Consider the following 144,179-nt stretch of genomic DNA (forward strand, 5'->3'; position numbering starts at 1 on the left):
TGAGAAATGCCCTGTAATTCACATGCTAGTATGGGCACCCCGGAATTTAGAGATGTGCAAATAACCACTGCTCCACAACACCCAATTTGGAAATACAAAGGTTTTCTTGATAGCTATTTTTCACTCTTTATATTTCAGCAAATGAATTGCTGTATACCCGGTATAGAATGAAAACCCACTGCAGGGTGCAGCTCATTTATTGGCTCTGGGTAACTAGGGCTCTTGATGAACCTACAAGCCCTATATATCTCCGCAACCAGAAGAGTCCAGCAGACGTAACGGTATATTGCATTCAAAATCTTACATTGCAGGAAAAAGTTACAGAGTAAAACGTAGAGAAAAATTGCTGTTTTTTTCACCTCAATTTCAATATTTTTTTTCAGTTGTTATTTTCTGTAGGAAACCCTTGTAGGATCTACACAAATTACCCCTTGCTGAATTCAGAATTTTGCCTACTTTTCAGAAATGTTTAGGTTTCTGGGATCCAGCATTGGTTTCACACCCATTTCTATCACTGACTGGAAGGAGGCTGAAAGCACAAAGGGGCATATTTATACACCGTTTGCGGCAGAATTGCGTCGTTTTTTTTTACGCAATTCCGACGCAAAAGTAACTCCATATTTATACTTTGGCGTTAGACGCGTCTAGCGCCAAAGTCCATGGAGTTTGCGTCCTTTTTTAGCGTGGACACCTACTTTGCGTTAATTATATGCAAGGTAGGCGTTCCCGTCTAAAAAAGTGACTCCGCGGCATGTGCGCCGTATTTACACTCCCGGGCAAAATTCACACCCGGGAGTGGGCGGGTCAAAAAAAATGACGTACGGCCGCTTTTGTGCCGTTTTTTAGCGCCTGGAAAAGGCAGGCGTTAAGGGACCTGTAGGCTTGGAAGGAGCCCAGAGGTGCCCTCCCATGCCCCCAGCGACGCCCCCTGTCACCCTTGCCCACCCCAGGAGGACACCCAAGGCTGGAGGGACCCATCCCAGGGAAAATAAGGTAAGTTCTGGTAAGTATTTTTTTTTTTTTTTTGTGGCATAGGGGGGCCTGATTTGTGCCCCCCTACATGCCACTATGCCCAATGACCATGCCCAGAGGACAGAAGTCCCCTGGGCATGGCCATTGGGCAAGGGGGCATGACTCCTGTCTTTGCTAAGACAGGAGTCATTTCTATGGGGGTTGGGAGTGGAAAAAAATGGTGCAAATCGGGATGAGGCGAAAAATTTGCCTCAGCCTGACTTGCCCCATTTTTTCACGCCCAAGCTCCATATCCCCCTAAGCCGGCGCTGCCTGGTGTACGTCGTTTTTTTCAACACACACCAGGCAGCGCCGGCGGCTAACACCGGCTAACGTCATTGCTTAAATACGGCGCCCGCATGGCGCTTCAGGATGGCGTTAGCCGGCGCTAATTTTTGCTAACGCAGTTTTGCGTCAAAAAGTACAAATATGGGCCAAAAAATCATAAAAATGGGGTATGTCCTAGTAAAATGCCAAAATTGTGTTAAAAAAATTGTGTTTTCTGATTCAAGTCTGCCTGTTCCTGAATGCTGGGAAGCTGGTGATTTTAGCACCACAAACCCTTTGTTGATGCCATTTTCAGGGGAAAACCCACAAGCCTTCTTCTGCAGACCCTTTTTCCCATTTTTTTTTTAAAAACTAAATTTTCACTGTATTTTGGCTAATTTCTTGGCCTCCTTCAGGGGAACCCACAACATCTGGGTACCTCTAGAATCCCTAGGATGTTGGAAAAAAAAGGACGCAAATTTGGCTTGGCTAGCTTATGTGGACAAAATTTATGAGGGCCTAAGCGCGAACTGCCCCAAATAGCCAAAAAAAGGCCTAGCACAGGAGGGGGAAAAGGCCAGGCAGCGAAGGGGTTAAGTGCTAGATGCATCATATTCTTTTTTTAATTATTTTTAGCCATGCTGTACTGGAGCCATGCTGCTATACAGCATGGTTACAAATCACTGGCAAATTCGGCAACACCCATGCTGTACACTATGAACAAAAGGCAATGGTAGAGCCAGCAGTCTCACAGGAAAGACCTTTGCACAACAACCTTGCGATTATGAACAAATCAGTTATTCTCCTTATACTTGAAAAAGAAAAATATATATGTCGTTTGGCAAAACATCCTATCACATATACAAAACAATCGTGCTTGCGTCCATGTCTTAGTGCAAAAACATTTGGAAGCAGATAACAACTATTGTAACATAAAACCATACAAAATCTTTTGTCACAATAAACATCAATTTCAAATCAGAAATGGGCTTCTTTGAAGTGTGTGAGGCAGAGTAAATAAAACATGTCTACAAATGACAACAGGGTCAACAGGGAAGAATAAAGAAAAAGTAGTACCTCAGTCACAGAGGTAGAGTAGAAGAACAGCAGTCAAATGTAGCAATCAGTACTTTGTCCATGCTCTAACTGAAAGAAGAGGAAGTGAAGCTTGCACACAATGGGCAATCAGAAGGCAGCAAATAAAAAAGTGACAATGAAGCCAACTAATATAAGTAATGGGTGGGCTACAAACCCCTCTTTGTATACAATAGTTTGCAAGAGGACATGCAGCACATGCCATGTTTCAGCCAAGACCTAAAAATGATACCTAATATCATGTCATGCTCTGTCACTACCCCCAGGGCCTCTCTACCTCATTTCATTGAAATCCATTTTTTAAAATGAGCTGGTGTCCTTACTTGACACCCTGCTCTTTTTGCAATTGGTCTACTCTTCCCAAGAGCATCCCATGTTCTCTGTCACAGAAGTCAGTCTCTGTGCTGGGCCCTGGTTGTGCTGGAATCACAAAGACCACCAAGACAGATATAAATTCCTGTAGATGTGTACAAACCCAAGAGATGGGGGAAACAGTTGGGGATTTAACAGCATAATCCACCACATTCCTTAGGTCTGTTGGGACCGGGAGAGGTGAGGCAAGACAGGAGAATTGGTGGTTTGCCACCTACCATTGCACCTAATTACCTCAGGTCAGTGGAGACCCAAGAGTGGAGGATGAAGATGGGGGGTGAGGGGAGGGAAGTGGATCACCATCCACCAATCCATCACTTTCCTTAGGTCAGTGGAGATTTGAAGAAAGTGGCAGATCAGTAGTAACCCTTTTACTACTCACCTAATGTTTTTGAAGACCTAAGGGAGGAAGTGGAAAGACAAGAGAAGCAGCCATTGAGTGACTTTACAGCAGTGAAAACATATTTTAGATTTTCACACACAAAAATAAATTACCAGGAACAGATTAATTGGTTCATGAGGGAAACATCCTTTTTTACGACTTTCTTTTTACGAAAGTCGTGGTTAACGAAAGCCCAACAACGCTTTTTTTAACCACAACTCCGTTATTTTGTGCCTTAACTACGTATGTTCTGAACAACGAACATGCGTGGTTAAGGTACAAAGAAGGGAGTTGGCGAAGGAGGACGACGCAGGTGAGAAGGGGTTGACTAAGGTAAGTGGTGGGTTTAGGTTTTGGGGAGGGGGTGGGGGGTTTTAGGTTTTGGGGTGGGGTTGGGGGGGGTGGGCCGTTTTTGGTTTTGGGGAGGGGGTGGGGGGTTAGGGGGTTTTAGGTTTTGGGGTGGGGTTGGGGGGGTGGGGCGTTTTTGGTTTTGGGGAGGGGCTGGAGGATCAGGGGGTTTTAGGTTTTGGGGTGGGGTTGGGGGGGTGGGGCGTTTTTGGTTTTGGGGAGGGGGTGGGGGGTCAGGGGGTTTTAGGTTTTGGGGTGGGGTTGTGAGGTGGGGCATTTTTGGTTTTGGGGAGGAGGTGGGGGTTAGGGGGTTTTAGGTTTTGGGGTGGGGTTGGGGTGGGGTGGGGCGTTTTTGGTTTTGGGGGGTGGGGGGTTAGGGGGTTTTAGGTTTTGGGGTGGGGTTGGGCGTTTTTGGTTTTGGGGAGGGGGTGCGGGGTCAGGGGGTTTTAGGTGTTGGGGTGGGGTTGGGGGGGTGGGGCGTTTTTGGTTTTGAGGAGGGGGTGGGGGGTTAGGGGATTTTAGGTTTTGGGGTGGGGCTGGGGGGGTTAGGGAGTTTTAGGTTTTGGGGTGGGGTTGGGGGGGTGGGGTGAGGGATGTAGGGTGAATGATGCCTATTACTAATGCTTTTATCAGGAATGCCTTTACAAAGAAATATCGTTGTTAAGGCATTCCTGGTAAAATCACTAGTAGTAAGAACGAGGTCTAGTGTTCCGACCTCGTTGTTAAGGCAGTAGTTGTTTTTAAAGTCGTTGTTTCGTCGTACAATTGGTTCATAATATTGACTTCTATTACAAACCATAAAGCGCATCTTGAGCTCTTGATGATAAATGTTTTGATCAGTTTATGACCCATAACATTTATAAATTATGTAGTTTACACTGCAACTTCACAAACTGAATATGCACTTGCTTCCTAAATAATAACAGTTATTTTGTACCAGCTCAATGCCACTTGGTTTATCAATATTACAATCAAGGAAGGCTGAGAGAGCCCGGCCAGGATTTCAGTCCGTGGGTTGCAGATTCATGGATCTACAGGTAAAAACTTAATTCAGAATTGTTTTTGTTAAATATATTTTTTCGAAGATTAAAAAATGTCAACTACAACAGATTCCTGAATTTTAAAGATACAACATACTGTCCATGAGGGGTACATTATCATTATCCAGTCCTTAACTACATTATTGTTTCCTCCTCGTCAGGATCTCTGCAAAACGTTTGGTTTATGTTTTTTTCACCTTTTAAAAAGATTCTTCAATTTGGCTACTGCTTATTAGTGGTTAGGAAAAACACTCACAGAAAGAAAATAGGAGATATTACTAATTAACATTAGTACAAGTGCGAGTTCAGATAACTCCCGGGTGTCACCTACGGGCCTCACAGAAAGTGAATCTTCTGGCAAAGACGGGCTTCTTTGCCAGGAAAAGAAGCTTGGCAGAGAGCCAGAGAATGGAAATATTCCGGCTGGTGGACAGCCTAATTAATTGAGGCTGCACCTCTTGGCCGTCGGAATCATTAGTTTGCTGCTGTGCATTTTAAAAGTGATAAGGTATCTCTATGGAAATAAAAGGGAACTGCTTGCTGATTATTCAAATTGGACAAACCTTCGTATAATGGCATTTTTTCCGCAGCGTATTTATTAGTGAGACTGGTGTTTTTTTGTTACTGTGCTGCAGCTAGAAGGGCAGACAAAACAAAGGATCGTGAAGCTATTTGCGTTCTATAAGTGAGATTTACGCACACAAAACTCTTAAGGTACAAGAGCAAAGCCAATTTTTTAAGGGAGGTAAATGTTTTTGAACTCATGAGTGGTTTTACTCGCACAGAGTCTGTCTACAGCTGTGGACGAGAAATGTGTGGACAGGATTGTAATGAAGGTTTATGTCTACCCACAGATTTATAGGTTTTGTATTCAGATTCAAGATTCCCCTACATCACATTTTGAGAATCTCCCCTTCTCCTTCCTATCCTGGATAGCTACTCACTCCTGCCTTTTCAGGAGTACATCTCTAATCATTTCCAGTATGACAGGAGGCGGAAAGTGGTTTATGAATACCCACAAATGTGTAGTTGTGTGTGTGTGTGTGTTCACAAACGTCCTAGGTATTTCTGCGCCAGAACATCCTCATCCCGGGAGAAGATTTGCTCACATGAATATATTTATGTGAGTTAATCTTTTTAGGAATATAAAACCACTCTTTGTGAATTTCAAAAGTGGTTTTACACTTGAAAAAGTCGTGTGAGATAAAATTCCACATGCAAAGGTTTTATAAATCAGACCCTAGTTATTCATCCTGCTGCTTAAAGTAACATTGGTTATTTTGTTCATATTTGTATGAAACCCTCAATTTGAAAATTAAGGGGACACTAGCAGTATAAAGTCTTAACTATTTTACTTCAGCTCAGAACTGGCTATTGTCTAATTGGTCTCGTCAGGTGCTTGAAGTTTCACTCCTTTTGACGGCTGCAGACTGAACATTAAACCTAGAGCATTTTTAAGAATATCTTATATGTTAAACACCTGCAGCTCTTACCGTGAATCTCAACTAGACACTAAGGCCCTCATTCTGACCCTGGCGGTCGGCGGAGAGGCGGCGGTCGGACCGCGAACAGACCGGCGGTATTAAAAATGGCATTCTGACCCTGGCGGGAACCGCCAACACAGCCCGCCAACTTAACACTCCGACCGCCACAGCGGTACAAACAAACAGCGCGGCGGTTCCCGCCAACAGCCCGGCGGCAGACAAAGTACCGCCCACCCTATTACGACCCACCAATCTGCCACCTTTTCCGGGGCGGGAGCACCGCCGATAAGAACACGGCGGAAACAGACTACGAACGGGAAAACGCTCACCTCTACGCACTCCACGCGAGATTCCGGCAGTATGGAGCCAGAGTTACAGGTCATCCCCACACTCCTATTCCTCCTCATATACCAGGAGCACGCCCGGCGGCGCGGAAGACATCGGTGAGTACTGCACCTACGACACAGGGGAGGGAAAAGATTACCGGCACACACCCACCCACCCACACCCACTACAACACACACATCTATGCATTCCCACAGATCACTGTCACAACCCACAAACCACCCCCCTCCGAAATAATGCAAAGACCAAAAGAAGAGATCATAAACGGCCAGATATATTGAAATATGGACACCAGTAATCCAAATAAATAAATAAACTATGTACAAAATATATACAGCTACTAAATGTAGTCCAACCACTGTCCGTGGATCACAGGGGTCCTGTGCAAAGGGGCAAGGCCCAGTCCCACGACAAGAACTCCACGGAGAGAACACTGCAGGGGCATCAGAAAGAAAATAGGACAGGCACCTCAGGGGGAAGGGAAGGGGGGGCACCTCAGCCACTTGAGTACACGACGCCAGATCCACGAGGGGACTCCATGACCACTGGCCCATCCTGGGGAGTGCAAAGCCACAGTCCATACAGTCCATACAGTGGGTGGCCTGCCCACTGGGCCATCCTGGGGAGAGCAAAGCCACAGTCCATACAGTCCATACAGTGGGTGGCCTGCCCACTGGGCCATCCTGGGGAGAGCAAAGCCACAGTCCATACAGTCCATACAGTGGGTGGCCTGCCCACTGGGCCATCCTGGGGAGAGCAAAGCCACAGTCCATACAGTCCATACAGTGGGTGGCCTGCCCACTGGGCCATCCTGGGGAGAGCAAAGCCACAGTCCATACAGTCCATACAGTGGGTGGCCTGCCCACTGGGCCATCCTGGGGAGAGCAAAGCCACAGTCCATACAGTCCATTACAGACCCCACTGCCACTGGAGGAGGCAAGTTGGCCAGAGGACATCCTGCAGCCCTGCCCGAGATAGATCCTGCCCTGCCACGTCTGCCAAAGGGCCAGCGGTTCTTGCCCTGAAGGGCCCAGTTCAGCGGTTCTTGAGACGGCGGGGCCCAGTTCAGCGGTTCTTGCCCTGAAGGGCCCAGTTCAGCGGTTCTTGAGACGGCGGGGCCCAGTTCAGCGGTTCTTGCCCTGAAGGGCCCAGTTCAGCGGTTCTTGAGACGGCGGGGCCCAGTTCAGCGGTTCTGGAGACGGCGGGGCCCAGTTCAGCGGTTCTTGCCTTGAAGGGCCCAGTTCAGCGGTTCTTGAGACGGCGGGGCCCAGTTCAGCGGTTCTGGAGACGGCGGGGCCCAGTTCAGCGGTTCTTGCCTTGAAGGGCCCAGTTCAGCGGTTCTTGAGACGGCGGGGCCCAGTTCAGCGGTTCTTGAGACGGCGGGGCCCAGTTCAGCGGTTCTTGAGACGGCGGGGCCCAGTTCAGCGGTTCTTGAGACGGCGGGGCCCAGTTCAGCGGTTCTTGCCTTGAAGGGCCCAGTTCAGCGGTTCTTGAGACGGCGGGGCCCAGTTCAGCGGTTCTTGCCTTGAAGGGCCCAGTTCAGCGGTTCTTGCCTTGAAGGGCCCAGTTCAGCGGTTCTTGCCTTGAAGGGCCCAGTTCAGCGGTTCTTGAGACGGCGGGCCCAGTTCAGCGGTTCTTGCCTTGAAGGGCCCAGTTCAGCGGTTCTTGAGACGGCGGGGCCCAGTTCAGCGGTTCTTGCCCTGAAGGGCTCAGTTCAGCGGTTCTTGAGACGGCGGGGCCCAGTTCAGCGGTTCTTGCCCTGAAGGGCCCAGTTCAGCGGTTCTTGAGACGGCGGGGCCCAGTTCAGCGGTTCTGGAGACGGCGGGGCCCAGTTCAGCGGTTCTTGCCTTGAAGGGCCCAGTTCAGCGGTTCTTGAGACGGCGGGGCCCAGTTCAGCGGTTCTTGAGACGGCGGGGCCCAGTTCAGCGGTTCTTGCCTTGAAGGGCCCAGTTCAGCGGTTCTTGCCTTGAAGGGCCCAGTTCAGCGGTTCTTGAGACGGCGGGGCCCAGTTCAGCGGTTCTTGAGACGGCGGGGCCCAGTTCAGCGGTTCTTGAGACGGCGGGGCCCAGTTCAGCGGTTCTTGCCTTGAAGGGCCCAGTTCAGCGGTTCTTGAGACGGCGGGGCCCAGTTCAGCGGTTCTTGAGACGGCGGGGCCCAGTTCAGCGGTTCTTGAGACGGCGGGGCCCAGTTCAGCGGTTCTTGAGACGGCGGGGCCCAGTTCAGCGGTTCTTGCCCTGAAGGGCCCAGTTCAGCGGTTCTTGAGACGGCGGGGCCAAGTTCAGCGGTTCTGGAGACGGCGGGGCCCAGTTCAGCGGTTCTTGCCTTGAAGGGCCCAGTTCAGCGGTTCTTGAGACGGCGGGGCCCAGTTCAGCGGTTCTTGAGACGGCGGGGCCCAGTTCAGCGGTTCTTGCCTTGAAGGGCCCAGTTCAGCGGTTCTTGCCTTGAAGGGCCCAGTTCAGCGGTTCTTGAGACGGCGGGGCCCAGTTCAGCGGTTCTTGAGACGGCGGGGCCCAGTTCAGCGGTTCTTGAGACGGCGGGGCCCAGTTCAGCGGTTCTTGCCTTGAAGGGCCCAGTTCAGCGGTTCTTGAGACGGCGGGGCCCAGTTCAGCGGTTCTTGAGACGGCGGGGCCCAGTTCAGCGGTTCTTGAGACGGCGGGGCCCAGTTCAGCGGTTCTTGAGACGGCGGGGCCCAGTTCAGCGGTTCTTGCCTTGAAGGGCCCAGTTCAGCGGTTCTTGCCTTGAAGGGCCCAGTTCAGCGGTTCTTGAGACGGCGGGGCCCAGTTCAGCGGTTCTTGCCTTGAAGGGCCCAGTTCAGCGGTTCTTGAGACGGCGGGGCCCAGTTCAGCGGTTCTTGAGACGGCGGGGCCCAGTTCAGCGGTTCTTGAGACGGCGGACGGTCTATGGCCAACTGCTAATTGCCTGGTGGTGCCCTCCTGGGCAGCGGGGATGGTGCTCCTTCACTGCCCACCTGGGCTGTGGGTGGTGGGGCCCTCCTGGCCAGCTGGGCTGGGTCCTCCCTGGGCAGCGGCTATGGGGGTGGTGGGCTCTCCCGGGGCAGCTGTGCCGGTTCCTCCCGGGGCAGCGGCTATGGGGGTTGTGGGCTCCTCCTGGGCAGCAGGCCTGCTGCCTGACCTCTCCAACTTGCTGCCCTTGCCCTCCTTAGTCGTCGGCCTGTGGCCCTTGCCTCCCTTTGGAGCTGTGGCTGGTGACTGTCTCTGGGTGGTGTCCGGGGGGGATGTAGAAGGCGGGCTCCTGCGGCGCCCCTTCCGCCTTCTGCTCCTCTTCCCAGGGGGTGGGCTGGCTGTCCCCTTGCTGCTGGGCGAAGATCCAGACATGCGGGCTGGCGGGCTCCAATACCCCTGCACCCTTGTCAAGGGGGCTGCAGGGCTGGTGGTGGCTGAGGTGCTCTTCTTACCCCGACGAGAAGGAGGGGGGGGCTCAGGGTCAGGAAAGAAGTTAGTAGTGGCGAGGAAGAGCTTCTTGGGACAATGGAGAGTGGTAGGTACAGTGGGAATGGGAGTGGAGGGAGAGGATGTGGTTGTAGGTGAGTCACGTTTGCTGTCTTTGGGTGCAGGTGCAGGAGGGATAGGCTGTCGTGAGGTGGATGGCTGTTGGGTGGGTGGGTGGCTGCGTTTGTGTGGTGTGGAAGAGGGGGTGACAGACACAGTGGGAGAGGACACAGGGGACGTGTAAATGGCAGTGGGGATGGTGACTGCACGTGTGCGGACTGGAGTGGAGGGTGTGCTGGTGATGGAAACACTGGCTGATGGTGAGGTGAATGGAGGTGTGAGTGTAGACGTCACAGGGAGGGAGGAGGGAGACGAGGAGGTGGGGGTCACAGAGGTGGTAGTGACTGTTGGCATGTCTGCATCGGAATGTTGCGTGTGTGAATGTCTGGGTGATCTGTGGTGCTTATGTTTGGATGAGCTTCTCTTGGGTGTTGAGGTGTGTGCAGGCTGGTCTGATGGTGTGGGTGGGACAGGCAGAGGAACAGGAGACTGGGAGGAGGGAGTTAGTAGAGGCAGGCAGGAGACAGGGACAATGGCTGCCGTCAGTGCTGAGGCCAGAGCCTGGAACGATCGCTGATGGGCAGCCTGACCCGAATGAATGCCCTCCAGGTACGCATTGCTGCGATGAACCTCCCTCTCCACCCCCTGGATGGCATTCAAAAGGGTAGTCTGCCCAACAATGAGCGTTCGGAGGAGGTCAATGACCTCCTCACTGAGGGCAGCGGGGGTAACAGGGGCAGGGCCTGAGGTGCCTGGGGCGAAGGAGATGCCCGGCTTCCTGGCAGAGCGGGCACGGGGCGAACGCGGAGGGGCTGCTGGGAGGGCGGAGATGGTGCGCTGGGTGGCGGCTGTACCTGTAATGGCGGGGGGCACGGATGGTGCCACCCCCGCAAGGGAGCCCCCTTCCGAGGACGTGTCCGTGTCGCTGCAGGCTCCAGTCGTCCCCGTCGTGGAGCTCCCCTCGCCCTCCGTCTCATTGGTCCAGTCTGACTCTGTGGCATGGCCCTCCTGGGCCATGTGAGATGCAGCTCCCTCCTGCCCCGATGCCACTTCTCCTCCGCCTGATGATGCTGATGCACACAAGCACAGAAAGACAAACAAAAAGGGGGGGGGAGAGAGAAATAAAGGGATATTGAGTACATGGATCTCCGGTACAGTTAGCGGACATGACAGACACAGATGCCCCCTGCACTAAGTTGCGCACTTGGGGTCCGCTACGCATTCCGTGGAACATGCCCTACACGCCTAGAGTTGTCAACTGCACCCATGGATGACACGGCCCAGGGATGGCTGTACTGACACACTACTGAGGGTGGTGGCTGGGGACACAGGGGCTTACGGGGGTGCCCAGCCTACAGATATCGCCCTGGCCTAGGGGGACCCACAGCCCTCCTCCCCCACCCAGACACCTCCACTGCACGACAACAGAGTAGATGATGCTTGTACTCACCCCCTTGTGTCTGCTGTGCTGCCCTCACGCGCCCATCCAAATCAGGGTAGGCCACCGCCAGGATCCGGAACATCAGGGGGCTCAGTTGACGGCAGGCACCCCGCCTACGTTGGGAGGCCATCCCCAGCAGAGACTCGGCGGTCTTCTTGGTCCCGCGGCGGATGTCCTCCCACCTCTTGCGGCAGTGGGTGCCCCGTCGATGGTGGACCCCCAGGCCCCGGACTTCCTTGGCGATGGCACGCCAAATCCCGATCTTCTCATGGGCGCGGACCTATGTGACACGTACAGGGAGGGAGAAATACCACGTTCAAGTTACTCAGCATTTTCCTTTCCAGTGGCCCAACGCCCCCCATCCCCGCCAGGCCCCCCGCCAGGCCCCCCGCCATGCCCAACATGCCCCCCATCCCCGCCAGGCCCCCCGCCAGGCCCCCCGCCATGCCCAACATGCACCCCATCCCCGCCAGGCCCCCCGCCATGCCCAACATGCCCCCCATCCCCGCCAGGCCCCCCGCCAGGCCCCCCGCCATGCCCAACATGCCCCCCATCCCCGCCAGGCCCCCCGCCAGGCCCCCCGCCATGCCCAACATGCCCCCCATCCCCGCCAGGCCCCCCGCCAGGCCCCCCGCCATGCCCAACATGCCCCCCATCCCCGCCAGGCCCCCCGCCAGGCCCCCCGCCATGCCCAACATGCACCCCATCCCCGCCAGGCCCCCCGCCAGGCCCCCCGCCAGGCCCCCCGCCATGCCCAACATGCCCCCCATCCCCGCCAGGCCCCCCGCCAGGCCCCCCGCCATGCCCAACATGCCCCCCATCCCCGCCAGGCCCCCCGCCAGGCCCCCCGCCATGCCCAACATGCACCCCATCCCCGCCAGGCCCCCGCCAGCCCCAACATGCCCCCCATCCCCGCCAGGCCCCCAAGCCAGCCAGTGGCCCCAAATCCAGATAGAATTAAACTCACTTGTTGGTCTGGAGGACCGTAGAGTAGCGCATACTGGGGGAGGACCCCATCCACAAGTTTCTCCAACTCCTCTCCAGTGAAGGCAGGGGCCCTTTCCCCAGTCGCAGCAGCCATTGTCCCTTCCAGACCGAGGTCACAGCAACACTTGCAGTATAGGTCCTCTCCTGTGAAAGTTCAAGTCGCAAGTGGATAAGTAGATAGAAAATGGCGGTCACGTCCGCGGCGGTGCGTACCGCGGCGGTGCGTCCCGCCACCGCCGGCGCCCTTCGCCATTGGCTCCTGAAACCCATAGGCTTCAATGTTAACCAATGCGGCTTCGCGCCGCGGTCTTGGCCCGCCGCCCGCCGCGGTGTGCCACGCCAGCGCATTGACCTCACATCCCATTGTCACACTTCACAGGTCAGGCAGCCGCCATTTCCAGGGCCCACATGGCTCAATTTCAACTGCGTCACACAGGCCTAGGCCTTGCATAGCCACTCATACACGCCATTCACTGCATAGAGAATCGTATACTGTGCTAGCTGTGAGTACGTACCTGTGGGTTGCCTGACTGTGTGCTCCATGTTGTCCTTCCTAGGCACCGTCCGCTGGGTTGGGCGAGGAGACGGATGAATCCTCCCGTGTACCGACCGCTGGTGGACCTGTCGACAATGGAAGAACGCCACATTATCCTGACCTACCGTCTTAACCGTGCCACTATCCATGAACTGTGTGCCCGGCTGGAGCCCGACCTGATGTCCCCCATCCGCCAACCCACAGGGATTCCCCCTCTGGTGCAGGTCATGTCAGTACTCCATTTCTTGTCAAGTGGGTCATTTCAGACAACCGTGGGAATTGCTTCTGGGATGTCTCAGCCCATGTTTTCAAAGGTGTTATCCAGAGTGTTGTCTGCCCTGATGAAATCCGTGAGGAACTACATCATTTTCCCTGAGGTGGGCGAACTGGCTACAGTGAAGGGTGATTTCTACGCCCTTGGACATATTCCCAACGTAATTGGTGCCATTGATAGGACCCATGTGGCTTTGGTTCCCCCAAGAGACAGGGAGCAGGTGTACAGGAACAGAAAAAGTTACCATTCAATGAACATCCAGGTGGTGTGTTTGGCTGACCAGTACATCTCGCATGTAAATGCCAAATTCCCAGGGTCAGTGCATGACGCCTACATCCTCAGGAATAGCAGCATCCCTTACGTGATGGAACAGCTACAGAGACACCGTGTATGGCTAGTGGGGGACTCTGGGTACCCCAACCTGTCGTGGCTACTGACCCCAGTAAGGAATCCCCGGACCAGGGCAGAGGAACGGTACAATGAGGCCCATGGGCGTACTAGGAGGGTGATCGAACGCACCTTTGGCCTCCTAAAGGCCAGGTTTCGCTGCCTGCATATGACCGGTGGATCCCTAATGTACTCACCTAAGAAGGTGTGTCACATCATCGTGGCCTGCTGCATGCTTCACAACCTGGCTTTGCGCCGCCAGGTGCCTTTCCTGCAGGAGGATGGTCGAGACGGTGGTGTTGTGGCAGCGGTGGAACCTGAGGAGAGTGACGAGGAGGAAGACGACGGGGCTGAAACAGACAACAGGGACAGAATCATTGAACAGTACTTCCAATAGGACACAGGTAACATTTCAAAGATAATTTAGTAAAAGTTAACTACTCTGCAGCATCTCTGCTGCCTGTCTATTTGCCCCAGTGTATGATGACTGAGTTTTGGCTTTTCCCTCCCTATTTCAGATCTGGGGTCCCCACTACGAGTCCTGTGCTTCGTTTCCCCATGGACTACAGCTTTGTGGCAGCTGTTTGTTGACTTCACCATGTACAAGGACATATTTGCACTGTCATGTCAATTACAATCTATTGAAATCACAGCCAGACTCCTGATATTTTGGTGCAAAATAGGTGTTTATTGAAGTGCTCAAAATGGGATGGGTGGTTTCAAGTGGGTGGGGGCTATGGTGAAGGAATGTCCATGGCAGAGTCCAGAGTAACAGTCACACAGGTGCATTGTCCAGAGGCCTGTGGAGAGATGGAGCATGGGCAGTTCGAGGATGGACAGGGTGACAATGTGGGACAGTGGGATGACATCAGGTGGTATCCATTGCTGGCGGGGGTCTTGACATCCTACTCTGTCTTGCGAGATCTCAGGGCCCTCTTGCGGGGTGGTTCTTCTCCTGCAGGAGGTGGGGGTCTGGTGGGCTGCTGCTGTGCGGGGGCCTCCTGTCCACTAGCGCCGGCGGAGGTGGATGGCTGTTCTTGGTCCCGGCTAGTGGCAGGGGCCCTTGGGTGTTGTTCAGTGTCCGCCCTGCTGTTTACGAGGTCCTGCAGCAGCCCTACCATGGTAACCAGGGTGGTGTTGATGGCTCGGATGTCCTCCCTGTACCCCCGATAGTGTTCCTCCTGCAGCACCTGGATCTCCTGGAACCGGGCCAGTACCGTCGCCATCGTCTCCTGGGAGCGGTTGTATGCTCCCATGATGGTGGTGAGGACCTCGTGGAGAGTGGGTTCCCTGGGCCTCTCCTCCCCCCCCTGTCGCACAGCTGCCCGCCGAGTTGCCCTGTTTCCCTGGGCCTCTGCCCCCTGGCCGGTGTGCCCACTACCACTGCCCCCAGGTCCCTGTTGTTGTTGGGGTGGTGGGTTATCCTGGGTGCCCTGTAGTGGTAGACACACCGCAGATTGACGCGCCCTGGAGACAGAGGCATGGGCCCGCTGGGTGGGAGCTGTGCTGGTGTTCCCAGAGGGGTTAGGGTCTATAGTGGCCTGTGCCTGTGTGAGGGGAACCGACTGTCCAGAGGTCCCCGATGGTCCGGGCTGGTCATCGGTGTCCAGATCGACAGAGCTGCTGTCATCGCTGACGGCCTCTTGGGTGGGGGGTGTGGATAATTCTGGCCCCTCCGCCGCGGTGTGTTGACGGTCGGGTCCTGCAGGGGTATAGAGGTATGGTTATAGTTTCAATGTGTGGCATATGGGTGTATCTGTGGGTTCCCGTGTCCCCAAGTGCTGGCATTCGTGTGTGGGGGCTTTGGTGAGGGTGGCTTGTGGGGGGGATGTGTATATGCATTGGGCATGCTTTGGTGATGGGTGTCCATGCTTAGTGGACGCATGCAGGCCTAGGTTTTGGGATGTGTGGGTTGTGATGGTGAGACATTGGCGGGGAATAGGTGTGCTGGGGGTGGGGGTGAGGATGGTGGTGGGGGTGAGGATGGTGGTGGGGGTGAGGGTGGGGGTGAGGATGGTGGTGGGGGTGAGGGTGGGGGTGAGGATGGGGGTGGGGGTGAGGGTGGGGTTCGAGGATGGGGGTGAGGGTTGGGGTCTGATTTGGCATGCAGGTGGGGGGGAAGCAGTATTGAAGCTTCAACTTACCAGTATCCATTCCTCCGCCGACTCCTGCGAGGCCGTCAGGATGCAGGATGTTCAAGACTTCCTCCTCCCATGATGTGAATTGTGGGGGTTGAGGTGGGGGTCCTCCGCCAGTCTTCTGCACGGCGATGTTGTGCCTGGATACCATGGAACGCACCTTCCCCCGTAGGTCGTTCCATCGCTTCCTGATGTCTTCCCGATTTCTGGGGTGCTGTCCCACTGCGTTCACCCTGTCGACAATCCTCTGCCATAGCTCCGTCCTCCAGGCAATGCTGGTGTATTGGACCTGTGTGCCGAACAGCTGGGGCTCTACACGAACGATTTCCTCCACCATAACCCTGAGTTCTTCGTCTGTGAAGCGGGGTTGTCTTTGGGGTGCCATGGGGTGGTGTGTATGATGTGTGGGGTGGAGTATGTGTATTTAAGTGAGTTGAGTGTGGTGGTGTGTGTTGTTTTGTGTGTGGATAGTGTGTGGGTGATGGTGTTGAGTGGCTGTGGCTGTTATGTTTTGGATGCTGGTGTCTCGCTCTTGCCTTCTTTACGATTTTGTAAGCGTAGGGGTTTGTGGGTGATGTGGGTGGGTGTTTTATATTGTATTGTGTGTGTGGGAGTGGTGTGTGTATGTGTATCAGGTGTGTGGGATTCAAATCGTCCAATGTGGGTGAGTTTTGTTCGTTGGTGGGTATTCTGACCGCGCCGGTGTGTCCCGCCAATGGAATACCGCGTTTGATTGACCGCCGCGTGGATTCGTGGGTCGTAATGGGATGGGCGTATTTCTGTTGGCGTGGCGGTGGAGGTTTGGTCACCTCCACCTTTCCGCCGACCGCTGGTCTGGCGGTCTGTTGTGGCGGTCGGATTTTCGGAGGTTTGCCTTCTGCGGGTCAGAATGACCGTGGCGGGTTTCCGCGACCGCGGTGGGATTATGGAGGATTTCTGACCGGCGGTAGGCGCCTTTTACCGCCGAGGTCAGAATGACCCCCTAAGGGGGTTATTCTAACTTTGGAGGAGGTGTTAATCCGTCCCAAAAGTGACGGAAAAGTGACGGATTTACCACCAGCCGTATTACGACTCCATTATATCCTATGGAACTCGTAATACGGCTGGTGGTATATCCGTCACTTTACCGTCACTTTTGGGACTGATTAACACTCCTCCAAAGTTAGAATAACCCCCTAAGATCTGTCAATCCTAGACTTTTTGAGTTCCAAACGATCTTTTTTCATTTCTATGCTCTACGATTTGTGAGATAGATTCTTAAAAATGAAGGCCCAGATTTAACACAATTGGGCGCTGACGCTAGCACGATGTAAAGAGGTGCCAAGCACCACAGGTTAGGGCAATTGGTAGCATCAATCACATTTTGTCTGCAAAGTTTTCTTTGCACCAAACGTTGACCTGAGTGCAGATATAAGTGCCATTGCATGACATAGTGACAAGCACACTATCACTATAAGTTATGCAAGAGGGTGGGTGTAACATTGTGTGAACAGTGGAAACATGCAACGTCACATCATCACAGTTTACACAAAGTAGCATCAATGGGATGGAGTTTGGGCGAGGGACATTGCATGAATTTTCTATTCAAGTCGTGTAACTTTCACTACAATTATGTATATTATGCTACCCACATTCCAGCAGTAGTAAAAACGATAAATGTGCTTGAGAGATGCCATAAAGTATAAACATCGAGCATAATAGCTCAGTCATTGCTCTAGCACAATGCTACATAAGACTTAGGCCCTCATTACAACCTCGGCGGTCTTTCAAAAAGACCGCTGAGGCTGCGGGAGACAGAATACCGCCAGTGCCAGTGGTATTTCTGGCTCCCTATTGTGACTTTTCCCCTGGGCCAGCAGACGGTAACAGTGTTACTGTCCGCAGGCCCAGCGGAAAAGTCACATCAACATTGCTGCCGGCTCGTAATAGAGCCGGCGGAAATGCTGATGTGCAGCGGGTGCAGTAGCACCTGTCGCACAATTCACTGCCTGAAATGTGCGATGGGGCTATGCCTGGGGGCCCCTGCACTGCCCATGCCGAGTGCATGGGCAGTGCAGGGTCCCCCAGGGGCACCTCAAGTCCCCCTTACCGCCAGCCTTTGCATGGTGGTGTTTACCGCCGTGGCCAGGCTGGCGGTCGAGGACTCATAATCCCCAGGGCAGCGGTGCTTGCACCACTGCCCTGGGGATTATGACCACCAGGCAAAAGCCTGGCGGTATAGTGGAGGGGCTGGCGGTATGGCTGTGGCTATTGCGCCACGGTCATAATAGCTGGAGTAACACCGCCAGCCTGTTGCCGGTGTTACCACCAGCTTAACACCGGCCGCCAGGGTCGTAATGAGGCCCTTAGTGTTATGCAGCACTTTGCTATTTGCAATTGCATAACTTATAATGTCATTGGTGTGTGACATTCTGTAGAAATGGCACAGAGCTATTTTTTCTCAGTCACGCACGATAACACTGGTAAATTTAAAAAAGCATGTGAGATTTGTAGTATATTGGGACCAAAATTTCTTCCATTTTTCAACTCGGCATATGCCTACATGGACAGGCACCAAGGAATCTCCACTTGCTTTTCTACTGTCTGCTGGACTCGTGGTGGCATTTAAGGTCGTTGGTTACTTCCAATGTGCTTTACCACATTCGTCTTTCTCCATTTCTCCTTGCAGAACATACAGAGAAAGACAGAAGAAAGGCAGTACTGAGAAGCATAGTGCCACCAGAATGTGGTGTAGAGGTTGACTTCCTCCCAGTTCTATGAACAAGTTTGAGAGCGAGAGAGACAGAGAGAGACATAATGTGTGAGAACCATGAGAGTTCTGGAACAAAATATTTGTCTATCGAAGGCATGGGCCGGATCCAGTGACTAACATAGTCCATGCGTCTCAACAGACAGAAGCTGAGTGAAGCAAACTAACCCTTCCCCAATCACTCTACAATCAAGAATGCTGTTGCACCTGGCTGGGTGGTTGTGCACCGACATGCATCTCAGTGAGAGGGGCATCAGAGTAACCATTGCCTAAACAGAAGAGGTTGAACAGCTGAAGCTGGGAAAGGAGACTTAAACACACACTGATCAGAAGGGAAATGCCACATGTGAGCACCTGGTTCATTTAGCTGATCAGGTTGGGGAATCCAAAACCATCAATCTTAAAGAGGATGTAAATGTTCCTCTGGGTGGTTGCCTAAACAACCAGGTTCTCGATAAGTGATGCCTTTATGACATCTGCTACAGCTCAATAAATGTGAAGCAGATATGTGTGGCTCATTGCAATGCACTGTAGTTGTACACAGTGATTTAAAAATTTATATAGTGATTGATGTCATTGATGATGCGTCAAAGCATATTAGTGGGTGGATAGAATGCTAAAATGTTCAGGAGTGCTTGGTTGAAAGGTATTGACATTGAGGAAAAGTTTATGTGGGGAGCATTTTGCGGTCATGTGTGAGTCACCAGAGTGCTGCTCTTCTCTTTTTTAGGTCACTATGCCTACTCATGCAATGGAAGTAGGAGGTGTGCGAGTAAAGCACAAGCATTTACGCTTATTGTGTACTATACCTGACTGCTCATGGCTGGCCTGCAAACAAATTCAAAAGTTCTGTGAATGTACAAATCAGGTACACTTTACTGTTAATGAGAGACAGCAATCAAACACAATGTGGAGGTAAGTTTATTTTAAGCTCAAGCTTGAGAGATAGCAAGTGGTCAGCTTCCAAGTATATTCTGCCAGATGCAGATGGTGCAATCTTTAGAAACTGTTTGAACTACATTGACTTACACTGAAATAGCTAAGTCAGGCATGTGTGCAGATAGTTGGTTTTGTAAGTTAAACTTTATACAAACACAAATAAGAATCTTAGCAGAGCATGAATACATTCTCATGGTGTGAGGACAGGTGCAGTTTCAACATCTGCTGTTATCGGTCATTGTTATCTGCTTGTTATCTACCTGTTCCTTCAGTTCTCAAAAACAAAGTGAAACTAACAAATACAAACAGTTCTCAGCCTTCGCTTTTATCCGGTCTACATGTAGAAGCCAGGGTCTGTGTAGCTGCATGGCTCATGAAATCACAGCAAAGACAAAACACAGAACAACAGTCACACAATATCACATTTATGTTGCCATAGTTCATTGCATCACATAAGGCTGCTCTGAGTTTCTTCATATGCTAAAACCTATCTGCCAACCTGTCTTCATTAGACTATTAGACGATCAAATATCATGTTCAGACAGGTTGTTGACTTGCCTTCCTCAACTGTAAATTTGTGACTATCTGTTTGGGTGCCAAGCCCACATTTAAATTCCTAGGTGACCAATACATTTCAACAGGTTGGAGGAATACATTGGCCTGGTGGAAGAGTAGGACTTGTGCTTTGCACCATAGGAGTATTTGAAGGCCTTAAAAGTCAAAGTGAGTGCTGTGCTGCAAAGGTAGAGAGTGATGGTTGGAATACATGTATCTGGTGGAGAGGTGGGAAAAGCTTAGTAGAGGAAAACCTAGGAGGTACTGTGGGCATAAGCAGAGTTGCAAAGTGCAGCCAAAATTGTCTGAGTGCCAGCATGCTGGTTCATAGTATAAGGCAATGATTATGAAGCCTTTAGTACTGGGTTAGATATAGCTATACCCAAAGATAACAAACGTTATCTCAGGTTGATCCTCAAAAATGCATAACGAATTCTGCATGTTAAAAGCCAAACATGCATGGCTGCCTAGCCCCTTATTTGGACAAACGTGTGTGCCTATCCCATACTACAGGGCATATAGAGTTATTCACCTATCTAGTAAAGCCCTCCACGTCACACTCTAGCTGCCTCATGTTCATGCAAATGTTTAATCAAAAATTTAACTTTCTCCTGCCTGCCTTAAAGTGGATCAGTTTCATTTTCTGCTAGGTCTTCTTTCACAAGGTATGCATAAAAATATGCAGCCGGATACTCAAAGCAAAGTGCATAACCTTAAATTTACATGCCTAAACATAAGTGACTCTGGTGTTGGATTTCTGAACCTATATGAAAAGAATATAGTACAATATAAAGTATTAGATGGACCAGGTTTCCATTACGATTATATACTACATTCTCAATGTAATTTCTCCAGAAGTGAACACCCACAATAAAAGAGTCAATATTGTACAGACTGTTCATTAGTAACGGTGGTGTTGGAACAATTCTCAGGGTGGGAGTGCTGCCATCAATGTTACACCACGGAAGTCATACGAACTATGAAAATTGAAAGGGTCACACAAAGACAAAGTATAGCAAATGAACCACGACATTTAGAAGTGGCATCCTAATGGTGTGGTATTTAACCAATGCATTTTGCAGTGTACTCCCGCAAATATATTTCTATACCATTGTGTGGTACAGCACTGTCATTTACAGACAGCAAATTTTCCATTGAAATGGCCACAGAATTAGCACTGACATGCAGTTTTAACTGAAAATATTATACCTCACAATTGGTAATGTGTCAAAAATGAGTTTCAGCAAGAATGTATCATTTGCATCGTCACATATAGTGTCATGATTTCTTCGCTCCAATTTAATCTTTGTTTCCATCACACAAAAAAATTGCCTTATTTGTGCTTTCTTAACTGCTGATGTGTTTTAGAATATTTGTATAGTTCATTTTTAGGTATTTAATTGTTTTGTATTACAAAACACTGATATCCCACAGCCTATTCTTTCACACTCCCTGTGCCCAGTAAGATTGTTGCATAGTTCACTTTACAAAATGCTCTAACCTTGCAGTTATAGAAAAAAAGTGAACACCAATCTCCATGTTATGTGCAGCAATTTGATAGAAGTCCCATACTGACACTTGCCTTGTCTTTAAAAGGACCAAATGTGTCAAGAGAAAGCTAGATTTATAAGCATTGCTATTGCTCATTCACCTTCTGAACTCCAACAAGTTATTTTGGGGTGTTCTTGGACTCCCCCCCAATATGCTTACTTCTAGCACCTCTTACCAGTAATGGTTTTATGGCACTACCTTCATCACACTAAGGCCCTTCCCTAGAGTTATTAATCTCAAACATTGCAAGGGTTCAATGGTTATTAGCCTGAATACCATATTCACTGTTTTGATATAGCAACAATGTAAACAAAAGTTGATTTTCACTGTTGCTACATGATAAAGGAATCCCAAATCAGGCTGTCATGGTTCTTAAATAGTGTGCCAGTGCAACACTGGCTCTCTGCTCTGAAGGGGGTCCAAAAGGTGGGGGTGGGATGCAAGAGACCATGGCCCAGAATTATGAAAAAGTGGTGCATCAGCTCTGATGCGCCTCTTTTTCTGCACACCCCCTACCGACACCTAACAACACCATGGTAGCACCGTATTTAACATATGGTACACCATGGCAGTAGTTAGAACAATGATGTCAAAATATTTTACGCTATTGTGGCGCTTTGATACACTCGTGTCAAAAATGTTGATGCTAGTGTAGCAAGTGCAAGAAGGCCCAGTGATTTAAATGAGTGTGACATTTTAACGTCTGCTCTGAGCAGGCATTAGAAATGACAGAAAAAATGGTGCAGTGAAATTTCACTGTGCCATTTTTTCAGGCCTCCTGGTGCCAGAATGCCCCCCTTGCATACATTATGCCTGGCGCAGGCATAATATGACTCACCGTTTTACAAAGTGGCACAATGCATGCATTATACCACTTTGTAAATACGGCACAGCATTTTGCCAACCTAACACCACATTAGCGTAAATAAAAATGATGCTAATGTAGTGCAAGGTGGCGTTGGGAGCATTTTAAATCTGGCCCAATGTATTATCTTTAGACAGTTGGTGAAAAGCAAATGCAGAGAGTGATGGAGTGAGCAAGAGGGGGCCAGATATTAATCTTTTTATATTGGGATGGTGGAAGATAAGGGATTGGAGAGGGTGTAGTGTAGGTGTAGGGTGTAGGGTGTAGGGGTAGATGTCAGAACACCAAATGTTTTTAAATTTGAGCAGGGAATAAATAATAAGTTCACAGGGTGATGAGCTTGGGTGGCAGAGCTCCAGGTCAGCTTTTTACTTTGCTAATTTGAAGAGGAAGAGGCCAGGAGAAGTTCCAGACCCTGGGAGGGCTCTAGGTACCATTCTTCTGTGGGGGGGAGGGGTGTAATGTAGGAATGTGGTGTGAGTGGCCCTGCCTGCACCTACACCAAACCATGTTATCTATTGTTACCTTAGGACTCTTCGATTCCATTAAAGCAGTATATAACCTGGATAGACCATACTTAACTTAAAATAAAGGAAGATTATCTATGAATAAAAGGAATTTCGGTTCACCTCTTTACATCATAGACAAGTCAAGCATCACTCTTGTTCCCTATCTGATTTCTTTCCAAAGACCCCGAGTATTCACAAAATGAACTATTCTCATTATATTATCTGTGGTGCTGCACTTAGCAGTCTGATGATGGAGAAAAGGGAGCCGATAGGTGTGCTCAGATTGTGATTCTGTTGAGCAGGCAGCTTTAATTTACTCTGCTGATCCTGTATTGTGAATATCAATTGTGTAGACGTTCAATCCATTTCCTGCGCTGTATGCTATAGATGTGCCAGCCGCTCTGGAAGTACTACAATGCGCGGATGAGAAACAGGAAGCAGAGGAGAGCAGTGAGAATAACAGAAACCCACCTCAACCGACTGCGTTATACTTATTTTCTAGATGAGTATTACTAAAAGGTGTCCAGATTTATTATGTAATTGAACTGGCCTACAAGGATGGGTTATCGCGAAGTTCTCCAGGAGGGTAGTTATATGAAGCCAATGACTTCAGACACTAACCTTCTGTCCATTTTTCCATTGCGCAGTTTAGTCTAGGTGCTAGACGGCTTCGCTACAGGTGATTCATCAGAACCAACAAGGTTATACATATTATGCAGCCTTCACTGAAAATTGTCTGCTGTGATAGCATAAAAGGAGAGACGTTAGACACATTTTTGTGTGTCAGAACAATGCGTGATTAAAAACCTCGCTGTGTGCTGAAGTACCTCTTCCTTGAGGATTCAGGCATGTGATTAAAGGTCATGATGGGTGTCTGCAAAATACCTCATTTTACACACCGTTTCGTTGCCGGAGCAGACACCTGTGTCTGATGCTTCGCACGTGAGGGTCGACGCGCACAGGATTAAAGTCAGCAAGAGTGTTGGTTTCCCTGCCCGGCAACACCGTCAGTACTTCATTGATTTTACATCAGACTAACAAATGTTGTGGATTCACAGGAGCAATTTAACTCCAAAAATATGTTCATTGTACCATTACCATTATACACCACCACACTAATCAGGACCATGGAGATCATGAGGAACGGGAACACGATTCTGCAGGGTTACCGTAAGATCAGTGCAGACAAAGCGAGTGCATTATTGTAAATCAGGGCTAACATGCGCAGCCATAAGGAGCTTGGAGTCTTAGAGGAGAGGAAATGCAGTTTAGCAGGGTCGAGACATGGGCAAGCTAACATTAGGGGTAACAATGAAGTAACGCAGAACCACTATGAAGTCTCTGCAGGTGGCGGGAGGTTAGAGGTCATGCAGGGTCACCATTATACACAGCCACGCACAATGCGCAAGATGTACGAACTGTAAAGACATTTTTTCTAAAGCCTAAAACAATGCAAAAAATCTATAAACACTTGGGGTACACCTGAATCCCATGGGAAACCATAGAGTACACAAGGGTCCTGAAAATGGCTTTCTATATGGTCTACCCTCGTGCCTTGACTCCTTTATATTCTCCCCACCTCCCCCTTCTCCTTTTGGCTAGCTATCCTCCCTCCACACTCAACAACTTTCATCCTCTGGTTAACTAAAGGTAAAGTCAGCAATTGTGCCCAGCAGGCTTCTCTTCTTCACATGACAAGAAAGGCCTATAAAAGAAAGGTGTAAAATGCAAAAACAGCAAGCAGATGGCTGAAATTCTTGCATTAATTTCAGCCACTGGCAATGGTGCAAGGCCACATCCCAATCCATCGTTTTTTGCCCACCATGCCACCTCAGTTTGGACAAAGCCACATGCAATCAGCCTTAAATTTGTTCATCAAGGGAACAGTTCAACCCGAACTTGCAGGCCAGGTTGCAAAAACAACAAGGTGGTGGATGGAATGTTTGAATTATACAATGGATTGGGATGTGGCCCTAAGCGATTGCCATTGGCTGAGATTAAGTAAAGCATTCAATCCATTACCTTGTTGTTTTTTGCATTTGACACCCTAAGTGCACTGGGTATGCTCAGACGAGGTTCCTGGGAACACTGTGCCACTGGAACCAATCTATACTTGCCTGCAGATCCCTATCCATGGCGAAACCGGTCCTAGGCTGCTTGCGTTCTGGTTCAGGAAGGACCTGGCCTGGCAGTTCAGGCAGGACTGTTCCCGTAAGTAGTAGGGTCAAGACTGATTTGCATATAGATGAGTCCAAACTGAGGTGGTATGTTGGGTGAAAAACAATGGATTGGGGTTCGGCCCTGAGAGATTGCCAGTGGCTGAGATTAAGTCAAGTATTCCATCCATCAACTTGTTGTTTTGCATTTGACACCCTAAGTGCACACCAGGTGTGTGCAGATGTTGGTCATGGGCTCAGTGTGCTATTGGAAGCAAGCTAAATCTGGCAGAAGAGCTCTAGTTAAGGTAAAGCCAGCCCTAGGCTGCTTGTGTTCTGGTTCAGGTAGGACCTAGCCTGGCAGTTTGGGCTTGATTGTTCCCATAAGGAGCAGGGTCAAGACTGATTTGCAAATGGCTGTGCTGAAAGGGAGCTCGTATGGTGGGTGAAAAATGAAGAATTGAAATTTGGTCCAAGTGATTACTAGTGGCTGACAATAATTACCTTGTTGTTTTTGCATTTCATGCCATAGTGTGCCAGTTATTCCCATACGTGGGTCCTGGGCTCACTGTGGGCTTTGGAACCAAGCTATACCTGGATGAAGGACCCTACCTAGGGGGAAACTGGTCCTAGGTTGCTTGTGTTCTGATTCAGTTGAGGATTGACCTGGCAGTTTGGCTTGCACTGTTCCCATGAGGAGCAGGGTAAAGATTGATTTGCATATGGCTGAGTCCGGACTGAGGCGGCATGGTGGGTGATCAATGATGGATTGGGATGCATCCCTGAGTGATTACCAGTGGGTGAGATTAATTCAAGCATTCTATTTATCTACTTGCTGTTTTTGCATTTGACATCCTAAGTCTGCCAGGTATGCCCAGATGTGGGTCCCAGGCTCACTGTGCCACTGTAACCAAGCTAAGCACTGGCTGAAAAGACCTAAGTAGGGCAAAATTGGTCCTAGGTTGCTTGTGTTCTGGTTCTGGGAAGACCTGGCCTGGCAGTTTGTGCTGGACTGTTTCCATGAGCAGTGGGGTTAAGACTGATTTGCATATGGCAGGGTCCAAACTGAGGTGGCCTTGAAGGTGAAAAATTATTGATTGGGATGTGGCCCTCAGTGATTGCCAGTGACTGAGGTTAATACAAGCATTCCATCCATCACCTTGTTGTTTTTCATTTGTCACCCTAAGTGTGCCAGGTATGCCCAGATGTGAGTCAAGGGCTAACTGTGCCACTGGGACCAAGTGATAGCTAGCTGTGCCTGTGTTCTGCCACAGGGAGGACCACTACTGGCAGTTAAGGCTAGACCGTTCCCATGAGGAGCATAGTCATGACTGATTTGTGTATGGCTGGGTCCAAACGGAGGTGACATGGTGAATGAAAAGGGACAGATTGTTATGCAGCCCGAGCGATTGCTGTTCGTGGCTGAGATTAATTCAATCATTCCAGCCATCACCTTGTTTTTTGCATTTTTTTTTATAAAAAGAAAGGTGGTTCCTGCTGTCTATATTCCGCTCCCTCTGTTCCAGTCCCTTTCCCAGCATAGTACATTCATTCACAAGCATTAGGGTCTTTAGTGTTCCATTCAGTGCAATAATTCAAGAATCATCATATAATATGCAATAGTTAATGTTTTCAGATTTATTTTTATTTTTGCTTGTGAAGAAAGTTTGGCAAAATTTTAGTTGCTGAAAAAATGCAGTTATTATGATCCCTCCTAGAATCAGAACAATTTGATTGCGGCCTAACTACATACTTATAGGGCTGTTCCTCTTCCGACATTCGTTTTCTCTTTGCATCTGATAGTCACCTTTACCAATTGTTGTTTTATCTTACCACTAGCGCACCTGCAGACAGCTGCCAGTGGCAGTCACTCGATTTTGCCAAACTCTTTCGTTAAACTCTGGCTTCAAGTGCAGGAAAACAGAGTGTCTCGCAAGCAGGCTGTCCTCTCCTATTGACACTGCCAATCTATCACTCAAGGGGGTGCGTCTCTTGTCTCTTCTCGGGGATACTCTACGGAAATGCAATTTGCAGGAAATAAATTGTTCTTTCTGTCTTGCTTCCAGGATCTACCAGACTAACATTTATGAAAAGTGGCATGCAGTGCTGATTAGATTTGTGTCACTGTATTGTAGATACAGTTTTCTTGCCATCCTGTCTAGCAGATGCAGAGTAATTGAATCATTTCCCATCATCTGCCCCTACTCAGTGCGCCCCGTTCTTTATTACTTTAATCAGGGGACGAACAAACCCCGTATAATGCAGCTAGATTTTACACAAGCAACTGTTTGAATCTTGTGTTTCCAGCCCAACGCGTGCAAGGTATCTCAATTTGCAAAAAAACTGGCGCATTTCTTGTGTCCGAGATATATATCCTGGAAAGGCAGGCGGCCAATCAATCTTAAAGGCTGACGTATTGAGGGCCAATAATAACTGAGAATAAATACATGTTTAATGTGTTTTTCAAATGGGCTGAGATATTTAATGAAGATAGAAATTGTATGGGATTTCTTTACAGTGCAACTGGAGTTGCTTGGAGGAGCCCTAGATTTTACAATTCATTCGGTATGAAAAGATGAAACCATACGCGCCATTTTAGGCCACTTTCCCTACCCACAGGTAAAGCAACCACATGTGGAGAGTGGGCCACATTCTCAATACTCCGAGACAGAATTTAGTTACCTATAACATAGGAATTGCATAGCTGCTCAGCGGTAATAGACAAGCAGCCAGGAGAAAGACAAGGCGTAGAGCATAATTAAATAAATAAATATGCACTTCGAAAAATAGACTGTGGGCTTTACTGATGCTCTATTTTCTAGGTTATCAGTGATAAGTAGTGATAGGCGAAAATGAGAAATGTATTGCAGCACATTTACTTTTCCCATGCTTTATGTACTTGTAGAAAAGATAGAGGGCCTCATGTGCCAGGATTCCAAATAAGAAACTGTAAATAGAATAATGATTCACAATTTATTATTTGGAATGCGCTAAAATAGATTCTGTAGATGTGGTTGCAATTTGCACACCAAATTCTACCGAATGCATTGGTTATTTTATGAACTGGCATGTGTCTTAAAAGGTTGGTGTATAAAATACAGTATCATAATCGGTTGCAATTCGTCCTACCTGATCAATATTTATGAGGTATGTCACAAATTGTGACCCACCCTGAATGGCCACATACCAGGTACCAGGTATGGTGGTCCGCTGGAGTCAACATACCACTATGTCTGTGATTGCTGTGAAATAAAGCAATATTTAAAAACAAAAAAACATGAAACCATTTTTCTTAAAGGTAAATGGGATGCATTTAAAATGAAAAGTTACACATTATTTTAAGGAGTAGGCAGTGGTCCCCTGTTACTCCTAAAAAACTTCTTGTCAACATTCAAAAAGGGATGGCCCCTTGGAGACCTCCCCTTCTTCTTTGTAAATAGTTTACCACCTTTCTGAGTTGGTGATAAAACATTAATGTTTTGCAGCCAGATTTCTGTTGCAAAACATTGAGTACCATAAAGAATCAGTGTTTGGAAGGTACACCTCTTCCATATGACGTATCTGATTGGTTTACTCAAACAATTTAACGATTTGGAAAAACCTTTTTCAAATCATTAAGTAGGTGTAGTACATTAAAAAAAGGTTTTAGTGTTCGCAAACCCCCGATTTACTAAATCAGAGGGGCTGCAAATGTTTAAACCTTTTATACATTAGACCTTTAATCCCTCTATTTGTTTCTACAGTTTCTGAGCTGCAAAGGTGTTTGTAACAGTGACTTGTATTAGGCTGTTTCTAGTATAACTTTGCAACATATATTTGAGTGTTATTTGGTGTGTTTAATTTTGCAGTAGAGATTCAAATGTTATTCTTCATGTTTACAAACATCTTATCACTTTCATGGAAGAACATCACACCAAGAATTTAAGTGGTTTGTGGGGAGGGTGATGGTGTGATCATGTATTATAAGGAAGAAGAAGCCCCTACAGTATAATATACAGATGTTGCAGCTCACCTAATAGTTTGATGACCTTATAAAGGAACTCTGCTTTCAGTCTTATTCCTCTGTCAGGTCACATACTCCTCTGTTACTTGCAATATTATTATAATGTATAGCAGGGGTGATTTATTCCGTACATCCACTGTTCATATATTCACTATCTTCGCCATCACAAACCAGACATAGCTTATACCACTCCAAGTTTTGTCACAAAAGTCCAGATGCAACCTCCAGTCTCTGATAGAATGGAAAGGGCAACATCTGAAATGACACACAGAAAAACAAACAGGGGTTCTAACAGTATGCACAATACGTCTTCCATAGTGTCTGGAACCAGATACAACAAACCACCTGTGGCTTCTTAAAATACCAGCAATGGTCGAGCAGGGGCTTCAAGAGATGGACATATGGCTACAGATGTGATTTCAAGCATCTGAAACTATATCACAGATGAGCCTTCTATACCTCAACAATATCCCAGGTAAGGAATTTGGATACAATATTCCAAATGAGCCCTTCATCACTGTACCAAGCACTCCAGATCAGACATTACAAATTAAATGCTCTGCATCATTTTAGAACCACATCTTGTTTGTTGTTTTTTAATGTATGTTACTCAGCAATCTAACACTGCATTTGCTCTCTTTTTGATCCTATTATATTTAGGTCATCCAATGTAGGAAAAATAATATGGTCAAGTACAAAGAAAGTTGCAGTGCTGCAGCACATGTTCTGTGTGCAGGTGTGTGTGAGAGAAGGAGAGACAGAAAGAGTGGTGGACTAGGCTCTACTGTCTGGGTTTACTTTTGCATTTAAGGTAGGCTTATGCTGCTGCGGACCATTGGGCTGTGCGAGTACTTTTGATTAGCAAAACTTGCATCCTGACCTCAACCTGCGCTCCCTGTTTTGTGTGTTAGTAAAACTTAGTAAAATCCTTCCAATGTTCAAAAGACACAATCAATGCTTGTTGATAATAGATAAGGCCAAACCAATTGTGTTTTTAAACATTGCACACAGAGGAATGCCTATTTTATTTCAGAATATTTACAACAGTACTCTAAGTAGTGTACCACTGTAAAGCTTTATCGAGTTCTTTAAAGTCTAATGGTGACTCCTGTCACTACAAGTTAAATGATCAATCTCTTATAATATGTTCCAAATCATGTATACATTATATGATCTGTAATTCTTAAATATTATTAAGAAACTGTGATATTTTCAGATATCCTCTCTATAAGTATTTCAGCTGAGATCACTAATCGTGCTTTTTCCAGTTTCTGCGGAAACATAGCCTATACTTTATTTTCTGTGTCACAGAAATTACTATATTCTGTGCATGAATAAATAGATGAAAAAGTGGTAACAATCAGAACATTGAATTTAAAATCTATGGGCCTATTTACGAGAGGCTTGCACCACTGCTGCATCACTTAAATTATTGCAGCAGCTGTACAAACCTCTCAAGCATAGCTATGAGACCATGTAAAGCCTCTTTGCATGGTTTTGAATGGCCTCATAGATATGGAGTAAAGCAAGGCAGCACAAGTCGTTGAGTTACCTTAGTGTGTGCCAAGGAGGCGTTCTGTTGGCATTGCAGTTGGATTTCCCACGCAACACCCATGGATTTTGACACATCCCCTGATTTATGAGAGCTTATAAACCTGGGGATGTGTGACCAAACCTCAATATCTTAATTTCTCCTAATTTCTCCCAGGATTGTTTTTGGGTAGGAAGGTGCCCCTTAATAGACAAATACAATCCTGCTGACAACACAAGACACCCTTGCACCAGGCGCTAGGCTGCAAAAACGGCCCCAGCGCAGTTAGAAGGGACAGGAATGTGCCATATCACATAGATACATTGCATTCCTGCCCTTTCCTTTTGATGCAGGACAGCGCAGTAAGATGACTTGCTGCATGGCCTTGCGCCAAAAGTTTGTAAATCTGGGCCTAGAAATTTTAGCAGCATCATTGTCCAACCTACATCAGAAGCCACTTCTGTTTCTGTTTATCATCTATCTTGTGGTACTTGTAAAGCTTGGAAAAAAAATATTTAGGATCTCCGAGCGCCAGGTCTCAAACAATATCTGGGGTTTATGAAAAAAATGATCACAAAAAACCTCAAAATATGCTTTGCTGAACATACAATATATATTGAACAATTCGTCCCGCTACAAAGTAATATGAGTGATTTTGCCACGAGCGACGCTGTTATTGGTCCTCTGTCAGATGTTAAAGGATATGAAAGGATTCTCCATGCAGCATGAGGCACGGCTGACGGAATGTCTTAAGATCTCGCCTTTCTTTTATTCCCTTATCGTACCCAATGACATGCCTGACACCGAAAGCTGGCAATCTCAAATGCTTGTTACAAGAAATTGAGTTAAATCTGATATCCTTTTCCTGCCATGTCTACGGCTACTGCTGGAAGTGAGGTTTATTGAGCTTCCTCTATAAAAATATAATATAGTAAAAATAAACTTATTACAGTAAATGTAGTACAGAGCCCATCTTATACAAAACGTTTTTAACGCAGAATTAATGCATTGTCCTTGTCTTACCTCTTCCACATTGACCTGCTTGTAGTAGTGATGTGCCCCAAATGTAATAGTGGCCCAAATACATGACGTATTCAAATTATATTTATTTTATTGGGTCTGTGACTTGCTTTTTAACAATTTTCAGTAAAATGTACGCTACTAGGAGATTCCAATGAAATGAAGTGAGCAATTCTCATCATAATGGAATATGTCCTTTTCTTATAAGTGTCCAAAAATGTTTGGAAGGCAAGGATCAATACAGCATACTGGTGTTAAGTGTATCACAACACATTCAATACACTCTTCAGTTCAGGGTGTGGAGATTCTTCACAAGTGTTGGGGCCGTATGTAAGGCTGTGTGACATTAATAAATAATAACTGGACAGATTACTCAACTGCTAAAAAAGAATGGCAACCACATTAGCTTAGCCTGTCAAAAATTATTACCCCTCTGAAATGCCAGTACATCCACCCAAAGAGGAAGCCTATGGCAGCTCATTAACCTTATACACATGTGAAAGCCTTGCAGAAGCTATGGTCCTGCTATGACACTGTTGTCATATTTTGTTCTCTGTTTCAGTTCGGTAGCTTCCTCTCTTCTTTTCTCCACCTAAGTTTATTTACTGTGGTTCACTTTGGAACGTTGGGGTTGCACAATCCAAGAACAATTTTTAATGCCGACTTCCATGTGTAATGAGAAGATGAATAAAGCTCCCTTGGTATCCCTTCCATAACATTTACTGATCAATTAATGTCCCAACACTAAAAAATGACATATTTTCCATTGCAGATCAAAAACAGAGTTAAAATTCGTGCATAGCCTTTCAAGGTAGAACTCTTTCTGTATATGTTACATTCTGCAGCACATGGAAAGATGAAAAAGCCTCTTAGGACGGTTTTTGTGCAGGAAGGATCCCCTTTCTTCACAAAAACAATTCTGCATGCAACGCAGGATACCTTGCACATGGTGCAAGGGTGCCTGTGTTGGCACTAGGCAGCCAAATGGGCTGCAGCGTAGGGGAAAAGACAGGAATGTGTCCTATTCTTTTAAATATGGTACATTCCTGCCCTTTTTTTGTCACGAGGTGCAGTTCAGCATGGTGACTTGCTGCACTGTATTGCATCACTATCCCCATAAATATACCCCGATATGTATTAAGGAATATAGTAATTTCTGCAGATATAAACTGTGCACCATTGTTGGTGACAAGAAATTCTTGATAACCCATGACTGAAAACAGGATCACTCATATTATATTGATGCATACAATAAGGAAACACCAAAATTGTGGGAAATAAATGTAATTTACAAAAATATTGCATTTCTATACTTAACTATTAAAACCACAAATACCAAAAACACAAGTTTCATGATAAAAGTATTGATTTCTACTTATCTTGAAAACACAAATATCAGAAATAAAAATCTCATCACCTTCAAACATATAACATGTCAAAATTTTGATTTACACAATATCGCCTACAATAATATCACCAAAATTATTACAATATAAATATTAAATATGAAGCACTTTTTCCATAAAACAATTAGTTAAAATAAACATAAAACTCTCCATACACATGTTTAAATTAAACGTAAAAATATTACATCACCAAAATATTTACTATTTACCACAAAAAATATGTAAGGGCATTCACAATTGTAGGACCAAAAAAGAGTGCCATTAACTAGAAACATGTATACATCGACTTAAATATGAATAAGTAGACATAAATAAAATGATATTCAGACATATCAACCTATATCAAAATGTATAAACAAAACGTAAATTAGCATTTCCTTTAGAAGGTCATAACTGATAAAAACATTGAAGTTAAGCCTAAACTGACCAATAAAACCAAACTCTATACAACCATAACCAATAAAATCCAACAAATAAATAAATCAACAACATAAAAGTCCCACTCATTTTATCAACAAAATACTTCTAAAATGACAAACAGTGCAAGATGAGGACACTCTTACGAATTTTCTAACCAGACCATTAAAAAGAAATGTAACCATCTTGACAACTGTCTAACCATGCAAGTAAAACTTATATTTAAACTAAAACTTACTCATAAATTTAAAAATGTAAAATAGCTGATAATTAACTACACATTCACCAACTTCTATTTCTTTACATCTGCTACCAATAATAAAACACTATGACTTCAAAAAGTAATAGGCTGCCAAAAAACGAACTATCACAAAGCAGTAAAAAGAAATACCAAAGTAAGTACACAAAATTATTAAAAAATAAAGGGCTTGATTTAAGGAAAGTGGTGCTGCAACAAGTGCAGCGCCACTTTCCTTGTGCACATTATAGCCCCCTAACGCCACCACATATGCACTGTATCTAAGATACCATGGAGGAAGTTAGGGAACTAGTGTCAACATTTTTCATGCTAGTTCAGAGCTCTGCAGGATTAGCGTCAAAAAGTTTGACACTAATCCTGCAGAGCCCATTGAGGCCCATTGTAAACAATGTCATGCCTCCTTTTAACGCCTGCTCTGAGAATGCATTCAAAGAGTCGAAAAAAATGACTCAAAGAAATCTCTTAGATTGCTTTGCGCTATTTTTTCACATACCCCCAACAATGTAACACCCCCTTTGCATACATTATGCCTGGTGCAGGCACAATTTAGTGCAAAGGGTTATAAAGTGGCGCAATGCATGCATTGTGCCACTTTGTAAATTTGACGCAGTGATTTTGGCCTCGTTGGGCAACATTGCCATAAACAAAAATGACACTAATGTGGCTCAAGGAGGCATTAGGTGCTCTTAAATCTGCCTCATAATCTCCCCCCACTAGAGAGTAAAAGTTAGCCTAACAATCTCACCAGCTACAAACTACCAACAAATACACATTTAAATAAAACCAGTGCTTATTTTCTTCCAACAGAAAAGGAATCACTTGTTCTACACTACAACATCCCTGATGGAAAAGCTGAAAAACAGCATGAAACATCTAAAAAGAACATACATGTAAGTATACAAAATAGAAGTAGTTACATAACTTTATATCTAATTAAGAAAAGTATAAACTTTGGAACTTTGTATTTATTTTAACTGTTACACTACACTCAGATACAATACAATGACACAGCAAGCCAAATATACAACATTCTTGAAAGGAGATCAATTACTAAGGGCCTAATTACAAGTACCCCGGTCCTAAAACCTCCATACTCATGGTGGTGGTTCGACAGCCGTAATCTTAGAGGTCTGACCACCAGATTATGTTTCTGGCAGTCGGACGGCCAGGAGACCACCACCACCAGGATCACGGATCTTGACAGGTTGGCAGTCATGCAAGTCGAGGTCAAGCACGGCAGTACCAATGCTGAAACCACCGTGCTGATCATGACTTGCCTTTCTACCAGAATTTTAATGGCGGAAAGGCAAGAGCGGGACCAATGAGAAGCCTGTGCACTGCCCATTACCATGTCATGGGGGAAACATCCTCAACTACGCATTGTCCATAACGTGGACATTTCCCACGCAAGTGTAACTGCACTTGCCTAAACAACGCATGGATGTTTCTGTGTCTTAAGCATGCATGTGCTGAACTATGCCTATGCGTGGTTAAGGCACAGAAACAGCCATGCTTTGTTCGGGAGAGGACACGGTGAGGCAAGTGGGGCTGAGCAGGGGTGCAGGGTGGATTAAGTGATTGGGGTGGGTCGGGGCTGGGGCAGCCTATTATTTTTTTAATTAGTGGGGGGTTTGGGTATTGTTTTAAGGAATTAGGATGGGGATGGACTAGGTGCGGGAGTGAAGCAGTGAGGTAAGTGGAGCTGGGGCATGGGTGGGGGTGGATAAAGGGATTGGGGTGGGTGGGGCCTGGAGCGGGCTATTCCTTTTTTTAAGGGGAAGGGGTAGAGGGTTTGGATATTTTTTTTAAGGGGCTAAGGTTGGGGGATTGGTTTATTTTTTTTAAGGGGTGGGAGTTGGGGATTTGGGTGTATTTTTTATTTAGGTTGGGGGCGGGGTAATTTATTTTCAAAGGGGTGGGTGAAGGTTTAAGGAATGGAGGAAGGAGGGAGGAGAAAAAAGGAGGAAGGATCAGGAGAGGACACAGTGAGGTAAGTGGGGTTGGGGCAGAATTGGTGGGTAGTTTTTAGCGGTAGGGGTGGATTTAGGGCTTAGAGTGGGTGGGGAGCGTCAGGGTACTTTAGCTTTAGTTTTTAGGGGTGGGGGTATTTTTTTTCCTGACTCAGAGTGGGTGGGGTTTTGTGGTGATTCAGTTCTTAGGGGCTGGTGTGAGGGGGTTGGGATAGTTTATTAGTTAAAAATTTTTAGAGCTTAAGGTGGGGGGGACTCAAGGAAGTTTAGTTATTAGGAGGCAAGGTTTTAGGGCTGAGGGCGGGTGGGGGATGTTGTGGCAGTCTAGTTTTTAGGGCTAGGGTTGGGGTAGTTTTTATTTCAGGGCTCGGTGCGGGTGGGGGTTGGGTAGTTTATTTTTAGGGGTGGAGATGTGGGATAGTTTTGTGGGGGGGGCTCAGGGCAGGTGGAGGTGTCAGGGTAATTTACTTTTATGGGGTGGGGGCAGGATAGTTTTTTTATCTTTCGGGTGGTTGGGGAGTTTGGGTACTTAATTTTATAGGGGTGAGGGTGGGGATTGGGGTGTTGAGATAATCTATTTTTTTAGGGTGGGTGGGGTGGTGTGCGGGTAGTTTAGGTTTTAGGTGTGGGGTAGTTTTGGGCCTCCGGGCCATTGGGGGTGGTATGATAGAACCACGCATGCCGTTTTGCATGCCGTTTTGCTTGCCATTTCCACACATGCCTTTACTAGGCATGCTTTTACAATGAAAATTTGTTGTATAGGCATGTGTGGTAAAGGCATACTTGGAAACAACGTGTTCGTTGTTCCGATCACGTTGTTAAGGCATGAGTGGTTCCAGCATGCATTGTTCTATCATACAACCATCATGGGCAGTGCTGCCCCCACCCGTCAGTACTCCCGAAATGCACACTGTCTGCCACGGCCAGCCGAGGCAAATGCCACCGCAATGTCGGTGCTGGCCAGGCTGGAGGGGAACTCACAATACAGCATTAGGGAGGAAGCTGGCTTGGCGGCACCCTCCCCACCGCAGTATTGGCAGGCTGACGGTTGGAGCACCAATGTCATAATGAGGTCCTAAGTCACATGGGTTACACCTCAGCCAAGAAGGTGCATTGACAGAAAATGTGCTGTGGAAATATACCAAACCTTATTCTAATGCGAGCTGTGCATGCTATGGGAGGACCGCTACAAAACATGATGTTATAATTCATGCAAGAGAATGCAACCACCCCAAATGTGACATAAATGGAAGTAAGGGCGGTAGTGCAGGATATAAGAGAGGCAAGCACTAGCTGCCAGGAACCCACAACCAAAATTTTAAAAGAGATACTTCCTAAAGTCCCCGTGAACATAAGAGGGCAGCTGCCACCAATACTCACCTTCAAAAGTTTAATTGCACTAACTAAAAAAGCCACCAGTGATATGTCTTCTGCCCCAAGAGGATACTAAGGCATAGAAATACCTGAACACTTAGCAATGACACATGAGGAAATGTTCCTCTTAATTGACAACCTAAACAATGAGAAGCAAATCCTAATTTTCTCCACAGCAAATAACATACTAAATCCAAGACATTGTAAAACCTGGATGAAGGATAGCACCTTCAAAATTTGTCCCAAACCATTCACTCAGAAATGCACCATACACTGTGAATATCAAAACACATAAATGCCTTTTATATGTGCCTTTCTATCAAAGTAACAAAATGGCCCTTCTCACAAATTCTTAAACCACAGTAAACAAAACAAAATACTACTACACACAAAAAAATAATTATAGACTTTGAACAAGCCACTATTCATACCATTTTTAAAAAAAATCAACCCCACACAGCCATACAAGGCTGTTAATATAATTTCAACCAAAGCATATGGAGACACCCCCAACAATCAGAACTAAGGGCCTAATTATGCACTTGTCGGCATTACCATCGAGACCATCAATACGGTGGGGGTGAGGCTGCCCTCAAGGCACCAGCCTCAACCCCGTTGTATTACGATGTTTTCACCAGGCTGACCAGCGGAAAAGTAATAGTACAACATTTCCCCCAGTCAGCCCGGTGGAAACAGTGCGGTGGCATTGCCCTTGGCTTCCCTAGGGAGCCGAGGCCAGTGCCGTTGCACACCAACCTCTTCGGCATGCACACCATCTGCATAGCAGCCTCCAGCACTGGCTTTCCACCAGCCTTTTCATGGCGGGCACCTCGCCATGAAAAGGCTGGTGGAAAGTGAAGTCATGAACTGCACGTCAGTGGCGGACTATGACTTCGACCACCACCAACCCTTCAGGATCCTTGATCCCTGTGGTGGCGGCAGTTTCCTGGTGGTCTGACCACCTGGATCATAATCTGACAGTCAGACCGTCAAGAGCGCAGCGTCCGACCTCCACCACAATTTTGGAAGTCCATGCACTACCAAATTCGTAATGAGGCCCTAAGAGTAGCATAGGCTACAAACAGCCAATTCCCCTTGAAAGCACTAGCCTATGCCCATGTCACAAATAAATATAACTTACTCATCAGTAGCTGCAGACCATCTTCTGTATCCACATAGTCCAAAGTAATAATCCGCCAAAAATGGGAAAAAGAAACCTTTCCAAAAAGCCCCAAAAATGCAAAATGGAAACAAATCCATCCCTCAAAGCTATGCAAAGTATGTATGTACCACAAAAACCCAAATAAAAGTGTTAAAAAAAAAGAAAGGCTCCTAGAGTCCCGAAAAAAAGGAAATCAAAGTTAAAATAATGGTTTATTATAAACCAAAAGTGATTTTCTTTAAAAGCTGTAGCCCTCAATGCCCATACGACACATTCAATGACAAAAATCTGTAGAGTAAATAAGAATACTCACCCACAAAACACATAACATTCCCAAATATACAAATACATCACAGTTAATCATTATAAAATACATAACGTATCATAATATAACATAATATAATGAAACATTCCTAAAAAGAGGGTACAAAACCCCCAAACTACACACTAGTAAAAGACACTAAGGGGCATATTTATACTCCGTTTGCGCCGATTGTGCATCAAAAATTTTGACCCACAATCAGCCCAAATGTTGCCCCGTATATAAACTTTGATGCCCGAGCCCGCGGATGACAAAGTTCTACAGTGTGCGTCATTTTTTGGATGCGGCAACCCGCCCTGCGTTAATGATATGAAAGGTAGGCGTTCCCGTCCCAAAAATGGCTTAAACGGCCGTGCGTCGTATTTATGCTTTCGGGCAAAAATGACGCACGGCCAGGAGGCGGAGCCAGAAAATGACGCACAGCCCGATTTGCGTCAAAAATTAACGCCTGGGTCAGGGCAGGCATTAAAATGGGGCAAACACACCTGTATTTAATCAGAACACACAGAACAAACAGCAGAGCAGCAGAGCAGCAACACGGAGACATGGAGGTCATTCTAATCCAGCGTGCACGCAGACGCAGAGCCCAGCAGCAGCAACAGCAGCCACAACAACACCAGCAGGGACCCCAAAGGCAGCGCAGAAGGCAGGAGAGGATATTCCGCCCAAGAACAACCCTTCAGGGCCTCAGGGAACACGACATCATACAGTACCGGTTGAACTGGGAGGCCATTCAGCAGCTGCTGCGAAACATTGAACAGCAGTTGGCCCCCACTTTGGTGACACCCCACACCATACCAACAGAAACAAAGCTGCTTGCCGTACTCCACATGCTGGCAAGTGGCTCTTTTCAAACAACTGGTGCCCTGGTAGGCGGAATATCACAACCATCATTCTCCGCATTTCTGCCCAAAGTACTGGATGCCATCATTCGCCTGACACCCCGCCACATCTGCTTAACTAACACACTGCAGAAGCAGCAGGAAACTAAACAGGGGTTATACGCAATCAGTGGCTTCCCACACGTCCTTGGTGCAATCGACTGCACACATGTGCGCCTTGTGCCACCTGCTGCAACTGAACACCTTTACCACAACAGGAAGCTCACACATTCAATCAACGTGCATGCCTTAGTCGATCACCAGGGATTGATCACCAACATCGTGGCTAAATATCCTGGGAGTGTACATGACTCATTCATCTTCCGTCACTGCACCATCAACCAACACTTCCAGGATGGACGGTATGGCAATGGACTACTTGTTGGTAAGTACAAAAACCTACTTATATACACACTGCACAGCACCCCTCTAGGGCACACAATACATACACCACAACAGCAACATCTAGACAGGAACACACTGAGGTCCTTACATTACTAGCCATGTTTCTTAAGTCACCATTGAACCTGTCACACACTGGATTTTACTGTACAGCCTAATGTGAAGACATTAATGAGTGTGGTTGCCGAAATGTCACCTTGCAAATTGTAAGTGTCCCAATGACCTTTACATTGATACATTGCATAAGTCCAAAGGTATGGGATGTCCAGGGTACTTTGATATGGACGTGTTAACAACACTTACAATTTAAACTCTACATTGAACTATCAACTCACCCCAACTGAAGACACAAGAACACCTGTGTCACAAGTCACAATGCTAGGGAGGGCACACTGCACTGAAAATCCCAAAACATACTGATGACAAACGGTTAGCAGACAAACACTTGCTCAGCCAAGGAAACAACACAATGCAGATGGTATAGCTTACAAGTATAGGATGTCACATCAGTACACAAAAGAGTCAAAGACAACACAAGACAACTACTGCCATGAAAGGTCTTTTCAATAGGGCCATCTACATCAACATGATCCCATTCTTTTTCTCTTTCAGCTAATCAGGGGTATGGCATCCAGCCATGGATAATGACACCATTTGGCAACCCGAGTACTGCTGCCGAGCGTGCATACAATGAGGCCCATAAGAGGACACGCAGAATTGTCGAGCGGACCTTCGGCATCCTCAAGTCAAGGTTCCGCTGCCTCGACATCACTGGTGGTAGCCTCCTATATTCCCCCGAGATGGCCGGTAGGATCATCCTCACATGTGCAATATTGCACAATATTTGTGTCAAAAGGAACATTCCCCTCCTGGAACCAGACCCATACATGCCTGAAAACGAGGAAGAGGAGGATGCAGCCCTGCAAAAGGAGGGGGAACAACCAAACACGGCTGCTGGAGTGCGTAGGCGCCAACATATTGTGAACAATTTTTTTAAATATTATCACCTTCACCACTTAATGAACTATTGTAAATAAACACTGATAACAAACACCACATCATGTTCTGGCTATTCATTTCAGCACACCTTTAGCTCTAAATATCAGAAGAAGAGTGTCGCCTCATAGAGCATTGATGATATAACAATCAGGACACAGAAAAATACACTACAAATGTGATGCCGATCATACAACGGTCACATACACACACAATGTAAATGACTGACATCCTGTACAGTTCACCTTTGAAGGGCAATAGCTGAGGACAACACCTATTACACACATACATGTTAGAAACATGGTTCATCGCAGCATATGGCACACAACTAAAACATCATCACTCAACTAGGGGAAAACAGGCCTCATACATCAGGCAGTTGACATGCTTTTGCTTCAGGAACAGGAATGTATGACCAGACTCTTGGCAGCAGTAATTCCAACTACATACAATCTTTGCAATGACTATCTGTCACTAGAGTTACACATAAGCAGAACATACACAGCACAAGTGCCACACATATGACAAGCATCCAGCACATCACCATCCCATCTACATGTCAGCCCTTTTCTAAAAACCTTACACACCCATGCGCCTGGTCACACTCCACCTGTCTGAAGAGGTCCCTGGAATGCTGATATGTGTACCCTGAGATTCCCTCATCTACACACACACTCATAAGAGTCATCCAGTGTGCCACACCCTTTCCTATGCCTACTATTGTCATAGTACCATCTCACTGCATGGAAGTCAGCTCAATAATACACTGGCTTGGAGTTTTTAAGGCCTGGTATCACCTGTAGATTGCTTCCCGTGTGAAAGGTACTGTAGGCCATAGGCATAAGGGGCATGTGTGCCCTACATGTCAATAGTGAAACATATTTTAGCTACATTAACTCGTAATTAGCACATGGTTACCCCCAAAAAAGGTTTAGGCGACAATTGCATTACCTAAATGGCCATTTTGCTATTTGGAATAGCTTGATACATGTGATCACAAATTAGCTAATGAAGACATCCTGTTAGCTCTTACATAATTTGAAAGTTGCAATCAGCAATTACCTACATGTGTGCGCAATTACGAGTAATATCCATTATGGCCAATCATTACTATTGCACTGTGAATACCTTCTATACATCCTATAAGGGACATTTGCTATAGCTAACCCCAGTGTTTATCACTTAGCACCGTTTCGTCATGCAAAATTCCATTACTCATTTGGACAAATGAAATACATATTTGTCATTATGCGTCATATTTTCACGCATACAGCTTGTGCGTCATAATTTTTGACGCACAGGAGTGCAAATAATGCAGAGTCAATTTTTTTTTTTATAAATAGAAATAATATTTGGCTGCGGCTTAATTTTCACCTCTGGAACTGTAAATTATGCCTCAAACAAATATTATTTACCAATTATTAAAAATATTTTGACTCTGCATTATTTGCACTCCTGTGCGTCAAAAAATATGACGCACAACTGTATGCGTGAAAATATGACGCATAATGGAAAAAACCGGCGGCCATGTTATGCAGGATGTGATGTAGTAGGATATCCTGTTTACAGAATCTGTACAGTGGGTGTACTTTCACTTTCACTTTGCAGTCTTTCATTATTCTAGACTGTGTGGCTGTGTGCAAAGCGTTGTCCTGTGAATTTTTGCTTTTGTGTCCAGAGTGCCATCTTACTTGTTGTTTTGTCATCAATATATTGTTGTAGACTACTCTCTGAGTGTGTGTTGTATAAATGTGTCCAGTCCAGTGTTGTATTTATTGTCTGTGGGAGTCTGTTGTGGGTACTGTTATATAGGGGATAGTTGGGCTCTTCTATTTGTTACGTTTTCTTTGTATTTCCTCACTCAAACTTTCCCCATTTCCCCCTTTTGTTTTCTTTTTACTACTACTTTTTCCCCTTTTTCTGTGCCTAAATGTCTGGTAGGCCATGTCTTTGCAGGATGGGTGAGGAGGAATTGGGGGGGGTTCATATGGCTGGTTTGCCATTACCTCCCACTGATGCTGGAGGCTGGGGGTAGGGTGATACAGGGGTATCACACGACGGCCCGAAAAGTCCGGGGGGGGGAGGTGCGCCATCACTTGGTGCGTCTGTATGGGAGCCAACGGAATGAGCATCAATTGAAGCACCGCTGGGCTGACCTGATCTCCAGGGAGCAAGATCTGCTGGACCACCTGGGAATCATAATTGGTGGCCATGTTGGTGAGTACAGATCATGTAAATGTGCACAATTAAAAGCTGTGTAGTGACATGAGATGATTGGTACACATTCTGCCAGATAAGTAGCTGACTGTGTGTAATGCTAGGGAAACATACAGGGTAATTGATGCACTTTGTGAAGGATGATAAATGCTAGCAGTCAGGCAGCTCATGTTTTCCACACTTACAGGTTGCTTGTTGCTGAATGTAATGTAGTGCCGCCTTTGTGTCAGACAAGCGAACCATTAATGACGCAATCAGGACTCTACAGGTCACAATTGCCAGTGAAGTATGGATGTAGTAACATCATACCTACATATGTTGACGCTATAGCTAGACTGACATTGGAAACCCTACATGATGCTGAAAATGAGTGCTGCCTTCACGTCAATTGATGATAGCAATGTGGCCCAAACATATGTCTCATGTGTGTCTGGTGAGTGTGTAGGGAAAGTGTTCACGGAAGTGCTATGCCTGTTCGGGATAAATGCGCTCCTTCATATTTTATTGATACATGCCAGATCTGAACATGAACCAGATTTGTAAAGGAGTCAGGTGCCCTCAGCTAACATCTTAGACAGGTATTTTTTGTTACTTGTGCCAAAATCCGATTAGGGATGGCAGTCCAAAGGTATGGACTAGGGTGCAAACATCTATGTTTGGTGCCAATCACCATTGTTTGGACACATCAATTTATGAAACTGTAACAACATGAGGTATTGCCAAAGTACCTGACCCTCTGTACCATGTACCTAACTGTCACAAATGTGTCATGACCACATAGGCTGTTTGACAGGTCATGCAGTCCTCAAGTAACCAGCTTTTGGATGTCTCTCTTGGATGCACATGATGATACACACCTATATTTTTGCTGCACACTAATGGAGGTGCACGTTTGCCACCACATGACAGTCAGGGCCACTGCATGTGTGTAGAAGTGTGTGTAACTGTAGCAGGAGACCCATCCTATATAAATGTTGCCCAGGAATTATTCCATGCAGTATGAGCATGTCTGAAAGTGTTTCATTACTCATGTCAGCTTATCACATTGTATTTGTATTTGAAATTGTTTGTCAGTGCACGGATTCTGAGCATATTATTCCTTCCATGCTTTACAGGTGGACCTGAACCGTACACAGTGGGAGAGGTGGCTCGTTTTGAGGACCTACAGTGATTGTTGACATGTGTGGTATGTTTTGTGTTTGCTGGTGATGTGTGATGGACTCCTGTGTGTTGAACACATTGCAAGGTGTGATGCGCTGCCCAATCATTAGTCTTGTTCCATTAGTGGGATTTCAGTTATCACATTATTTTGAGTTGACCAATGCTTATCCATTTGTCTGATCTTGGGTTTGTAGGCCATTCCTGTAGGGCCCACTATGGGAACTGGGGTGAGTCATGTGGAATACACTAGTTACAATAAGAGTTGCACTGTGACTCGTCACGGACTGAGTCTGCATGTCAGACTGACATTCTCCCAGATAGCTTCTGCAAATGGCTTGTCTGAAGACTGCTGCTTCCCTATTAACCGATGTACTGAGTACACTGTAGGTTGGATCTTCTGGGAGCATGTACTTCCACAAGTTGTACTAGAAGTGTGTGGGACTAGAGTGCAACGGCCTAGGTGTGCATGCTATTCATGATCATGGGTGTTCTTGCTCCTCTGTGCCTGTTGAAAATTATGCCTCACTGAAAGTATGTGATGTTGCCCTAGGTCAGTACATTTTGACATGTGTGGACCTTGGATAGGACAAGGTTTAGCTGACTCCAATTTGTTGATAGCCCTTACTGGTGGTGTGTGTGTGGAGCCAAAAACTTGTTGAGCTTTCTATACACTCCTGGGTGTGCATCTATTTTGGGATTGTTTGTTGTTCTTGTTCCCCCCTTCAAACACAGGCATGGGTTTGTGAATAGGGTACCTAGGACTGAAGCAACCAGTATGTTACACATACTTGTGAATATATGAAATATGGTTTTGAACCTAGTGTACACACTCAGTTATGGCACATGAGTACTATAATAGCAAATCCCATTACAAATTGCAGACCTTGAAGTTTTTGATTGTTATCACATACACTGACATATGAAGTCCAGGCAATAGGCAGAGGAGGTGCAGCATGATTGTTAGCTGCAACTGTCAGTACTTTGATGACAAGTTATTGCCAGTTGTTACCCCCCATGTAGATTTTGTATGTTCTATGTGTGAGATGACCTTTGTAGGAAGGCTTTCCATGTACTTCCTCTGAGACTTTCAATGATCTGTATCATGATATGAGCTGTTACAAGTACAGTAGATGTATTGTCAGATTGACCACTTGTGCTATTCCACACAATGCAGTTCCTATGGTAAATAGTTGCCCTTTGTCTTCACAGCTGCAAACATGACTGCCGCACAGAGGCATGAATTTGAGAGGCGGGCCATGAGGTACCGACACATCCTGCAGGTGCAGTCGGGGTTCCGAAGGATGGCCCGTAAATACCAGTCAGATCGGGCCTCCGGAGCATGGTGGGCTTCACCACAGGGTGGTCCAAGGTTGCCCACTACAGCCACCACAACCACCGGTTCTCCCCAGGTGGCCCCAGCCACAGCGGGGACAGTTGTCCCTGCCTCTGCAGCACACCCAGGCCCCAGCAGTGTGACAGCTGCAGGACAGTCCAGTGGGCTAGGCTCAACACGCCCACAGAGCACCTCTGCCGGGACCCAAACAGCAGCAGCACCACCAATCGACCCTGCTGCATTCCTGGCTTTGGAATGCAAAATGGACAAAGTTATAAGGAAGGTGAGCAATCTTAGCCAGGATGTTGGCTACATCAAGAAGCGGGTCAGGTCTATCTGGCGGACCCTCCGGAGGGCCAACCTCTAGGAATGATGTAATCAATGGACATAATTCCCTCCCCTCCCTCCTCTTTCCTTGTTATCATGATTAGTGGGCTTGGGGGATTAGTGTTAGGTTAGTATAGGTTGTTAGTTTAGTTAGTGTTAGGGAGGAGGGTGGTGGGCCTTGATTCTTTCTACTTTTCCTTATTAAGTGTGTGGGTGGGTGGGCGGAGGTCAATGTTGGGGTTCCTGTGTGTTTAAAAAATCAAAAAGTTTTTTTTTTTTTTTAAATTAAAAAACAAATCAAAAAAATATATGATTGTTTAGGATAGTATAGTATGTGTGTAGGTTAGTATGTGTTGTCCTGCATGGGTCCTGTCTCATAATGGTGGGTGGGGGGTTGATGTTTAGATCGATTTGTTATATGGAAGAGTAAGTTTAGCTTAGGTTAGTTAGGGACAGTTGTGGGTAATGAGTAGTCAGGTTAGATTAGTGTAGGTATGACTTTTCCCTTAGTTGCCTCTGGTGTGATTCGTTTTGAATAAATATATAGATAACCCTTTGCATTATGTGTTAACTGCTACTTGATCATGGCCTTGCCATCAGTGTAGATGATTGTTGTTCTATGACATTTGTGTCCTATGCTACAAACAAAAACAAACTGAGGTGTAAAATGGCAGCTACCCCAGTGCTACCTTGGTAAGTATCCACCATTTGTTAGAACCACCAATCGGAGTTGACATGGATCACAAAGGATTTTTGTCGATGAGTATGTTTTCTACGTCACAAAGTGTGCTTCCAGACTTGGTATTGTGGGGACATTTTTAGGTCGGACTGCAGTTTGATGTTCAGGGACATCTTTGAAGATGAGGTCTTGTTAACACTCTTGTCTTCTTGTCTTCATTACTGACATAGATCATTTGGGCAAAAATTCAGCATGATTACCTATTTGGATGTTTACTCAGAAAGGTTGATTGATGCTGTGTTTTGCAGTGTTTGCTTAGATTAGACTGCACATTTCAATGTGTTAGTATTGCATGGTGACAACATTTCTCAGCCAGTATTAGTTGACATTGATTTCTCTTGATGAAGCATTATTCTGTCCAACACAGCATGATGGTGTGTGGTTTCTCACTTCATCTGTTATTCTCCTCAGGATGGGCAGGCTATGATGCAATCCTGGCCACTGTGCAGATGGATCTGACTACATGATGTCAGGACAGTTGTATTGACAAGCTACATGATTGTCACACAGGCACATTTGTGTTATCTACTGCACAGTTGATGTGTCAAATTACACAGAGACATATTTGGTGTGCAAGTGCTATTTATTGATAGGTGCTGTAGTGCAATATGTACATTGTCCATGTTTGCTGAGTCCGTTCTAGTGAAATCTTACATGGTGATCCTACAGAAGGGGTGTAGATAATGCTACTGACATGCTGGGGTGATGTCACAGACAGTGCAGAGGGACAGGATTTGCCGATTAGTAGGAGAGAGACATTAACTGGGCATGCTGACAAGTTATACAGTGGTTAGCAGAACAGTCATTGAGTATAGTTGTTGTAAGACTGGCATTTGACAAAACGTAGGACCTTGGTCAAAGTAGGCCATGGTGCAGGAACTAGTGCTTCCGGGTACTCTTCCGTGTGAATGTGATCTGTTCCATGTCTTCTTCTTCTGATGTGTGTGTTGCCTGCTTTGTCCTTCTTGTTGTTGGTTGTGAAGGGGCAACACACACCTCAGTGTTAGAAGACGTGCAGTCAGATATCCCGGTCGCTGCTCCTTGTGAAGGTCTTAAGGGCAGTACTGCAGCAAGGAGGGTCTGCTGGTTTTTGAGAATAGCAGCCACATCACGATGGTAGGCAGCCAGGTCTGCCCTGAGGGAGTCATGATTGCATGCAGTGGAATGTTTGGGGTGCGAGGTGTTGCGGCAACTCCCTTACTGCAGTGGTGAATTCCTTGACAGTTTCTTGTAGTCCTTGCAGTATGGATGTTAGGGCTTGCATAGCTGCTGCCTGATCTGCAGATGACATCATGCATGAACGCACCCCCTCAAGGCTGGCTGCCATAGTTTGCATCCCCACCCGCACCTCCTTGGCCAGCTCCCGCTGTACTCCAACTACAGTTCTTTCAAACCTGGTGCCAGTGTCGTCAGAGTTCTCAGCTGTATTGGAGATGGCAGGTCTTGCAATTGGGGTGGTGGGTGGTTCCTCTGCGCTAGCTGCTTGTTCTGTGCTCCTCCTTGTGACTGAAGGTGGGGTCTGGAGGGTTTCAAGGACCTTTTGGATGGTCTCCTGGGGAATGTTTATGGGCTCGTCATCCATGTCATCAGGGAACTCTGGGATAGGCATATTGGCAGGAGATCCATCTTCCTCTGCAGTGAAACAGGGTACAATTAGTGTGTCTGTGTTGTGACAATTTTGATGTGACATGCCTGCCTTTTGATGAATTCACTTTGTGATCTTGTTTTGTATTGATATCTGCTGTCCTTCAGATGGGCATTGTTTCAGGCCTATGGCCCACCTGTGTGTCACATGTATGTTATTGAGTTATCAGACTTGTCAGCCTCATCGCCTCTCGGTGCTGCTTTATGCCAAATAGAGAATAGCCACCTTTTTGTCCTACTCGACCCTCCGTGTATATCCATTCTCATGGTGAGACCTTTCACTGGCTGTGGGTGTTCTGATGGTCCTGGCAGCACACTTGACTCTCAGGACCTGCCCCAATCCCTGAGCGTTCACATCGACTTAATTGTAATTGACATGTAGCATATCCTATGCATGGCAATGTTATGATGTGATATTGATGTTGATATTGTTAATGTGTCCTGCTGATGTTGAGTAATGTGTGTTACATTGGATTGCCCTGATAGTCGTATCAGTGTCCTATTTCGTCCTCTGACTGTGCAGGTGTATTTCAGTGACCAGTTCCATGTGTCCCCTCCTCAATGCTGTTGTCTGAGCAGTATGACATTTGTGATGTTGCCTTGTTAGCCAGGCACAGGATGGACCCTGACATATGCAGCATGGGTGTGTCCTTGGTGCTGCGTCACTCCTATTGTTGTTTACATTGGCTGATGTTTGTGACACCTATGGGCATTGACATTTGCGTGTACTGGGGCCTTTGTCTTGTTTCAGGAGATTGTTGCAGATGTCATCCTCACCCCCTAATTTAGGAATGTGTGTTCCATGGGGAGGTTACTGCCATTGGCTACTAGAGCTGCACACAGATCAGAGGTGGTAGTGGCAACTGTTGTTGCAGTTACATTGCAGTTGTCGTTTTGGCTAGAGGATTGCTAATAGGGCCCTAGTTACTGTAGGAGATATGTTGGCTGACGAGTGCCAGGATGTAAGTTTGACGTAGTGGCCTTCTCTTCTGTCGAGGCTTTCCCTTTGCTCCATTGTTGGCATGACAGCATGACCCCATGGGACTGTTGTTGGTGTAGTGTAATGTTGTGCCCCAGCTTATGTTTGTGCAGGCCATGCCCCCCTGCAGTACCCCTTTACCCATGCCACTCCATGTATATGATGACTTACATGCAATGTGTAGTAGGTATTTCCCCCCCGCTTACAGTCAACATATTTGTATTTTAATTCCCCATGCGACTTATCCTGCATGTGCGTTGTCTCGTGGTAGTCTGCGCTGTCCTGTCTTTGAATCCCTGTGACGATCTCCTCAGGGATGATGGCTGCGACCATCTCCTCCATGTGGTCCAGGGCCTCCTGGTGTGCTGGACTCCCACCTCCAGTCTGCAGTGATGCCTTCCTGTTCCTGGCCATCTTTTCCTTTGTCCTGCGTTTGCAGTCATGCCAGCGTTTCTTACACTCGGTGACTGTCCTGCGTACTTCTGCCACACTGTTAATCTTGTCAACAATTTGTTGCCATATGGCCTCTCTCCTACTGATTGGCAACTTTGAGGTGCTAAACAGTTGGTGTTGGTGTTCTGTCGCCTCTTTAACCAGGATTTCCTGCTCCTCTGCACTGAAGCGACACTTTCTTTTCTTTCTGTAAATGTCCTGTTTCTTGTATGGATCGTCCTGGCTGGTTCCTGGTCTGCTGTCATCTTCCTGGGGTCTGTAGTGGCATCTGGGATCCATTTGTAGCTCTACTCTGGTGCACTTGCAGTGTTCGCGGGTATTTTTGATGCTATTGCGTAAAAAACGGCGCATATCCGGGTTGCGGTGTCGTAAATTGACCCACAGTCATTTCTGCCGCGTTAACGTTGTTTTCCTTTACGACTTGACGCCGCGGTGTGCGTCAAAAATAATGACTCCCACCTGTTGATTGCGCCGCCGTGCGTCAAAGTATAAATTCGACACCCGCACGGAGCTACGAAATGGCGTTAGCTGGCGGTAAATTTTTTGACGCAAAACTGCGGCGGCGCAGTTTTGCGTTAAAATGTATAAATATGGCCCGCAGATTAATACAACTAAATGTATACATATCCATAAACACCACCATAACTTACATCTAGACTTGCCCCTACACCTTCCTTACCCTCAGAACTTTTACAAACACCTTGAAAAGGGACTTACCTGTTCTAAAGAACAGCAGCACTTTGCCATGACCTAGATCCTTGAAATAGACCAAAAATGTAATCAATAAACTACAAAATAGATGGAGCAGTAAATAAAATGATTGCTAAATGAAATTTAAAAAAACAAAAAAAGACAATCTCCCCATGGAAATGGATGTGAAAAATGTAAAAATGTTTGACAAATATATAAAAAAATGATAAAAAATATTAAACATGTAAACATGTAACAAATGTAAAAGAAAAGTAATTATCAATTAAATAGTGTAAAATACACTTATCTAATGTATACAAAAAAATTACGTTAAAATTATATTGGAAATATGTATATAAAACAATTTAGAAAAAGTTAAAACACCTCAAACAATGGGAAAAAGTGGAACATTTACAAAAAGAACTTAAATATGATATATATATTTTATGTAACAATAAAAATGTATCAAAAATGTTTATATATATATACGTTTAGGTTTAATAGGAAATACATATGTCCTAAGTTTTAACAATATAAATAAAATACACTTTGAAACATAAATATATTTACACAAGTGTTACTTGTCAATATTATATTAAAATATGTAATTATGATTATTAATTAATAAAACTACACAACTATTTTTATATTATTGTGAAACACCAACAATGCTAATTAAATAACAGAAAATATTTCTACTACAAACAAATACAATTAAAGCAAAGGATTGCATACTAAAATTATGAAATTAAATAATTGCATTCTAAGTAAACCATTTTTAACAACGTTTTGGATACCGAATGGGTGAATCTACTATTCCCTCTCCAATCTATATTAATTTGATGAAGGTGTTGGACACTAAAGTGGTGACATTTAGTAATCCCACTCCAATCTATACCAATTTGAGGAAGGTGCTGGACACTAAAGGGTCAACATTCGCTAGTCTCATTCCAATCTATACTAATTTGGGGAAACTGTGGGACACTGAAGGGTTGACATATAACATAGGTACCTGCAAACATTTGCCCAGGGGCCACAAAGTAAGAACTGTATTGTGACTGAGGCCCACACTGATGCCAGCGGGCTGGCGGTATGGGGTTCAGGTGGGTCAGGAATTGTGTAAGGCCATATGGGACTCAAAGGATATACATATAGTTGCTGAATTTCACAAAGTAAAACCAGTAAACCTGGGATTACTCCCAGCTTTCCCCTTGACCAAGCTGTGTGATCCTAGGCATTTGTTTCCACTTTGTCTCCTTTTTCTTCATTAGGGTAATTTAAGAAGATCTTGAAATATATGAGGTCAGAATGTATGGTGTACAAAACCTTCTCTTGTGTTTGATTATAAAATTCTCCGCACAAATTAGCAACCAAGGTTCCCAGAAGGTGCACATAACAAGTGGTTTTTATCTTAGTTCACTATTCACATTGTTGTCAGGATGGGGGGGAAGCATGAATGTTTCTAAATTCATGTTTGAAAGCTAACCCTTAAAAAATATCCCTCAAACCAAGGTCTGGTAAAATGCTTCTGCATGTTTGAAGAAATATAGTCCTATTTTTACACATTTTTTGCAAGATGCCATTAAAAATAAAGGTGTTCCTAAAGTTAAGTGGTGCAGGTCACTTCCTTAGTGACTTCATAACTTTAGTTAGCCTACAAATAAATGCTTGTCTGTGTATTTAACATTTGTTTTCTGAATATTAGTGCTCAGCAAGTAAACAGTAGCCGGTGCTGCTGTTCACCAGGGGGTCGACATGTAAAGGTCAAGAGTGCTGCCAGAGGGTCGTACATTGAATATCACTGACATATACTATTCACACTCCAATCTATACCAATTTGTGGAAGACGTTGCACTCTAAAAGGGTATAATGTACTATTCCCAATCCCCTTTTGACTGGGAAGATTGTTGTACACTAAAGAGATGACATTTATTATTCCCATTCCAACCCAAAACAATTTGGGACATTGGGATCATTAGGGTGACATTTACTCTTCCTGCTCTAACCTATACCAATTTGAGGAAGGGGTTGGACACTAAAGGGGTGACATTTACTATTCCCACTGCAATCTATGCCGCTTTGGGAAAAGTGTTGGGTACTAAAAGGATGACATTTACCATTCCAAATCCAATCTAAAACAATTTGGGGAAAATGTTGGACACTAAACGGGTGACATTTACTATTCAAACTCAAATACGTACCAATTCGGGGAAGGTGTTGGGCACTAAAGGGGTAACATTTACTATTCCCTCTCAAATGTAAACCAATTTTGGGAAAGTGTTCGACACTGAAGAGGTGGTTTTTACAAGTTTTGCTCCAATTTAAACCAATTTCAGGAAAGTGTTGGAAAAGGCGACATTTACTATTCCAACTCCAATCTAAAGAAATTGGGGAAAGTGGTGAACAGTAAAGAGGTACCATGTACTATTCCCACTCAATTATAAACAAACTTGTAGAATGTGTTGGACACTAAAGCGGTTACATTTACTATTACCACTCCAATGTAAAAGAATTTGGGAAAAGTGTTGGACACTGGAAGCAGTTACATTTACTATTCATAATTCAAATTATACCAATTTGAGGAAAATGTTGGACACTAAAGGGGTGACATTTAAGGCTTCATTATGGGTTTAGTGGTCGGACAAGCCAACTGCCAGACTCGCGGTGAGGAGACCGCTGTGAAGTTGGCGGTCTCTCCACCAGTCCCATTATACATTTTCCACTGGTCTGACCAGCGGAAATCAAGGTTTTTGCTGGTCAGCCCAGTGGAAATTGTGTAGTGGCATTGGCCTCTGCTCCAGTGGAGCCAAGGCCAATGCTGCCGCACAGGGGGAAACCCAGCACTATTGGAATGCGCACTGTCTGCAAAGTAAACAGTGTGCATTCTGATGGTGCTGGGCAGGGGGCACCCTGCACTGCTCATGCCATGGCAAGGGACTCCACCTGTGGCCCCCAGCACTGGCTTTCTGCTAGCCTTTCCATGGTGGGGTCCATGCTATAGGAAGACTGGCAGAAAGCTGAGTTGTAATCAACCAGGAGGCGCTGAGTTCACCCCTAAAACTAAGTGAAACAACTATCATTTAAATGTCTAGCAGTTGCATTAATTTTGAAAAATGCACCAATTATACAGGATACCATGACAATTTCCTTCAATAGACCATGGGGGTCATTCTGACCCCGGCGGGCGGCGGGAGCCGCCCGCCTGGAGGGAACCGCCGAATGACCGCACCGCAGTCAAAAGACCGCGGCGGCCATTCTGGCTTTCCCGCTGGGCTGGCGGGCGACCGCCAGAAGGCCGCCCGTCGGCCCAGCGGGAAACCCCCTTCAACAATGAAGCCGGCTCCGAATGGAGCCGGCGGAGTTGTAGGGGTGCGACGGGTGCAGTGGCAGACACTGAAAATCTTTATGGGGCCCGCCAGGAACAGGATGGCGGGAAGGGGGTCGGAAACCCCATGTCGGTGCTGCAAGCAGCGCCGCCATGGAGGATTCCCTGAGCCAGGGGTAAACCGGCGGGAAACCGCCGGTTGCCCTTTTCTGACCGCGGCTTTACCGCCGGGGTCAGAATGGTCCAGGAAGCACCGCCAGCCTGTTGGCGGTGCTTCCGCGGTCCCTCGGAATGACCCCCCATGTGTTTTATCAAGGAAGAGTGTCAATCTCAACGGTTATATGAAATATAGGTCCTGCCTTGCAACTATCAATTAGTAAAAACCCATCGAGTGAGACAATCTAATCGCCATTCCAAAATTCCAAATACAGGTCCCTGAAGTTCATATTCATAAATGAGAATTATTTGTAAACACTTACATGGGCAATACATTTCATAAAGATACACTAAAAGTGGCTCAAAACTAAACCCACAACAACAATGAAGCTTAATATTCACAAAAGACAAATTGCTGTTGACAGAAATTGAAAAGAATGTGTAAGAAGTAAGCTGATCTTAATTACGAGTATATTATGCCTCTAATCACGCATTGTAGTTAATGCAGAGATCAAGACCTAATCTGCCCCAATTCATAAAGATAAACAAAAAGAAAAAAGAAGAACTGTCAAATGCACCATACAAATGGTGATACAAGTAACCTGTACAAAAGTAGAATAGATCTAATTACTATCAGCGAATTGAGTGCAAGGTGGTTGTTATCAGTCCATCTGATAAAAAAAACCTCAATTTTTTATTTTTTGGTTAGGGCATGTAAAGCTCTCCTAAATAATATTGTCAAAAATGAGAACCATGATCATAAACAGCAAAGGATGCTCCCAACTTCATCAGTGTCTACAACACAATACATTTTGTGGTTATAGCTGCCAACCCAACATTACATCATATTAACAGTTTTTAAAGCTTGTTTTCATTTTGCTGAACTATGTAATTTGATACTCTGAGTCCTGTGCGAAGGTCTGCTAATCAATTCAAATGTAGAAATATCATTGCAATGTATTATGGATCTTTATTAAAAATAAGATCACCCTTTGAATACTTAGATGGCCACCTTAACTCCATAGCACTTCTTCAAAGTTGCCAGCAATCAGTTATACCTCAGATCAAATTAATTAACTCACTTCATATTAATCACATTACCTCAAAATGAATTTGTGCTCTGAAAACGTTATCTGAAAGCACTATGTATATTTATGAAGTTGACTGAGAACAATCATTTTAGAAAATGTCAGCATTAGGTTGTAAATAGTAAATATATCCTTGGCAATTGGGGGGTCTATATTTAAGACACTTCACCACTTTGTTGTATTTATTTATTTGTCTTTAATATTTTGTCTCTACCAAATATTATACAAATATAAAAATATATGGTTGCATAGCCTTCTAAACATACTGATGGACCTGGCCCTTTCTGTTGAGTCAGCCCCAAATGTTTTGTCTTCCTCCTCTCATTTTTGCTGAGTTAGTTTTGTTGGCTTTAGGACTCAGGGCACTTTACCACTGTTAACCAGTACTAAAGTGCATGTGCTCTCTGCTTAAAACATGATAAAATTGGCTTACCCACAATTGGCATATTTAATTTACTTATAAGTCCCTAGTAAAGTGCACTACCTGTTCCCATTACCTGTAAATTAAATGCTACTGGTGGGCCTGCAGCACTGATTTTATCACCCACTTCAGTATCCCTGCAAACATGACTCAGGTCTGGCAGTGCAGAGCCTGTGTGTGCAGTTTTAAACTGCCATGTCGACCTGACTAGTTAACCCTCTTGCCACATCTAATCTTTCCTTTTTAATACATATATGTCACCCCTAAAGTAAGACCTGGACAGCCACAAGGGCCGGGTACAGTGTATTTTAAAAGTTGGTCATGTACTTTTAAGCTTTAAATGTCCTGGTAGTGAACCACTCTGAAATTTGTTTTTCACTACTGCAAGGCTTATCTCTCCCAAATGTTAACATTGGGATTGCCTTATTACATTGTATAAGTGTAATTTCCTACTGGGAAGAGATTGGACCCTCAAGCTTGGTGTCTCTGGAATCATAATTTAAAATCACAATTTCTGGTGAAGTTGGATTTTAAATTGTAATTCTGAAAGTGCCATGTTAGAAATGGGGTCTTTGGTTGACAGGCAGGTTACCCCCTGTTCAAGCAAGGACCCTCACTCTAGTCAGGGTAAAAGAGAATCACCCTCACCTAACCCCTGCTTACCCACTTCGTAGCTTGGCAGAGCAGTAGGCTTAACTTCAGAGTGCTAGGTGTAAATTACTTATACCAACACACACAGTAACTCAATGAAAACACTGCAAAATGACACAACAGCAGTTTAAAAAAATAGGAAATATTTATCTAAACAAAACAAGACTAAAACGACAAAAATCTGACATACATAAGTCAAGTTACGAATTTTTAAAGATTAAACTCAAAAATAACACTTAGAAACACAAATTGCGTGGATGAGGTGTTAAGCACGGCATCATGACGGAGTCGTCATGCATCATGACGGAGTCGTTCCCAACAATCCGACATCAGCGGCACCGGACACAGAGTCGCGTATACCTCCAGGTACAGTACCTTGGGGAAGAAATGAAAACAAGCCGATGCACGAAGTCGGGGATCACGGCGTCTGTGCGAAACGTTGAATCTGGCGCACTTCGAGAGGCATCGGGCACAACGTGGTGTGGCTACTTACACAGAGTCGCGGACTTCGGCAGGGCTGCAGCAATGTGGGGTCTGCAAAGGTCGTCGCGTTCCAGCAAAGATCACGGAGTCGGTTGCAGGCGGCGTCACTGGATTCAGCAGCGGCATCAGTCCGAAGTCGTCTGAAGTTGATTTCCTTGGATTTTCACCAGCTTTTCCTTTCAAGGGCCCAGGGACTGTATAGGGCACCACTTGTCAGAGCAGGAGTCTCTTCAGAGACTCCAGGTGCTGGGAGAAAGAAGTCTTTGCTGTCCCTGATACTTCAAACAACAGGAGGCAAGCTCTAACTCAAGCTCTTGGAGATTTCTTTACAAGATGGAAGGCACACAAAGTCCAGTCTTTGCCCTCTTACTCTGGCAGAAGCAGCAACTGCAGGATAGCTTCACAAAGCACAGTCACAGGCAGGGCAGCTCTTCTTCCTCAGCTCTTCAGCTCTTCTCCAGGCAGAGGTTTCTCTTGTTTTCAGAAGTGTTCTAAAGTCTATGGTTTTGGGTGCCCTTATTATACCCAATTTCTCCTTTGAAGTAGACCTACTTAAAAGTAAAGTCTCTTCTGAATGTGAAATTCTGCCTTGCCCAGGCCAGGCCCCAGACACTCACCCGGGGGTCAGAGACTTTATTGTGTGAGGACAAGCACAGCCCTTTCAGGTGTAAGTGACCACTTCTCCCCTCTCTCCTAGTACAGATGGCTCATCAGGAAATGCAGACTACACCCCAGCTCCCTTTGTGTCACTGTCTAGTGTGAGGTGCAACCAGCCTAACTGTCAAATTGACCCAGACAGGGAATCCACAAACAGGCAGAGTCACAGAAATGGTATAAGCAAGAAAATGCTCACTTTCTAAAAGTGGCATTTTCAAACACACAATCTTAAAATCAACTTTACTAAAAGATGTATTTTTAAATTGTGAGCTCAGAGGCCCCAACCTCCACATGTCTATCCGCTCCCAAAGGGAATCTACACTTTAATCAGATACGCACATTTCCAAACACAACACACACCCTGCATGCATACACGCACTCACACACCCCCTCTACATACTCACACTCACACCTCCATGCACGCACACAACACACAACACCCTCCCACCCCCCTCCCCTAACGGACGATCAACTTACCTGGTCTGTTGATCCTCCGGGAGGGGACGGGATCCATGGGGGCTGCTCCGTCGCCAGCACCCCGTCAACAGAACATCACCACGCCGAATCACAGAACGTGATTCGGTGAGCGGTGTTCTGTTGACGGGGCGGTGGAGGTGGAGCAACCTCCACTTCCCCGCCGACCACCAGTATGGCTGCTGGCGTCTCTCCATCCGGAAAGGCTGGAGGGCTGCCAGCAGTCATAATTCGCCGAGCGGAAAACCACCTGCACTGGCGGTCTTCAGCTCGGCGGTCCTGCAAAAAGACCGCTGAGGTTGTAATGACCACCTATATGTCCTACCTTAACCATACACTGCACACTGCCCTTGGGGCTACCTAGGGCCTAACTTAGGGGTGTCTTACATGTAAGAAAAGGGAAGGTCTAGGCCTGGCAAGTGGGTACACTTGTCAAGTCGAATTTACAGTTAAAAACTGCACACACAGACACTGCAGTGGCAGGTCTGAGACATGATTACAGAGCTACTTATGTGGGTGGCACAACCAGTGCTTCAGGCCCACTAGTAGCATTTGATGTATAGGCTCTGGCACCTCTAGTGAACATTAATAGGGACTTACTAGTAAATAAAATATGCCAATCATGGATAAATCAATTGCATACACATTTTGTACAGGAGCACTTGCACTTTAGCACTGGTTGGCAGTGGTAAAGTGCCCAGAGTAACAAAAACAGCAAAATCAGAGTCCAGCACACATCAACAACCTGGAAAACAGAGGCAACAGGTTAAGGGAGACCACGTCAAGGATAAAAAAGTCTAACATGCCACTTTTAGAAGGTTGGCTTTTTTTAAACTTTAAATCATCTAGTGCCTTCTACCTGTCTCTGAATACACATCTGGGTGGGTGACAGCTTGGTTCTTGTGCATTCCCTCCAGACAGCCACACACAAAGGAAGGATAGTTTAGGTGTGACTGAGTACCCATCTGCATGTTGAATGCACATCCTGGGCAGGATGGGAGGAAGTTGCTGACACACCTGAATGGGCTGGTATTTTAATCCCTTACAAAGAGCTGTATAACCCCTGTAGTGTGTCTGGAGCCAAGGCAGGAAGGTCAGCAACTTTGTGCACATCTAAGGCCTTTCTTAAAAGTCTGCCCCACTTCAAAGGAACCAATGGGTATAAGAACTAAACTTCTGGCCCTGAGGACATTCTGCTAGGAAGAAGGACTGCTGTGCTGCTGAGGAGACTATCACTCTGTTGAAACTCTGCTGGACTTTGCCGGTCTCCTTCTTTGCTGTGCCTGCCCTCCTGCCTGCTGCCCTCCTTGCCTGGAAGTGAGAATGACTGGGCCTGCATCTCCATATCCCCAGTACCAAAGTGACTCCAAGACCTTGCTGCCTTGCCTCCTGTTCTGAAGCGTCATTGACATCAACAACTTTACTCAACTCTGCTATAGCTTCTGGACTCTGTCACTGTGAGTGCCACCCTGCCAAGTGGCAACAATCCAGTCCTGGGCCTTGGAAGTGGGTTCTGTAGCTGCTCTACACAAATTAATGCATCCCCATCACTGCGCCGATCAGAACCACCTTATCTCTCCTCAGTGCCAATGCATTGCCACTCCCGCTGAGGACAAAGACATTGCAGCACCAAATGCATGGCTCTGTACCAGCACATCGCCTTCAGCCATGAAGCATCACCTTCACATTGCTGGCTGCGCAGCTTGACAACAACGCATTGCCTTCATCACAAGGGTTCAATGCCGCAGTGCTGCCCGAGAAATCGCATCTCTGACTGCATAGCTTGACAACAATGCATCTCTGACTGTGCGGATTAGAACTAACAGATCTCTTTTGCTTAGTCCCCTCTGCTCCTCACAACGGATCTTCAATGGCGACGCAGCCCTCCATTCAAGGTACTTTTTCAGTGAGACAATGTTGGTCCCTGTAGCTGCCCCACGCTCCATCGCAGTCAGCCTGAACCCTTGGGTTTACCCCAGTCTACCGCGACCAGATAGCCCCGATTGTTGGCTTTAAGATTCTAAGCAGTATATTTGCAGATATTCTTTAAAAATTCATATCTGGATTTCTACTCATTTGTGGTCTTGTTTTATTCATAAACATATAATCTATTTTACTAATTTGATGTGGAGCCTGTTTGTGGTGTTTCCACTGTGTTACTGTTTTATATGTTGCACCAGTACTGTACACATTGCCTCTTAAGTTAAGTCTGCATGCTTAGTGCCAAGCTACCAGAGTGGAAGAAAGGGTTAATTTATGGTGTGTAACTGGCTTACCCTGACTAGGATTGTGGTCCCTACTTGTACAGGGTGCACGCCGCGGCCAACTAGCAACACAATTTCTAACACATACTGATAATTTGATCAATGAGTGCCACTTTGTGGTGATGGTCAACATTTGTATACAGTGCTGCTTGCTTTTAGTAGCCAGTATCATTCATTTTTGACTACTTTTAGTGAACAGTTGATAGAGTTACAGAGGGAGCCTCAAGGTCTGGTTCTTTGTTAATTTCCCTTTATAGAATGTTTGTTTTCCTCACATAGCTGCTTAAGTGAGAATGTTTGATCAGCCTCTGACTGATGTGGATTTCTATTCTGAAGTTTAGTTTTCATACACTTTTCTGGATGCTTTATACGTTTGAATCTTTTTTGTCTAATGAGGGGATCAAAGCCAGCTTGACTCAAGGAGTTAATAAATGCTTGAGCTGAGGATTCCTTCATTATGGAGGAGGGGGCATTTAGCATTAAGATTTTGTTTATCATTTTGTCCCTCTTTACAGACCTCTGTATTAAGTTCACATTTACACTAAAGTCATTCAGCAGATCAGCGTGCATATATTCATAAAAGCAAAGACTATGAGAGTCTTCTTTTAGAGAAAACATTCCATTATTGAAGTTGTATCCCGAACACAGTTTGTCAACAATTTAGGGTGAATAAGAGTTGAGCACTGTTAAATTTGAGAAATGTTTTATAGTATTATCTTGAATCAGTTGAATCTCTGTGTCTACCACAATTTTGTGAATGTTTACAGTTGGTACAACTAGTAGTCTTTTGAAGTAGTAAAAAATAAACTCTTAGGTAAACTCCTCTTTATTTCTTTGGTGCACGGCCATTCACTTTTCAGAAAGTAACTTTAAATCTTTATTTCCTCTATTTGTCATAGATGTGTGGATAATAGTTCTGTCTCTCAAACTTTTATAGATTATTGTTTACTGAGAGTCAACAATTAAGACAATAAAGTCAGTTTCTTTTGCCTTAAGTATAACATGTTTCAAGGGACACAAATCCCTTTGTTAGTAATTCTTCAAGTATGGCTATCAGTCTGATAATCACTAAATAGGCCTGTAGACCTACAAGTAATCAGTCCACACTAGCCACTACCTCCACTCAGCATCAGATGCCAGTTGCACAGCAGGAACTGTACTTACTCATGCCCTGTTGTACGTTCATCACATCTCTTCCCTCCCTGATGGAGAAAAAGTTCAATGGCATGGGAAGGACCAGGAGCCAGAAGCTCCTTGTTTTTGAAGCAGTCCCCAAGGTAACATGACAATGCAGTCATCAGTCACATATATGTTTATGAGGAGCACAAGCACAGCTGGTGACTCCACAGGACCAAAGGGAGCATAAAGAGCAGTAATCCAGTGGCTCTTCAATGGTGAATCAAATGACCTCACTAAACAGGCAGAACCATCAATTCCTGTTTATGCCATATTTGAGGGTGTCATATGCTGGGTTTGGATTTTCTGCCTCTGGTGGGTATTCCACTGTATTGAGGCAATTAGGAAATCATCTGTATCTGGTTGGAAACAGCATTGACTTAATTTAATTGTAAAGAATTTGAGATTGGCACAGCCTTCAATACCCAGTTCAAAACTTAAAGCTGGTAGTGGGAAGTACAAGTGAATTACGGTAGATTGAAAAGGCCATTGCTGGAGCTGATGTCATTAATCAAGGTTTGGAAGAATACCGTAGGAGTAACAGGAGCATATTTCTGCATTTGTGCGTCCTTCTGAGGTCAAATATCACAGTCATGGTCTTTCTGATTGTGTTAAAAGATCAGAAAAATATTGGGACTATGGAACAGGCATTACCTAGCATTGTGCATAATTGTTATTACGAAAAAATAGTGTTGGGTAAGAACTTCCTGATTGTCCTATGTTTGTGCCATCTGCTTAGCTTTGCTGCTGCGAGGCATGGTTGGAGTAGAAACGTATTACTGGAACTGTGAAACTCAATTCACTTTTTGCAAGCTGCATTACACTAGCAGCATTCTCCATGCTACTTACCGAAAATGAATGATCTGTACGTGTTGTTTTTTGTCACTGCAAAGCCTTGTCTTTTGAACTTCAAAATGTGGGGTGATATACATGTAAAACAGAGGTTGTAAATTGAGATCTCATTATGAAAATCCTAGCAAAGCTTGGATGTTCACATGGAAGCCCAGTTTCACATAGAACACATAATTCAGATAGTTGTCTTTAGATTTAAATGTATTTCAAGAAAAAAAAACTAAACAACATTGCAGACCCTAGTTTTAGTAGGTGTAATGGACAGCCAGTGATAAAAGAGTTCAGTTATGAATTATAGCTGAACTGGAATCCCTGATCTGGAGTAGAGGTGGTACAAAGAATGCTCTAGGATGGAAATGAAATGGGGGTGCGATGGTTTGGGGTGTAAATGACAGGAAATCGACTACCTCAGTTCTGGCAGAATTTAGTATTAGGCTGCACAGGACATATGGGACATAATATGCAAAAGGTAGTTTGGAAGGAAGAGGTGTGGGGAGAGAAAATATGTGTTTTGTCTGCAGGTATGTCATTTTTAAAATCAATGGCGACTATAGCACTAAAGGTAGTAGCAAATAGCAAGAAGAGGAGGATGACAATGGTGGTGTAGGGATGCGTGAGCTACAAGACCACCAGGATAGCAGGTGGGATTTGCCAGAAAGGTAGTAGAAGAGCCATGGCATCTCTGGATCAGTAAACTTTTTTGTGGGATTTTCATTGGGAGCTGCAAAGGCGAAAAAAGCGTGTCAATGAAATTTGCATCTCTGTCAGGGGTGATAACGCATCCCGCCCTAGGTAATTTACTTAGTCTGGGACTCGTTTTAGGCCAATTAACCTTTTGACCCTGATTGGAGACACCTTAAGACGAGAACCCTGTCCAGCATGTCAATCAATAGATCAATAGTCTCATCAATATTCACAACAGCAAATCAATCAAATTAGTTAATCACATCAATATGAATTTGAAACGCAACATGACCTTTCAGCCATGAATAACCACACAAATTTAGTAAGTTTTATGATGTTTATTCCCTATTGGTTACACTCTACTAGCAAGTTTATTATTCTCAACACCAGAAAACATATCAACAGTGTTATAATGTGGCAACTCGAAAAAGATTTGAGCAAATCGAAGATTATAAACATTAGAAAAAAACACGGCGTCAACATGTATCTAGTTATCAGAGTATCATTGACGCATCTATTCAACACAGCAAAGATTCAGTTGTTTTGTCTGTTTGCACCCAATATTAGTGAACTCCTTGACTAAACTCGAATTAGCATCAGCATGTTGGGCTTCATGCAAAACAGTTTAGTAACACAAGTTTGGAAAACATCTAACTATGGTCTCTGTCAAAAGCAGTTGGTACCTAGAAAGGAAAGGCAAGCAGACAATTACAATTTCATTATCATATAGTGACCCTCCGTAATGGGTCAGCATACAGAGTCAGTCTTCGTCCTCAGGACAGTAGTTGATTCGCCATCTGCCAGGATAGAACAGCAAAGTCTCAGAAACTAGGGCAGAAAGTTCTTCCCTCTTAAGGAGGAGAAGAACTAGATATCGGGCAAGACAAGGTAAGGATGGTTTGAAGAATCAAAGCAGCAAGGGTAAAGACGGAATGCCAGAGTAACAACAGAGGTGTCCCTCTAATGGCTGCTGTCTCCTTGTGACACGACGTTAAATTGAATTTGCCAGACAAGTCTCTAATTTCCCATTGGTGAGTATTTCGTACACCACTGTCTCTGTCCAATGGTTGAGTGGTCACCTCACTAGAATTTTCACCTAAGACAGTTATCATACAGTTCATTGGCTCCTGTGATTTACGTCTTCCTCGGGTGAGATGGCAGGTAGGAAAAGTTACACGCACGGTTTCAGTCAGTAACTCCATTGTCTTTACCAGTTCAGGTGACCTTTTACCTGTGCGAATTACACTGTTGCATTCAACAAGAATGTCTCCTTGAGCAAATCGGGTCTCATGAGAAAGAATTTACTACGGTTACACACATCTCTAGCTTCTGGAAAAGTACAGCTTTATGTCCTTCAGGAAGACAGCACATTGCACGTTAGAAAAATACATTTATTATGAGACCAGGCAGCTAGGCCCAGACTCTTGCTAACTAAGGCCTAATGATTTATTCAACAAACCTTTAACAAATAACTGTTAATGCGAAAACAGAATCATCCATTAGTACATTAATAATTCATTATTAGTCAATTTCATCAATAATCGTATACATTGGTGGCCACTCCCCGTGGGCACATTTCAAATGCGTACATTAGAAACATATTAATGCGTTTTCTATGCAGCTTCATTACACATTATTTTGCAAGCAGTTCATGTTAATTTTCGATTATAAAAGCTAAACTCCAACAGGGGTGTAGCTATCACAACTGCAGCTAATGTACTGGTGCTGTGGTCCTCTAGTGGTGTCAGAGGCTCATTCAAATAAAATTGTAGTTCCCCTTTTGGATCAATCCAAGCACCATGGGCTGATTAGTGCCCATCAGTGCCCTTGGCACCCCTGGTACTCCACTAACCTTCGCTAAGGAAAGAACTAAAAAAGGTGAACAGATTGAAAGACATTGTTGAGTATAGGAGTGTTGTAGATGGTGGATCTGGCTTTCCATGGGCTGAATGAGAGTTTCAAGGTATGGTACCACTGCTCTGTAACAAAGCTAATATGAATGGCATCTGCAATACGCTCTAAAATTATCAGGGCAATTTGTTCCTACATTATTTCACTAAATTAAAGTCTTACCTCATCCATTTAGGACTATAGTATACATTAGCAACAGTACATTTTAATGCACTTGATTCTGATCTTCTTTCACAAAAAATACATGCTTCAGTGCATCCTAATGGAACACTTAAGCTCCCGCCAGCAAGATGTTCAGGACTTCTAAACTTGTATATTTAATACAGGAATTATCTGTGTAGGTCTAATGGACCGAACTATTACAGGAATAATGGCCCGCGAGAGTCGTGTATGATTCCCTCTTCCTGGGTGTTCACCTAATCGACTCTTCAACTGCTATTTCAACTGAAAAAGTGAAACATAAATTTACAGTTTCCTTGTCATTAGCCTAAAGAGTGCAGTAGGCAAATACATTCTTCCACGTGACTAATCAATATCTATTGGATGCCTTGTAAACTGAACATAAGCCTGCAGTTTAGGAAATTCAACAACCGAGGTGGAAGTAGCTTTTATTGGCCTGCAGTGCCTGTTTCCATGCATGCCTGGCAAACGGGTCAGCAAAAATTGCTTGAACATTTTCTTATCAGCTTTAACCTTCTTCCTTCTAATGCAAAAACAACCAATAAGAAGAATTTGCATATGTAAGGCAATACTTTAGTAAATGTATTCATTACTTTTCTGTTTTAGGGTTTTAACATAGTGTAGTAAGTAAGTCCAAGTAACAGCAAAGAATTTACAGTATCCGCTGTTTTATTGCCGAAGGGACACGTGAAATTGAAATTCATATATACAGCAGTAGAGAATAGGAGACTGTGTCTGTGTGAATGTATCCCTGTGGTGTGTTTGTTTTTCCTTTATGTTGAGACTAGGTTAAAAGAAATCATAGTTAGAGATGTTGTGTTGTCTTGTGTTGTCTTTGACTTGCTGTTTTTACTGCCCAGTGAACTGTAATAAAACGCTTAATCAACGTGGGGTTTCTTCCTCAATCGGTGGGGGAGAATGAATATGAATATTTTTCCATTCCATACTGTAGTTGTATATCTGTGGCTTTGTTTAGGCACTGTGTGTGGTGTTTGCAAGATAAAAAAAATCTGCTGGATAATAGTAGTCTGGACAGAGGACCAGATCGTTGGGTGGAATCAAAGCACACCCAAAAACTGTGATTTCTCATTTATAAGGAAGTCGTGCAGTGCAGCGCAGCGCAGTAAGTCAATTACATGACAAAAAAGAGCAGGAATGCACTGTATTTTAGGCAACGTGCCACATTCCTGTCCATTCCCCTGCACTAGGAACAATGGACTGCCTAGGGCCAAAGCAAGCACCCTTGCACCATGGTGCAAGGGTGCCTGTGTTGCATGCAGGATTGTTGCAGAATTGTTTTGTGACACCTTTCTGCACAAAAACAATCCTAGGAGGCATAGTCTTCTGTCTATGTGTGCTGCATGCAGGACAACATAGAAAGAGGACGAAACAAGGAGAAAAATAAATATTTCTCTGTGTTACGCTTCCCCTGGGAAGGTGTATGATTTTGGTGTATCCCCAGGGTTCCAAGTTCTTGTAAATCAAAATCCATTGGAGTTGCGTGGGACACATCACCAATGGAATGCATTCTCAGGGCAGAGTAACACCACTCAGTGATTTGCACTGTGTAGCATTACTCCAGATTTGTGGAGTCACATAGAGACACCCAAAGTGGTTTTGCGTGGCTTCAAAAATCTGTGTTAAGGTTTGTGTTGCTCTTGGTGCAAGAGCGACACAAATGGCCTCATAAATAGGCCCCTTGGTATTTTTTATCTCTCTGCAAATGAGTTATCTTAGGATCTATTCATGACTTTGGTGTACAATGTAGATTTTCCTAGTAATTTATGAAGGAAAGTCTTAATTTTATTAAAGACATGAAGACTACTATTATGCATTCTAATCTTGCTTTAATTAATATAGCAGCAGTCAAGAACTACAAATCCCAAAAGGCTTAGCAACAAGCTAGCCAATGGGAAGAAAAAACATAAGAACAATAGGCACCAACAGGGTAACAGCTATCACCACAGAGTACACACTTGACTGCAAACAGCCCTCTTTTCTTGTGCAAGAATGTAAAATAGGGTAATCAAACAAAGGTAATATGGAACCAACAATGGCAATTGCCAGCACAAATTACAAAAGTTCTTGGCAACAGGAGATAATCCTTTGAAGTCTCGGAGAAACTTGGGAGTCTTGAAGGTATGAAAACTTGGAATTCCGAAGAAGGAAGATGGACGAACATCCGTAGTCGTCATGATGTGGAAGGAGGTAGTGCTGGATTTGCTAATAGGGAGGGAAAGCAAAAACATGTTAATAGTAAATGCAGTGGGATAATACTCGCCTCTGTGTCTTTAATAAGACTTTCCTTCATAAATTACTAGGAAAATCTACATTTTATGTCAAGACCAAAGGCTCCTATTATGCCAGTTTAAAGCATATCAATTACCAATGAAGCTGCAGTTTGAATAGATTTACAATAAAAAGTTCTGAAAACATTGTCATTAGACCAGTCAGCAGACCTCAGAATGTCCTCCAGGTTGGAGCCTACTGAAAAGGATTTAGAGGTCATGACACCCCTGGAAGAACGGGCTCCAAAGGTGGAAGTGTCAATCCCTGCCAGAGACATGACACATTTAACCTAACGCGCAAGAATAGCAGAGGAAACTGGTTTATAGGGTCTACGGAAATAAATAAGTAGTTGGTGGTTAGAGGACATTCTGAGGTTGAGTGTACAATTCTCATATTCTTTTAAACACAGACTTACACAGAGTTTGGGTAGATTAGGAAAGAAAGGATAAAAAAACTGTATGTAAATTCGTTTTTGTGTGTTTCCGAATATGGAATAAAACTCCTGTAGCAGTGAAATGGCGAGCAGAAACCTCTAGGGATTTAACGTCAGACACACATTTAATAGAAATAAGACATAATAACATGGTTAATTTTGCTGAATGCATTTTTAAAGAAAGATCTGCATTATCGGGCCATGAAATGAAGGAGTTCAAAACTACAGTTACATGCCACAGATGTGTGTATTTCGAGGAAGGAGGTTTGGAAAGTTTTACTCCCTTTAATAGACGGCAGACTAAAGGATGTTCACCGATGGGTTTGTCATTGATATATTGATGATGCATAGGAATAGCCGGTCTGTAGAGATTTACAGTTCTATATGACTTACCTGAACTGGCTTCTGTGGCCAAGAAATGAATGATAAGATGTATATTTGTTGAAAGGGATTGATACATTTTCCCAAACACCAGCTTGTCCATAGAGATCAGGCTGATTTATAGGCCTTTCTTGTTCCTGGAGCCCAGGCGTTATTAATGAATTCTGAAGCCTCTGTCAAAATGAGAGTGACTTGTTGGGGTGACCTAAGACCTTCCAAGCCGAGAGAGTTTGAGAATTGGATAGAATTAGGTTGTGTGGAGACCCTGCTGGGTCCAGGAGAAGAGATGGGAAAGAAGGAAGAAGAACTGGAAAATCTGTTGATAATTCGAGGAGAGGGGGAAACCAAACTTGAGACTGCCAAAATGGGGCCACTAAGGTCAAGGATGCTTTCTGGTGTCTGACTTGGGCTAATACTCTGTTGATTAAGATGAAAGGAGGAATGGCATAGTTGATTGCCGGAGACTAATCTTGTAGGAAACCATCTGTTGCAATGGCCGTAGGATCCGGAGACCAGCTGAAGAAACGTGGTAATTGGAATTGAGACTGGATGCGAAGAGGTCTTTGTGGAACGGACCCCACTTGTTCGAAAGGAGTTGGAATGTGGAGGGATAGAGTTTCCAATCGCTGGAATCTTTGAGATGACGGGAATGCCAATCTGGTATGGAATTCTGGGAACCTGGGAGGTACTCCGCTTGAAGAGAAAAGCTGTGGGATAGTCAGAATTCCCAAAGACTTTTTGCTGGTTGGGCTAAAGGTTTTGATTTGGTTCCTCCGAGATGATTTATGTACCAAACTGCAGACACATTGTCCATACGAAGAAGAATGGAACATTGCACTTTGTGTTTTGCTAGGCTTTTGATTGCAAAGGAGCCTGCAAGCATCTCTAAACAATTTATGTGCAATTTGGACTCCTCTGAAGAACAAGTGCCGCAAGTCAATATTGGTCCACATCGGGGGCCCCAGCCTGTTAGGCTTGCATCTGATTCTAACACAAGATCAAGCGCTGAGTGGAAGGTAGTTCTGTCGTTCCAGGCATCTAAATGGTATATCCACCATTGAATTTCTAAACAAGAGTCTGTGTCTAATTTTATGATATCGGAGAAGGTGAGACCTTGGCAGAGATGTAGGATTTTTAAACGTTGCAGGACTCGATAATGAAGTGGCCCTTGAAAAATGGCTTGAATGGAGGAAGAAAGAAGCCCAACCAATCCAGCCAGAGATCTAAGGGAGATCTGGTCTTTGTGAAGATTGTGAAGAAGTTATTTTTTGATTGAGGTTACTTTGATGGAGGAAGATGGAGGGTGGCTGAGGAGGAATCTATTAGGAAACCTAGAAACCCTATTAGTTGGGAAGGGATCATTAGAGACTTTTCCCAGTTTGTTAGAAAACCTAGATCCGAAAGAAGGGAGCATGTGAGCTGGAGATGAGAATAAAGAATTTGCATATTCTGGTTCATAAGAAGGATATTGTCCAGATAGATTATACTGTAAGTCTGATACCTAGAGACCTGAGATGGGCAGCAATCGGTTTCCTTACTTTTGTAAAACACCAGGGGGTTGAGGAAAGACCGAAAGGAAGGGAAGAAAACTGATTTTTGACTGCCATTGGAATTGTAGAAATGTCCTGTGTGAAGAATGAATGGGAATCGTAAGATAAGCATTGTGTAAATCCAGTCTCACTAGCCAGTCGTACTGAAGTAAAGTATCCCTGAGATGGATTATGGTTTCCATTTTGAAATGGCGATATACCACAAATTGATTGAATGATTTGAGGTTGATTACTGGTAATAACTTCTTGTTTTTCTTTTGGGAAAGGAAGAGAGAGCTCATAAATCCCGTGGGATTGGGAAGGGACGGTTGAATGACATTTTTCTGCAAAAGAACTTGAATTTCCGTGGAAATGAGATTGGTCATTTCCATAGAGAATCTTGGGGGGGGGAGGAAAAACATTTTGAAATGGAAGGAAGTAGAGTTCTATGGAATAACCCTGAACTGTATCCAACACCCAGGGGTCTGTTGTAATTTAATGCCATTTTGGCAGAAACAATTGAAGACGCCCTCCCAAGGGAAGGGCAAAATACTGGCTTACCTTGGGAATTATTGGTCTTGACGTATCGTTGTCCGCGGCCGCAAAAACCTCTGGACCTCTGTGGGTAGAACTGAGGCTTGTAATCCTGGACATTGTAGGAAGAGTTGAAGGAGCCTCTTGAACCTTGGTTACGGTAGGCACAGCAAGTAAAGTGGCTCCTGCCTCTACCGGCCCATGCAAAACACGCTGGTTAAACACTTTTTTCAGAGACTTTAGGGCCTTTTCAATAGATGAGAAAGTGGTAACATAATGACTAAGGTCCTTAATAAAAGAATCACAAAAAAGTTGCCCTTCTGCTTGTATTCCAGGATCGAGAGTAGCAAGGTTTGAGATTTTAGGGTCCAATTTTAGGAGCAATCCTTTCCTTCTTTCATGAATGATAGCCGAATTGGCATTGCCCAGGAGGCAAAGTGCCCTTTGAACCCAAAGGGAAAGGTCTGTAGGATTAATGTCTGAATTGTCTAGTCTGGCCGTTTTGGCAAGGTCAAAAATTCAGGCGAGCAGACCAACCACATCCAGTAACTTGTCCTGGCAGGTTATCCAGGCTTTATCCACCCCTTTGCGAGGGTCTTTTCTGAATGTCATAAAAATGGTAATTAAGGACTGATCAATGGAAGGAGTAGAAGTGTTAGACAGTAAGAAAGGTCTGGGACAGTAAGATTTTAATTTTTCTTGTGTTTGTTTGTCTAAGGGAGGATGAAGACACGAAGAAATGTAGGGCCTGATTCTAACTTTGGAGGACGGTGTTAAACCGTCCCAAAAGTGGCGGATATACCACCTACCGTATTACGAGTTCCATAGGATATAATGGACTCGTAATACGGTAGGTGGTATATCCGCCACTTTTGGGACGGTTTAACACCGTCCTCCAAAGTTAGAATCAGGCCCGTAGTCTCCAACATGGGAAGCAGGTAACCATTCAGTAGAATTGGGATGATGGATCAGAGTAGGATCAAACATGGGAACTCCATCGGTATCCAAAATGGAATAGGAATTGGAACTGGATAATTTGATTTTCTTGGCAGGAGGGGGTGAAGAAGTGACACCAGTGGTATCAGATTGGACCAAATCATCCATGTCATCATCAGTGCCGAATATCTTTGCGATTAGAATCTTTTTAGGCACTTTATCAATGTTTCTGTTTTTGATTTGCATTTAGAATGCAAAATTGAACTATTTACATTGATGGAGTTATTCTCCTCCTTTTGCGGAGGCTTGGTAGGAACTAAATCCTCAATCTGTTGTGAGGTAACCTCACTCATCAGTTGTATGCCACTAGAAGAAAACTTATTTTTTATATATGGAGATAATTTGTGTTTTCTGCTTTCCCCCTCAGAATGGGCCAGTAAAGAACTGGACATCATATTCCTTACGGAATTCTCAATATTTTTGACATTTTTTTCCATAGAAGCTTGAAGGGCTTGTTGCACAGAAACTGAATAAAATCAGTCAAATCTTGATCTTAAAAGTTTCCCCATTGTCATTATTATCAGGCATCAAAGGGGAACTGTCTAGCTCCATTTATTAAGGAGAATAACTGATAAAGTAATAAGAACAAAACAGCAGATAAGGGGTTAAGAAAAGTGGGAGTGAAAAATGGGCAGGAAGAAACAAAGAGACACTCCCCTGAGGCATGTGAAAACTATAGAAACTGTCCGTCTTGAGAGGAAAGGAAGATTAAAGCCGTGCCCCGTTGAAGAAGGCTAGGCACGGCAAGGCAGTCCGAAGAAGTTTGAATATTGCTGATGCGAGTCCAAGGAACTGGAGCGGCTTGGCAGAAGACGGAAAGTCTGTGTTGTCTGGTGAGCGCGAGGCAGAGGCAGTGCGAGGAACCCAAACGGTGAAACAGTGCAACGGTTAGAACCGTTATAGCACAAGGCAAAGGGAGACGCTTGAGGGAACAAAGTTGGGGGGTGGGGGAGCAGGATGCTTGTGAAATAGAAGCTCAGAGGGCAACCTGCATAAGTGGAACAGAACATTCCGAACTAATACCATAAACGTATAACATATGTACACATAGAATATAGATTAAAACAAAGCTTCTGAGGTGATAATAAAAAGAGTACTTATCTTGACTGCAAGCAGCAAGAAAAGAGGGCTGCTTGCAGTCAATTGTGTACTCTTTGGTGACAGCTGTTAGCCTATTGGTGCCTATTGTTCTTACGTTTGTTTTTCTCATTGGCGAGCTTGTAGGGATTTGTAGTTCTTGACTGCTGCTATATTAATTAAAGCAAGATTAGAATGCATAATAGGAGCCTCCGGTCTTGACATAAAATATTTTTTTTCTGGTAGTGCAGTACAACTTCACCACCCCTGTCATATCTCTTCATTGCAAGTCTTTTTCTGTATTCTATATAATTATCCAAAACACCTGAACTAGTTCCGCCACTATGATTTACCCAAAGCTCTCACTCTTTCTAAATCTTTATTTCCTTGTTACTGCACATGTTTAGGAATGGGGCACAGCTTTATCACTTAGCGAGAACTATCATGCTACGTGTATGGTCCTCTTCTAAAGCAAAGGTAAGTATTAACATGAAAGCAGGTGACATGTTTAAATATTTCAAACGTATTACTATTTTTGTACTGCCATTCTAGTCCTACTGCCTTATTTATTTAATAGGGATGCAGAATTCAGTCCCACACACCTGCTTTCAATTCTACTTTATTCTGCCATTTTCAAGACTGCATTTTTGAGATATGAGCAGCAACAAATGCTTTTATTGGTTGAAACAGTTGCGGCTCTATTCGGGTGTATTTTTTGACATGTTATGACTCTATCCAGCACAATTGTACAAAAACATGGCTATAAATAGTGTATTGAGGTGGTGCGTGTAATACGTGAAGGAAAATGTTTATAATATAGATTCACAATGTTACTATTACCGCTTCACTTTGTTCTGTTTTCAACATACCCTACAGGACAGGTAAGGATGGTTAAGACAGGAAAGGTGTTAACATATTTCCACCAAGGCCTCCTGTGTAAAGCTTCCTCTGGCTATGCAATTGTACCCCCATCTACCATTCATTTTGCACCTCACCTCTTTTATGAGTCTCAGTTTTTTTGTGATTTTGAAAAATGTACTCATGCTGCACACTCTACATTCATATGATCCATTCTATCTGAAGGGTGGGTGAGAGGATATTTTAACGGTCCACGACACTTCCTCCCAACATAGTACTATTTCATAAACTAAAGTAGTCCTACAAACGGTGTGAGGAAAAAGAGGGGGCACTTCGCCTGAGCCACCAAGTATCAGAGATCCAGAAAATATATTTTTCAGGATATTTAATATCAATATTCATTATTTAATGAGGTCCGGATGGAGCTCTTTGCAGAGAGTTTTTATTTTTATTTTGGGAACCCTAGTATATATAGGAGGTGACTGTACATTTCAACTATAGAGCAGGTAATTTTTGTATATATAAACTTACCTGTGACAGAGAGCTCCAATCATAATTTAAATGTATTTTTCTTTGCTAGCACTAGATTAAAATAAACAGTGTGAATGAATAGAAAACAAACACCTGGTAAGTCTGAACAAGTTTAAGGGTTTGTCCTATTTCTTGCTTCTTTGCCCTTCCGAGTTTATGGTATTCATTAGGACAATTAGCGTGAACCCTGATCTAGACTTCAGCCCTCTTCTAACTAGTCAGTATATAACTGGTACCTTCCACAATCATATTTATGTTTACCGAATAAGGTTGCGTTGAACCTTGGTTATTTTCTAAGTAGCTGTTTAGGACTCGAACCTGAGTTTTTGGGGTCCGGTGGGGATCGGAGATCTGGTGACCATCATGACACACCTTCATCTGGTGAATTCACTGGCTGTACTCCTACTGCCTCCAAATCTCGCGTCCCAGCTGGTATATTCAATATCACAAGTTCGTGTGTATTTTTGTTGAAATGGTTCTTCCCCAATAGACCTGACACTTTAGACACAGATGAAGAGAAATCCTAAACTTTTCCGCAATCCTGAAGTGCCTGGACACATTTGCTGATAACAGTGAAGTCTAGAAAACCACTACCTTCATTCTTCCGTTCCAAACCAATGCAACCAAAAAACATACAAATTAAAGGGCATGTAAGTTTCTGCTGATAAATAAGTAACGCTAATAAAAGTCTTGTCAGTTTATCTGTGCTTCTGCTCTGGCTCTAAGCATCAGATATGGCTCCTTAGTTAACCACTTAATCCTCGATAAATCACAAGGAAATTATTTATTACGGGGTGCATCTAGAAATCTGTATTGAGATGCAAAAACTTCAGTTTGTGCAGAGCACTGTGCTGTGTCCAGCAGAACCAGCAGCACTTTAATGAATTTACATGTACAACAAGAGTGATTTGCTACAAGGGAAAACTTCATGTTATTTATGAGTACCACAGAAGATGTAAATATGATGTAGAGGACTAAGCTGCAGGCCAGGCCGTCCTTTAGGGCAGAGGGGCCACGCCACCCCCACCTTTTGCCCCTGATGAAGAGTGTTTGTCAGGCTGAGCAAGGGTCAGCCTGACAGACACTCTTCATGTTCAGCTCAGGCAGCCAGGAGCGAGACATGCACGATTTGCGCAGACTCCTGGCTGCATGAGCTGAACTTTGCTGGGCTGAAGAGGTCACAGCTCTTATGGGAGTGACCTCCTCAGCTCAGCAAAGGTGCCTCGAGGCCCATACCCTCCGTTACGAGGGGAAGCGTCACCCATTAACTTCGACCTGGGAACTTCAGGTTTAAGCCCTGAAGCGCCCAGGGGAGTGTCAATCAGTGACACCTCATCACAGAGTGGGGTGGGATCAGCAGTCTCACTGACCCCATCCCACTCTGTGACGAAGTGTGGACTGCTGCCTTTCCTCACTGGCTGACCTAAGGTCAGCCAGTAAGGGAAGGCACAGTCCCAACCCTCCTGGGACCTCCGAGCTGAAGGTAAGTGTGTGTGCCTGTGTTTTTTAAATGAATGTTTGGTGCAGTCGTGTACGTTTGAATGTTTATGAGTGTTGTGAATGGATGTGCGTGCATGTGTGAATGAATGAGTGTGAGTGTGCTTCCCGCTCACCACTGCTAAGCTGGTGCCTGACCAAACTGCAATATTTATGGAAATTACACTGCTAAGCTCGTTTGCTCTAATGGTGTGGACTGGAGTGCCACAACTGTCTACAAGTGTTTAAGCTGGCAGGGCCATCGGGAGCTATAGGCAAGAAATGTGGCAGTTTTTGTAAATTAAGTTCAATTCAATTCTTTATTTACGTTTTGGAACTCAAAAGTGGTCCACTTAAAAGCAAGACAAGACAATGAATGTGAAACACATTAATACCATGCATTAAATACAAAAATAAAAATAAAACATTGTACATGTAACCTCATTTTCACGTAGCAGCATCTTGATTGCAAATTGATGTAAAATCAAGAAACATTTAATTAAAAAATGTTAAAACTTTTGTACAAATTACCCCAATTTTTGGATGAGCAAGTAATTCTTGTGCTTCCGCAGCAACCCTGAATGCATATTAGTATAAATTCATTAAACCTTTAAAAAAAAGGAGCTCATGTGCTGCTGCAGCTGATTTCATATTATAGTTTGAAATCATTGGCCTTAAAAATGGTGGTGGTTTAAAACTCCAGGTTCCTACATTCGTTAAGATCAAATCAATCAAGCAGGAAACCAACATTTGATCACTATAGGGATTGTCAAGAAGGTACATGTCTAAAATCATATTAAATATGGAAAATGGGGCGATTACATAATCAATAATGGAACACTTGGAGGTGGATATAAGTGTAAAATTCACTGGAGTATCATCTTCTATTCTTTAATTTACTATTAGAAACTCATTATTCCTTAGAACTTCTAGCAAAAGCAAACCTCTTTTGTCAGCTTTACAGTTGGAAGGGAAGATTGGAAGGGGAATTTTTAATGGATCCTCTTTAAAATCATTTTCAAATTACCGTAAAGCATGATTAGAGACTTTAGCATTCAGGTTGCCTACTAATTCCCTGGGCCTGATTTAGAAGTCAGCAGAGAGAATACACCATCACAAATGTGTCGGACATCCCGTCCACCGTATTACAATCCCCATGGGATAGAATGGATCATAATACAGCGGATGGGATTTCCATTATGTTTGCGACTGAGTATTCCCCTCCGCTGACTTCTTAATCAGGCCCTTAATGTTTACTCACCTCTATCAGCATGATAGTAGAGATAAAGGCAAACATGTCCGTTAACAGGTGGATGTGGGAACAATCAGGTGGAATATATATTTACCACCAATAATGACTCAATACTATCTTGTTCAGCCTCTAATCTATTCAGAAACTATATTTTGTTACTATCGGTCAGTAGCCCGGCTGCATTGCACTAAACAAGATAAAGAGTACTACTTGGTACAGCTTTTGCAGTTTAGCTCAATAGAACCCTTGGAATTAAGTACACCCGGTACCCAGCTCCATCTCCCAACTTCTTCGTCTTGGACATGGTCTTGCCTCTCCTCTTTCCGAGAGAGCAGTAAAAACTCCTACCCACTTTTCCCAATGAGAACTGCAAGTTTTTTTTCTTCTCAATTGGAGAGGTGTCTGGGTGAGGAAAATCTGGAAGATTGTTGCCCTCACACAAGATGTTATGTGAGGAGATTTTAGTAACCTTCTCCTCCTGCAGAGCTAATACATTAATACTGCAACACCGCAGCGTGTAATTATTTAATAATGCAAGATTATATACCACTTTGAAGTTAAAAGTTACTAGAGCCCCACAATTTACTCTGTGATTGATGATTTTGACCAATGAAAGATCACTACTTTGAGCCATGTGTAGATCCTGTTTATCGACAAAGCACCCCAATATAAAAGACCTATTCAAATAGATGTCCTGGTTAAAGATGGCAATAACTTCCACAGTCAAAGGCACATTCAGTGGATTACAAAAGATATTATCGCTGAAACGCCACATCACATTGAAATTATAAATAATTGTATCCCCCACTTTAAAGGTAAACATCTTGACATTGGGGTTCAGGGAGCTAGAAGGTGCCACCATTGGGAGAGACAAGACTGGTGAGGACAGAGTGCCTTCTCCACGTGCACTTTGTGATAATCCTGAGGGTGCCTCTTGAGTCAGTTGGGAGAGGGATAGTTCTGTCCTTTCTTCAGTGTAAACTCTCTCCAACTTTTCCGTTGTTAGAGTTGGGCAGAATTTAAGTCAAAATCGATTTTCCTTGTTTGGTTTTTACTGATCTTGTGATGTTTCATCCTCCCTGCAGGTTTTTGCTTGTTGTTTTCATATTCATCATGTTTTCCTCCACTAAGAGCTGCAGTAATGCTACGGCCTCTTTACTTTGAAATATGGTGAAAAGTGTATTTACTTTTCTCTCACTTATGGGAAAAGGAATCAAAGACAAGAGCAGTCCTTCCTTCTGCTCAAAAAGAATCTGAAGGGAGTAGATCTGATCATTCTCAGCAAAACTTTCCGTCTCAATGTTTCTTGTCCTGTAGTGGACCGGCCAGAGTGCCCAAGTCCATACAACAGTGTTCAGGTGTGCAGTCTACCCTATAGGGTTTAGTTGAAGAGGGACTAAGACTCACTCTTAGACTCCCAAGATGTGACCTGGGGAAGTGTCCTTTTCCAATAGAGTTCTCTTAGCTATCATCAGAAATGTAGTTAGGGACAGAAGTGAAACCAAAATATGATCAAACTTATTCACGGATTTCTCCATCAGAGCCAAAATCCAAGACAAGATTCTTTCTAAACAAAGTAGGGATTCCGACAACTGTACATAGTTCCCTGGAAGGCTACAAGAAAAGTGTGGGCTCAAGCACAATTCTGGAGTCCTGGACACTCATAGGTTTGATAAAAAACTCACACTAGGGGTGCTACTTAAGAGATGCATCATGGATGGGTAACCCAGGGGAGTGCCCACCGTATTTTCGGGGTGGTGGAAATTCAGGAATTGCTCTCTGGGATAGGTTTTGACTTGCAGCAATGTCTATGTCAGAGAGAGTAAAATCTTAATTAAAAGATACCTTTTCCCCAGTAGATGAGATTGCCTGGACCATACACTCTTCCAAGTTATTGCACCATGAAGTTTTAGAGAGCGTGAGGGAAGGTTCTGCTTCTGTCACTGATATGTGATTCTAGATTTGTCTCTAGACTTGTCGATACCAAGGCCAACTTAATGGATCCAGCCTCCCTTTTGGTTAAGAAGGTAGAAATTGCATTAAAGCCTTTCAGGGTAGTTACTTACAGAGATTTATTTCTCAGGGGTTTTGGCTTTATGTTTTTTTACTGGCCTTCGAAAAACCAGTCTCAAAGAGTGAGGTTCCTTGGCCATCATGGCTTAACCCCCTTCCATATGAGAGCTTTTTATTCAGTACTATCTGGGAGGACGGTGTCAGATTCTGGGAGTGCAGCAGTGAATAGCTATTGCACATAGGAAGGTAGACCTCAAGCTGAACCCAGAATGCCAGCCAACCTGCCCTAGCCGTTTATCACACTCTCTTCGCCTACCTTTTCGCTTCTGTGTGAGCTGCCACTGGCCTTAACTTCCTCTACCTTTACCTAGGTTCGCCGGAAGAATCTGTTTCTGGGATGCCGGCTATGCAAAGGCTAGGGTGGGAAGCAATACCACTCAGGAGATAAAGAGCATAACTGTAGCTTCAGGGAATTAAACACAACTGCTAGGGCTGGGTGGCATGTGCACTACCCCTGCTTCTGCAGACACAGTTATAACTGTTGCTCATACAATGCTTACCTGCATGCCTTCCCTCAAATGATGGCTGCATATGAAGAAAAGCGAGCTCTTGGACACTATAGCACTCACTGCTTTCCTTGCGCTCTTGTTTAGTTTACTGTCCAATTGACCAGTCAAACAACCAGGAATCCTTTGGTCCCAAAAGCCACATGGCCAGCTCTCTCCAAAAGCTCCCGGGAAAGCCACTGTCCACTTGCCTCTGCTGAGATTATAGTATCCATAGTACCGCAGGGCAAGGGCAATCAGTGCCTCCTTAACTGCTTCATGGATCAGTAATGTGTGGGCTCCAGCTGCCCACGGATTTGACCGTGGCTCTGACAGTTTTGAGCAACTGGAAAAAACACCACCGGTAGCATGCTGCATCACCTATTCCAGCCAGCTACCAGTTATAATCTTGTGGCTACCAGCATTTGGCTCCCCTGCCAAGCCCCTAAGACGCCAAGTGAGAAGGCAGGGCTAAAAGCAGAAATGGCGAGGATAGGGTGGGTCAGATCAGGGAGCTCTTCCGCCTGCCCACCTGCTTGTTGGTGGTTGCATGATGCTCATGCTCACGTGTTGCACATTACTCACAGCATCTTGCTCACAGTGATTTTAGGTCTCACCACCACACCATGCCTGATCTTGCCTGAGCATGGCCATCAATATTAACTTACTTTCTATTCTCAGATGTTCAGTAAATTTTAACTTGTAGCTATATATTAAGTCACAGACTCACAGATAAGCTGAAAGTGTTTAATTAAATGACTGCAGGACAGGAGAGATGTACCCAGTGCCTGACTACAGATTCCAATCACATCCCAACCGCTGACCTCCGCTTCCTCATTTCAGAACCTTTTCCCCCTTGGCGTTCTACAAGCGCGTCAATATCATACAACCCAACACATCTTCCCCCTTAACAACAAAATGAATAAATTACCCTTGGAAATACCATATAAAGAGTTATAACAATAAGAATAAATGAATCATATCATTGGAAAATTATGTAAATTATCCATATCATTGACAAGTACAGGGTGCCCAAAAATCAGCAAAATACAAAAGCGTGTTTTATGAAAATGCAATGTGTACTGGTCATACTCTAAGCACTGGAATTTTAGATTTGTCCTATAATGTAATCTCAGAACCTTTTGGGCAATTTAGACACCCTGGATGCCCAGGATGGGGATGGATGCGCCACTCCTAGATGCCCTAGATGAAGATGGATGCGCTCTGTATTCTCTAGGTCTGCATTTGTTTGGTGCCAACAAGACACCGCAGTCTTTTTCTTGTTCCACCACCTACCGTCCTCTAATTTCACTGCACTCTTTCTCACATCTACCACTCTCTTAGGCTCTGAAATTGATTCTCCTTTAGGAATGATTCTGGAGTACATTTCCCTTACATGGTCACAGTTAATCTCAATTCTTGAACATCTTGTTTCGGCTGCTTTTAAATGCGTTTGCTTTGTGTTTCAACTCTTTACTTCTCTACTTACTAAATTTTTTCTTTTGGTATTTCAAGCTTCCCCATCCATGCTCTCAACAATTTAGAAGCTGGCACTTATCCTCTTAGCACCAGAAATAGAGAAACATCTGTATCACCATTAGCAATGGTGTGCACAACCCTCAACAATTTCTTCAGTTCTACTTTACAATTCAATCCACTGCCTTTGTCCAGTTGCACGTTCTCTTTTGTCAGTCTATTAAATCTCTCAATGAGACCTTCACTCCTTGGGTGATAGCGGGGCGTCTAGTGTGTTTTATGGCCATGAACTTCAAAAATTCTTAAAATTGTGCAGATGCGAATTGACACCCATTATCAGATAAAATCTTGCAAGGGATCCCTTCCCTGGCAAAAATGGATTCTAGAAATTCTATTACTGATGCTGAATTGGCAAATTGACCTTGGCCAGCAGCTGTAAAAACATATGACCACAATGCCATACTCAGGAATTCCCCTAGTCAACACCATAAGACCAATGATGTCAATGGCTAATTTGTCCCATGCACTTTTGGGCAGAGCGATCGCTTTCACAGTACTGGGTACAGTCACTTGTGACTTGTCACTGATGGCACAACACATGCAATCCCTCATAAAGTGTTCTACATCGTTATCTAACCAAGGCCCCACCAGACGTTTTCTCCAATCTTTCCTTTATTGGCCTGCATTCCAATATGGCCTTCATGAGCTAAAGAGAGTATCTTGTTTCTTATTGCTTCTAGAACTACTAGTAAAGTGGCTCAAAACAACAATCCATTAACTATTGGTAGTTCTTTGAATACATCTTTGTATTTCATACCAGAACCACTTTTTGAGCTCCACTTACTCCAGCCTTGAGTAATGCCATCAATGACCTCCTTGATCTAACTCACACGCACTTCTTCATTCCTGTTCTAATATTGCACCTTCCGATTAGCTCTCCACCCTACTTACAAATTCTGTGTCACCCTCTTTTACTTCCTCTTTGACTTCATCATTCACGCTTCCAGGTAATCAGAACAAACAATCTGCAAACACATTTTTTATTTCCTGGCACATATTCGACTCTCAAATTGTGCTCTTAGAGGCTGTGTTGCCACAAGGCAATTCTGGGTGTTGCTCGTTCACCACCTTTAGTGGTAAATAACTGTACCGAAGGTTTGTGGTCAACCATCATTATGAACTTTGAACCCCATCAATATTGTTTAAAGTGGTTTATGCTCCACTAACAGGTCAATGCTTCCTGCTCAAAAACAGAATGGGTGGCATAACAGAGTAGGTTGCTTCAGCTCCCCTCAAGCTACTGGAAGCAAATGCCACAACTTCAATCTTGCCCCCTCTATGCTGCCTGAGCACTGCTCCTAACCCTTTTTGACTGGCATCAGTCATGAATATAGTCCAGTCCTTAGTGTCAAACGGATTGAGGAATATGGCCTGTGCTATTTTCTTTTTGATTAGATTGAACACCCTAGCACATTCATCACTCCATACAAATCTGGCACTTTTCCTGAGAAGACCTCTCCTATGGAAGGTCTTCTCAGCACAATTGGGCACAAATCTTGCATAAAGTTCTATCAAATCCATGTATGACCTCAATTGGTCTTTGCTATCTAGGGAATAATAATCCTCAATTGCCTTTACCACACTGGTTTTAGGTTCCATGCTGTTAGATGATATCTTGTAACACAAGTACTCTATGGTGGATGTGTTTATTTGAAATTTTTCAGGAGTCAGTGTGACACCCTTGTCCCTTAGAATAGCCAGTACCTGATTTAACCTCCCATTATTCTGTTTTTGATTATCACCAGAGACCAAAACATCATCTTGAAAGGCCATCACTCTGACTATACTCTTGAACATGCTTTCTGCTATCCTCTGAAATATGATGGAAGCAGAAGCTAGCCCATAGGGCTAGCATGTGAATTGGAACAGTCCGTATAGTGTGATAACACAGTGTAATGCCTATAATCAGGGTGGAAATTAATTTGGTGATGTGCTAATGTCATATCCAATAGGCTGAATATTTTTCCACACTTGAGCGTTGAAAGCATTTCTGTAATATTTGGTAAGGGGTATTGGTCCACCTATATGTGTTCATTCAAATCACGTAAATCTACACACATGAGCACAGAACCATTGGCATTTCTAGCCAGACCAAAGGGTGCAACCCAATCAGAAGTTTCCACAGGTTCTATTACATTATTTGTACATAATTTGTCAAGTTCCACTTTTTATTCATGAAGCCTTTGAACAATCCTAGTTCATTTTTTAAAACACCTGGCTATGACAACACCCATGTATTTCCTGCACCGCTAGGATCTGCATGTAATCTTTCTTTAATACTACCTGGTCAGGATTATTAGGGACTAATAGAATTCCCAGGTTACCTTGATCAAACCATCCTAACAGACACATAGCATCCTTTGCCACATACACAGTACCACGTGACTTGCTCTCTCTAAATCTTACCTCTGCATCAAACTCTCCTAGAACTTCAATGCGTTTACCCCTGTAACCTAATGGATGAATGGTGGAACGTCTCAAATTCCCTTGACCTTGAAACAGCTCTTTCCATTACTTATCACTCATGAGTATGAAAAGAGACCCAGAGTCTACCATTACTTTAATCTTCACCCTGTTTATGTTCACTAAACAAAAGAGTCCTCTTGTTCCTTGCCCCGTTACTCCCCCCACATCCTCCTCATCAGTATTCAAATCAGATCCTGTCATAGCAAAGACTTTGTCTTCTTTACTAGATGAAGTGTCCTTCTCATCCGGCTTGTTAGACTCAATTCTATGTATTTTGCTTGCACCCCCTTTCCCAGATGACCTACACACCCTCATAGTGTGTCTTTTTTATGCACTTGGTACATGTTTTGTCTATAGCAGGACACACTTTGGCATTGCCTAGATGAGATGTGCTGCCACATATATAACACTCTAATTATTTGGATAGGAGCTTCTTATCAACCTCATTACTTTTGTTGGCCCTTTCATGTTCATCCTTTTCCTGTTCTTTTTTTCTTACTGCTGACGGCCAACACACCTTGTGATTGAGATTGTAATTTTGTATCAGACACTGAGATTTGTTTCCATATATGAAGTCAATCCTAGTAGCTCTCCAGGGCTTTTTGTAAGATTTAGGGTGAATAATAAAGCTTCCTGTACTTTTCTGTTATTCATCTTCTCAGCTCACTGGTTCTTAATCATCCCTTTTTCAAATGTTTTGTATTCACAGGACACTGAAAGTATACGTAATGCGTTTGCATAACTAGACGCAGACTCTCCTGACTCTTCTACCCTCTTGTAAAATGTATATCTTTCTAAAGTAATATTCTTACATACTTTAACCCCTGCTGTGCCGAGGACGTAGTGGTTACGTCCTTCGGCACAGTGCTGCTGTGCCGAGGACGTAACCACTACGTCCTCGGCACACAGCCCAGAGGAAGCGCTCTCGCTCCCTCTGTGTGCTTCCCCCCACCCTCAAAGTCCCCCACCCCCCATAATGACGTCAGCGCGCGATCGCGCGCTGACTTCATTATGGGGATATCGCCGCACAGGAAGCCATTTGCTTCCTGTGCGGCGTTGAGAGAAGAGGTGAGTTCCTCTACCCCGTGGGTGGGGGTTTGGGCCAAAGAGGCACCGGGGGAAAGGAAAGGCTTTTCCTTTCCCCCGGTGTCTCTTTGAGCATTCCTGCTGCCCGATCGCATTGCGATCGGGCAGCAGGAATGCCCACTTGACACCAGGGATTAAATATTTTTGTGTTTATTTTACTCTGTGGCACGCGGGGAGCGGCCCCTTGGGCAAGGGTCGCTCCCCTTTAGGGGGCAATTATGTACGGTCATTTCTGCCCCCCTTGGGGGCAGATTGGTATACTTTTTAGCCAGATCTGCCCCCAAGGGGGGCAGAAAACACTAGATCACCAGGGATTTTTATTTTTATGTGTATTTATGTGGGGGGGTGCCCCCTTGGGCAAGGGGCGCCCCCCCCATCAGCCTATTTTTTTTAGGTCCATCTGCCCCCAAGGGGGAAGAAGCCACTTAGACACCAGGGATAGTGTGTGTGTTGTTAGTGGATGGGGGGGGCCCTGGGCAAGGGTCGCCCCCCACTTTGGGGGCACATGTACCCAGGCCATTTCTGCACCGCTTGGAGACAGATCAGCCTATTATTTTTAGGCTGATCTGCCCCCAAGGGGGCCAGAAACCACTAGAACGCCAGGGATTTTTTTTATTTGTTTATTTTTGTGGGGGGGCGTCCCCTTGGTCACGGGGCGCCCCCCGAAGGGGGGCATTGACCTGTTGGCCATTTCTGCACCCCCTGGGGGCAGATGGACCTATTTTGTTAGGTCCACCTGCCCCCAAGGGGGGCAGAAGCCACTGAGACACCAGGGATAGTGTGTGTGTGTTAGTGGATGGGGGGGCCTTGGCCAAGGGTCGCCCCCCACTTTGGGGGCACATGTACCCAGGCCATTTCTGCACCCCTTGGAGACAGATCAGCCTATTATTTTTAGGCTGATCTGCCCCCAAGGGGGGCAGAAACCACTAGAACGCCAGGGATTTTTTTTATTTGTTTATTTTTGTGGGGGGGGGGCGTCCCCTTGGTCACGGGGCACCCCCCCCAAGGGGGGCATTGACCTGTTGGCCATTTCTGCACCCCCTGGGGGCAGATGGGCCTATTTTTTTAGGCCCACCTGCCCCCAAGGGGGCAGAAGCCACTTAGACACCAGGGATAGTGTGTGTATGTGTTAGTGGATGGGGGGGGGCCTTGGGCAAGGGTCGCCCCCCACTTTGGGGGCACATGTACACAGGCCATTTCTGCACCCCTTGGAGACAGATCAGCCTATTATTTTTAGGCTGATCTGCCCCCAAGGGGGGCAGAAACCACTAGAACGCCAGGGATTTTTTTTATTTGTTTATTTTTGTGGGGGGGCGTCCCCTTGGTCACGGGGCGCCCCCCCAAGGGGAGCATTGACCTGTTGGCCATTTCCGCACCCCCTGGGGGCAGATGGGCCTATTTGTTTAGGCCCACCTGCCCCCAAGGGGGGCAGAAGCCACTTAGACACCAGGGATAGTGTGTGTGTGTGTGTTAGTGGATGGGGGGGGACCTTGGGCAAGGGTCGCCCCCCACTTTGGGGGCACATGTACCCAGGCCATTTCTGCACCCCTTGGAGACAGATCAGCCTATTATTTTTAGGCTGATCTGCCCCCAAGGGGGGCAGAAACCACTTTTTTTTAATTTTTATTTTGTTTATTTTTGTGGGGGGGCGTCCCCTTGGTCACGGGGCGCCCCCCCCAAGGGGAGCATTGACCTGTTGGCCATTTCTGCACCCCCTGGGGGCAGATGGGCCTATTTGTTTAGGCCCACCTGCCCCCCAGGGGGGCAGAAGCCACTTAGACACCAGGGATAGTGTGTGTGTGTGTGTTTATGGATGGGGGGGGGCCTTGGGCAAGGGTCGCCCCCCACTTTGGGGGCAAATGTACCCAGGCCATTTCTGCACCCCTTGGAGACAGATCAGCCTATTATTTTTAGGCTGATCTACCCCCAAGCGGGGCAGAAACCACTAGAACGCCAGGGATTTTTTTTATTTGTTTATTTTTGTGGGGGGGGGGCATCCCCTTGGTCACGGGGAATGCCCCCAAGGGGGGCATTGACCTGTTGGCCATTTCTGCACCCCCTGGGGGCAGATGGGACTATATTTTTAGGCCCACCTGCCCCCAAGGGGGGCAGAAGCCACTTAGACACCAGGGATAGTGTGTGTGTGTGTGTGTGTGTGTGTGTTAGTGGATGGGGGGGGGCCTTGGGCAAGGGTCGCCCCCCACTTTGGGGGCACATGTACCCAGGCCATTTCTGCACCCCTTGGAGACAGATCAGCCTATTATTTTTAGGCTGATCTGCCCCCAAGGGGGGCAGAAACCACTAGAACGCCAGTGATTTTTTAAATTTGTTTATTTTTGTGGGGGGTGCGTCCCCTTGGTCACGGGGCGCCCCCCCAAGAGAGGCATTGACCTGTTGGACATTTCTGCACACCCTGGGGGCAGATGGGCCAGAAGCCACTTAGGCACCAGGGATAGTGTTGTGTGTGTTTTTTTTTTTTTTTTTTTTTGAGGGCTGTCCCCTTTGGCAAGGGTCGCTCTCCATGGGGACACACTACTAAAGGTATTTTCTGGCTTCCTTGGGGCAGACAGGCCTATTTTTTTAGTAGGCCCATCTGCCCCCATGGCAGAATCCACTTAGGCACCAATTTCTAAATGTTTGGTGGTGGGGTGTTTGTCAACTGAAGAAGTCTTTGCATTTGTGATAAAAAAAAATTCCTCCTTTTTGTTCTAGTTCAAAGCTTTTGCTTTATTTGCTGTGGCTCCTTGCGGTTTTGGCGGTGGTTGACCTGCAGTTTGCACAGTTGCATGTTTTAGGTAAGTAAAAACAATTTACTCCAAAGGAGTATTGTTGCCATGCATGAATGACATGTTTGTAGGGGGTGTACTAAATGCAGGATTGTGTGTGAAATTGTCCTTAGGTTTGTGCACAATGATATTTGTTTTGTCTTATTTTTAATTTGCCTTTCTTTCTTTATTTTTAGTGGGATATCATTGGTGATTGCTGTGTAGTTGCTGGTGAATCAAGCTTTTTCAGGCAAGTGAGCGGTATAGTTTTTGAGTTTATAACTCTTACTAACAAAGCTACACTTTGTTACTTGTCTTACACAGTGCTGGTTGTTGGTGGTGAATTTGTCCAGTTAATTTTAGCAGGAGAGATCATGGCTAGCCGCAGGATGACCGCTCAGCAGGTGGTTGGTATGCTTTTTGAGTCACAGTCTGGTCATGATTATGAGACGGACTCTGCATCTGAGGCAGAGGAGGAAGTCAGAGATTCTGGCAGTGATGTTTCTGTTGGAGGGGAATCTTCTGATGATGAAGCCACACTCAGTGCAGATGAAGGGCCTGTTTTAGAGGAGGACATTGATGTGCCAATAGTGCAGCAACCTGGGGCTGAAAGGTTTCCCGTTATAAGACCTGATGTCTGGGTTGCCCCAAACATGGAGCAGCCAGAGTTGCCTGCCTTTACTGGTCTCCCGGGGTGTAACGCCAATACAGAGAACTTTTTGCCTATCAATTTCTTTGAGTTATTCATGGATGATCAGTTTTTGGAAGAGATTGTTGAGCAGACTAATTTGTATGCGGAGCAGCATTTGAGGGACAACACTGCTAGACTTAGGCCACACTCTAGAGCTGCCCAGTGGATTCCCACAAATTTGGAGGAGATAAAAACGTTTTTGGGTTTGACTTTTTTGATGGGGTTGATTATGAAGCCGTCATTGGCTTCTTGTTGGTCTACTAGTCCCTTGATGGCAACAGCTATATTTCGAGCGACCATGAGTCATAATCGGTATTTGCTTCTTCTTAGGATGCTGCATTTTGTTGACAATGCATTAGCCTTGCCACGAGATCACCCAGATTCTGACCGTCTTTTTAAGATTAGGCCTGTCCTTGATCATTTTGTAGATCGGTTTTCGGAGGTCTATGTTCCAGGCAAAAAGTTAAGTGTGGATGAGTCTTTGGTCCTCTTCAAGGGTCGTTTGGTTTTTAGGCAGTACATTCTTAGCAAAAGGGCACGATATGGAATTAAATTGTATATGCTGTCTGAAAGTAGGACAGGATATGTGTATAGTTTCCATGTGTACACTGGTAGGGATTCCAATATTGACCCCCCTGGTTGTCCTCCCACTTTTGGAGTTACTGAGAAAATTGTGTGGGATCTTGGTAGACGACTGTTCAACAAAGGTCACCATTTGTATGTAGATAACTTCTACACTGTTGTGCAGTTGTTCAAGGAATTGTTTAGAGTGGACACAGTTGCTTGTGGCACAATCCGTTCTAACCAGAAAGGCTATCCAAGGGAGCTTGTCTGTAAAAAACTTGAGAGGGGACAGTGCTGTGCCTTGCGGAACGAGGAGCTGCTAGCTTTGAAATTTTCAGACAAGAGGGATGTCTACATGCTAAGTACCATTCATGATGAGAGTACTTCCCCTGTGACTGTTTGGGGCCAGGTTGCTGAAGTGCGCAAACCTGTGTGCATTTTAGATTATAATAAGCACATGGGAGGAGTAGATAGAGTTGACCAGAGGTTTGGAACCTTATACTGCTATTCGTAAGTCTTACGTTTGGTATAAGAAGTTAGCACTTCACCTCTTCCACTTAGCAACCTTCAATGCTTTTATTGTGTTTAGGGATAGGTCTCTAGAGTCAAAGATGACATTTGTGAAATTTCATGAGGCAGTGATAGAGAGCCTTATTGTGGTGGAACAGGCCAGAGTTCCTAGAGAAGCAGTGGTGGAGGATGTGGCTAGATTGAAAGAACGCCACTTTGCTGAGCACATTCCTCCCACACCCAAAAAAGACTTTCCAGCTAAGAAATGTAGAGTGTGTTTTCGAAGAGGTATCCGGAGGGAGACTCAAATGTATTGCCCAGATTGTCCTTCAAAGCCTGGGCTGTGTGTCGGTGGTTGTTTTAAGAATTACCACACCCAGAAGAATTTCTGGGAACAACCATGAGTGTAAACTCATGTCTGTTTTGTATTTTCATGCGTTTAGTTTCATGGTTAGCATTTCTGTCATGTTCTTAGTTAGAGCTTTTGTGTTTGTAGTTTTGTAATTCTTTCTACTTAGTTAGGGGTTCCTCTGTTTAAAAAAAAAAAAAAATGATGCCATTGTGTGTGGAGTGGGGCTTGGCTGAGAGTGTACATATTGACTTGCTGTTGGCTACTGCAACACACTGCCAGCCAAACACCAGTCCACACACTCCCATCAGCTGGTGTGATTGTTGTATCAGGCATGTGGGTGTATGTAAGTGATGGGCCCTTGAGTGGCGCTGTCTGTCGATGTGAGTGTTGTAATGTGCTGGGCCCCTGGCTGGCGGTGTGAATGGCCTTGTGTGTGTCATGTATGAAAGTTGTGTGAATGGACTGTAAAGCGGTTGGTGCCTTGTCGCGGCTTTACAGCTCACGAGCTGTGAGTCATTGGTTCAGTTTTTTGCCTTTCAGTTACTAACAGTGCATTTCATTTTTGTGAAAGCTCTTTTTAGTAAAATTTGATCCACTGAACCATCACTCACCCTCGTGCCAAATCCAACCGGTATGTGTGGTAAAAATGACAAAACCTGCTCCGCTGTAATCAGGCATCGCAGCACACCTGTGACACGCTAGGTGCCTCAGGTGGGACCTTGATGATGAAGCATGCCATCAACTTGGTTGGTGGGTGAGGGGTCTTTTTCACATAACCTAAGTGTGTTTCTTTTCAAAATGTTAGTGTTTGGCACATCACGGATGTATGTGGGCACATCAAAACGATATATTACAAAACTACCTGTGTTTGGGGGGGAGAGGGCACCTATGTTTTTGGTCCTGTGTGCGGCCTTCATTTAGGGAAACCTACCAAACCCAGACATTTTTTAAAACTAGACACCCCAAGGAGTCCAGGGAGGTGTGGCTTGCGTGGATCCCCCAACATTTTCTTACCCAGACTCCTCTGTAAACCTCAAAATTTGCTTAAAAAAGCATATTTTCCTGACTTTTCTTCGTAGGATCACCACTCCAGCACAAAATTCCTACTCCCCAGTGTTCCCCTCAGTCTCCCAAGTAAAATGACACCTCACTTATGTGGGTCCCCAAAGTAGAGTCAGTCTAAAGATGTATAAAAGAATATGTCCCTATAAACTCGCTGTGCTATCCCCTCTATCTCTACAAATTTTGGGCCTTATTCTGTTGCAGGCACCTGGCCCACCCACACAAGTGAGGTATCATTTTTATCGGGAGACTTGGGGGAACGCTGGGTGGAAGGAAATTTGTGGCTCCACTCAGATTCCAGAACTTTCTGTCACCGAAATGTGTGGAAAATGTGTTTTTTTAGCCACAATTTGAGGTTTGCAAAGGATTCTGGGTAACCGAACCTGGTCAGAGCCCCGCAAGTCACCCCATCTTGGATTCCCCTAGGTCTCTAGTTTTAAAAAATTTACAGGTTTGGTAGGTTTCCCTAGGTGCCGGCTGAGCTAGAGGTCAAAATCTACTGGTAGGCACTGTTTTCAATGAAAAAATGTGATGTGTCCACGTTGAGTTTTGGGGCGTCTCCTGTCGCGGGCGCTAGGACTACCCACACAAGTGAGGTATCATTTTTATCGGGAGACGTGGGGGAACGCTGGGAGGAAGGAAATTTGTGGCTCCATCCAGATTCCAGAACTTTCTGCCACAGAAATGTGAGGAACATGTGTTTTTTTAGCCAAATTTTGAGGTTTGCAAAGGATTCTGGGTAACAGAACCTGGTCCGAGCCACACAAGTCATCCCATCTTGGATTCCCCTAGGTCTCTAGTTTTCAGAAATGCACAGGTTTGGTAGGTTTCCCTAGGTGCCGGCTGAGCTACAGGCCAAAATCTACAGGTAGGCACTTTGCAAAAAACACCTCTGTTTTCCTTCAAAAATTTGGATGTGTCCACGTTGCGCTTTGGGGCGTTTCCTGTCGCGGGCGCTAGGCCTACCCACACAAGTGAGGTATCATTTTTATCGGGAGACGTGGGGGAACGCTGGGTGGAAAGAAATTCGTGGCTCCTCTCAGATTCCAGAACTTTCTGCCACAGAAATAAGAGGAACATGTGTTTTTTTAGCCAAATTTTGAGGTTTGCAAAGGATTCTGGGTAACAGAACCTGGTCCGAGCCACACAAGTCACCCCATCTTGGATTCCCCTAGGTCTCTAGTTTTCAGAAATGCACAGGTTTGGTAGGTTTCCCTAGGTGGCGGCTGAGCTACAGGCCAAAATCTACAGGTAGGCACTTCGCAAAAAACACCTCTGTTTTCTTTCAAAAATTTGGATGTGTCCACGTTGCGCTTTGGGGCGTTTCCTGTCGCGGGCGCTAGGCCTACCCACACAAGTGAGGTATCATTTTTATCGGGAGACGTGGGGGAACGCGGGGTGGAAGGAAATTTGTGGCTCCTCTCAGATTCCAGAACTTTCTGCCACAGAAATGTGAGGAACATGTGTTTTTTAAGCCAAATTTTGAGGTTTGCAAAGGATTCTGGGTAACAGAACCTGGTCCGAGCCACACAAGTCACCCCATCTTGGATTCCCCTAGGTCTCTAGTTTTCAGAAATGCACAGGTTTGGTAGGTTTCCCTAGGTGGCGGCTGAGCCACAGGCCAAAATCTACAGGTAGGCACTTTGCAAAAAACACCTCTGTTTTCTTTCAAAAATTTGGATGTGTCCACGTTGCGCTTTGGGGCGTTTCCTGTCGCGGGCGCTAGGCCTACCCACACAAGTGAGGTATAATTTTTATCGGGAGACCTGGGGGAACGCTGGGTGGAAGGAAATTTGTGGCTCCTCTCAGATTCCAGAGCTTTCTGCCAGAGAAATGTGAGTAACATGTGTTTTTTAAGCCAAATTTTGAGGTTTGCAAAGGATTCTGGGTAACAGAACCTGGTCCGAGCCACACAAGTCACCCCATCTTGGATTCCCCTAGGTCTCTAGTTTTCAGAAATGCACAGGTTTGGTAGGTTTCCCTAGGTGGCGGCTGAGCTACAGGCCAAAATCTACAGGTAGGCACTTTGCAAAAAACACCTCTGTTTTCCTTCAAAAATTTGGATGTGTCCACGTTGTGCTTTGGGACGTTTCCTGTCGCGGGCGCTTGGCCTACCCACACAAGTGAGGTATCATTTTTATTGGGAGACGTGGGGGAACGCTGGGTGGAAGGAAATTTGTGGCTCCTCTCAGATTCCAGAACTTTCTGCCACAAAAATGTGAGGAACATGTGTTTTTTTAGCCAAATTTTGAGGTTTGCAAAGGATTCAGGGTCACAGAACCTGGTACGAGCCACACAAGTCACCCCATCTTGGATTCCCCTAGGTCTCTAGTTTTCAGAAATGCACAGGTTTGGTAGGTTTCCCTAGGTGGCGGCTGAGCTACAGGCCAAAATATACAGGTAGGCACTTTGCAAAAAACACCTCTGTTTTCCTTCAAAAATTTGGATGAGTCCACGTTGCGCTTTGGGGCGTTTCCTGTCGCGGGCGCTAGGCCTACCCACACAAGTGAGGTATCATTTTTGTCGGGACACGTGGGGGAACGCTGGGTGGAAGGAAATTTGTGGCTCCTCTCAGATTCCAGAACTTTCTGCCACAGAAATGTGAGGAACATGTGTTTTTTTAGCCAAAATTTGAGGTTTGCAAAGGATTCTGGGTAACAGCACCTGGTCCGAGCTACACAAGTCACCCCATCTTGGATTCCCCTAGGTCTCTAGTTTTCAGAAATGCACAGGTTTGGTAGGTTTCCCTAGGTGGCGGCTGAGCTACAGGCCAAAATCTACAGGTAGGCACTTTGCAAAAAACACCTCTGTTTTCCCTCAAAAATTTGGATGTGTCCACGTTGCGCTTTGGGGCGTTTCCTGTTGCGGGCGCTAGGCCTTCCCACACAAGTGAGGTATCATTTTTATCGGGAGACGTGGGGGAACACTGGGTGGAAGGAAATTTGTGGCTCCTCTCAGATTCCAGAACTTTCTGCCACAGAAATGTGAGGAACATGTGTTTGTTTAGTCAAATTGTGAGGATTGCAAAGGATTCTGGGTAACAGAACCTGGTCCGAGCCACACAAGTCACCCCATCTTGGATTCCCCTAGGTCTCTAGTTTTCAGAAATGCACAGGTTTGGTAGGTTTCCCTAGGTGGCAGCTGAGCTACAGGCAAAAAATCTACAGGTAGGCACTTTGCAAAAAACACCTCTGTTTTCCTTCAAAAATTTGGATGTGTCCACATTGCACTTTGGGGCATTTCCTGTCGCGGGCGCTAGGCCTACCCACACAAGTGAGGTATCATTTTTATCGGGAGACGTGGGTGAACGCTGGGTAGAAGGAAATGTGTGGCTCCTCTCAGATTCCAGAACTTACTGCCACAGTAATGTGAGGAACATGTTTTTTTTTTTAGCCAAATTTTGAGGTTTGCAAAGGATTCTGGGTAACAGAACCTGGTCCGAGCCACACAAGTCACCCCATCTTGGATTCCCCTAGGTCTCTAGTTTTCAGAAATGCACAGGTTTGGTAGGTTTCCTTAGGTGGCGGCTGAGCTACAGGCCAAAATCTACAGGTAGGCACTTTGCAAAAAACACCTCTGTTTTCCTTCAAAAATTTGGATGTGTCCACGTTGCTCTTTGGGGCGTTTCCTGTCGCGGGCGCTAGGCCTACCCACACAAGTGAGGTATCATTTGTATCGGGAGACGTGGGGGAACGCTGGGTGGAAGGAAATTCGTAGCTCCTCTCAGATTCCAGAACTTTCTGCCACAGAAATATGATGAACATGTGTTTTTTTAGCCAAATTTTGAGGTTTGCAAAGGATTCTGGGTAACAGAACCTTGTCCGAGCCACATAAGTCACCCCATCTTGGATTCCCTTAGGTCTCTAGTTTTCAGAAATGCACAGGTTTGGTAGGTTTCCCTAGGTGGTGGCTGAGCTACAGGCCACAATCTACAGGTAGGCACTTTGCAAAAAACACCTCTGTTTTCCTTCAAAAATTTGGATGTGTCCTCGTTGCGCTTTGGGGCGTTTCCTGTCGCGGGCGCTAGGCCTACCCACACAATTGAGGTATCATTTTTATCGGGAGACGTGGGGGAACGCTGGGTGGAAGGAAATTTGTGGCTCCTCTCAGATTCCAGAACTTTCTGCCACAGAAATGTGAGGAACATGTGTTTTTTTAGCCAAATTTTGAGGTTTGCAAAGGATTCTGGGTAACAGAACCTGGTCTGAGCCACACAAGTCACCCCATCTTGGATTCCCCTAGGTCTCTAGTTTTCAGAAATGCACAGGTTTGGTAGGCTTCCCTGGGTGGCGGCTGAGCTACAGGCCGAAATCTACAGGTAGGCACTTTGTAAAAAACACCTCTGTTTTCCTTCAAAAATTAGGATGTGTCCACGTTGCACTTTGGGGCGTTTCCTGTCGCGGGCGCTAGGCCTACCCACACAAGTGAGGTATAATTTTTATCGGGAGATGTGGGGGAACGCGGGGTGGAAGGAAATTCGTGGCTCCTCTCAGATTCCAGAACTTTCTGCCACAGAAATGTGAGGAACATGTGTTTTTTTAGCCAAATTTTGAGGTTTGCAAAGGATTCTGGGTAACAGAACCTGGTCCGAGCCACACAAGTCACCGCATCTTGGATTCCCCTAGGTCTCTAGTTTTAAGAAATGCACAGGTTTGGTAGGTTTCCCTAGGTGCCGGCTGAGCTACAGGCCAAAATCTACAGGTAGGCACTTTGCAAAAAACACCTCTGTTTTCCTTCAAAAATTTGGATGTGTCCACGTTGCGCTTTGGGGCGTTTCCTGTCGCGGGCGCTAGGCCTACCCACACAAGTGAGGTATCATTTTTATCGGGAGACGTGGGGGAACGCTGGGTGGAAGGAAATTTGTGGCTCCTCTCAGATTCCAGAACTTTCTGCCACAGAAATGTGAGGAATATGTGTTTTTTTAGCCAAATTTTGAGGTTTGCAAAGGATTCTGGGTAACAGAACCTGGTCCGAGCAACACAAGTCACCCCATCTTGTATTCCCCTAGCTCTCTAGTTTTCAGAAATGCACAGGTTTGGTTGGTTTCCTTAGGTGGCAGCTGAGCTACAGGCCAAAATCTACAGGTAGGCACTTTTCAAAAAACACCTCTGTTTTCCTTCAAAAATTTGGATGTGTCCACGTTGCGCTTTGGGGCGTTTCCTGTCGCGGGACTTAGGCCTACCCACACAAGTGAGGTATCATTTTTATCGGGAGACGTGGGGGAACACTGGGTGGAAGGAAATTTGTGGCTACTCTCAGATTCCAGAACTTTCTGTCACAGAAATGTGAGGAACATGTGTTTTTTTAGCCAAATTTTGAGGTTTGCAAAGGATTCTGGGTTACAGAACCAGGTCCGAGCCACACAAGTCACCCCATCTTGGATTCCCCTAGGTCTCTAGTTTTCAGAAATGCACAGGTTTGGTAGGTTTCCCTAGGTGGCGGCTGAGCTACAGGCCAAAATCTACAGGTAGGCACTTTGCAAAAAACACCTCTGTTTTCTTTAAAAAATTTGGATGTGTCCACGTTGCGCTTTTGGGCGTTTCCTGTCGCGGGCGCTACGCCTACCCACACAAGTGAGGTATCATTTTTATCGGGAGACGTGGGGGAACGCGGGGTGGAAGGAAATTTGTGGCTCCTCTCAGATTCCAGAACTTTTTGCCACAGAAATGATAGGAACATGTGTTTTTTTTAGCCAGATTTTGAGGTTTGCAAAGGATTCTGGGTAACAGAACCTGGTCTGAGCCACACAAGTCACCCCATCTTGGATTCCCCTAGATCTCTAGTTTTAAGAAATGCACAGGTTTGGTAGGTTTCCCTAGGTGGCGGCTGAGCTACAGGCCAAAATCTACAGGTAGGCACTTTTCAAAAAACACCTCTGTTTTCCTTCAAAAATTTGGATGTGTCCACGTTGCGCTTTGGGGCGTTTCCTGTCGCGGGACTTAGGCCTACCCACACAAGTGAGGTATCATTTTTATCGGGAGACGTGGGGGAACACTGGGTGGAAGGAAATTTGTGGCTTCTCTCAGATTCCAGAACTTTCTGTCACAGAAATGTGAGGAACATGTGTTTTTTTAGCCAAATTTTGAGGTTTGCAAAGGATTCTGGGTAACAGAACCTCGTCCGAGCCACACAAGTCACCCCATCTTGGATTACCCTAGGTCTCTAGTTTTCAGAATTGCACAGGTTTGGTAGGTTTCCCTACGTGGCGGCTGAGCTACAGGCCAAAATCTACAGGTAGGCACTTTGCAAAAAACACCTCTGTTTTCTTTCAAAAATTTGGATGTGTCCACGTTGCGCTTTCGGGCGTTTCCTGTCGCGGGCGCTAGGCCTACCCACACAAGTGAGGTATCATTTTTATCGGGAGACGTGGGGAAACGCGGGGTGGAAGGAAATTTGTGGCTCCTCTCAGATTCCAGAACTTTCTGCCACAGAAATGATAGGAACATGTGTTTTTTTAGCCAGATTTTGAGGTTTGCAAAGGATTCTGGGTAACAGAACCTGGTCTGAGCCACACAAGTCACCCCATCTTGGATTCCCCTAGGTCTCTAGTTTTAAGAAATGCACAGGTTTGGTAGGTTTCCCTAGGTGCCGGCTGAGCTACAGGCCAAAATCTACAGGTAGGCACTTTGCAAAAAACACCTCTGTTTTCCTTCAAAAATTTGGATGTGTCCACGTTGCGCTTTGGGGCGTTTTCTGTCGCGGGTGCTAGGCCTACCCACACAGGTGAGCTATCATTTTTATCGGGAGACGTGGGGGAACGCTGGGTGGAAGGAAATTCGTGGCTCCTCTCAGATTCCAGAACTTTCTGCCACAGAAATGGGAGGAACGTGTATTTTTTTAGCCAAATTTTGAGGTTTGCAAAGGATTCTGGGTAACAGAACCTGGTACGAGCCACACAAGTCACCCCATCTTGGATTCCCCTTGGTCTCTAGTTTTCAGAAATGCACAGGTTTGGTAGGTTTCCCTAGGTGGCGGCTGAGCTACAGGCCAAAATCTACAGGTAGGCACTTTGCAAAAAACACCTCTGTTTTCTTTTAAAAATTTGGATGTGTCCACGTTGCACTTTGGGGCGTTTCCTGTCGCGGGCGCTAGGCCTACCCACACAAGTGAGGTATAATTTTTATCGGGAGATGTGGGGGAACGCGGGGTGGAAGGAAATTCGTGGCTCCTCTCAGATTCCAGAACTTTCTGCCACAGAAATGTGAGGAACATGTGTTTTTTTAGCCAAATTTTGAGGTTTGCAAAGGATTCTGGGTAACAGAACCTGGTCCGAGCCACACAAGTCACCGCATCTTGGATTCCCCTAGGTCTCTAGTTTTAAGAAATGCACAGGTTTGGTAGGTTTCCCTAGGTGCCGGCTGAGCTACAGGCCAAAATCTACAGGTAGGCACTTTGCAAAAAACACCTCTGTTTTCCTTCAAAAATTTGGATGTGTCCACGTTGCGCTTTGGGGCGTTTCCTGTCGCGGGCGCTAGGCCTACCCACACAAGTGAGGTATCATTTTTATCGGGAGACGTGGGGGAACACTGGGTGGAAGGAAAGTTGTGGCTCCTCTCAGATTCCAGAACTTTCTGTCACAGAAATGAGAGGAACATGTGTTTTTTTAGAAAAATTTTGAGGTTTGCAAAGGATTCTGGGTAACAGAACCTGGTCCGAGCAACACAAGTCACCCCATCTTGTATTCCCCTAGCTCTCTAGTTTTCAGAAATGCACAGGTTTGGTAGGTTTCCCTAGGTGGCGGCTGAGCTACAGGCCAAAATCTACAGGTAGGCACTTTTCAAAAAACACCTCTGTTTTCCTTCAAAAATTTGGATGTGTCCACGTTGCGCTTTGGGGCGTTTCCTGTCGCGGGACTTAGGCCTACCCACACAAGTGAGGTATCATTTTTATCGGGAGACATGGGGGAACACTGGGTGGAAGGAAATTTGTGGCTCCTCTCAGATTCCAGAACTTTCTGTCACAGAAATGTGAGGAACATGTGTTTTTTTGGCCAAATTTTGAGGTTTGCAAAGGATTCTGGGTTACAGAACCTGGTCCGAGCCACACAAGTCACCCCATCTTGGATTCCCCTAGGTCTCTAGTTTTCAGAAATGCACAGGTTTGGTAGGTTTCCCTAGGTGGCGGCTGAGCTACAGGCCAAAATCTACAGGTAGGCACTTTGCAAAAAACACCTCTGTTTTCTTTCAAAAATTTGGATGTGTCCACGTTGCGCTTTTGGGCGTTTCCTGTCGCGGGCGCTAGGCCTACCCACACAAGTGAGGTATAATTTTTATCGGGAGACGTGGGGGAACGCGGGGTGGAAGGAAATTTGTGGCTCCTCTCAGATTCCAGAACTTTCTGCCACAGAAATGATAGGAACATGTGTTTTTTTAGCCAGATTTTGAGATTTGCAAAGGATTCTGGGTAACAGAACCTGGTCTGAGCCACACAAGTCACCCCATCTTGGATTCCCCTAGGTCTCTAGTTTTAAGAAATGCACAGGTTTGGTAGGTTTCCCTAGGTGCCGGCTGAGCTACAGGCCAAAATCTACAGGTAGGCACTTTGCAAAAAACACCTCTGTTTTCCTTCAAAAATTTGGATGTGTCCACGTTGCGCTTTGGGGCGTTTCCTGTCGCGGGCGCTAGGCCTACCCACACAAGTGAGGTATCATTTTTATCGGGAGACGTGGGGGAACGCTGGGTGGAAGGAAATTCGTGGCCCCTCTCAGATTCCAGAACTTTCTGCCACAGAAATATGAGGAACATGTGTTTCTTTAGCCAAATTTTGAGGTTTGCAAAGGATTCTGGGTAACAGAACCTGGTCCGAGCCACACAAGTCACCCCATCTTGGATTCCCCTAGGTCTCTAGTTTTCAGAAATGCACAGGTTTGGTAGGCTTCCCTAGGTGGCGGCTGAGCTACAGGCCGAAATCTACAGGTAGGCACTTTGCAAAAAACACCTCTGTTTTCCTTCAAAAATTTGGATGTGTCCACGTTTCGCTTTGGGGCGTTCCCTGTCGCAGGCGCTAGGCCTACCCACACAAGTGAGGTATCATTTTTATCGGGAGACGTGGGGGAATGCTCGGTGGAAGGAAATTTGTGGCTCCTCTCAGATTCCAGAACTTTCTGCCACAGAAATGGGAGGAACATGTGTTTTTTTAGCCAAATTTTGAGGTTTGCAAAGGATTCTGGGTAACAGAACCTGGTCCGAGCCACACAAGTCACCCCATCTTGGATTCCCCTTGGTCTCTAGTTTTCAAAAATGCACAGGTTTGGTAGGTTTCCCTAGGTGGCGGCTGAGCTACAGGCCAAAATCTACAGGTAGGCACTTTGCAAAAAACACCTCTGTTTTCTTTTAAAAATTTGGATGTGTCCACGTTGCACTTTGGGGCGTTTCCTGTCGCGGGCGCTAGGCCTACCCACACAAGTGAGGTATCATTTTTATCGGGAGATGTGGGGGAACGCGGGGTGGAAGGAAATTCGTGGCTCCTCTCAGATTCCAGAACTTTCTGCCACAGAAATGTGAGGAACAAGTGTTTTTTTAGCCAAATTTTGAGGTTTGCAAAGGATTCAGGGTAACAGAACCTGGTCCGAGCCACACAAGTCACCGCATCTTGGATTCCCCTAGGTCTCTAGTTTTAAGAAATGCACAGGTTTGGTAGGTTTCCCTAGGTGCCGGCTGAGCTACAGGCCAAAATCAACAGGTAGGTCTTTGCAAAAAACACCTCTGTTTTCCTTCAAAAATTTGGATTTGTCCACGTTGCGCTTTGGGGCGTTTCCTGTCGCGGGCGCTAGGCCTACCCACACAAGTGAGGTATCATTTTTATCGGGAGACCTGGGGGAACACTGGGTGGAAGGAAATGTGTGGCTCCTCTCAGATTCCAGAACTTTCTGTCACAGAAATGTGAGGAACATGTGTTTTTTTAGCCAAATTTTGAGGTTTGCAAAGGATTCTGGGTAACAGAACCTGGTCCGAGCAACACAAGTCACCCCATCTTGGATTCCCCTAGGTCTCTAGTTTTCAGAAATGCACAGGTTTGGTAGGTTTCCTTAGGTGGCGGCTGAGCTACAGGCCAAAATCTACAGGTAGGCACTTTGCAAAAAACACCTCTGTTTTCCTTCAAAAATTTGGATGTGTCCACGTTGCTCTTTGGGGCGTTTCCTGTCGCGGGCGCTAGGCCTACCCACACAAGTGAGGTATCATTTGTATCGGGAGACGTGGGGGAACGCTGGGTGGAAGGAAATTCGTAGCTCCTCTCAGATTCCAGAACTTTCTGCCACAGAAATATGATGAACATGTGTTTTTTTAGCCAAATTTTGAGGTTTGCAAAGGATTCTGGGTAACAGAACCTTGTCCGAGCCACATAAGTCACCCCATCTTGGATTCCCCTAGGTCTCTAGTTTTCAGAAATGCACAGGTTTGGTAGGTTTCCCTAGGTGGTGGCTGAGCTACAGGCCACAATCTACAGGTAGGCACTTTGCAAAAAACACCTCTGTTTTCCTTCAAAAATTTGGATGTGTCCTCGTTGAGCTTTGGGGCGTTTCCTGTCGCGGGCGCTAGGCCTACCCACACAATTGAGGTATCATTTTTATCGGGAGACGTGGGGGAACGCTGGGTGGAAGGAAATTTGTGGCTCCTCTCAGATTCCAGAACTTTCTGCCACAGAAATGTGAGGAACATGTGTTTTTTTAGCCAAATTTTGAGGTTTGCAAAGGATTCTGGGTAACAGAACCTGGTCTGAGCCACACAAGTCACCCCATCTTGGATTCCCCTAGGTCTCTAGTTTTCAGAAATGCACAGGTTTGGTAGGCTTCCCTGGGTGGCGGCTGAGCTACAGGCCGAAATCTACAGGTAGGCACTTTGTAAAAAACACCTCTGTTTTCCTTCAAAAATTAGGATGTGTCCACGTTGCACTTTGGGGCGTTTCCTGTCGCGGGCGCTAGGCCTACCCACACAAGTGAGGTATAATTTTTATCGGGAGATGTGGGGGAACGCGGGGTGGAAGGAAATTTGTGGCTCCTCTCAGATTCCAGAACTTTCTGCCACAGAAATGATAGGAACATGTGTTTTTTTAGCCAGATTTTGAGGTTTGCAAAGGATTCTGGGTAACAGAACCTGGTCTGAGCCACACAAGTCACCCCATCTTGGATTCCCCTAGGTCTCTAGTTTTAAGAAATGCACAGGTTTGGTAGGTTTCCCTAGGTGCCGGCTGAGCTACAGGCCAAAATCTACAGGTAGGCACTTTGCAAAAAACACCTCTGTTTTCCTTCAAAAATTTGGATGTGTCCACGTTGCGCTTTGGGGCGTTTCCTGTCGCGGGCGCTAGGCCTACCCACACAAGTGAGGTATCATTTTTATCGGGAGACGTGGGGGAACGCTGGGTGGAAGGAAATTCGTGGCCCCTCTCAGATTCCAGAACTTTCTGCCACAGAAATATGAGGAACATGTGTTTCTTTAGCCAAATTTTGAGGTTTGCAAAGGATTCTGGGTAACAGAACCTGGTCCGAGCCACACAAGTCACCCCATCTTGGATTCCCCTAGGTCTCTAGTTTTCAGAAATGCACAGGTTTGGTAGGCTTCCCTAGGTGGCGGCTGAGCTACAGGCCGAAATCTACAGGTAGGCACTTTGCAAAAAACACCTCTGTTTTCCTTCAAAAATTTGGATGTGTCCACGTTTCGCTTTGGGGCGTTCCCTGTCGCAGGCGCTAGGCCTACCCACACAAGTGAGGTATCATTTTTATCGGGAGACGTGGGGGAACGCTGGGTGGAAGGAAATTCGTGGCCCCTCTCAGATTCCAGAACTTTCTGCCACAGAAATATGAGGAACATGTGTTTCTTTAGCCAAATTTTGAGGTTTGCAAAGGATTCTGGGTAACAGAACCTGGTCCGAGCCACACAAGTCACCCCATCTTGGATTCCCCTAGGTCTCTAGTTTTCAGAAATGCACAGGTTTGGTAGGCTTCCCTGGGTGGCGGCTGAGCTACAGGCCGAAATCTACAGGTAGGCACTTTGTAAAAAACACCTCTGTTTTCCTTCAAAAATTAGGATGTGTCCACATTGCACTTTGGGGCGTTTCCTGTCGCGGGCGCTAGGCCTACCCACACAAGTGAGGTATAATTTTTATCGGGAGATGTGGGGGAACGCGGGGTGGAAGGAAATTTGTGGCTCCTCTCAGATTCCAGAACTTTCTGCCACAGAAATGATAGGAACATGTGTTTTTTTAGCCAGATTTTGAGGTTTGCAAAGGATTCTGGGTAACAGAACCTGGTCTGAGCCACACAAGTCACCCCATCTTGGATTCCCCTAGGTCTCTAGTTTTAAGAAATGCACAGGTTTGGTAGGTTTCCCTAGGTGCCGGCTGAGCTACAGGCCAAAATCTACAGGTAGGCACTTTGCAAAAAACACCTCTGTTTTCCTTCAAAAATTTGGATGTGTCCACGTTGCGCTTTGGGGCGTTTCCTGTCGCGGGCGCTAGGCCTACCCACACAAGTGAGGTATCATTTTTATCGGGAGACGTGGGGGAACGCTGGGTGGAAGGAAATTCGTGGCCCCTCTCAGATTCCAGAACTTTCTGCCACAGAAATATGAGGAACATGTGTTTCTTTAGCCAAATTTTGAGGTTTGCAAAGGATTCTGGGTAACAGAACCTGGTCCGAGCCACACAAGTCACCCCATCTTGGATTCCCCTAGGTCTCTAGTTTTCAGAAATGCACAGGTTTGGTAGGCTTCCCTAGGTGGCGGCTGAGCTACAGGCCGAAATCTACAGGTAGGCACTTTGCAAAAAACACCTCTGTTTTCCTTCAAAAATTTGGATGTGTCCACGTTTCGCTTTGGGGCGTTCCCTGTCGCAGGCGCTAGGCCTACCCACACAAGTGAGGTATCATTTTTATCGGGAGACGTGGGGGAATGCTCGGTGGAAGGAAATTTGTGGCTCCTCTCAGATTCCAGAACTTTCTGCCACAGAAATGGGAGGAACATGTGTTTTTTTAGCCAAATTTTGAGGTTTGCAAAGGATTCTGGGTAACAGAACCTGGTCCGAGCCACACAAGTCACCCCATCTTGGATTCCCCTTGGTCTCTAGTTTTCAGAAATGCACAGGTTTGGTAGGTTTCCCTAGGTGGCGGCTGAGCTACAGGCCAAAATCTACAGGTAGGCACTTTGCAAAAAACACCTCTGTTTTCTTTTAAAAATTTGGATGTGTCCACGTTGCACTTTGGGGCGTTTCCTGTCGCGGGCGCTAGGCCTACCCACACAAGTGAGGTATCATTTTTATCGGGAGATGTGGGGGAACGCGGGGTGGAAGGAAATTCGTGGCTCCTCTCAGATTCCAGAACTTTCTGCCACAGAAATGTGAGGAACAAGTGTTTTTTTAGCCAAATTTTGAGGTTTGCAAAGGATTCAGGGTAACAGAACCTGGTCCGAGCCACACAAGTCACCGCATCTTGGATTCCCCTAGGTCTCTAGTTTTAAGAAATGCACAGGTTTGGTAGGTTTCCCTAGGTGCCGGCTGAGCTACAGGCCAAAATCAACAGGTAGGTCTTTGCAAAAAACACCTCTGTTTTCCTTCAAAAATTTGGATTTGTCCACGTTGCGCTTTGGGGCGTTTCCTGTCGCGGGCGCTAGGCCTACCCACACAAGTGAGGTATCATTTTTATCGGGAGACCTGGGGGAACACTGGGTGGAAGGAAATGTGTGGCTCCTCTCAGATTCCAGAACTTTCTGTCACAGAAATGTGAGGAACATGTGTTTTTTTAGCCAAATTTTGAGGTTTGCAAAGGATTCTGGGTAACAGAACCTGGTCCGAGCAACACAAGTCACCCCATCTTGGATTCCCCTAGGTCTCTAGTTTTCAGAAATGCACAGGTTTGGTAGGTTTCCCTAGATGTTAGCTGAGCTACAGGCCAAAATCTACAGGTAGGCACTTTTCAAAAAACACCTCTGTTTTCCTTCAAAAATTTGGATGTGTCCACGTTGCCCTTTGGGGCGTTTCCTGTCGCGGGACTTAGGCCTACCCACACAAGTGAGGTATCATTTTTATCGGGAGACGTGGGGGAACACTGGGTGGAAGGAAATTTGTGGCTCCTCTCAGATTCCAGAACTTTCTGTCACAGAAATGTGAGGAACATGTGTTTTTTTAGCCAAATTTTGAGGTTTGCAAAGGATTCTGGGTAACAGAACCTGGTCCGAGCCACACAAGTCACCCCATCTTGGATTCCCCTAGGTCTCTAGTTTTCAGAAATGCACAGGTTTGTAGGTTTCCCTAGGTGGCGGCTGAGCTACAGGCCAAAATCTACAGGTAGGCACTTTGCAAAAAACACCTCTGTTTTCTTTAAAAAATTTGGATGTGTCCACGTTGCGCTTTCGGGCGTTTCCTGTCGCGGGCGCTAGGCCTACCCACACAAGTGAGGTATCATTTTTATCGGGAGACGTGGGGGAACGCGGGGTGGAAGGAAATTTGTGGCTCCTCTCAGATTCCAGAACTTTCTGCCACAGAAATGATAGGAACATGTGTTTTTTTAGCCAGATTTTGAGGTTTGCAAAGGATTCTGGGTAACAGAACCTGGTCTGAGCCACACAAGTCACCCCATCTTGGATTCCCCTAGGTCTCTAGTTTTAAGAAATGCACAGGTTTGGTAGGTTTCCCTAGGTGGCGGCTGAGCTACAGGCCAAAATCTACAGGTAAGCACTTTTCAAAAAACACCTCTGTTTTCCTTCAAAAAATTTGGATGTGTCCACGTTGCGCTTTGGGGCGTTTCCTGTCGCGGGACTTAGGCCTACCCACACAAGTGAGGTATCATTTTTATCGGGAGACGTGGGGGAACACTGGGTGGAAGGAAATTTGTGGCTCCTCTCAGATTCCAGAACTTTCTGTCACAGGAATGTGAGGAACATGTGTTTTTTTAGCCAAATTTTGAGGTTTGCAAAGGATTCTGGGTAACAGAACCTGGTCCGAGCCACACAAGTCACCCCATCTTGGATTCCCCTAGGTCTCTAGTTTTCAGAATTGCACAGGTTTGGTAGGTTTCCCTAGGTGGCGGCTGAGCTACAGGCCAAAATCTACAGGTAGGCACTTTGCAAAAAACACCTCTGTTTTCTTTCAAAAATTTGGATGTGTCCACGTTGCGCTTTCGGGCGTTTCCTGTCGCGGGCGCTAGGCCTACCCACACAAGTGAGGTATCATTTTTATCGGGAGACGTGGGGAAACGCGGGGTGGAAGGAAATTTGTGGCTCCTCTCAGATTCCAGAACTTTCTGCCACAGAAATAATAGGAACATGTGTTTTTTTAGCCAGATTTTGAGGTTTGCAAAGGATTCTGGGTAACAGAACCTGGTCTGAGCCACACAAGTCACCCCATCTTGGATTCCCCTAGGTCTCTAGTTTTAAGAAATGCACAGGTTTGGTAGGTTTCCCTAGGTGCCGGCTGAGCTACAGGCCAAAATCTACAGGTAGGCACTTTGCAAAAAACACCTCTGTTTTCCTTCAAAAATGTGGATGTGTCCACGTTGCGCTTTGGGGCGTTTTCTGTCGCGGGCGCTAGGCCTACCCACACAAGTGAGGTATCATTTTTATCGGGAGACGTGGGGGAACGCTGGGTGGAAGGAAATTCGTGGCTCCTCTCAGATTCCAGAACTTTCTGCCACAGAAATGGGAGGAACGTGTGTTTTTTTAGCCAAATTTTGAGGTTTGCAAAGGATTCTGGGTAACAGAACCTGGTACGAGCCACACAAGTCACCCCATCTTGGATTCCCCTTGGTCTCTAGTTTTCAGAAATGCACAGGTTTGGTAGGTTTCCCTAGGTGGCGGCTGAGCTACAGGCCAAAATCTACAGGCAGGCACTTTGCAAAAAACACCTCTGTTTTCTTTTAAAAATTTGGATGTGTCCACGTTGCACTTTGGGGCGTTTCCTGTCGCGGGCGCTAGGCCTACCCACACAAGTGAGGTATAATTTTTATCGGGAGATGTGGGGGAACGCGGGGTGGAAGGAAATTCGTGGCTCCTCTCAGATTCCAGAACTTTCTGCCACAGAAATGTGAGGAACATGTGTTTTTTTAGCCAAATTTTGAGGTTTGCAAAGGATTCTGGGTAACAGAACCTGGTCCGAGCCACACAAGTCACCGCATCTTGGATTCCCCTAGGTCTCTAGTTTTAAGAAATGCACAGGTTTGGTAGGTTTCCCTAGGTGCCGGCTCAGCTACAGGCCAAAATCTACAGGTAGGCACTTTGCAAAAAACACCTCTGTTTTCCTTCAAAATTTTGGATGTGTCCACGTTGCGCTTTGGGGCGTTTCCTGTCGCGGGCGCTAGGCCTACCCACACAAGTGAGGTATCATTTTTATCGGGAGACGTGGGGGAACACTGGGTGGAAGGAAAGTTGTGGCTCCTCTCAGATTCCAGAACTTTCTGTCACAGAAATGTGAGGAACATGTGTTTTTTTAGAAAAATGTTGAGGTTTGCAAAGGATTCTGGGTAACAGAACCTGGTCCGAGCAACACAAGTCACACCATCTTGTATTCCCCTAGCTCTCTAGTTTTCAGAAATGCACAGGTTTGGTAGGTTTCCCTAGGTGCCGGCTGAGCTACAGGCCAAAATCTACAGGTAGGCACTTTGCAAAAAACACCTCTGTTTTCCTTCAAAAATTTGGATGTGTCCACGTTGCGCTTTGGGGCGTTTCCTGTCGCGGGACTTAGGCCTACCCACACAAGTGAGGTATCATTTTTATCGGGAGACGTGGGGGAACACTGGGTGGAAGGAAATTTGTGGCTCCTCTCAGATTCCAGAACTTTCTGTCACAGAAATGTGAGGAACATGTGTTTTTTTAGCCAAATTTTGAGGTTTGCAAAGGATTCTGGGTTACAGAACCTGGTCCGAGCCACACAAGTCACCCCATCTTGGATTCCCCTAGGTCTCTAGTTTTCAGAAATGCACAGGTTTGGTAGGTTTCCCTAGGTGGCGGCTGAGCTACAGGCCAAAATCTACAGGTAGGCACTTTGCAAAAAACACCTCTGTTTTCTTTCAAAAATTTGGATGTGTCCACGTTGTGCTTTTGGGCGTCTCCTGTCGCGGGCGCTAGGCCTACCCACACAAGTGAGGTATCATTTTTATCGGGAGACGTGGGGGAACGCGGGGTGGAAGGAAATTTGTGGCTCCTCTCAGATTCCAGAACTTTCTGCCACAGAAATGATAGGAACATGTGTTTTTTTAGCCAGATTTTGAGGTTTGCAAAGGATTCTGGGTAACAGAACCTGGTCTGAGCCACACAAGTCACCCCATCTTGGATTCCCCTAGGTCTCTAGTTTTAAGAAATGCACAGGTTTGGTAGGTTTCCCTAGGTGGCGGCTGAGCTACAGGCCAAAATCTACAGGTAGGCACTTTTCAAAAAACACCTCTGTTTTCCTTCAAAACTTTGGATGTGTCCACGTTGCGCTTTGGGGCGTTTCCTGTCGCGGGACTTAGGCCTACCCACACAAGTGAGGTATCATTTTTATCGGGAGACGTGGGGGAACACTGGGTGGAAGGAAATTTGTGGCTTCTCTCAGATTCCAGAACTTTCTGTCACAGAAATGTGAGGAACATGTGTTTTTTTAGCCAAATTTTGAGGTTTGCAAAGGATTCTGGGTAACAGAACCTGGTCCGAGCCACACAAGTCACCCCATCTTGGATTCCCCTAGGTCTCTAGTTTTCAGAATTGCACAGGTTTGGTAGGTTTCCCTAGGTGGCGGCTGAGCTACAGGCCAAAATCTACAGGTAGGCACTTTGCAAAAACCACCTCTGTTTTCTTTCAAAAATTTGGATGTGTCCACGTTGCGCTTTCGGGCGTTTCCTGTCGCGGGCGCTAGGCCTACCCACACAAGTGAGGTATCATTTTTATCGGGAGACGTGGGGAAACGCGGGGTGGAAGGAAATTTGTGGCTCCTCTCAGATTCCAGAACTTTCTGCCACAGAAATGATAGGAACATGTGTTTTTTTAACCAGATTTTGAGGTTTGCAAAGGATTCTGGGTAACAGAACCTGGTCTGAGCCACACAAGTCACCCCATCTTGGATTCCCCTAGGTCTCTAGTTTTAAGAAATGCACAGGTTTGGTAGGTTTCCCTAGGTGCCGGCTGAGCTACAGGCCAAAATCTACAGGTAGGCACTTTGCAAAAAACACCTCTGTTTTCCTTCAAAAATTTGGATGTGTCCACGTTGCGCTTTGGGGCGTTTTCTGTCGCGGGCGCTAGGCCTACCCACACAAGTGAGGTATCATTTTTATCGGGAGACGTGGAGGAACGCTGGGTGGAAGGAAATTCGTGGCTCCTCTCAGATTCCAGAACTTTCTGCCACAGAAATGGGAGGAACGTGTATTTTTTTAGCCAAATTTTGAGGTTTGCAAAGGATTCTGGGTAACAGAACCTGGTACGAGCCACACAAGTCACCCCATCTTGGATTCCCCTTGGTCTCTAGTTTTCAGAAATGCACAGGTTTGGTAGGTTTCCCTAGGTGGCAGCTGAGCTACAGGCCAAAATCTACAGGTAGGCACTTTGCAAAAAACACCTCTGTTTTCTTTTAAAAATTTGGATGTGTCCACGTTGCACTTTGGGGCGTTTCCTGTCGCGGGCGCTAGGCCTACCCACACAAGTGAGGTATAATTTTTATCGGGAGATGTGGGGGAACGCGGGGTGGAAGGAAATTCGTGGCTCCTCTCAGATTCCAGAACTTTCTGCCACAGAAATGTGAGGAACATGTGTTTTTTTAGCCAAATTTTGAGGTTTGCAAAGGATTCTGGGTAACAGAACCTGGTCCGAGCCACACAAGTCACCGCATCTTGGATTCCCCTAGGTCTCTAGTTTTAAGAAATGCACAGGTTTGGTAGGTTTCCCTAGGTGCCGGCTGAGCTACAGGCCAAAATCTACAGGTAGGCACTTTGCAAAAAACACCTCTGTTTTCCTTCAAAAATTTGGATGTGTCCACGTTGCGCTTTGGGGCGATTCCTGTCGCGGGCGCTAGGCCTACCCACACAAGTGAGGTATCATTTTTATCGGGAGACGTGGGGGAACACTGGGTGGAAGGAAAGTTGTGGCTCCTCTCAGATTCCAGAACTTTCTGTCACAGAAATGTGAGGAACATGTGTTTTTTTAGAAAAATTTTGAGGTTTGCAAAGGATTCTGGGTAACAGAACCTGGTCCGAGCAACACAAGTCACCCCATCTTGTATTCCCCTAGCTCTCTAGTTTTCAGAAATGCACAGGTTTGGTAGGTTTCCCTAGGTGGCGGCTGAGCTACAGGCCAAAATCTACAGGTAGGCACTTTTCAAAAAACACCTCTGTTTTCCTTCAAAAATTTGGATGTGTCCACGTTGCGCTTTGGGGCGTTTCCTGTCGCGGGACTTAGGCCTACCCACACAAGTGAGGTATCATTTTTATCGGGAGACGTGGGGGAACACTGGGTGGAAGGAAATTTGTGGCTCCTCTCAGATTCCAGAACTTTCTGTCACAGAAATGTGAGGAACATGTGTTTTTTTAGCCAAATTTTGAGGTTTGCAAAGGATTCTGGGTTACAGAACCTGGTCCGAGCCACACAAGTCACCCCATCTTGGATTCCCCTAGGTCTCTAGTTTTCAGAAATGCACAGGTTTGGTAGGTTTCCCTAGGTGGCGGCTGAGCTACAGGCCAAAATCTACAGGTAGGCACTTTGCAAAAAACACCTCTGTTTTCTTTCAAAAATTTGGATGTGTCCACGTTGCGCTTTTGGGCGTTTCCTGTCGCGGGCGCTAGGCCTACCCACACAAGTGAGGTATAATTTTTATCGGGAGACGTGGGGGAACGCGGGGTGGAAGGAAATTTGTGGCTCCTCTCAGATTCCAGAACTTTCTGCCACAGAAATGATAGGAACATGTGTTTTTTTAGCCAGATTTTGAGGTTTGCAAAGGATTCTGGGTAACAGAACCTGGTCTGAGCCACACAAGTCACCCCATCTTGGATTCCCCTAGGTCTCTAGTTTTAAGAAATGCACAGGTTTGGTAGGTTTCCCTAGGTGCCGGCTGAGCTACAGGCCAAAATCTACAGGTAGGCACTTTGCAAAAAACACCTCTGTTTTCCTTCAAAAATGTGGATGTGTCCACGTTGCGCTTTGGGGCGTTTCCTGTCGCGGGCGCTAGGCCTACCCACACAAGTGAGGTATCATTTTTATCGGGAGACGTGGGGGAACGCTGGGTGGAAGGAAATTCGTGGCCCCTCTCAGATTCCAGAACTTTCTGCCACAGAAATATGAGGAACATGTGTTTCTTTAGCCAAATTTTGAGGTTTGCAAAGGATTCTGGGTAACAGAACCTGGTCCGAGCCACACAAGTCACCCCATCTTGGATTCCCCTAGGTCTCTAGTTTTCAGAAATGCACAGGTTTGGTAGGCTTCCCTAGGTGGCGGCTGAGCTACAGGCCGAAATCTACAGGTAGGCACTTTGCAAAAAACACCTCTGTTTTCCTTCAAAAATTTGGATGTGTCCACGTTTCGCTTTGGGCCGTTCCCTGTCGCAGGCGCTAGGCCTACCCACACAAGTGAGGTATCATTTTTATCGGGAGACGTGGGGGAATGCTCGGTGGAAGGAAATTTGTGGCTCCTCTCAGATTCCAGAACTTTCTGCCACAGAAATGGGAGGAACATGTGTTTTTTTAGCCAAATTTTGAGGTTTGCAAAGGATTCTGGGTAACAGAACCTGGTCCGAGCCACACAAGTCACCCCATCTTGGATTCCCCTTGGTCTCTAGTTTTCAGAAATGCACAGGTTTGGTAGGTTTCCCTAGGTGGCGGCAGAGCTACAGGCCAAAATCTACAGGTAGGCACTTTGCAAAAAACACCTCTGTTTTCTTTTAAAAATTTGGATGTGTCCACGTTGCACTTTGGGGCGTTTCCTGTCGCGGGCGCTAGGCCTACCCACACAAGTGAGGTATCATTTTTATCGGGAGATGTGGGGGAACGCGGGGTGGAAGGAAATTCGTGGCTCCTCTCAGATTCCAGAACTTTCTGCCACAGAAATGTGAGGAACAAGTGTTTTTTTAGCCAAATTTTGAGGTTTGCAAAGGATTCAGGGTAACAGAACCTGGTCCAAGCCACACAAGTCACCGCATCTTGGATTCCCCTAGGTCTCTAGTTTTAAGAAATGCACAGGTTTGGTAGGTTTCCCTAGGTGCCGGCTGAGCTACAGGCCAAAATCAACAGGTAGGTCTTTGCAAAAAACACCTCTGTTTTCCTTCAAAAATTTGGATTTGTCCACGTTGCGCTTTGGGGCGTTTCCTGTCGCGGGCGCTAGGCCTACCCACACAAGTGAGGTATCATTTTTATCGGGAGACCTGGGGGAACACTGGGTGGAAGGAAATGTGTGGCTCCTCTCAGATTCCAGAACTTTCTGTCACAGAAATGTGAGGAACATGTGTTTTTTTAGCCAAATTTTGAGGTTTGCAAAGGATTCTGGGTAACAGAACCTGGTCCGAGCCACACAAGTCACCCCATCTTGGATTCCCCTAGGTCTCTAGTTTTCAGAAATGCACAGGTTTGTAGGTTTCCCTAGGTGGCGGCTGAGCTACAGGCCAAAATCTACAGGTAGGCACTTTGCAAAAAACACCTCTGTTTTCTTTAAAAAATTTGGATGTGTCCACGTTGCGCTTTCGGGCGTTTCCTGTCGCGGGCGCTAGGCCTACCCACACAAGTGAGGTATCATTTTTATCGGGAGATGTGGGGGAACGCGGGGTGGAAGGAAATTTGTGGCTCCTCTCAGATTCCAGAACTTTCTGCCACAGAAATGATAGGAACATGTGTTTTTTTAGCCAGATTTTGAGGTTTGCAAAGGATTCTGGGTAACAGAACCTGGTCTGAGCCACACAAGTCACCCCATCTTGGATTCCCCTAGGTCTCTAGTTTTAAGAAATGCACAGGTTTGGTAGGTTTCCCTAGGTGGCGGCTGAGCTACAGGCCAAAATCTACAGGTAGGCACTTTTCAAAAAACACCTCTGTTTTCCTTCAAAAAATTTGGATGTGTCCACGTTGCGCTTTGGGGCGTTTCCTGTCGCGGGACTTAGGCCTACCCACACAAGTGAGGTATCATTTTTATCGGGAGACGTGGGGGAACACTGGGTGGAAGGAAATTTGTGGCTCCTCTCAGATTCCAGAACTTTCTGTCACAGGAATGTGAGGAACATGTGTTTTTTTAGCCAAATTTTGAGGTTTGCAAAGGATTCTGGGTAACAGAACCTGGTCCGAGCCACACAAGTCACCCCATCTTGGATTCCCCTAGGTCTCTAGTTTTCAGAATTGCACAGGTTTGGTAGGTTTCCCTAGGTGGCGGCTGAGCTACAGGCCAAAATCTACAGGTAGGCACTTTGCAAAAAACACCTCTGTTTTCTTTCAAAAATTTGGATGTGTCCACGTTGCGCTTTCGGGCGTTTCCTGTCGCGGGCGCTAGGCCTACCCACACAAGTGAGGTATCATTTTTATCGGGAGACGTGGGGAAACGCGGGGTGGAAGGAAATTTGTGGCTCCTCTCAGATTCCAGAACTTTCTGCCACAGAAATGATAGGAACATGTGTTTTTTTAGCCAGATTTTGAGGTTTGCAAAGGATTCTGGGTAACAGAACCTGGTCTGAGCCACACAAGTCACCCCATCTTGGATTCCCCTAGGTCTCTAGTTTTAAGAAATGCACAGGTTTGGTAGGTTTCCCTAGGTGCCGGCTGAGCTACAGGCCAAAATCTACAGGTAGGCACTTTGCAAAAAACACCTCTGTTTTCCTTCAAAAATGTGGATGTGTCCACGTTGCGCTTTGGGGCGTTTTCTGTCGCGGGCGCTAGGCCTACCCACACAAGTGAGGTATCATTTTTATCGGGAGACGTGGGGGAACGCTGGGTGGAAGGAAATTCGTGGCTCCTCTCAGATTCCAGAACTTTCTGCCACAGAAATGGGAGGAACGTGTGTTTTTTTAGCCAAATTTTGAGGTTTGCAAAGGATTCTGGGTAACAGAACCTGGTACGAGCCACACAAGTCACCCCATCTTGGATTCCCCTTGGTCTCTAGTTTTCAGAAATGCACAGGTTTGGTAGGTTTCCCTAGGTGGCGGCTGAGCTACAGGCCAAAATCTACAGGCAGGCACTTTGCAAAAAACACCTCTGTTTTCTTTTAAAAATTTGGATGTGTCCACGTTGCACTTTGGGGCGTTTCCTGTCGCGGGCGCTAGGCCTACCCACACAAGTGAGGTATAATTTTTATCGGGAGATGTGGGGGAACGCGGGGTGGAAGGAAATTCGTGGCTCCTCTCAGATTCCAGAACTTTCTGCCACAGAAATGTGAGGAACATGTGTTTTTTTAGCCAAATTTTGAGGTTTGCAAAGGATTCTGGGTAACAGAACCTGGTCCAAGCCACACAAGTCACCCCATCTTGGATTCCCCTAGGTCTCTAGTTTTCAGAATTGCACAGGTTTGGTAGGTTTCCCTAGGTGGCGGCTGAGCTACAGGCCAAAATCTACAGGTAGGCACTTTGCAAAAAACACCTCTGTTTTCTTTCAAAAATTTGGATGTGTCCACGTTGCGCTTTCGGGCGTTTCCTGTCGCGGGCGCTAGGCCTACCCACACAAGTGAGGTATCATTTTTATCGGGAGACGTGGGGAAACGCGGGGTGGAAGGAAATTTGTGGCTCCTCTCAGATTCCAGAACTTTCTGCCACAGAAATGATAGGAACATGTGTTTTTTTAGCCAGATTTTGAGGTTTGCAAAGGATTCTGGGTAACAGAACCTGGTCTGAGCCACACAAGTCACCCCATCTTGGATTCCCCTAGGTCTCTAGTTTTAAGAAATGCACAGGTTTGGTAGGTTTCCCTAGGTGCCGGCTGAGCTACAGGCCAAAATCTACAGGTAGGCACTTTGCAAAAAACACCTCTGTTTTCCTTCAAAAATGTGGATGTGTCCACGTTGCGCTTTGGGGCGTTTTCTGTCGCGGGCGCTAGGCCTACCCACACAAGTGAGGTATCATTTTTATCGGGAGACGTGGGGGAACGCTGGGTGGAAGGAAATTCGTGGCTCCTCTCAGATTCCAGAACTTTCTGCCACAGAAATGGGAGGAACGTGTGTTTTTTTAGCCAAATTTTGAGGTTTGCAAAGGATTCTGGGTAACAGAACCTGGTACGAGCCACACAAGTCACCCCATCTTGGATTCCCCTTGGTCTCTAGTTTTCAGAAATGCACAGGTTTGGTAGGTTTCCCTAGGTGGCGGCTGAGCTACAGGCCAAAATCTACAGGCAGGCACTTTGCAAAAAACACCTCTGTTTTCTTTTAAAAATTTGGATGTGTCCACGTTGCACTTTGGGGCGTTTCCTGTCGCGGGCGCTAGGCCTACCCACACAAGTGAGGTATAATTTTTATCGGGAGATGTGGGGGAACGCGGGGTGGAAGGAAATTCGTGGCTCCTCTCAGATTCCAGAACTTTCTGCCACAGAAATGTGAGGAACATGTGTTTTTTTAGCCAAATTTTGAGGTTTGCAAAGGATTCTGGGTAACAGAACCTGGTCCGAGCCACACAAGTCACCGCATCTTGGATTCCCCTAGGTCTCTAGTTTTAAGAAATGCACAGGTTTGGTAGGTTTCCCTAGGTGCCGGCTCAGCTACAGGCCAAAATCTACAGGTAGGCACTTTGCAAAAAACACCTCTGTTTTCCTTCAAAAATTTGGATGTGTCCACGTTGCGCTTTGGGGCGTTTCCTGTCGCGGGCGCTAGGCCTACCCACACAAGTGAGGTATCATTTTTATCGGGAGACGTGGGGGAACACTGGGTGGAAGGAAAGTTGTGGCTCCTCTCAGATTCCAGAACTTTCTGTCACAGAAATGTGAGGAACATATGTTTTTTTAGAAAAATGTTGAGGTTTGCAAAGGATTCTGGGTAACAGAACCTGGTCCGAGCAACACAAGTCACACCATCTTGTATTCCCCTAGCTCTCTAGTTTTCAGAAATGCACAGGTTTGGTAGGTTTCCCTAGGTGGCGGCTGAGCTACAGGCCAAAATCTACAGGTAGGCACTTTTCAAAAAACACCTCTGTTTTCCTTCAAAAATTTGGATGTGTCCACGTTGCGCTTTGGGGCGTTTCCTGTCGCGGGACTTAGGCCTACCCACACAAGTGAGGTATCATTTTTATCGGGAGACGTGGGGGAACACTGGGTGGAAGGAAATTTGTGGCTCCTCTCAGATTCCAGAACTTTCCGTCACAGAAATGTGAGGAACATGTGTTTTTTTAGCCAAATTTTGAGGTTTGCAAAGGATTCTGGGTTACAGAACCTGGTCCGAGCCACACAAGTCACCCCATCTTGGATTCCCCTAGGTCTCTAGTTTTCAGAAATGCACAGGTTTGGTAGGTTTCCCTAGGTGGCGGCTGAGCTACAGGCCAAAATCTACAGGTAGGCACTTTGCAAAAAACACCTCTGTTTTCTTTCAAAAATTTGGATGTGTCCACGTTGCGCTTTTGGGCGTTTCCTGTCGCGGGCGCTAGGCCTACCCACATAAGTGAGGTATCATTTTTATCGGGAGACGTGGGGGAACGCGGGGTGGAAGGAAATTTGTGGCTCCTCTCAGATTCCAGAACTTTCTGCCACAGAAATGATAGGAACATGTGTTTTTTTAGCCAGATTTTGAGGTTTGCAAAGGATTCTGGGTAACAGAACCTGGTCTGAGCCACACAAGTCACCCCATCTTGGATTCCCCTAGGTCTCTAGTTTTAAGAAATGCACAGGTTTGGTAGGTTTCCCTAGGTGGCGGCTGAGCTACAGGCCAAAATCTACAGGTAGGCACTTTTCAAAAAACACCTCTGTTTTCCTTCAAAACTTTGGATGTGTCCACGTTGCGCTTTGGGGCGTTTCCTGTCGCGGGACTTAGGCCTACCCACACAAGTGAGGTATCATTTTTATCGGGAGACGTGGGGGAACACTGGGTGGAAGGAAATTTGTGGCTTCTCTCAGATTCCAGAACTTTCTGTCACAGAAATGTGAGGAACATGTGTTTTTTTAGCCAAATTTTGAGGTTTGCAAAGGATTCTGGGTAACAGAACCTGGTCCGAGCCACACAAGTCACCCCATCTTGGATTCCCCTAGGTCTCTAGTTTTCAGAATTGCACAGGTTTGGTAGGTTTCCCTAGGTGGCGGCTGAGCTACAGGCCAAAATCTACAGGTAGGCACTTTGCAAAAACCACCTCTGTTTTCTTTCAAAAAATTTGGATGTGTCCACGTTGCGCTTTGGGGCGTTTCCTGTCGCGGGACTTAGGCCTACCCACACAAGTGAGGTATCATTTTTATCGGGAGACGTGGGGGAACACTGGGTGGAAGGAAATTTGTGGCTCCTCTCAGATTCCAGAACTTTCTGTCACAGGAATGTGAGGAACATGTGTTTTTTTAGCCAAATTTTGAGGTTTGCAAAGGATTCTGGGTAACAGAACCTGGTCCGAGCCACACAAGTCACCCCATCTTGGATTCCCCTAGGTCTCTAGTTTTCAGAATTGCACAGGTTTGGTAGGTTTCCCTAGGTGGCGGCTGAGCTACAGGCCAAAATCTACAGGTAGGCACTTTGCAAAAAACACCTCTGTTTTCTTTCAAAAATTTGGATGTGTCCACGTTGCGCTTTCGGGCGTTTCCTGTCGCGGGCGCTAGGCCTACCCACACAAGTGAGGTATCATTTTTATCGGGAGACGTGGGGAAACGCGGGGTGGAAGGAAATTTGTGGCTCCTCTCAGATTCCAGAACTTTCTGCCACAGAAATGATAGGAACATGTGTTTTTTTAGCCAGATTTTGAGGTTTGCAAAGGATTCTGGGTAACAGAACCTGGTCTGAGCCACACAAGTCACCCCATCTTGGATTCCCCTAGGTCTCTAGTTTTAAGAAATGCACAGGTTTGGTAGGTTTCCCTAGGTGCCGGCTGAGCTACAGGCCAAAATCTACAGGTAGGCACTTTGCAAAAAACACCTCTGTTTTCCTTCAAAAATGTGGATGTGTCCACGTTGCGCTTTGGGGCGTTTTCTGTCGCGGGCGCTAGGCCTACCCACACAAGTGAGGTATCATTTTTATCGGGAGACGTGGGGGAACGCTGGGTGGAAGGAAATTCGTGGCTCCTCTCAGATTCCAGAACTTTCTGCCACAGAAATGGGAGGAACGTGTGTTTTTTTAGCCAAATTTTGAGGTTTGCAAAGGATTCTGGGTAACAGAACCTGGTACGAGCCACACAAGTCACCCCATCTTGGATTCCCCTTGGTCTCTAGTTTTCAGAAATGCACAGGTTTGGTAGGTTTCCCTAGGTGGCGGCTGAGCTACAGGCCAAAATCTACAGGCAGGCACTTTGCAAAAAACACCTCTGTTTTCTTTTAAAAATTTGGATGTGTCCACGTTGCACTTTGGGGCGTTTCCTGTCGCGGGCGCTAGGCCTACCCACACAAGTGAGGTATAATTTTTATCGGGAGATGTGGGGGAACGCGGGGTGGAAGGAAATTCGTGGCTCCTCTCAGATTCCAGAACTTTCTGCCACAGAAATGTGAGGAACATGTGTTTTTTTAGCCAAATTTTGAGGTTTGCAAAGGATTCTGGGTAACAGAACCTGGTCCAAGCCACACAAGTCACCCCATCTTGGATTCCCCTAGGTCTCTAGTTTTCAGAATTGCACAGGTTTGGTAGGTTTCCCTAGGTGGCGGCTGAGCTACAGGCCAAAATCTACAGGTAGGCACTTTGCAAAAAACACCTCTGTTTTCTTTCAAAAATTTGGATGTGTCCACGTTGCGCTTTCGGGCGTTTCCTGTCGCGGGCGCTAGGCCTACCCACACAAGTGAGGTATCATTTTTATCGGGAGACGTGGGGAAACGCGGGGTGGAAGGAAATTTGTGGCTCCTCTCAGATTCCAGAACTTTCTGCCACAGAAATGATAGGAACATGTGTTTTTTTAGCCAGATTTTGAGGTTTGCAAAGGATTCTGGGTAACAGAACCTGGTCTGAGCCACACAAGTCACCCCATCTTGGATTCCCCTAGGTCTCTAGTTTTAAGAAATGCACAGGTTTGGTAGGTTTCCCTAGGTGCCGGCTGAGCTACAGGCCAAAATCTACAGGTAGGCACTTTGCAAAAAACACCTCTGTTTTCCTTCAAAAATGTGGATGTGTCCACGTTGCGCTTTGGGGCGTTTTCTGTCGCGGGCGCTAGGCCTACCCACACAAGTGAGGTATCATTTTTATCGGGAGACGTGGGGGAACGCTGGGTGGAAGGAAATTCGTGGCTCCTCTCAGATTCCAGAACTTTCTGCCACAGAAATGGGAGGAACGTGTGTTTTTTTAGCCAAATTTTGAGGTTTGCAAAGGATTCTGGGTAACAGAACCTGGTACGAGCCACACAAGTCACCCCATCTTGGATTCCCCTTGGTCTCTAGTTTTCAGAAATGCACAGGTTTGGTAGGTTTCCCTAGGTGGCGGCTGAGCTACAGGCCAAAATCTACAGGCAGGCACTTTGCAAAAAACACCTCTGTTTTCTTTTAAAAATTTGGATGTGTCCACGTTGCACTTTGGGGCGTTTCCTGTCGCGGGCGCTAGGCCTACCCACACAAGTGAGGTATAATTTTTATCGGGAGATGTGGGGGAACGCGGGGTGGAAGGAAATTCGTGGCTCCTCTCAGATTCCAGAACTTTCTGCCACAGAAATGTGAGGAACATGTGTTTTTTTAGCCAAATTTTGAGGTTTGCAAAGGATTCTGGGTAACAGAACCTGGTCCGAGCCACACAAGTCACCGCATCTTGGATTCCCCTAGGTCTCTAGTTTTAAGAAATGCACAGGTTTGGTAGGTTTCCCTAGGTGCCGGCTCAGCTACAGGCCAAAATCTACAGGTAGGCACTTTGCAAAAAACACCTCTGTTTTCCTTCAAAAATTTGGATGTGTCCACGTTGCGCTTTGGGGCGTTTCCTGTCGCGGGCGCTAGGCCTACCCACACAAGTGAGGTATCATTTTTATCGGGAGACGTGGGGGAACACTGGGTGGAAGGAAAGTTGTGGCTCCTCTCAGATTCCAGAACTTTCTGTCACAGAAATGTGAGGAACATGTGTTTTTTTAGAAAAATGTTGAGGTTTGCAAAGGATTCTGGGTAACAGAACCTGGTCCGAGCAACACAAGTCACACCATCTTGTATTCCCCTAGCTCTCTAGTTTTCAGAAATGCACAGGTTTGGTAGGTTTCCCTAGGTGGCGGCTGAGCTACAGGCCAAAATCTACAGGTAGGCACTTTTCAAAAAACACCTCTGTTTTCCTTCAAAAATTTGGATGTGTCCACGTTGCGCTTTGGGGCGTTTCCTGTCGCGGGACTTAGGCCTACCCACACAAGTGAGGTATCATTTTTATCGGGAGACGTGGGGGAACACTGGGTGGAAGGAAATTTGTGGCTCCTCTCAGATTCCAGAACTTTCTGTCACAGAAATGTGAGGAACATGTGTTTTTTTAGCCAAATTTTGAGGTTTGCAAAGGATTCTGGGTTACAGAACCTGGTCCGAGCCACACAAGTCACCCCATCTTGGATTCCCCTAGGTCTCTAGTTTTCAGAAATGCACAGGTTTGGTAGGTTTCCCTAGGTGGCGGCTGAGCTACAGGCCAAAATCTACAGGTAGGCACTTTGCAAAAAACACCTCTGTTTTCTTTCAAAAATTTGGATGTGTCCACGTTGCGCTTTTGGGCGTTTCCTGTCGCGGGCGCTAGGCCTACCCACACAAGTGAGGTATCATTTTTATCGGGAGACGTGGGGGAACGCGGGGTGGAAGGAAATTTGTGGCTCCTCTCAGATTCCAGAACTTTCTGCCACAGAAATGATAGGAACATGTGTTTTTTTAGCCAGATTTTGAGGTTTGCAAAGGATTCTGGGTAACAGAACCTGGTCTGAGCCACACAAGTCACCCCATCTTGGATTCCCCTAGGTCTCTAGTTTTAAGAAATGCACAGGTTTGGTAGGTTTCCCTAGGTGGCGGCTGAGCTACAGGCCAAAATCTACAGGTAGGCACTTTTCAAAAAACACCTCTGTTTTCCTTCAAAACTTTGGATGTGTCCACGTTGCGCTTTGGGGCGTTTCCTGTCGCGGGACTTAGGCCTACCCACACAAGTGAGGTATCATTTTTATCGGGAGACGTGGGGGAACACTGGGTGGAAGGAAATTTGTGGCTTCTCTCAGATTCCAGAACTTTCTGTCACAGAAATGTGAGGAACATGTGTTTTTTTAGCCAAATTTTGAGGTTTGCAAAGGATTCTGGGTAACAGAACCTGGTCCGAGCCACACAAGTCACCCCATCTTGGATTCCCCTAGGTCTCTAGTTTTCAGAATTGCACAGGTTTGGTAGGTTTCCCTAGGTGGCGGCTGAGCTACAGGCCAAAATCTACAGGTAGGCACTTTGCAAAAACCACCTCTGTTTTCTTTCAAAAATTTGGATGTGTCCACGTTGCGCTTTCGGGCGTTTCCTGTCGCGGGCGCTAGGCCTACCCACACAAGTGAGGTATCATTTTTATCGGGAGACGTGGGGAAACGCGGGGTGGAAGGAAATTTGTGGCTCCTCTCAGATTCCAGAACTTTCTGCCACAGAAATGATAGGAACATGTGTTTTTTTAACCAGATTTTGAGGTTTGCAAAGGATTCTGGGTAACAGAACCTGGTCTGAGCCACACAAGTCACCCCATCTTGGATTCCCCTAGGTCTCTAGTTTTAAGAAATGCACAGGTTTGGTAGGTTTCCCTAGGTGCCGGCTGAGCTACAGGCCAAAATCTACAGGTAGGCACTTTGCAAAAAACACCTCTGTTTTCCTTCAAAAATTTGGATGTGTCCACGTTGCGCTTTGGGGCGTTTTCTGTCGCGGGCGCTAGGCCTACCCACACAAGTGAGGTATCATTTTTATCGGGAGACGTGGAGGAACGCTGGGTGGAAGGAAATTCGTGGCTCCTCTCAGATTCCAGAACTTTCTGCCACAGAAATGGGAGGAACGTGTATTTTTTTAGCCAAATTTTGAGGTTTGCAAAGGATTCTGGGTAACAGAACCTGGTACGAGCCACACAAGTCACCCCATCTTGGATTCCCCTTGGTCTCTAGTTTTCAGAAATGCACAGGTTTGGTAGGTTTCCCTAGGTGGCAGCTGAGCTACAGGCCAAAATCTACAGGTAGGCACTTTGCAAAAAACACCTCTGTTTTCTTTTAAAAATTTGGATGTGTCCACGTTGCACTTTGGGGCGTTTCCTGTCGCGGGCGCTAGGCCTACCCACACAAGTGAGGTATAATTTTTATCGGGAGATGTGGGGGAACGCGGGGTGGAAGGAAATTCGTGGCTCCTCTCAGATTCCAGAATTTTCTGCCACAGAAATGTGAGGAACATGTGTTTTTTTAGCCAAATTTTGAGGTTTGCAAAGGATTCTGGGTAACAGAACCTGGTCCGAGCCACACAAGTCACCGCATCTTGGATTCCCCTAGGTCTCTAGTTTTAAGAAATGCACAGGTTTGGTAGGTTTCCCTAGGTGCCGGCTGAGCTACAGGCCAAAATCTACAGGTAGGCACTTTGCAAAAAACACCTCTGTTTTCCTTCAAAAATTTGGATGTGTCCACGTTGCGCTTTGGGGCGTTTCCTGTCGCGGGCGCTAGGCCTACCCACACAAGTGAGGTATCATTTTTATCGGGAGACGTGGGGGAACACTGGGTGGAAGGAAAGTTGTGGCTCCTCTCAGATTCCAGAACTTTCTGTCACAGAAATGTGAGGAACATGTGTTTTTTTAGAAAAATTTTGAGGTTTGCAAAGGATTCTGGGTAACAGAACCTGGTCCGAGCAACACAAGTCACCCCATCTTGTATTCCCCTAGCTCTCTAGTTTTCAGAAATGCACAGGTTTGGTAGGTTTCCCTAGGTGGCGGCTGAGCTACAGGCCAAAATCTACAGGTAGGCACTTTTCAAAAAACACCTCTGTTTTCCTTCAAAAATTTGGATGTGTCCACGTTGCGCTTTGGGGCGTTTCCTGTCGCGGGACTTAGGCCTACCCACACAAGTGAGGTATCATTTTTATCGGGAGACGTGGGGGAACACTGGGTGGAAGGAAATTTGTGGCTCCTCTCAGATTCCAGAACTTTCTGTCACAGAAATGTGAGGAACATGTGTTTTTTTAGCCAAATTTTGAGGTTTGCAAAGGATTCTGGGTTACAGAACCTGGTCCGAGCCACACAAGTCACCCCATCTTGGATTCCCCTAGGTCTCTAGTTTTCAGAAATGCACAGGTTTGGTAGGTTTCCCTAGGTGGCGGCTGAGCTACAGGCCAAAATCTACAGGTAGGCACTTTGCAAAAAACACCTCTGTTTTCTTTCAAAAATTTGGATGTGTCCACGTTGCGCTTTTGGGCGTTTCCTGTCGCGGGCGCTAGGCCTACCCACACAAGTGAGGTATAATTTTTATCGGGAGACGTGGGGGAACGCGGGGTGGAAGGAAATTTGTGGCTCCTCTCAGATTCCAGAACTTTCTGCCACAGAAATGATAGGAACATGTGTTTTTTTAGCCAGATTTTGAGGTTTGCAAAGGATTCTGGGTAACAGAACCTGGTCTGAGCCACACAAGTCACCCCATCTTGGATTCCCCTAGGTCTCTAGTTTTAAGAAATGCACAGGTTTGGTAGGTTTCCCTAGGTGCCGGCTGAGCTACAGGCCAAAATCTACAGGTAGGCACTTTGCAAAAAACACCTCTGTTTTCCTTCAAAAATTTGGATGTGTCCACGTTGCGCTTTGGGGCGTTTCCTGTCGCGCGCGCTAGGCCTACCCACACAAGTGAGGTATCATTTTTATCGGGAGACGTGGGGGAACGCTGGGTGGAAGGAAATTCGTGGCCCCTCTCAGATTCCAGAACTTTCTGCCACAGAAATATGAGGAACATGTGTTTCTTTAGCCAAATTTTGAGGTTTGCAAAGGATTCTGGGTAACAGAACCTGGTCCGAGCCACACAAGTCACCCCATCTTGGATTCCCCTAGGTCTCTAGTTTTCAGAAATGCACAGGTTTGGTAGGCTTCCCTAGGTGGCGGCTGAGCTACAGGCCGAAATCTACAGGTAGGCACTTTGCAAAAAACACCTCTGTTTTCCTTCAAAAATTTGGATGTGTCCACGTTTCGCTTTGGGCCGTTCCCTGTCGCAGGCGCTAGGCCTACCCACACAAGTGAGGTATCATTTTTATCGGGAGACGTGGGGGAATGCTCGGTGGAAGGAAATTTGTGGCTCCTCTCAGATTCCAGAACTTTCTGCCACAGAAATGGGAGGAACATGTGTTTTTTTAGCCAAATTTTGAGGTTTGCAAAGGATTCTGGGTAACAGAACCTGGTCCGAGCCACACAAGTCACCCCATCTTGGATTCCCCTTGGTCTCTAGTTTTCAGAAATGCACAGGTTTGGTAGGTTTCCCTAGGTGGCGGCAGAGCTACAGGCCAAAATCTACAGGTAGGCACTTTGCAAAAAACACCTCTGTTTTCTTTTAAAAATTTGGATGTGTCCACGTTGCACTTTGGGGCGTTTCCTGTCGCGGGCGCTAGGCCTACCCACACAAGTGAGGTATCATTTTTATCGGGAGATGTGGGGGAACGCGGGGTGGAAGGAAATTCGTGGCTCCTCTCAGATTCCAGAACTTTCTGCCACAGAAATGTGAGGAACAAGTGTTTTTTTAGCCAAATTTTGAGGTTTGCAAAGGATTCAGGGTAACAGAACCTGGTCCAAGCCACACAAGTCACCGCATCTTGGATTCCCCTAGGTCTCTAGTTTTAAGAAATGCACAGGTTTGGTAGGTTTCCCTAGGTGCCGGCTGAGCTACAGGCCAAAATCAACAGGTAGGCACTTTGCAAAAAACACCTCTGTTTTCCTTCAAAAATTTGGATGTGTCCACGTTGCGCTTTGGGGCGTTTCCTGTCGCGGGCGCTAGGCCTACCCACACAAGTGAGGTATCATTTTTATCGGGAGACGTGGGGGAACACTGGGTGGAAGGAAATTTGTGGCTCCTCTCAGATTCCAGAACTTTCTGTCACAGAAATGTGAGGAACATGTGTTTTTTTAGCCAAATTTTGAGGTTTGCAAAGGATTCTGGGTTACAGAACCTGGTCCGAGCCACACAAGTCACCCCATCTTGGATTCCCCTAGGTCTCTAGTTTTAAGAAATGCACAGGTTTGGTAGGTTTCCCTAGGTGGCGGCTGAGCTACAGGCCAAAATCTACAGGTAGGCACTTTTCAAAAAACACCTCTGTTTTCCTTCAAAAATTTGGATGTGTCCACGTTGCGCTTTGGGGCGTTTCCTGTCGCGGGACTTAGGCCTACCCACACAAGTGAGGTATCATTTTTATCGGGAGACGTGGGGGAACACTGGGTGGAAGGAAATTTGTGGCTTCTCTCAGATTCCAGAACTTTCTGTCACAGAAATGTGAGGAACATGTGTTTTTTTAGCCAAATTTTGAGGTTTGCAAAGGATTCTGGGTAACAGAACCTGGTCCGAGCCACACAAGTCACCCCATCTTGGATTCCCCTAGGTCTCTAGTTTTCAGAATTGCACAGGTTTGGTAGGTTTCCCTAGGTGGCGGCTGAGCTACAGACCAAAATCTACAGGTAGGCACTTTGCAAAAAACACCTCTGTTTTCTTTCAAAAATTTGGATGTGTCCACGTTGCGCTTTCGGGCGTTTCCTGTCGCGGGCGCTAGGCCTACCCACACAAGTGAGGTATAATTTTTATCGGGAGATGTGGGGGAACGCGGGGTGGAAGGAAATTCGTGGCTCCTCTCAGATTCCAGAACTTTCTGCCACAGAAATGTGAGGAACATGTGTTTTTTTAGCCAAATTTTGAGGTTTGCAAAGGATTCTGGGTAACAGAACCTGGTCCGAGCCACACAAGTCACCGCATCTTGGATTCCCCTAGGTCTCTAGTTTTAAGAAATGCACAGGTTTGGTAGGTTTCCCTAGGTGCCGGCTGAGCTACAGGCCAAAATCTACAGTTAGGCACTTTGCAAAAAACACCTCTGTTTTCCTTCAAAAATTTGGATGTGTCCACGTTGCGCTTTGGGGCGTTTCCTGTCGCGGGCGCTAGGCCTACCCACACAAGTGAGGTATCATTTTTATCGGGAGACGTGGGGGAACACTGGGTGGAAGGAAAGTTGTGGCTCCTCTCAGATTCCAGAACTTTCTGTCACAGAAATGTGAGGAACATGTGTTTTTTTAGAAAAATGTTGAGGTTTGCAAAGGATTCTGGGTAACAGAACCTGGTCCGAGCAACACAAGTCACCCCATCTTGTATTCCCCTAGCTCTCTAGTTTTCAGAAATGCACAGGTTTGGTAGGTTTCCCTAGGTGGCGGCTGAGCTACAGGCCAAAATCTACAGGTAGGCACTTTTCAAAAAACACCTCTGTTTTCCTTCAAAAATTTGGATGTGTCCACGTTGCGCTTTGGGGCGTTTCCTGTCGCGGGACTTAGGCCTACCCACACAAGTGAGGTATCATTTTTATCGGGAGACGTGGGGGAACACTGGGTGGAAGGAAATTTGTGGCTCCTCTCAGATTCCAGAACTTTCTGTCACAGAAATGTGAGGAACATGTGTTTTTTTAGCCAAATTTTGAGGTTTGCAAAGGATTCTGGGTTACAGAACCTGGTCCGAGCCACACAAGTCACCCCATCTTGGATTCCCCTAGGTCTCTAGTTTTCAGAAATGCACAGGTTTGGTAGGTTTCCCTAGGTGGCGGCTGAGCTACAGGCCAAAATCTACAGGTAGGCACTTTGCAAAAAACACCTCTGTTTTCTTTCAAAAATTTGGATGTGTCCACGTTGCGCTTTTGGGCGTTTCCTGTCGCGGGTGCTAGGCCTACCCACACAAGTGAGGTATCATTTTTATCGGGAGACGTGGGGGAACGCGGGGTGGAAGGAAATTTATGGCTCCTCTCAGATTCCAGAACTTTCTGCCACAGAAATGATAGGAACATGTGTTTTTTTAGCCAGATTTTGAGGTTTGCAAAGGATTCTGGGTAACAGAACCTGGTCTGAGCCACACAAGTCACCCCATCTTGGATTCCCCTAGGTCTCTAGTTTTAAGAAATGCACAGGTTTGGTAGGTTTCCCTAGGTGGCGGCTGAGCTACAGGCCAAAATCTACAGGTAGGCACTTTTAAAAAAACACCTCTGTTTTCCTTCAAAAATTTGGATGTGTCCACGTTGCGCTTTGGGGCGTTTCCTGTCGCGGGACTTAGGCCTACCCACACAAGTGAGGTATCATTTTTATCGGGAGACGTGGGGGAACACTGGGTGGAAGGAAATTTGTGGCTTCTCTCAGATTCCAGAACTTTCTGTCACAGAAATGTGAGGAACATGTGTTTTTTTAGCCAAATTTTGAGGTTTGCAAAGGATTCTGGGTAACAGAACCTGGTCCGAGCCACACAAGTCACCCCATCTTGGATTCCCCTAGGTCTCTAGTTTTCAGAATTGCACAGGTTTGGTAGGTTTCCCTAGGTGGCGGCTGAGCTACAGGCCAAAATCTACAGGTAGGCACTTTGCAAAAAACACCTCTGTTTTCTTTCAAAAATTTGGATGTGTCCACGTTGCGCTTTCGGGCGTTTCCTGTCGCGGGCGCTAGGCCTACCCACACAAGTGAGGTATCATTTTTATCGGGAGACGTGGGGAAACGCGGGGTGGAAGGAAATTTGTGGCTCCTCTCAGATTCCAGAACTTTCTGCCACAGAAATGATCGGAACATGTGTTTTTTTAGCCAGATTTTGAGGTTTGCAAAGGATTCTGGGTAACAGAACCTGGTCTGAGCCACACAAGTCACCCCATCTTGGATTCCCCTAGCTCTCTAGTTTTAAGAAATGCACAGGTTTGGTAGGTTTCCCTAGGTGCCGGCTGAGCTACAGGCCAAAATCTACAGGTAGGCACTTTGCAAAAAACACCTCTGTTTTCCTTCAAAAATTTGGATGTGTCCACGTTGTGCTTTGGGGCGTTTTCTGTCGCGGGCGCTAGGCCTACCCACACAAGTGAGGTATCATTTTTATCGGGAGACGTGGGGGAACGCTGGGTGGAAGGAAATTCGTGGCTCCTCTCAGATTCCAGAACTTTCTGCCACAGAAATGGGAGGAACGTGTATTTTTTTAGCCAAATTTTGAGGTTTGCAAAGGATTCTGGGTAACAGAACCTGGTACGAGCCACACAAGTCACCCCATCTTGGATTCCCCTTGGTCTCTAGTTTTCAGAAATGCACAGGTTTGGTAGGTTTCCCTAGGTGGCGGCTGAGCTACAGGCCAAAATCTACAGGTAGGCACTTTGCAAAAAACACCTCTGTTTTCTTTTAAAAATTTGGATGTGTCCACGTTGCACTTTGGGGCGTTTCCTGTCGCAGGCGCTAGGCCTACCCACACAAGTGAGGTATAATTTTTATCGGGAGATGTGGGGGAACGCGGGGTGGAAGGAAATTCGTGGCTCCTCTCAGATTCCAGAACTTTCTGCCACAGAAATGTGAGGAACATGTGTTTTTTTAGCCAAATTTTGAGGTTTGCAAAGGATTCTGGGTAACAGAACCTGGTCCGAGCCACACAAGTCACCGCATCTTGGATTCCCCTAGGTCTCTAGTTTTAAGAAATGCACAGGTTTGGTAGGTTTCCCTAGGTGCCGGCTGAGCTACAGGCCAAAATCTACAGGTAGGCACTTTGCAAAAAACACCTCTGTTTTCCTTCAAAAATTTGGATGTGTCCACGTTGCGCTTTGGGGCGTTTCCTGTCGCGGGCGCTAGGCCTACCCACACAAGTGAGGTATCATTTTTATCGGGAGACGTGGGGGAACACTGGGTGGAAGGAAAGTTGTGGCTCCTCTCAGATTCCAGAACTTTCTGTCACAGAAATGTGAGGAACATGTGTTTTTTTAGAAAAATTTTGAGGTTTGCAAAGGATTCTGGGTAACAGAACCTGGTCCGAGCAACACAAGTCACCCCATCTTGTATTCCCCTAGCTCTCTAGTTTTCAGAAATGCACAGGTTTGGTAGGTTTCCCTAGGTGGCGGCTGAGCTACAGGCCAAAATCTACAGGTAGGCACTTTTCAAAAAACACCTCTGTTTTCCTTCAAAAATTTGGATGTGTCCACGTTGCGCTTTGGGGCGTTTCCTGTCGCGGGACTTAGGCCTACCCACACAAGTGAGGTATCATTTTTATCGGGAGACGTGGGGGAACACTGGGTGGAAGGAAATTTGTGGCTCCTCTCAGATTCCAGAACTTTCTGTCACAGAAATGTGAGGAACATGTGTTTTTTTAGCCAAATTTTGAGGTTTGCAAAGGATTCTGGGTTACAGAACCTGGTCCGAGCCACACAAGTCACCCCATCTTGGATTCCCCTAGGTCTCTAGTTTTCAGAAATGCACAGGTTTGGTAGGTTTCCCTAGGTGGCGGCTGAGCTACAGGCCAAAATCTACAGGTAGGCACTTTGCAAAAAACACCTCTGTTTTCTTTCAAAAATTTGGATGTGTCCACGTTGCGCTTTTGGGCGTTTCCTGTCGCGGGCGCTAGGCCTACCCACACAAGTGAGGTATAATTTTTATCGGGAGACGTGGGGGAACGCGGGGTGGAAGGAAATTTGTGGCTCCTCTCAGATTCCAGAACTTTCTGCCACAGAAATGATAGGAACATGTGTTTTTTTAGCCAGATTTTGAGGTTTGCAAAGGATTCTGGGTAACAGAACCTGGTCTGAGCCACACAAGTCACCCCATCTTGGATTCCCCTAGGTCTCTAGTTTTAAGAAATGCACAGGTTTGGTAGGTTTCCCTAGGTGCCGGCTGAGCTACAGGCCAAAATCTACAGGTAGGCACTTTGCAAAAAACACCTCTGTTTTCCTTCAAAAATTTGGATGTGTCCACGTTGCGCTTTGGGGCGTTTCCTGTCGCGGGCGCTAGGCCTACCCACACAAGTGAGGTATCATTTTTATCGGGAGACGTGGGGGAACGCTGGGTGGAAGGAAATTCGTGGCCCCTCTCAGATTCCAGAACTTTCTGCCACAGAAATATGAGGAACATGTGTTTCTTTAGCCAGATTTTGAGGTTTGCAAAGGATTCTGGGTAACAGAACCTGGTCTGAGCCACACAAGTCACCCCATCTTGGATTCCCCTAGGTCTCTAGTTTTCAGAAATGCACAGGTTTGGTAGGTTTCCCTAGGTGGCGGCTGAGCTACAGGCCAAAATCTACAGGTAGGCACTTTGCAAAAAACACCTCTGTTTTCTTTCAAAAATTTGGATGTGTCCACGTTGCGCTTTTGGGCGTTTCCTGTCGCGGGCGCTAGGCCTACCCACACAAGTGAGGTATCATTTTTATCGGGAGACGTGGGGGAACGCGGGGTGGAAGGAAATTTATGGCTCCTCTCAGATTCCAGAACTTTCTGCCACAGAAATGATAGGAACATGTGTTTTTTTAGCCAGATTTTGAGGTTTGCAAAGGATTCTGGGTAACAGAACCTGGTCTGAGCCACACAAGTCACCCCATCTTGGATTCCCCTAGGTCTCTAGTTTTAAGAAATGCACAGGTTTGGTAGGTTTCCCTAGGTGGCGGCTGAGCTACAGGCCAAAATCTACAGGTAGGCACTTTTCAAAAAACACCTCTGTTTTCCTTCAAAAATTTGGATGTGTCCACGTTGCGCTTTGGGGCGTTTCCTGTCGCGGGACTTAGGCCTACCCACACAAGTGAGGTATCATTTTTATCGGGAGACGTGGGGGAACACTGGGTGGAAGGAAATTTGTGGCTTCTCTCAGATTCCAGAACTTTCTGTCACAGAAATGTGAGGAACATGTGTTTTTTTAGCCAAATTTTGAGGTTTGCAAAGGATTCTGGGTAACAGAACCTGGTCCGAGCCACACAAGTCACCCCATCTTGGATTCCCCTAGGTCTCTAGTTTTCAGAATTGCACAGGTTTGGTAGGTTTCCCTAGGTGGCGGCTGAGCTACAGGCCAAAATCTACAGGTAGGCACTTTGCAAAAAACACCTCTGTTTTCTTTCAAAAATTTGGATGTGTCCACGTTGCGCTTTCGGGCGTTTCCTGTCGCGGGCGCTAGGCCTACCCACACAAGTGAGGTATCATTTTTATCGGGAGACGTGGGGAAACGCGGGGTGGAAGGAAATTTGTGGCTCCTCTCAGATTCCAGAACTTTCTGCCACAGAAATGATCGGAACATGTGTTTTTTTAGCCAGATTTTGAGGTTTGCAAAGGATTCTGGGTAACAGAACCTGGTCTGAGCCACACAAGTCACCCCATCTTGGATTCCCCTAGGTCTCTAGTTTTAAGAAATGCACAGGTTTGGTAGGTTTCCCTAGGTGCCGGCTGAGCTACAGGCCAAAATCTACAGGTAGGCACTTTGCAAAAAACACCTCTGTTTTCCTTCAAAAATTTGGATGTGTCCACGTTGTGCTTTGGGGCGTTTTCTGTCGCGGGCGCTAGGCCTACCCACACAAGTGAGGTATCATTTTTATCGGGAGACGTGGGGGAACGCTGGGTGGAAGGAAATTCGTGGCTCCTCTCAGATTCCAGAACTTTCTGCCACAGAAATGGGAGGAACGTGTATTTTTTTAGCCAAATTTTGAGGTTTGCAAAGGATTCTGGGTAACAGAACCTGGTACGAGCCACACAAGTCACCCCATCTTGGATTCCCCTTGGTCTCTAGTTTTCAGAAATGCACAGGTTTGGTAGGTTTCCCTAGGTGGCGGCTGAGCTACAGGCCAAAATCTACAGGTAGGCACTTTGCAAAAAACACCTCTGTTTTCTTTTAAAAATTTGGATGTGTCCACGTTGCACTTTGGGGCGTTTCCTGTCGCAGGCGCTAGGCCTACCCACACAAGTGAGGTATAATTTTTATCGGGAGATGTGGGGGAACGCGGGGTGGAAGGAAATTCGTGGCTCCTCTCAGATTCCAGAACTTTCTGCCACAGAAATGTGAGGAACATGTGTTTTTTTAGCCAAATTTTGAGGTTTGCAAAGGATTCTGGGTAACAGAACCTGGTCCGAGCCACACAAGTCACCGCATCTTGGATTCCCCTAGGTCTCTAGTTTTAAGAAATGCACAGGTTTGGTAGGTTTCCCTAGGTGCCGGCTGAGCTACAGGCCAAAATCTACAGGTAGGCACTTTGCAAAAAACACCTCTGTTTTCCTTCAAAAATTTGGATGTGTCCACGTTGCGCTTTGGGGCGTTTCCTGTCGCGGGCGCTAGGCCTACCCACACAAGTGAGGTATCATTTTTATCGGGAGACGTGGGGGAACACTGGGTGGAAGGAAAGTTGTGGCTCCTCTCAGATTCCACAACTTTCTGTCACAGAAATGTGAGGAACATGTGTTTTTTTAGAAAAATTTTGAGGTTTGCAAAGGATTCTGGGTAACAGAACCTGGTCCGAGCAACACAAGTCACCCCATCTTGTATTCCCCTAGCTCTCTAGTTTTCAGAAATGCACAGGTTTGGTAGGTTTCCCTAGGTGGCGGCTGAGCTACAGGCCAAAATCTACAGGTAGGCACTTTTCAAAAAACACCTCTGTTTTCCTTCAAAAATTTGGATGTGTCCACGTTGCGCTTTGGGGCGTTTCCTGTCGCGGGACTTAGGCCTACCCACACAAGTGAGGTATCATTTTTATCGGGAGACGTGGGGGAACACTGGGTGGAAGGAAATTTGTGGCTCCTCTCAGATTCCAGAACTTTCTGTCACAGAAATGTGAGGAACATGTGTTTTTTTAGCCAAATTTTGAGGTTTGCAAAGGATTCTGGGTTACAGAACCTGGTCCGAGCCACACAAGTCACCCCATCTTGGATTCCCCTAGGTCTCTAGTTTTCAGAAATGCACAGGTTTGGTAGGTTTCCCTAGGTGGCGGCTGAGCTACAGGCCAAAATCTACAGGTAGGCACTTTGCAAAAAACACCTCTGTTTTCTTTCAAAAATTTGGATGTGTCCACGTTGCGCTTTTGGGCGTTTCCTGTCGCGGGCGCTAGGCATACCCACACAAGTGAGGTATAATTTTTATCGGGAGACGTGGGGGAACGCGGGGTGGAAGGAAATTTGTGGCTCCTCTCAGATTCCAGAACTTTCTGCCACAGAAATGATAGGAACATGTGTTTTTTTAGCCAGATTTTGAGGTTTGCAAAGGATTCTGGGTAACAGAACCTGGTCTGAGCCACACAAGTCACCCCATCTTGGATTCCCCTAGGTCTCTAGTTTTAAGAAATGCACAGGTTTGGTAGGTTTCCCTAGGTGCCGGCTGAGCTACAGGCCAAAATCTACAGGTAGGCACTTTGCAAAAAACACCTCTGTTTTCCTTCAAAAATTTGGATGTGTCCACGTTGCGCTTTGGGGCGTTTCCTGTCGCGGGCGCTAGGCCTACCCACACAAGTGAGGTATCATTTTTATCGGGAGACGTGGGGGAACGCTGGGTGGAAGGAAATTCGTGGCCCCTCTCAGATTCCAGAACTTTCTGCCACAGAAATATGAGGAACATGTGTTTCTTTAGCCAGATTTTGAGGTTTGCAAAGGATTCTGGGTAACAGAACCTGGTCTGAGCCACACAAGTCACCCCATCTTGGATTCCCCTAGGTCTCTAGTTTTCAGAAATGCACAGGTTTGGTAGGTTTCCCTAGGTGGCGGCTGAGCTACAGGCCAAAATCTACAGGTAGGCACTTTGCAAAAAACACCTCTGTTTTCTTTCAAAAATTTGGATGTGTCCACGTTGCGCTTTTGGGCGTTTCCTGTCGCGGGCGCTAGGCCTACCCACACAAGTGAGGTATCATTTTTATCGGGAGACGTGGGGGAACGCGGGGTGGAAGGAAATTTATGGCTCCTCTCAGATTCCAGAACTTTCTGCCACAGAAATGATAGGAACATGTGTTTTTTTAGCCAGATTTTGAGGTTTGCAAAGGATTCTGGGTAACAGAACCTGGTCTGAGCCACACAAGTCACCCCATCTTGGATTCCCCTAGGTCTCTAGTTTTAAGAAATGCACAGGTTTGGTAGGTTTCCCTAGGTGGCGGCTGAGCTACAGGCCAAAATCTACAGGTAGGCACTTTTCAAAAAACACCTCTGTTTTCCTTCAAAAATTTGGATGTGTCCACGTTGCGCTTTGGGGCGTTTCCTGTCGCGGGACTTAGGCCTACCCACACAAGTGAGGTATCATTTTTATCGGGAGACGTGGGGGAACACTGGGTGGAAGGAAATTTGTGGCTTCTCTCAGATTCCAGAACTTTCTGTCACAGAAATGTGAGGAACATGTGTTTTTTTAGCCAAATTTTGAGGTTTGCAAAGGATTCTGGGTAACAGAACCTGGTCCGAGCCACACAAGTCACCCCATCTTGGATTCCCCTAGGTCTCTAGTTTTCAGAATTGCACAGGTTTGGTAGGTTTCCCTAGGTGGCGGCTGAGCTACAGGCCAAAATCTACAGGTAGGCACTTTGCAAAAAACACCTCTGTTTTCTTTCAAAAATTTGGATGTGTCCACGTTGCGCTTTCGGGCGTTTCCTGTCGCGGGCGCTAGGCCTACCCACACAAGTGAGGTATCATTTTTATCGGGAGACGTGGGGAAACGCGGGGTGGAAGGAAATTTGTGGCTCCTCTCAGATTCCAGAACTTTCTGCCACAGAAATGATCGGAACATGTGTTTTTTTAGCCAGATTTTGAGGTTTGCAAAGGATTCTGGGTAACAGAACCTGGTCTGAGCCACACAAGTCACCCCATCTTGGATTCCCCTAGGTCTCTAGTTTTAAGAAATGCACAGGTTTGGTAGGTTTCCCTAGGTGCCGGCTGAGCTACAGGCCAAAATCTACAGGTAGGCACTTTGCAAAAAACACCTCTGTTTTCCTTCAAAAATTTGGATGTGTCCACGTTGTGCTTTGGGGCGTTTTCTGTCGCGGGCGCTAGGCCTACCCACACAAGTGAGGTATCATTTTTATCGGGAGACGTGGGGGAACGCTGGGTGGAAGGAAATTCGTGGCTCCTCTCAGATTCCAGAACTTTCTGCCACAGAAATGGGAGGAACGTGTATTTTTTTAGCCAAATTTTGAGGTTTGCAAAGGATTCTGGGTAACAGAACCTGGTACGAGCCACACAAGTCACCCCATCTTGGATTCCCCTTGGTCTCTAGTTTTCAGAAATGCACAGGTTTGGTAGGTTTCCCTAGGTGGCGGCTGAGCTACAGGCCAAAATCTACAGGTAGGCACTTTGCAAAAAACACCTCTGTTTTCTTTTAAAAATTTGGATGTGTCCACGTTGCACTTTGGGGCGTTTCCTGTCGCAGGCGCTAGGCCTACCCACACAAGTGAGGTATAATTTTTATCGGGAGATGTGGGGGAACGCGGGGTGGAAGGAAATTCGTGGCTCCTCTCAGATTCCAGAACTTTCTGCCACAGAAATGTGAGGAACATGTGTTTTTTTAGCCAAATTTTGAGGTTTGCAAAGGATTCTGGGTAACAGAACCTGGTCCGAGCCACACAAGTCACCGCATCTTGGATTCCCCTAGGTCTCTAGTTTTAAGAAATGCACAGGTTTGGTAGGTTTCCCTAGGTGCCGGCTGAGCTACAGGCCAAAATCTACAGGTAGGCACTTTGCAAAAAACACCTCTGTTTTCCTTCAAAAATTTGGATGTGTCCACGTTGCGCTTTGGGGCGTTTCCTGTCGCGGGCGCTAGGCCTACCCACACAAGTGAGGTATCATTTTTATCGGGAGACGTGGGGGAACACTGGGTGGAAGGAAAGTTGTGGCTCCTCTCAGATTCCACAACTTTCTGTCACAGAAATGTGAGGAACATGTGTTTTTTTAGAAAAATTTTGAGGTTTGCAAAGGATTCTGGGTAACAGAACCTGGTCCGAGCAACACAAGTCACCCCATCTTGTATTCCCCTAGCTCTCTAGTTTTCAGAAATGCACAGGTTTGGTAGGTTTCCCTAGGTGGCGGCTGAGCTACAGGCCAAAATCTACAGGTAGGCACTTTTCAAAAAACACCTCTGTTTTCCTTCAAAAATTTGGATGTGTCCACGTTGCGCTTTGGGGCGTTTCCTGTCGCGGGACTTAGGCCTACCCACACAAGTGAGGTATCATTTTTATCGGGAGACGTGGGGGAACACTGGGTGGAAGGAAATTTGTGGCTCCTCTCAGATTCCAGAACTTTCTGTCACAGAAATGTGAGGAACATGTGTTTTTTTAGCCAAATTTTGAGGTTTGCAAAGGATTCTGGGTTACAGAACCTGGTCCGAGCCACACAAGTCACCCCATCTTGGATTCCCCTAGGTCTCTAGTTTTCAGAAATGCACAGGTTTGGTAGGTTTCCCTAGGTGGCGGCTGAGCTACAGGCCAAAATCTACAGGTAGGCACTTTGCAAAAAACACCTCTGTTTTCTTTCAAAAATTTGGATGTGTCCACGTTGCGCTTTTGGGCGTTTCCTGTCGCGGGCGCTAGGCATACCCACACAAGTGAGGTATAATTTTTATCGGGAGACGTGGGGGAACGCGGGGTGGAAGGAAATTTGTGGCTCCTCTCAGATTCCAGAACTTTCTGCCACAGAAATGATAGGAACATGTGTTTTTTTAGCCAGATTTTGAGGTTTGCAAAGGATTCTGGGTAACAGAACCTGGTCTGAGCCACACAAGTCACCCCATCTTGGATTCCCCTAGGTCTCTAGTTTTAAGAAATGCACAGGTTTGGTAGGTTTCCCTAGGTGCCGGCTGAGCTACAGGCCAAAATCTACAGGTAGGCACTTTGCAAAAAACACCTCTGTTTTCCTTCAAAAATTTGGATGTGTCCACGTTGCGCTTTGGGGCGTTTCCTGTCGCGGGCGCTAGGCCTACCCACACAAGTGAGGTATCATTTTTATCGGGAGACGTGGGGGAACGCTGGGTGGAAGGAAATTCGTGGCCCCTCTCAGATTCCAGAACTTTCTGCCACAGAAATATGAGGAACATGTGTTTCTTTAGCCAAATTTTGAGGTTTGCAAAGGATTCTGGGTAACAGAACCTGGTCCGAGCCACACAAGTCACCCCATCTTGGATTCCCCTAGGTCTCTAGTTTTCAGAAATGCACAGGTTTGGTAGGCTTCCCTAGGTGGCGGCTGAGCTACAGGCCGAAATCTACAGGTAGGCACTTTGCAAAAAACACCTCTGTTTTCCTTCAAAAATTTGGATGTGTCCACGTTTCGCTTTGGGGCGTTCCCTGTCGCAGGCGCTAGGCCTACCCACACAAGTGAGGTATCATTTTTATCGGGAGACGTGGGGGAATGCTCGGTGGAAGGAAATTTGTGGCTCCTCTCAGATTCCAGAACTTTCTGCCACAGAAATGGGAGGAACATGTGTTTTTTTAGCCAAATTTTGAGGTTTGCAAAGGATTCTGGGTAACAGAACCTGGTCCGAGCCACACAAGTCACCCCATCTTGGATTCCCCTAGGTCTCTAGTTTTAAGAAATGCACAGGTTTGGTAGGTTTCCCTAGGTGCCGGCTGAGCTACAGGCCAAAATCAACAGGTAGGCACTTTGCAAAAAACACCTCTGTTTTCCTTCAAAAATGTGGATTTGTCCACGTTGCGCTTTGGGGCGTTTCCTGTCGCGGGCGCTAGGCCTACCCACACAAGTTAGGTATCATTTTTATCGGGAGACGTGGGGGAACACTGGGTGGAAGGAAATGTGTGGCTCCTCTCAGATTCCAGAACTTTCTGTCACAGAAATGTGAGGAACATGTGTTTTTTTAGCCAAATTTTGAGGTTTGCAAAGGATTCTGGGTAACAGAACCTGGTCCGAGCAACACAAGTCACCCCATCTTGGATTCCCCTAGGTCTCTAGTTTTCAGAAATGCACAGGTTTGGTAGGTTTCCCTAGGTGGCGGCTGAGCTACAGGCCAAAATCTACAGGTAGGCACTTTTCAAAAAACACCTCTGTTTTCCTTCAAAAATTTGGATGTGTCCACGTTGCGCTTTGGGGCGTTTCCTGTCGCGGGACATAGGCCTACCCACACAAGTGAGGTATCATTTTTATCGGGAGACGTGGGGGAACACTGGGTGGAAGGAAATTTGTGGCTCCTCTCAGATTCCAGAACTTTCTGTCACAGAAATGTGAGGAACAGGTGTTTTTTTAGCCAAATTTTGAGGTTTGCAAAGGATTCTGGGTAACAGAACCTGGTCCGAGCCACACAAGTCACCCCATCTTGGATTCCCCTAGGTCTCTAGTTTTCAGAAATGCACAGGTTTGTAGGTTTCCCTAGGTGGCGGCTGAGCTACAGGCCAAAATCTACAGGTAGGCACTTTGCAAAAAACACCTCTGTTTTCTTTCAAAAATTTGGATGTGTCCACGTTGCGCTTTCGGGCGTTTCCTGTCGCGGGCGCTAGGCCTACCCACACAAGTGAGGTATCATTTTTATCGGGAGACGTGGGGGAACGCGGGGTGGAAGGAAATTTGTGGCTCCTCTCAGATTCCAGAACTTTCTGCCACAGAAATGATAGGAACATGTGTTTTTTTAGCCAGATTTTGAGGTTTGCAAAGGATTCTGGGTAACAGAACCTGGTCTGAGCCACACAAGTCACCCCATCTTGGATTCCCCTAGGTCTCTAGTTTTAAGAAATGCACAGGTTTGGTAGGTTTCCCTAGGTGGCGGCTGAGCTACAGGCCAAAATCTACAGGTAGGCACTTTTCAAAAAACACCTCTGTTTTCCTTCAAAAAATTTGGATGTGTCCACGTTGCGCTTTGGGGCGTTTCCTGTCGCGGGACTTAGGCCTACCCACACAAGTGAGGTATCATTTTTATCGGGAGACGTGGGGGAACACTGGGTGGAAGGAAATTTGTGGCTCCTCTCAGATTCCAGAACTTTCTGTCACAGAAATGTGAGGAACATGTGTTTTTTTAGCCAAATTTTGAGGTTTGCAAAGGATTCTGGGTAACAGAACCTGGTCCGAGCCACACAAGTCACCCCATCTTGGATTCCCCTAGGTCTCTAGTTTTCAGAATTGCACAGGTTTGGTAGGTTTCCCTAGGTGGCGGCTGAGCTACAGGCCAAAATCTACAGGTAGGCACTTTGCAAAAAACACCTCTGTTTTCTTTCAAAAATTTGGATGTGTCCACGTTGCGCTTTCGGGCGTTTCCTGTCGCGGGCGCTAGGCCTACCCACACAAGTGAGGTATCATTTTTATCGGGAGACGTGGGGAAACGCGGGGTGGAAGGAAATTTGTGGCTCCTCTCAGATTCCAGAACTTTCTGCCACAGAAATGATAGGAACATGTGTTTTTTTAGCCAGATTTTGAGGTTTGCAAAGGATTCTGGGTAACAGAACCTGGTCTGAGCCACACAAGTCACCCCATCTTGGATTCCCCTAGGTCTCTAGTTTTAAGAAATGCACAGGTTTGGTAGGTTTCCCTAGGTGCCGGCTGAGCTACAGGCCAAAATCTACAGGTAGGCACTTTGCAAAAAACACCTCTGTTTTCCTTCAAAAATTTGGATGTGTCCACGTTGCGCTTTGGGGCGTTTTCTGTCGCGGGCGCTAGGCCTACCCACACAAGTGAGGTATCATTTTTATCGGGAGACGTGGGGGAACGCTGGGTGGAAGGAAATTCGTGGCTCCTCTCAGATTCCAGAACTTTCTGCCACAGAAATGGGAGGAACGTGTGTTTTTTTAGCCAAATTTTGAGGTTTGCAAAGGATTCTGGGTAACAGAACCTGGTACAAGCCACACAAGTCACCCCATCTTGGATTCCCCTTGGTCTCTAGTTTTCAGAAATGCACAGGTTTGGTAGGTTTCCCTAGGTGGCGGCTGAGCTACAGGCCAAAATCTACAGGTAGGCACTTTGCAAAAAACACCTCTGTTTTCTTTTAAAAATTTGGATGTGTCCACGTTGCACTTTGGGGCGTTTCCTGTCGTGGGCGCTAGGCCTACCCACACAAGTGAGGTATAATTTTTATCGGGAGATGTGGGGGAACGCGGGGTGGAAGGAAATTCGTGGCTCCTCTCAGATTCCAGAACTTTCTGCCACAGAAATGTGAGGAACATGTGTTTTTTTAGCCAAATTTTGAGGTTTGCAAAGGATTCTGGGTAACAGAACCTGGTCCGAGCCACACAAGTCACCGCATCTTGGATTCCCCTAGGTCTCTAGTTTTAAGAAATGCACAGGTTTGGTAGGTTTCCCTAGGTGCCGGCTGAGCTACAGGCCAAAATCTACAGGTAGGCACTTTGCAAAAAACACCTCTGTTTTCCTTCAAAAATTTGGATGTGTCCACGTTGCGCTTTGGGGCGTTTCCTGTCGCGGGCGCTAGGCCTACCCACACAAGTGAGGTATCATTTTTATCGGGAGACGTGGGGGAACGCTGGGTGGAAGGAAATTCGTGGCCCCTCTCAGATTCCAGAACTTTCTGCCACAGAAATATGAGGAACATGTGTTTCTTTAGCCAAATTTTGAGGTTTGCAAAGGATTCTGGGTAACAGAACCTGGTCCGAGCCACACAAGTCACCCCATCTCGGATTCCCCTAGGTCTCTAGTTTTCAGAAATGCACAGGTTTGGTAGGCTTCCCTAGGTGGCGGCTGAGCTACAGGCCGAAATCTACAGGTAGGCACTTTGCAAAAAACACCTCTGTTTTCCTTCAAAAATTTGGATGTGTCCACGTTTCGCTTTGGGGCGTTCCCTGTCGCAGGCGCTAGGCCTACCCACACAAGTGAGGTATCATTTTTATCGGGAGACGTGGGGGAATGCTCGGTGGAAGGAAATTTGTGACTCCTCTCAGATTCCAGAACTTTCTGCCACAGAAATGGGAGGAACATGTGTTTTTTTAGCCAAATTTTGAGGTTTGCAAAGGATTCTGGGTAACAGAACCTGGTCTGAGCCACACAAGTCACCCCATCTTGGATTCCCCTTGGTCTCTAGTTTTCAGAAATGCACAGGTTTGGTAGGTTTCCCTAGGTGACAGCTGAGCTACAGGCCAAAATCTACAGGTAGGCACTTTGCAAAAAACACCTCTGTTTTCTTTTAAAAATTTGGATGTGTCCACGTTGCACTTTGGGGCGTTTCCTGTCGCGGGCGCTAGGCCCACCCACACAAGTGAGGTATCATTTTTATCGGGAGACGTGGGGGAACACTGGGTGGAAAGAAATTTGTGGCTCCTCTCAGATTCCAGAACTTTCTGTCACAGAAATGTGAGGAACATGTGTTTTTTTAGCCAAATTTTGAGGTTTGCAAAGGATTCTGGGTAACAGAACCTGGTCCGAGCCACACAAGTCACCCCATCTTGGATTCCCCTAGGTCTCTAGTTTTCAGAAATGCACAGGTTTGTAGGTTTCCCTAGGTGGCGGCTGAGCTACAGGCCAAAATCTACAGGTAGGCACTTTGCAAAAAACACCTCTGTTTTCTTTCAAAAATTTGGATGTGTCCACGTTGCGCTTTCGGGCGTTTCCTGTCGCGGGCGCTAGGCCTACCCACACAAGTGAGGTATCATTTTTATCGGGAGACGTGGGGGAACGCGGGGTGGAAGGAAATTTGTGGCTCCTCTCAGATTCCAGAACTTTCTGTCACAGAAATGTGAGGAACATGTGTTTTTTTAGCCAAATTTTGAGGTTTGCAAAGGATTCTGGGTAACAGAACCTGGTCCGAGCAACACAAGTCACCCCATCTTGGATTCCCCTAGGTCTCTAGTTTTCAGAAATGCACAGGTTTGGTAGGTTTCCTTAGATGGCGGCTGAGCTACAGGCCAAAAAATACAGGTAGGCACTTTTCTAAAAACACCTCTGTTTTCCTTCAAAAATGTGGATGTGTCCACGTTGCGCTTTGGGGCGTTTCCTGTCGCGGGACTTAGGCCTACCCACACAAGTGAGGTATCATTTTTATCGGGAGACGTGGGGGAACACTGGGTGGAAGGAAATTTGTGGCTCCTCTCAGATTCCAGAACTTTCTGTCACAGAAATGTGAGGAACATGTGTTTTTTTAGCCAAATTTTGAGGTTTGCAAAGGATTCTGGGTAACAGAACCTGGTCCGAGCCACACAAGTCACCCCATCTTGGATTCCCCTAGGTCTCTAGTTTTCAGAAATGCACAGGTTTGTAGGTTTCCCTAGGTGGCGGCTGAGCTACAGGCCAAAATCTACAGGTAGGCACTTTGCAAAAAACACCTCTGTTTTCTTTCAAAAATTTGGATGTGTCCACGTTGCGCTTTCGGGCGTTTCCTGTCGCGGGCGCTAGGCCTACCCACACAAGTGAGGTATCATTTTTATCGGGAGACGTGGGGGAACGCGGGGTGGAAGGAAATTTGTGGCTCCTCTCAGATTCCAGAACTTTCTGCCACAGAAATGATAGGAACATGTGTTTTTTTAGCCAAATTTTGAGGTTTGCAAAGGATTCTGGGTAACAGAACCTGGTCCGAGCAACACAAGTCACCCCATCTTGGATTCCCCTAGGTCTCTAGTTTTCAGAAATGCACAGGTTTGGTAGGTTTCCTTAGATGGCGGCTGAGCTACAGGCCAAAAAATACAGGTAGGCACTTTTCTAAAAACACCTCTGTTTTCCTTCAAAAATGTGGATGTGTCCACGTTGCGCTTTGGGGCGTTTCCTGTCGCGGGACTTAGGCCTACCCACACAAGTGAGGTATCATTTTTATCGGGAGACGTGGGGGAACACTGGGTGGAAGGAAATTTGTGGCTCCTCTCAGATTCCAGAACTTTCTGTCACAGAAATGTGAGGAACATGTGTTTTTTTAGCCAAATTTTGAGGTTTGCAAAGGATTCTGGGTAACAGAACCTGGTCCGAGCCACACAAGTCACCCCATCTTGGATTCCCCTAGGTCTCTAGTTTTCAGAAATGCACAGGTTTGTAGGTTTCCCTAGGTGGCGGCTGAGCTACAGGCCAAAATCTACAGGTAGGCACTTTGCAAAAAACACCTCTGTTTTCTTTCAAAAATTTGGATGTGTCCACGTTGCGCTTTCGGGCGTTTCCTGTCGCGGGCGCTAGGCCTACCCACACAAGTGAGGTATCATTTTTATCGGGAGACGTGGGGGAACGCGGGGTGGAAGGAAATTTGTGGCTCCTCTCAGATTCCAGAACTTTCTGCCACAGAAATGATAGGAACATGTGTTTTTTTAGCCAGATTTTGAGGTTTGCAAAGGATTCTGGGTAACAGAACCTGGTCTGAGCCACACAAGTCACCCCATCTTGGATTCCCCTAGGTCTCTAGTTTTAAGAAATGCACAGGTTTGGTAGGTTTCCCTAGGTGGCGGCTGAGCTACAGGCCAAAATCTACAGGTAGGCACTTTTCAAAAAACACCTCTGTTTTCCTTCAAAAATTTGGATGTGTCCACGTTGCGCTTTGGGGCGTTTCCTGTCGCGGGACTTAGGCCTACCCACACAAGTGAGGTATCATTTTTATCGGGAGACGTGGGGGAACACTGGGTGGAAGGAAATTTGTGGCTCCTCTCAGATTCCAGAACTTTCTGTCACAGAAATGTGAGTAACATGTGTTTTTTTAGCCAAATTTTGAGGTTTGCAAAGGATTCTGGGTAACAGAACCTGGTCCGAGCCACACAAGTCACCCCATCTTGGATTCCCCTAGGTCTCTAGTTTTCAGAATTGCACAGGTTTGGTAGGTTTCCCTGGGTGGCGGCTGAGCTACAGGCCAAAATCTACAGGTAGGCACTTTGCAAAAAACACCTCTGTTTTCTTTCAAAAATTTGGATGTGTCCACGTTGCGCTTTCGGGCGTTTCCTGTCGCGGGCGCTAGGCCTACCCACACAAGTGAGGTACCATTTTTATCGGGAGACGTGGGGAAACGCGGGGTGGAAGGAAATTTGTGGCTCCTCTCAGATTCCAGAACTTTCTGCCACAGAAATGATAGGAACATGTGTTTTTTTAGCCAGATTTTGAGGTTTGCAAAGGATTCTGGGTAACAGAACCTGGTCCGAGCCACACAAGTCACCCCATCTTGGATTCCCCTAGGTCTCTAGTTTTCAGAAATGCACAGGTTTGTAGGTTTCCCTAGGTGGCGGCTGAGCTACAGGCCATAATCTACAGGTAGGCACTTTGCAAAAAACACCTCTGTTTTCTTTCAAAAATTTGGATGTGTCCACGTTGCGCTTTCGGGCGTTTCCTGTCGCGGGCGCTAGGCCTACCCACACAAGTGAGGTATCATTTTTATCGGGAGACGTGGGGGAACGCGGGGTGGAAGGAAATTTGTGGCTCCTCTCAGATTCCAGAACTTTCTGCCACAGAAATGATAGGAACATGTGTTTTTTTAGCCAAATTTTGAGGTTTGCAAAGGATTCTGGGTAACAGAACCTGGTCCGAGCAACACAAGTCACCCCATCTTGGATTCCCCTAGGTCTCTAGTTTTCAGAAATGCACAGGTTTGTAGGTTTCCCTAGGTGGCGGCTGAGCTACAGGCCATAATCTACAGGTAGGCACTTTGCAAAAAACACCTCTGTTTTCTTTCAAAAATTTGGATGTGTCCACGTTGCGCTTTCGGGCGTTTCCTGTCGCGGGCGCTAGGCCTACCCACACAAGTGAGGTATCATTTTTATCGGGAGACGTGGGGGAACGCGGGGTGGAAGGAAATTTGTGGCTCCTCTCAGATTCCAGAACTTTCTGCCACAGAAATGATAGGAACATGTGTTTTTTTAGCCAAATTTTGAGGTTTGCAAAGGATTCTGGGTAACAGAACCTGGTCCGAGCAACACAAGTCACCCCATCTTGGATTCCCCTAGGTCTCTAGTTTTCAGAAATGCACAGGTTTGGTAGGTTTCCCTAGATGGCGGCTGAGCTACAGGCCAAAATCTACAGGTAGGCACTTTTCTAAAAACACCTCTGTTTTCCTTCAAAAATGTGGATGTGTCCACGTTGCGCTTTGGGGCGTTTCCTGTCGCGGGACTTAGGCCTACCCACACAAGTGAGGTATCATTTTTATCGGGAGACGTGGGGGAACACTGGGTGGAAGGAAATTTGTGGCTCCTCTCAGATTCCAGAACTTTCTGTCACAGAAATGTGAGGAACATGTGTTTTTTTAGCCAAATTTTGAGGTTTGCAAAGGATTCTGGGTAACAGAACCTGGTCCGAGCCACACAAGTCACCCCATCTTGGATTCCCCTAGGTCTCTAGTTTTCAGAAATGCACAGGTGTGTAGGTTTCCCTAGGTGGCGGCTGAGCTACAGGCCAAAATCTACAGGTAGGCACTTTGCAAAAAACACCTCTGTTTTCTTTCAAAAATTTGGATGTGTCCACGTTGCGCTTTCGGGCGTTTCCTGTCGCGGGCGCTAGGCCTACCCACACAAGTGAGGTATCATTTTTATCGGGAGACGTGGGGGAACGCGGGGTGGAAGGAAATTTGTGGCTCCTCTCAGATTCCAGAACTTTCTGCCACAGAAATGATAGGAACATGTGTTTTTTTAGCCAGATTTTGAGGTTTGCAAAGGATTCTGGGTAACAGAACTTGGTCTGAGCCACACAAGTCACCCCATCTTGGATTCCCCTAGGTCTCTAGTTTTAAGAAATGCACAGGTTTGGTAGGTTTCCCTAGGTGGCGGCTGAGCTACAGGCCAAAATCTACAGGTAGGCACTTTTCAAAAAACACCTCTGTTTTCCTTCAAAAATTTGGATGTGTCCACGTTGCGCTTTGGGGCGTTTCCTGTCGCGGGACTTAGGCCTACCCACACAAGTGAGGTATCATTTTTATCGGGAGACGTGGGGGAACACTGGGTGGAAGGAAATTTGTGGCTCCTCTCAGATTCCAGAACTTTCTGTCACAGAAATG

This window comes from Pleurodeles waltl, chromosome 3_1 (assembly GCF_031143425.1).
Source record: "Pleurodeles waltl isolate 20211129_DDA chromosome 3_1, aPleWal1.hap1.20221129, whole genome shotgun sequence".
Classification (NCBI taxonomy): domain Eukaryota; kingdom Metazoa; phylum Chordata; class Amphibia; order Caudata; family Salamandridae; genus Pleurodeles; species Pleurodeles waltl.